The 141,685-nt window shown below is 52.0% G+C and overlaps 2 protein-coding genes across 11 annotated transcripts; both read right to left on the bottom strand.

Annotated features, from left to right (window-relative positions):
- Positions 1–37,043: 37,043 nt before the first annotated feature.
- On the bottom strand, positions 37,044–54,072 carry Npepl1 (aminopeptidase like 1). The gene is made up of 12 exons (XM_047539782.1): positions 53,852–54,072; positions 53,210–53,395; positions 52,604–52,774; positions 50,087–50,176; positions 49,578–49,659; positions 48,105–48,247; positions 42,194–42,271; positions 39,854–39,954; positions 39,276–39,399; positions 38,799–38,975; positions 38,266–38,376; positions 37,044–37,734 (listed from the first exon to the last, which is right to left on the bottom strand). The coding sequence occupies exons 1-12, from the start codon at positions 53,999–54,001 to the stop codon at positions 37,576–37,578; spliced, it is 1,572 nt and encodes a 523-aa protein (XP_047395738.1). The 5' UTR covers positions 54,002–54,072; the 3' UTR covers positions 37,044–37,575.
- Positions 54,073–63,225: 9,153 nt separating this feature from the next.
- Positions 63,226–87,669, bottom strand: Stx16 (syntaxin 16). Of its 10 annotated transcripts, none has more exons than XM_047538787.1 (10): positions 86,831–87,669; positions 79,203–79,214; positions 73,038–73,153; positions 72,808–72,915; positions 72,107–72,247; positions 71,139–71,304; positions 70,079–70,170; positions 69,428–69,571; positions 68,220–68,300; positions 63,226–66,034 (listed from the first exon to the last, which is right to left on the bottom strand). In XM_047538787.1, the coding sequence occupies exons 3-10, from the start codon at positions 73,098–73,100 to the stop codon at positions 65,930–65,932; spliced, it is 900 nt and encodes a 299-aa protein (XP_047394743.1). In that variant the 5' UTR covers positions 73,101–73,153; positions 79,203–79,214; positions 86,831–87,669; the 3' UTR covers positions 63,226–65,929. The 10 variants fall into 10 exon arrangements, with proteins under 10 accessions (XP_047394743.1, XP_047394741.1, XP_047394739.1 ...); XM_047538785.1 differs by having other exon boundaries at positions 86,780–86,909; XM_047538783.1 differs by lacking the exon at positions 73,038–73,153.
- Between the last annotated feature and the right edge of the window lie 54,016 nt (positions 87,670–141,685).

A 141,685-nucleotide genomic window follows, 5' to 3' on the forward strand; every position in this document is an offset into this window, starting at 1 on the left:
GGATTTCTCCCCTCGGAACTATGGTATAATGGAAGTGCCTTTTTGTCTGATGCGTTTAGAGTTTAGATTTGGAATCGTGCTCTGGGTTGAAATTCTGAGCCACATGGAAGTTGCAGAAAGAACCCTCCCCCATCTGCAAAATACAAACACCCCAGTCAAGAAGTGTTCTTTTTGATTGGCCCCTGGTTCCCTGGGAGCGGTTCCGGTGTTATTTATTTTAAATGGCTTTTCTGCCTTTCAGTTTTGAGATTTTTCAGAAAACATGACTTCCCCAAAGGGCCAGGTGGCTCAAGGAGAAAGGCGTTCCATTTTTTATCGGTCACGAAACAAATACAATATCTTTCTAAAGTTGTGACTTGAAATTGGACTGGATTTTCTCTTTTCTTCAGTTTCATCACTTGGCTGTCAACCGCTTAAGCGAGCGTCGCGTCCTCGGGCCATTTAGATGCAGGGTGTGATGTATAGATTGACCTTCCTAATTGGGGGGCGCACTGTCTGAATTAGTGACAAGACTGAATTATGGTGCTTTTAAGAAAAGATATTCCATTTTAGTACTTTCAAATTCATGAAACCATTAGGACTGGTCTCCCAAAGCATTGCTCAGGGAGGTCTCTCTGGGGACTTGAAGCACTTGTTAGCTATGTGCTGAGTGGACTTGGAGATTTGGGAAAACAGCATCTTATTTGAAGTCTGTGATAGATTTCCTTTTCAGATTTTATTTGAACTAATTAATTTGCCCAAAGGAATCATTTTGTGGGATGAGGGCGGGTAATAAATGCCCAGTGAGCTGGTTCTGACTCTTCAGTAGATGAGCAAGTGCATTTCAGCCCAGTTCCTTGTTGGCATGACCACATCCTGGCTCCGTGTAGAGATGGATGATAGATTTTGAGTTCCATCTCTGTCCAGGCAATCTCAACACAACAGAAAATGAGGAAGAGAGGAGATGGTGGCAGCCTCGGGTGACATATCCTTCCATCCAGAGGGAGGTGGGAGAATGACCTCAACCCCTTGGAGCACAGCCCTCCAGAGGTACAACAGGTGGGGATCAGGTGTGCCAGCTGACTCTGTGCCCAGGCGAAGTGTCCCACAACTGGCCCATTCTCTGGGAGACGTCTGCTGTTTACCTGATGATGGTTATGGCTAGGATGTAGACAGTGGCTCATGTTTGCCACTCAAGTGCAGGACTGTTAGAAACGGAAAGGGTAGGGGCTGGGGAAGCTTGGTGGTAGAGCACTTGCCTGGCATTCTTGAAGACCTGGGTTTGATCTCCAGCACTGCAAGGACAAAAACCAGAAGCAAAAAGCTCATGTCCCTTCTGACAGTAGGGTGCTGGGTTCCCCCGCCTGCCAGGGGCAGCCCTCTGAGAACCTGCAGCCCAGAGGGCCTGGGGTTGGGGGTGCGGCTAACCAGGTGGATGGACAGTGAGGGAAGCGGATGTTGCAGGTGTCCATGTGAAATATCAGTGCTGATGCACGGTCCAAGTCCAGCTGGGACAAGGGTAAATCTCTCTGGACAGCGATCAATTCCGTGGTCAAACGTGCCAGAAAGGAAGACGCCTGAGGCAGAGTCATGTGCTCAACAGGTGACGGGGACATTGAACACATTTCAGGTGAGACTTGCCCTGTGCTGTGGCTGTGGGCAAGAGGTTGTGCATCCCGATCTTCTTGTGAGTGTCTTTTCAAGTGACCCAGGATGACAATTACAGACTCTGCGAACCAGAGATAAAAGCAGTGAGGCTAGAGTGAACCACCATAGCCCAAAACTCAAAGCAGCTGTCCAGGCCATTTTTTTTTTGATTAGGACTCAAGCAGGTGACCTCCACACGGGAGACGCCGGTTGTGGCTTCAGTGGCAGCAGGTTGCCTTTCCCTCAAGAGATTTCTGTGCCAAAGGGGAAATGTGCTCACCGTCAATTTGTGTGACAAAGGCATGACTGGCTGTGCACACAGTAGGTCAGGACGGGAGGCCCAGGGCAGAGATTTAGCCTGGTTCATTTGGGTGCCTGGGGACTATCTGGTGATGAAGCGTAGCCTTTCCTTAGGAGGCCTTCCATCCCGAGCTTGTTTCTTTGGATAGGGGCAACCTTGAGGGACACCTCCCTGCTGAGGAGGTGCTGGAGCTCCCTACTCGAGGACCCGGGGCAGCGGTGGGATGCTGAGGAAGGAGGCCAGGTGCTCTTCTGTGGTCACAGACACAGGCAGGACCAAGGGGTAGTGGGGCTCACCTGGAGACGCCACTCAGTCTTGAGTATTCCAGGCAACGAGACTGGACGAAGCAGATCAGTTCTCTTCACTCTGCATCCGTGGGGTCTGTTGCCTGCTCATTATTTAGGGTTTTTTCCCTAAGTGTGCATAGTTGAAAGTGATTACTCAGAAAAAAATCTTGAGGGAAGGGAAAGAATTCCATATGTTATTACTCTTTGCTCCTGTCTTAAGGGATCCATTTAAAAAAAAAAAAATCGTACATTTTTGGCAAAGCCAGAACTACTTAAGGCGGACATGAGGAAGGCTGTCACGCTGCTTTAGCCCTTGATCCCAAACAGCACTGACTTTTCCGGGAATAAGGAGAGAGATCATCCAGCGAAATTCCGTTTAGGGTTGACTTGGATGTTCCGATGTCTAGATGCAACTTTAAACATCTTTTAAATTCACAAACCACTCCTAAGAGCTTTTCTTTTCTAGAAGGAAATTACTTGGAACAAATATGACATCGATTTTCCATCTCCCTTGATTAGTCTCCTTTGGTCTGATTTTTATTATTTAAGGCTTACCGACAACGAGAATATACAGTTAGCGATGGTTCTAATTAGATTTTGTGACCTTTAAGAAAGCAAAGGAGGCTCTGGGCCCGACGGTGTCTGAAACTGCCGAAGAACAGGGCAGGGATTTATGACTCTCTCCCTGCAGCACATGACGCTTGGACAAAATAGCTCTGCGTCTGCTCTGGGGATGGGGAGGCAGGACCCAGGAGGACGGGGAGACGTGTGAGAGGAAGAGGGCGAACAGCGGCGCCGCTGTGGAGGTGCTGGCGGCTGCGAGTGGGGTTTGTGTGGCCACTTTGATCAACAGATGGTCAAATAAGGAACATTGGCGTCAAACAGTTCTGACTTTTGGCGAGGTCCATTAACAACAAGTGGACTGTGTAGGAGCGATGAGGTCATGGGTGTGCACAGGAAGCATAGGCAGGCTTTATGTGCGCCATGAAGCGGGGGCATTGTGAAGGTGGTCTGCAGGCCGGGACAATGGGATGTTTGAAGGGGCAACTTGTTAGTGGGGCGCGTGGGGGGGCATGTGTTTTCCAAGCCTGTTTTCCATAATGGCTGGAGCTTTGGAACACACTGACCGACCCGGAGAGAGATAAATATGTGGTCTGTCGGGAGGCCAATCTCCTGAGCGAGGCATTCACTGGAGAGAAGCCGGGGCCCTGACAAATAGTCACCAGAAGCCAATACAAATTGGAAAGGCTTTCCTCTTCACGCGGACCTGCTTTCCTAGCGTCTGGAATGACGATCAGGTGATCCGGCATTAATGCCTGTAGTGTACCCCCCAACAAGTGCCCACAAAGCCATATATGTTTAAGGAGGACCATAATTTCCACGGGCCCATCAACACGCCCGCCTCGGACACACAGACACCCCATTGGGATGTAACGAACATTTACAGAAATGTAAATTGAAAACAGACGGACTTTTCCAATGGATGTCTATTTTATTTTTCTTTGGTATGATTCAGGAGGTAAGAGGCTGGCAACTCCCAAGTGCAGAGGAGGCCGAGGCAGAGAATTCAGACGAACCTGGTTGGTATAGAGGCTCCGCCATCACCAAAACCAAGAAAAACCTACGAAAGAAGTGTTAGTGACTCAGGGCAGATATTCTGCCAAGCTCACGCAGGGAAATGGGGAGACATTGTTCCGAGATCTACTAAATAAAACCCTACTCTAGATAAGAAGTTGCTGAACTCTCCGATGGCATTTACTGAATTTCTGCTGCGTGACTGATGTCACATAGGAAAGGTCCTCCCAGAGGCCACGTGGCTCCAGGCCTTCTCCACGTGATATAGAATCTTCGTTTCTTGGAAGAGGTGGGATGGAGGGGCTGAATGGACCCTGGTGTCCTCAGAACACTTCTTCCACTTGAAAAGTCACAAGGAGGGTGCTGCCCGAGGTTGGCTCCCTGGGCTCAGGAAAGACAGGCACATGGTGCTCCTGGAGGGCTAACTGCAGGCCCAGCCCCAGTTAAAGATGGTGACAGGGAGTCTAGAACTTGTCTAAGGCCCCTCGGCCAAGCAGTACCAGCTCCTGAATGAGAGTTGGACTGCCACCCTCCCGGCACACGACCCGTCCCAGACCCACACTCCTTCCCTCCAGCACGCCCTCCTCCTGGCCCTTCCAGGGATGTCTCCACCCATCGGCCCTCCCTCCCTGCCTCGCCAGCTGGTGTGGCGAGTTAGTTCACCTCTTCCCAGTTCAGTGTCTCCATCTGCAAGGGAGGGTCCTTGGAGACCCTGAGCAAGGCACTGCGGCAAGATGGCAGGGTGGAGTCCCAGATCCATGCGGGGCACCGTGTGGAGGGGGAGCTCCGTCCACGCCGGCTACTTATGCAACCTGAACACGCGTCCTCTCCCAGTGTGGCGTGTGGGGCAGGGTGCGCACACTCAGACTACAGGTCTCTCCTCCATGCCACCTGGCACCCAGCTGCTGGCCACCCAGTGCCCAGCCCTGGCAGGGCCGCTCACAACAACTCTCCTTGGTATTACTGGGGGACTGTATGGACTTTATTCACTCTCTTCTTTAGTTCTATGTGGCAAGTCAGCAAAAAGGACCAGCGAGGGGCTTGGGGTATCTGCTCGGTTCTTCTCACGGATTATCAGGCTGGTTGGGTTCTGTCCCTGAGGATGGAACATTAATAAGCCACCCAGTGTCGCCCTCGGAAGGTTCTTGCTCTCTCCCCGCAGCGAGCACAGCCCAGGGTCCCTCCGAGGACTCAGTTCTTCTGGGTGTAGGGCAGGTCATGCTGGTAATGCCATGGAGACATGGGTGAGCTGAGCTGCGAGGGCACCGGTGTGGCGGGGTCCTTGCAGGAGGCACGCTGGCAGTAAGGTAGGCAGGCCTGCGACATCAGAGGTGGCTTCCTGATGATATCAATTTCTTTTAATTATTCCATTCCGACAACTTTGAAAGTCACTCCGTAAGCTGACCGGTAATTTATGCCTGGCATTAGCTCCCGCAACGGTTGCTGACAGCCTCTGCGGCTCCCAGCCTCCCCCGCTGCACACCCGTGCCCGCAGGCTCCGACTGCAGCCTGCGGGAGTCACCGCGCTCGGCCACCTGTGTCCAGAATTCCCAGGGAAGCCTTTGGGATGAGGGCAGGAGGTCCCTTGGGGATCCTGGCTTGTGCCTGGGGACGCAGGCTGTAGCGACTGGTGTTGGAGCTGTTTCCTGTCGTGGGAAGCAGGGTGGCCGGGTTTTCCCTTCCCTCTCTCTTATCCTTACTTACCCCCCATCCCCCCACCTTGAAATTATGAAGATATGAAATTTCCCTGTGGGGGAGAAAGGCCACACCAGGAGCACTCTGGGATACTGCCATTCTTGTTCCAGAGACCCTGCAGGCCGCCTTAACCGGTGGGGAACAGCAACCAGGTAGCAAAGGGTTACCTGGAACTCGACGGCCCCTCCAGGAGGACACCTGACTGCCTGATGAAGTAGAAAAAGAAATGATTGGAAGAGCAACACAGAAACACAGCTTCAGTTGGAGCCCCTTCTGGCCCCAGTAAGAGAGGGAGGACCCCCTGCCAGTGGGGCAGTTCACCTGCAGCCCAGAGGAGACTCCCTGCCCTGGAAGGGCCCAGGTGAAAAGGGCACCCCATGAAATCTCAGTCTTTCTGAAGGTCAAGACTGTGTTTTGTGGGCCAAGGACATTTATAGAGCTGTAAAAAGGATCATTTTTGCTAATGCCATGAAATTATATTCTGAGCCGAATAACAGTGGCCCACGGCAGGTATAGAAGTCATTTTCCTTGAGTGTGAAACCTGGCTTTTAAAGAAGTTGGAGGTGGCCCTGGTTGATGTTGACAGGGTCCCTTTTTCTGTACAATTTAAGTGATCGATGGGGAGCTGTGACTTTGTAAAATGTGTCCCTCTAAAGAAGTCACCTGGTAGGGGTAAATGAAGCAGGCCTCACACGGACACCTAATGGGAACTGAGAGTAGGAGAGATGCTGGGCCAGATCACCTGCCATTTGACCCAGCGCACTGTGCACACTGCTCTTGGCCAGGCCCTGTCCTCGTCACTGAGGGCAGAAGCAAAGATGACAGGCCTGTGGCCAGGAACCCATGCCCACCCTCTGTTGGCGAGGTGTCCAGAGGGTCTGCACCATCAGCTCCTTTAACAATCTCAATAACCCCAAGAGGAAGGTGGTAGCATTGTCCCTATTTCAGGTTAGAGGAAACCGAGGCCAGATAGCTGTCCAACCTCACCCCGCCTCACCTCCATGTTCTGAAGCCTTAGTGCTGTTGAGGGCATGGGCGTCCATGTGCTGCGGACTCAGTCCCAAGCCACCACGCTGCCCCAGCAGCCCAGGGCCACCTCTGCTTTGCAGACCCAACTCACAGCTGCTCAGACTCACTTTTTCTGGGGCCCAGACTGCACTTCTGTGGCTGTTCCTGAGGCTCTTGGTCCAGAGTTGAGCCCCAGCCCAGCCCCCACTGGTCAGCCACCTGCCTTACTTCCTCCACCCCAGGAGCATGAGCCCTGGAGAAAGAAGCTCTGAACAAAAGCCGACATCCACCTCCTTTCCCAGGCCTGTCATCTGAATCCTCCTCACCTTCTGGTAGAGGAGGATTCTCGTGGGAGGTGTAGCCCTCCTCTTGGCCTCGTCTGTCCCATGCTGTCCCCTCCCTGAGTTTCCCCTGTCGAAGCAAAGTTTCTGTTGGTTAGCACCCTCTCTTTCCTTCCTTCTAGCCCCCGAGAAGGCTGGTGTCCTCCTAAGCCTCATCAAGTCACCCCATAACCCAGCTTTTCAGGGTGAAAGGGCAGGGTAAGCCTCATGCTGTGCCTCCATGGCTGCTCCTCCTTAATCGACCCTGTGCAGACTTCCAGTGGGACCAGTCTGGAGAACAGCAGTTGAACCCACAGCTTCCTTTCGACCCTCTCTCTTTGGCTTCTCCTCGACGGTCCCCACTCCTTTCTGTGTGAGGGTCACCACTTGCCTGGTTTCTTCCCCTGCATGGGTCCTGGGCTTTAGGCCTGACGGCTTAGGAGCTCCCTCCCTGGGCACACCTAGCTTGGCATCGCCTCCCCTCCGGCTGCTCCTGCACCCCTGTGCTCCCAGAGTGGCCTCCGCTGGCCCAAGTCCTTGTGCTAAGCCTCATGGAAGGCCTCACCAGCCCTCAACGCCCATTGCAGGGCCCTGGGGTTGCAGGGAGCATCCGTCTGTTTGCAGTCATGCCCAGGTACTGCCCGCCCTGCCTCTGTGGTGGCATGGCTCTGGATGCAGAGCTCTGTCCGTGGCCTTGGTAAGACCCTTATTATCCCTGTCTGATGAGTAGGTCCTCCCTACTTCCACCCCTCCCCGTCTACTGTGCCCTTCATGTGGACCCCTAGCTCATCCCACACCCGTCCTTGTCACCCTTTCGTGAGCCTCCAGTGGCTATGCAAACTCCTTTCAAATGAATTCTCAACCCTCAGCCTGGAGAGGCGGCGCTTGGTGGGCTGACAGGCTCTCAAGGCCCCTGAGCTCCCAGGCTCCTCGAACCCCCCGCCATGTATCTCGGGTCTGGAAAGCCTGTGCTCCAGGCTTCTCTGCCCGCAGGGTTTCCACTCATCTGGAGACCCCATCTAGCCTCACAGCCCGGAGCTGTCTCCGACCCGCCACACTCTTGAAGTGACTCAGCCCTAGGTGCTGGGGCTCAGACTCTGCCCTTCCTGGGGTGTCTCCATTCTCCCTGCCTATGGTTGTATGAGGATCCCTCTTTGGGTCTCTGTAGACTAGGCCAAGGTCTAGTACACAGCAGGCTTAGTCTCTGCTGGTAGACTTGCGAAACAAATCAATGCAATCTTCATTGATCATATGGGAATAAATCTTAGACCATCCCTAATGACTGCAAATTCCAGATGGGAAGACTCTGGAATCAAAATTCATGAGGTCTTTTTAAAAAATTTAGAATGCTCTTTGATGCAAATGTAATCGATTGGTCATCAAAGGTTTTAAAAAATGATGTCCTTGAGGTCCAGGGAGGTCGCAGAGATGGTAATGCACAGTTGCTGTGGGCTGGCGGGGGTGGGGGGGTAGACACAGGGAGGAGGATGAGAAAGGCCAGCCCGGGAAAGAGGCCTGGAATGGCAGCAGACAGTGGACTGGCCAGGTCAAGTGGCTCCCAACACCTACCACAGCCCATCTGCTCTACCCTGGCCACTCGGAGAACCAGGAAAACTGCATCTCCAGCAGAAAAACTCCCTTCAAGATGTTGCCAACTAGCAATCTGTTCCTTAAAAGGCGAGAATGATCTGTAACCCAGCTTCGGCACCAGCACATTTTTCTTGTTCAATTCGGCAGCCCAAATTGCTGTACTTGGGTTAGCAAGTTAAGCTAAAAGGTGTAATGCTAGACACTCTAGGAGAGAAAGCAATTGGTTCTTTGAATTTGATTACTTGTTTGAAAATACTTTACTCAATAGAGAAATTGTGAGCAATTGAGCTTTTTTGCAAATCACATATATTTTTTTAAATGCATCTAGGGAGTGCCCGTTAAATGGAAAACCTTGTGGCTGAGTGCTTTGGGAAAGTGAAAAATTGCTCCCTGTGCAGAGTTTGGAAAAATGGACTTTTTTTAACCTATTGGTTTTTCTCAAGGCAGGTCCACATCTGCCCGATCCAAGGCTGCTGGCCAGGCTTCCCCAGGCTCAGGACAGCCTCTCCTCCCCTCAGGTTGCCTCTGGATGGGGAGCTGGAGTGGTCCTCTGGCAGGGAGCCTGTTGCACTTGGTGCAGCTGCTTCACCTTTACCTGGGAGCCACAGCCAGGTCTACACACTCTGCCACTCAGCAGTCCTCTGGACCCTGTCTCTTCTTGGTGGTTTTCCCCATCTTATGTTTCTTGGGTCATGCTTTCTGTCCCAAGGCCTTGAGATGATTTTGGGCTCAGAAGGAGGTGGCACGGGGAGATCCAGATAAGACCCAGTTCCTGCCAGCAGACCGCAGCAGCAGGCCAGGCCTGTGCCCTCTGCCGTCCCTGCTGCCCACACGCCTGCAGCTCATTGTGAGAGTAACTGGCATGTGCAGCGTTAGAACAAGGGACTGACATGTCAGAGAAGCCACCGAGCAGAAGCCTTCATGTTTTTACCTCCAGCACCCAAACTCTGGGTTTTGGAAAGTGATCTTGCTCATAGTAGGTTTATCCCAGTGACCCTGGCAACGTGCGTTTCTTTTTGTAATTTCTATTTTCTTTCATTTTATTTTATTTTTGCATTGAGGTTATAATTTACCACCAGCTCTGGGGTTTTCTGACTTCAATGCAACATGTGTAAACTTGAAGACAGCCTGTCCATGAAATGAATTAGAGCGAAGTTAGGTCCCGGTCATTGGGCTCCTCTCCCTTCACACCATTTTCACGAGGCTGTCAGGATGAACTCTTCCCCCCCGGGGCTGTCACCACCCTCCCCTGCTCCTAAGGGCTCTGACTGGGAGGGAGAAAAGCCTCCTGGCTCTGGGTCCTTCTTCAGGATTCCCTGGGGACAGGCAATGGCAGCTGCATCTGATCAGTCTGACTCCTTTTGAGTTCAGATACTCAGCATCACAATAGCTAAAAAGAAAGATTTGTTGAAAAAAAAAAAAAAAAAAACCACCAACAGCAATAACTGCCATTAGAAAGAAGATTTTAATCCACTGGAAGTAATACACATTGAAGTCTATGCTGCATTTTTGGATACAGGTAGATTCTCCTAATTACAAATGAAACAGACCTATTTTGATTTACTGCTTATACCTCAGTCCAATAAAATTTGATTTCCCTGAAAGCATTTCTAAAACTTGACTTTTAATATCACCGTACAGCAGAGGGTTCCATCTAGAGAGTCCATGGGCTCTGTCTCCCTTTACATCCTTCATCCTGCAGGGCCTCTTTAGAGGCCAGGCCAGGCATTGTCCCAGACTACAAAGAAAGGAGGACTGGAGTTACATCTCCTGCCTCAGTTTCTTCAGGAAAGAACACTCTGTGGTACACACAAGGCCTCTTCTCAGTCGGTGTTCATGACAGATAGTACCATCCCACCTGCTCCTCTTCCCAAGAGACTGGGTGACACTCAGAGTCATGCCCAATTCCTACTGAATCCAAGTTTGCTCTCAGGATGAAACCCCCCTGTTCTCTTTGCTCCAAGCCTTTGAGACTCCTGTCTCCAACTACAGGGGAGCTTTTGAGGTACACTACAGACAGGTTTGACAGGAAACCACAGGCACCAGGGTCTGCGTGGGTCCTTGCCAAATGAATCATTTCAGACTGTGGAGCTGGCTTTCAACAGTCGAGAGAGCTGTGGCTTCCATGTTAGGACTATTACTTAGATGGCTGGACCTTCTCAGTTCACATTGTCTAGCAAAAATATGGTTTTCTGCTTAAAGAATAGAGAGAGTCAAGTTGGAAAGACCATTTAGTCCAACTCTCTAATTTTACAGACTGGCAAACCAAGAAGGCCTGGGTCTGAGGCAAAATGACAGACTCAAGCCCCACACCTGGCCCCTCCTGCACATTGAATTCTCCTCGGATCAGTCCACACTCACTGCCAGTGTTCCTGGATGTGCAAGGTCATGCTGCCCCTACCCAGGTTGGAGGTTCCTCCCTTTCTCAGCCCACTCCAACCTCGTAGCCTCCGAATGGCTTCCAAACAGAAGCCGCAGCAGCCAGCTCTGAGGGTCTTTTAGACATCAGGCTGCTTACCTGGCAGCAGAACTTGTGCTTCTGAAGTCTGTGAACTGGAAGCAGCTCTGCCTCCCCAACAGCAGTAAAGCAACACTGCATTGGTCTGCACAAGTTCGCTCCACTTCTTGGACCTGGAAAGTTTCCACTCTCCCTAAAGTTTGATAATCTGTCAACATTAAAAGGATGGGAACTTTGGATGACCTTTTCCTCTTGCCAAAAGAAACAAAGCCATTTTTGAGCACTTTCAGCATAAAAAGACAATCTCTTAGAATCACTACCCAGTGACTCACTTGAGAAAGGGGCCTGGCTGGAGAGCCGTCTTAATCTGCCTGCCATGCATCAAATTGATTTAGCAGGCAACAAATGGCAGGAGAAATTAGAAAGGGAGTAATCACTCAAAGAAATTTAAAAAGGTTGACCAGTCTTCAGCAGCATCGTATAGGGCCAGCTTATGAATTCATGGTGGTTTCTGAGGTTTTATTTTCTTTTAATCTCTGCCAGACAATCCCTTCTATTTGTGAAGTGCATCAGCATACACAGAAGCACTTTCCCAAGCACTGACTAGTATTAGGGTGTGCATGTGTGCGTGGTCATTGACATCTGCAGTGACTTGCCCTGTCCAATCTCTTCTTTAGGCCACTGTCATAATCGAATATTTTTTGAAGTTTGGATTCTTTCCCTGGACTGCAAAGTGATGTGCTGGCAACATAGGGAAAAAACATTTTCTCTGCTGTATATAACCAAGATTGAAAAAGAGGGTCGCTCTGTCCTCTGTATCCCCTGCTGTTGCCCATGCTGGCCTCTCTGCTCCACCAGGAGGTACAGCAACCCCAAATAGGGAACCAAGAATTTTACACTCATGCCCTATGAGCCATCCTTTACTAGTTCTTTACCATTTTTAATTATAGTGAGAGATTGGAGCAACTATCCCCATTGTCCAGATGTGGAAACTGAGATTTCCCATTGCTGCTAGAGTCTCTTCCTTCCCCAGGGACATCACATGGAAAGAAATTGGCAAATAAATATGCCCTTGCTGTTTTGCTCTCTATTTGAGGACTGTTAGCCTATTTTTCATTACCATAATGAAGTGCCTGAGGTTGGGACCTTTCTATGTGAAGACCAAATAGTTCTGAAAGTGTGCCTTTCTCCCCTCATCCTCTGCCAGCCTCAGGGACTGCTCCTTCTCCTCTTGCCCCATGCTGCAGAAATTCTCCCACATCACCTCTCCTGCCCTTCCCAGACCTGGTGTATACTCCTTTGTTACTCTGTCCTGCTTCCTTCCCATGGAAGGCTGGAGGGACCACGATCTAGGCTGAGGCTCTGGGCAACAGTTTGTCCACTGCCGTCTCACAGACAACTGTGGGTCAAATTGATTTAGCAGGCAACAAATGTCAGGAGAAACTAAAGTGGGAATAATCATTCAAAGAAATTTTAAAAGCGTGACCAGTTTTCATAAGTATCACATGGGAGTTTTCCCTCTTTTGAAAGGTAGCCTGCAGAAGGGTTGGCTCCTGGCCAGGTCCTGGGTCTCATCTGGCTTGCTCCTGTCCTCTTGACAGGAGCTAAGCACTCACTGGCCACTCCTCTGCACAAGTGCAGTTCTAGGCATCAGGACTCTCCTGTGATGCCACTAACCTGCTCTGAGGGCACGAGCATCCAGGACTGGTGTGGACAATCTCAAGATCAAGAACAGAGGGTGATCATACACATCTTCTACCCTGTTCACTTCCTGGGGACCTTCCTGTGGCCCAATGTGTCCTGTGGTTTTGGAGTGACCACACTTTGGAATATTACTAGAGCCTTCTCTTACTACCAGGCCACTTGGGAGTGGGCTCTGTTGCAAGCAGAGAAGGAGGTGGCCTGGTTCTATGGAGCCCCCAGGTCCAGTCCCACCTATCAGCCCCTCTGCTTTGCAAGGTCTGCCTCCAAAAGGGGTGTCAGAACCTCAAGCTGGCCCCTGGACTGGGCAGGCTGTGCATAACTTTCTGCTGCTGCTCTTCCTCCCATCTGCGAGCTCCAGAACCTCCCGTCCCCACCAACAAGCTGGCTTAGGGAGAGGCGTGAGTTGGTGGGAAGCTGTGCAGGGGGGTGGCAGAGTTAGACAGAAACTCCTCAGGCTGCTTCTCACTTCCCGCCTCCTTCCTCCAGGACTTGGAGCTGTGGGAGTGGCTGCTGCCTGACCAGGTTCATTGAGAGGGGATGATAAAAAGCAGGCGGCAGAGAAGAAAAGCAAGCAGAGTGGCTTCAGGTGGTGCCCACCTAGCAAGGCAGGCCTAGCTGAATCCCCACCCCCAGGAGCTGCCAGCTCATCCCAGGCACTCTGGAAGGGGCAGAGGTGCAAGGCACATAGACAGGCTGAACTCACCTGACCTGGGCCCCAACAGCCCAAGATCTGGTCCAAAGAGGAGACTATCATTCATCTCAAATGAACTGCAGAGCCTGGAAAGTGCATGCCTTTGAGATCCCCAAATCTCTGCACTGGGAGATGATCTGCTGGTCATTGCTCCTAAGTCCATCATACACTCTCTCCAGACCTATCCATGGCCACTGGTCCCCACCCCATAAGGCCTTCCTTTCTGGGGTTCTAGAACTTGCATTTTGGGATCAAGGACACTATAGAGCAAGTCGTTAGCCTGGGCCCAGACATTGATGGATAACACACGGAGCCCATTTCCTCCCTCCCAGCCTAGGGTGGAGGGAGGTAACCAGCTAGGGAGGGCAGGGGGGTCCCAACTAAAGTACCTTCCAGGAAAAAAGTCAAAGGGAGGCCTATATCATTGTGTCTTACCAGGGGTTCCCAAGACCCAGGATCCGGAGAAGATGGAGACTACTCAGGAAATTCCCATGCAACCAAAAGCAATTCAGCAAAAGGAACTGAAGAAACAGCTGGAGAAAGCCAGGAAGCTGGTCGTTAAAGGGTAATTAAGAGACCCTCATTCAGTAGAAATGGGCTGGGAGAGCCAGGGAGGAAGCTGAGGAGGTGGTAGTCCCCCATCCCCCACTTGCTCAGACAAACTCTGCTGCATGCAGAGCTGGTGTGGATGGTAAGGCCACATGGAGACTGGATCCATGTGCTCCTGCCTGGAAGACCTAGGTCCACATCGTGGGACTAGCGCTGGCCCATGTGGGAGTGAGGTCCCAGACAGGTCTGTGGCCTACTTGCTGGTCTGTACCTGGGACTGCAGGAGTTCTTGGATCTTTGCTTTTGCCCAGGAATTTTTCTCCTCATTCGTTGGTCTCTCCTGCCATCTACACAATCCTTCATTGCCTAACCACCTTGCCTCTGCAGTGCCAAGCCTTCGTCCCTCAGTTCACGCCCTGCTTCTTCCATCCTTCCTAACCCCTCAGACCATTCATCACCTCTTGGTCCAGTCACCCTTCCTTCCTTCATTCACCCACTCATCCATCTACCCATGAACCCGCCCACCCATGCATCAGCCACCCCCTAGCCACTCATCTGTCCGTCACCACTTCCCCGCCCCTCCTCCTGCCCATCCACAGGGTCCACTGTCCATGGCAGATGATCACACACATGCCTTGTGCTTCTCACACAACTGCTGCTCCCACCTAGTGTTTCCCCTCACAGTCTCCCCGTGACAGGTCAGGCTGGGCTCGGGACCACTATTTGGTCGGTGAAGAATCTGAGACTCAAGTAGAGGGCTTGCTGATCCTCACAGGTGAACCCCCGGGCCCCACACCTATCCTCTCCAGTCTGTGCCTGTCTTGCCTTGGGTGAGACCCTCAAGAGTTTGTGGTTGAGCTGGAGCCAGAGCATTCAGTCACGCAGAGGTGGAGATTCAGGTCAGGGAAGCCCGCCATTCACCTGACGACCCAGAGTAGCTTCCCCCTGTGTTCTTTGCAGATGCAGATTTGGGGGAAGTGGACATGTGTGCTGTCCCCAGTTTCCCCATCTGTCAAACCAGGGAGTCAGCCATGACAGCCTCCCAGGTCCTTCCAACTGACACTGAGGTACGTTCCAAATAGGAGGATGACCACACTCTTCCCCTGTCCGTTCGGGACCCTGCAGAACTGTCACCCCACCCACCCCACCCAACAGTTCTTCCACAGTTCACACACCCCAGGCAGCCAGGGTGCCACAATGCATGCCCTCTGGTTCCTGGGGTAGGTGCTGGGATTTTGCAAGTCCTTCCCCCGCCGAGTGCTGGCCCTCACATCTCTCCTCAAACTGCCATGCTCAGCACTTTGTTTCCTGGGAACCACTGCCCAGGACTCTGGATTCATGGAAATGCAATTTCCCTCTGCCGCTGGGGGCGGGGCGGCCATCAGTTATCCCTAATAACTGGGCAGACGACAGCATAGCACTGCCCTCGGCCGTCTTAATAGCACAGAGTGGTCACTCTCTCTCTTTTTAGAATAGCAATTCCACTGACTCCATTACCGAAATGGCTCCTGCCTTCCATGCCCTGTCCGAGCTGCCACGGCCTTGTTTTATTGCTTCTCTGAAAATCTACTAATTAAGGTGAAAGCCGGATGCAAACCGGGCGGGGGCTGTGGTGCAGAGGACGGATCCTTCGCTGGGCTGGCTGCGAGGCCTTCTCAGGGGCCTGCTGCCAACCACCTCCCTCTGTCTAGGGCTTCGTCCTCCTGCGAGGCCTGGCGAGGCCTGCGACCTCCCCGCAGGAACCTGGATGCCCTCAGCCTGGGTGGGGCTGGAAGGGAGGACCCTGGCTCTGCTCTGTGCTCAGTGGCTGGGGGTGGGCAGTGGCAGTGGATGACCAGGGCCCTCCAGCCCAGGCCTCAGGGAGCACAATCCTGCCTGTGTGGAAGTGTCAAAGGCAGCCGCAGCCCTCCAGGGACTGAGCACTCAGCCACACACAGGACAAACATGGGACCCGCACACTACTCTCTCGGGCTCTAAGCCGCCCAGAGACCTGGGGTGCCGGGTAGATGACCATCCGCTGGGCAGGGTGGAAGTCAGGAGGGTTTTCTGGAGTCAGGAGACATTAGAACAAAGCCTCGAAGGCCAAGTCAAAGGAGAGGCAGAGACAGAAGGACGAAGACAGACAGAGGTGGAGCGGTGAGTCCTGAACAGCTCGCGGGGCAAGGAGAGCCCCTGGCGCGCAGGCAGCGCTCGGTGAAGCCAGCCCAGCCCCTCGGCCTCGCCATGCTTCTCTCCAGGGAGAGAGAAGGAGCCGCCTAGCAGGGGCTCTGCCGCCTCCCAGGACAAGGTCTCCCTGGCCCTCTGGAGCAGATTTAGGGCCAATCTTCATGACAAGTCAGTACCTAGCAGCGGACAGCTGGGAGAGTGAAATTTTCCCCGCCCTGTGACTTTGGCCCTTTGTCTTTCATGGATGTGGGAAGAATAAAACTCACCTTTTTCTGTTAAGTCTAAAGGCCACCTGCAAATCAGATCTTTAGGAAATGGCGGTTTTATTTTTTTCTTCCTTTCACCACTAAATGACAATTATTCTTGATAGAAAAACCCATTTTTCTCTTGGCTTTGGGATCCCAGACGGGTGAGTCTGGAAGCCCTCCCCACCCGCGCGGTGCCTGATAGTCCCTTACGGCCGGAAGGATTGCTTTTCCTGGGCTTCACGGGATGTTTAATCTCCAGTGTGGCTCAGATCTCACACCTCTGCCCAGTCTGCCTCTCAGATCAAGTGTGGCAACCCAAACCCCACCCTTGCAATTTCCTGACCAAAGACTTTAACCTTCTCAACCTCCTCTTGCCCCTAGGTGAACAAAAAGCTGAGGTCAGGGTTCACGTGGCCTGTCCAGAGCAGGCTCTGGAGGATTCTGGGAGCTCTGGAGGTCGGCAAGAGGAGAAGGAATGTTCCTCCGTGTAAAAAGCCAGACGGAGCTGCGACCCATGAGAGCTGCAGAGTCCACCCCTGCCCATGTCTCCTCTCCTGCCTCAGCCCCGCCAGCCACCTTGCCCGTGAAAGTCTTAATGTCCCTGCCTGGGTGTGTTTCAGAAGTACTCCTAATGACTGCCTTTGAAATGGGCGTCAAGTTGATGTCAGACACAACCTTCCTCTGCCCTCTTCCCCTCTTCGCTCTTTCAGAAAACCATTTCTATTTTGAGAGTATCCATTATTTCGCTATGGTTGATTTTTCAGGGTTAATTTGGTCTTTTAAAATCGTCTTCAAGTCCAGCTGAGAAGCATCCAGTAAGACGAAGGCCATGACGTATGTGTTCGCACACACGTGCTCCTGCTCCGGGCCGCCACGTCTGACAGCCCAGACACGCACGTGTGTCCACCACCCAGACCACGAACGAGCGTGGCCCAGCCCGTCCCACCCGCATTGCTGCCCCCACTCCCCAGGGAAGCAGCTGTCCTGACTGCCAGCAGCAAGGACCAGGTGTCCCTGTTTTATAATCAGTCGCTCTGTTTTGCTTGTTTCAGGAGACAGAACACCAGAATAAAACAAATAGCATTTGTTTTATTTCCAATTACATGGCTAGAAAGAACATGTTTTAAAAATGGACTTTCTAAAGGGGCAGACAATATGTTACTTTTCTGAAAATATTTTGGCATTATGTTAATAGACTTTTTGTTTATTATCTTTTTGCTTTTTGATTTATTTTGTGTTTTGTTGCGGGTTTTTTTTTTAGGAGCAAATTTGGAACATTCAATGGAGTATATGAGACTGTAATTACGTTAACTGGAGGCTGAAAAACAATATGTGTATCGTGATTACTTCTTTAGGGAAGCAAAATTTACATGCGGTAAATTTACAGATAAGTGTACAATTTTGTGAGTTTTGAGTAATGAAAATACCCATGTAACCACCACCCTAATCAAGACAGGCAGCATTTCTCTTCCTCAGCAAGTTCCCCAGGGTCCCTGCCTGCTAGGCTGGACCATTCTAATTATGAGCTCCATCTATCCATCTTGCCTGACCTTGAACCTCATATCCATGATGTCAGAGAATATGTACTCGTTGGTGCAGCAGAAGGCTTCCGAGATTCGTTGTCTGTGGTGTGGTCTGCTGTTTTTTCCTTTGCGTGCCGAGGGGCACCTCGTTGTGTAAACATGCCGGGCCATTTCCTCTGCTCTAGGAAGAGGCGTTCAGCTTGTGCCTGTTTTTGTGCACATATGTTCCCTTTTCTCTCGGGTAAACAGCTGGGGTGGGACTGCTTCGTGACGTGGCCGTACTCTCTTGCACTGTTGCCAGCAGCGCGTGACAGGTCCGGTGCTCCCTGTCCCACGCCACCCGCATTTTGAAGTTCAACCGGGTGAGCGCCAAGTGGCATCTTCTTGTGCTTCCAGTTTGCAGGTCCCTGATGACAAATGACCCTGACCGACTCTCGATGGGTTTCCTGTCCATTTGTACCTCTTCTTTTGTCATGTGTCTATTCAAATCTTGCTATTTCGTGCATTATTGAAGTGTAGGGGTTTCTAAATATTCCCTGCGCCGGGTCTCTGTTGGATGGCTGGTTGCAGATCTCTTCTCTCAAACTACCACTTGCTGTATCAGATTTTTAACCTTGACTTTCTATGAGCAGTTTTGAAACTCACTGAAGTCAAGTTTGTCAACATTCCTTTTTGTGACTAGTGCTTTTGGGATCCTCTCTGAAAAATCTTTACCTGTCTCAAATTCGTGGAGAGAAGATATTCTTCTATGTATTCTGCTAGAAGCTTTCTGTTCTTAATTTTATGTTGAGTCTGAATCCATCTAATTCAAATTAATTTTTATGTGTGGTGTGAAGTAGGAGTCAAGGCTCATTTTTAAAAAACACATTTTCCTCATTTTTTCCAGTCCATTAGCTGAAAAGATGTTTCTTTCCTCATCAAGTTGCCTTCACACCTTTATTTTAAAAAAGAAAAAAAAAAAAAGCAATTGACTGAATACACGTGAATCTGCCTCTGGATTCTCCATTAAAATCTGTTGGTCCGTTTGTCTATGATTCTTCCAGGGCCACACCCTCTGATTGTACCTTTACTTACAATTTAAAATCAGTGAGTTCTCCTACTTTGTAGTTTATTTTCAAGATTGTTTTCACTGTTATTAATGCTTTGCATTTCCATTAAAAAAAATTTTTTTTTGGTGGTACTGGGGATTAAACCCTAGGGCACTCTACTGCTGAGCTACCTTCCCAGCTCTTTTTATTTTTTATTTTGAGACAGGGTGTCACCAAATTGCCCAGGCTGGCCTCAAATATATGATCCTCCTGCCTCAGCCTCCCAAGTCTCTGGGATTACAGGTGTGTACCACCATGTCCAGCTTCCATTTACATTGTAGAAACAACTTGTCAATTCTATAAAGCTCCTGCTGGTATTTGGATTGGGAATGTGCTGAAATTATTTTTTTTAAAATGTAGTTCTGTCTGGGGAGAACGTGCATCTTAACCACAGTGGCTCTCCGGGGCATGCATGTGTCTTGTCTACCACTTACATAGATTTCTAATTTCTCTTAGCAGTATGTTCTACTTTTCTACATGCTGATCTTGTACACCTTTAAAGTTATTTCTAAGTATTTTATGGTTTTGATGCTTTACAAATGGAATTGTCTTAAATTTTCATTTCCAATTATTTGCTGTTAAAATAGAAAGTACAATTGATTTTCTTTATTTACTTTGGATATTACGATATTACTAATGTGCTTATTAGTCCTAAAGAGGTTATTGTTACTTTTTTTAAAATATTTTCATGCAAACAGTTTTGTCATCTGTAAATATAGAGAGGTTAATTCTTTCTTTTCTATCTGCATGACTTTTGTTTTTCTTGCCTTATTACACTAGCTAGAATTTCCATATGGGGGTGAGAAGCTGGTGAGGACAGACATTCTTGCCTTGTTCCCAGTTGTAGGAAAAAAAAGATTTCAATGTTTCACCCATAAACATGATATTTATTAGGATTTTAGTAAATACCCCTTATCAGATTTAAGAAGTGTTTTAGAGGTCAAGTGTGCTGAGTTTTGGTCATGAATGGACATTTGAAGTCATGCAGGGATCATGAAGTCAGACATTTTGCTGAATCTTTTGAAATGATCATATGTCTTTGCCCATTTATTTTGTTAGCATGATAAATTATATCAGTTGGCTTTTAAATGTTATACCACCCTTGCATTCCTTGGGTGGGAAACATTTACTAATGATATATCATCATTTTAGATATCACTGAATTCAACTTACTAATGTTATGCTAGGGATTTTTGTTTTTGTTTCATGAGGCCAATCATTTTATAATTTTCTTATATGTCAGTTTTTGTTATCTGGGTTTTACTGGTTTCCCAAGATGACCTGAGAAGTATTTTCTCTGTTTTCTGGAAGAGTTTGTGGTAGAATTATATATATATATATATATATTTTTTTTTTTTCTTTGCCGTTTGGTACTACTCAACAGCAAAACACTCGGGGTCTGAAATTCCCATGTGGAAAGGATTCAACAACAAATTCAATCTCTTTAATAGACATTGGACCACTCTGAATCTCCTGTTTTTAAAGTTGTGTCAGTTTTGGTAAGTTGTGTTTTTCAAGGAATTTACCTACTTAATCTAATTAATTTATTGGCAAAGAGTCTCTTATATTCCCTTATTATTCTTTTGGTGTCTGTAAGATCTAAAATATATCCCTCTTCAATTTTTGATATTGGTAATTGGTGGACTTTCCCCTTTTTTTCTTAATCAATCCTGCCAGGGATTTTTTAAAGAGATCCGTTGAGGTACTCTTGGCTTATAATAAACTGCACATATATAAAGTTTGATGAATGCTGACATCCAGTGACTGCTGACAACAGCAAAACCATTGCACTCAAGATAATTCACCCACGAAAAGTTTACTCGCGTCTCACTGAAATTTCGTTCTCCCTCCACCCCCATTTCCATCTAGCCGTTCCTCTGTATTTTGTAACTGTAGATGTGCATTTTCTAGGTACGTGGGCTTTTCTGAAATTTATATAGATAAACCCATACACATGGAGTTTCTTATTTTAACAGGCTTCTTCCACGTGGCATTGCGATTTTGAGGTTCATCCGTGTGATTTCACGTATCACAAGTTCTTCCTTAGGGCTGCAGCGCTGCATTCTAAAGAAATACCAACCACGGTTTCCCTCACCTGGTGATGGAGGTTGGCCTTCTTCCCAGCTTTTGCCCATTACAAATAAAACCGATGTGCACACTCATGTGTGGATAAATGCTTTCATTTCTCTTGAGTAAATACTAGTAGCAGGATGATTGGATTGCATGGTAGATTTTTGTTTAACTTTCTAAAAAATCCTCTTCGACTGTTTTCCAAAGCAATTGTGAACTTTCCTATTGTCAGACAGTGGAGGAGTGTTCCAGCAGCTCTGCATCTTCCCCTGCATGTCATGGTCAGCTTAACATTTTTTAGCCCTTTCTATCAGATGTGTAATGGTGTCATGTTACAGTTTTAATTTGCAATGACCTGCTGACAAATGATATTGAGTGGTTTTTTTGTATGCTTATTTGGCATCTATATATGTTCTTCAGTGAAGTGTCCACTCGAATATTTAGGTCAACTCTAAGTTGTCTGCTTTATTATTGGGGAGTGCAAGGTCTTTGTGTCCTGTGCATAAAAGTGCTCTCTCAGTGAGGCGTGCGGCAGATATTTCCACCCAGGTTGTGGGTTGCCTTTGCCTTTTCTTTGTTTCATTCATTTATCTTAAGAAGTTTTTTAATTTTATTTTTAATTGACTAATAATAATTGTATATGTGTATGGGGTTCAACGTGACATCATGACGTGTGTGCATGTCGTTGAACAACTGAATCCGGTCATTATCTCACACATTCATCATTTCTTTGTGATGACAACACTCCACATCTGCTCTTAGTAATTTTGAAATATGTAACCTATTTCTATTAGCCATAGTCACCATGCTGTGCCATAGATCACTGGAGACTCTTTCTCCACCCAACTGAAGCTTCGTGCTGCCCGCGAGCACCTCCCTCCTCCCTGTCCACTCTCCCACCCTCCGGCCCCTGGGGTCCCCCTTTCTGCTCATCACAGCTGTGTGTTTGAGTCTTAGGTTCCACGAGGGAAGGGAGGTCCCGCAGTCTTTGCTTTCCTCTCAACAGTGGCTTCTGAAGGACGGCTCTCCTCTGGCTGAACTCTGGTGACCCGTCCAGTGGTGGCATCTCTCAGTTCCTCGCTGCTTTCCGCTGCTGTGGTATCCCACGAGGCCCTACATTTTCTTAGCCATTCACCCCTGAAAGTCTACAGCTGGTGTCCTTTGGGACCATCACAAAGCTGTTACGAGCCCCGGCGTGCAGGGTTTCTGTGAACGCGAGTTTCCACGTCTCTGGAATGAACACCCAAGACAGCATTGCAGGTCATTTTGCATGTTTTGTTTTACAAGAAACTGCCGAGCTGTTTTCCAGATTGACCATGGCGCTTTTTAGTCCCCTCACCCCCCGCCCCCATCCCCGGATGTCCAAGCATCCTCTTGAGCCCTTGGTGTTATCGCTACTGTGTGATCCTAACCACCCTGCCAGGTCTACACTACCATCTCACTGTGGTTTTGATGGCAGCCAAGGGCTACCGATGGAAAACAGCTTCTCAGGCATCTGTCTGTGCTCCCTGTACCCTCTCCACAAAGGGTCTGTCCCTGTCCTTTGCCTGTATTCTAATTGAATTATTTATTTTTACTGTTGAAAATTTTTTATGTAGACTAATCCTTTGTCAAATATGTGATTTGTATAGATATTCTCATAGCTTCTTTTTATTCCCTCAACACGGTCTTTTACAGGGCAAATATTTTAAATTTTGGCAAGTCTCAATTTCAATCAACACTTTTCTTATTCAAATACGCTTTTGGTGTCAAGTCTAAGAACTTTGCTCATCCCTAGATCCTAGAGATTTTTTCTCTGTGTTTTTCCAAAAGTCTTTGTTTGTTTGTTTTATTTGAAGTGTCTAATCTGCTTTGAGTTAATTTTCGTAAAAAGCCTAAGATTTAGGTCGATTCTCGCTTTCTCGCCTATAGATGCTGATTGCTCCAACACTGTTGTCGGAAAAGATACGCTGTGCGCGGCGGAGCAGCTCTCGTGGCTTTGTTAACCTCAGTTGTAGACCAGCTTATTTAAACACTCTGCCTTTAATGGACATCTTGACTGCTGCCAGCTTGACCACTATGACGAGCCATATTCTGCAAACACCGTAAGGCATGAAGATCAGCTGTGGGCGTGTGCGCCGGGGTCTGCTGCTGGGTTCTGTCCTGTAGCCTCAGTCTGTGCTTATCCCCCACCAACTACATAGTGCCCGTGGCTGCAGCTGTAGTGCAGACCTTCCTATCAGGTAGAGTGATTCCTCTTCCTTTATTTTTCTTTGTTATTTCAGCTTTTCTAAAGCTGATTCCTTTCCAAACACATTTTAGAATAACCTTGTCTATGAGTATAAAAACCTTGCTGCTATTTTGATAAGAATTATGTTAAATCTAGAGACGGGGCTGGGGGTGTTGCTCAGTGGCACCGCATGTGCTTAGCTTATACTAGGCCCTGGGTTTCATCCTGAGCACCAAAAAACAAAGACAAACCCCAAAACGATTGTGTCCAGGGATATAGTGTGTCTCTCCATCTAGTTAGGTCTTTGGTTTCTTTCCTCGGCAGCTAAAATTCTCAGCCTAGAGACCCTCCATGAGGTTTTAACTTCATCCTTTTCCTGGTTTAAGTGCACTGGCTGGAACTTCCAGGACTCTGTGGCAGAGGAGGGGTGAGAGCACATGTCTTGCATTCGTCTTAAACCTGAGAAGGAAGAGTTCTGCCATGAACTATGATTTTAGCTGAAGACCTTTATAGTGGCTCACTACTGGGTTAGAGAAGTTTTCTATCCCTGATTCACTTTTTTGAAAAAAAATTTGCTGGGCACTGAATTTTGTCAAAGGCTCTTCCTGTACATGTTTAGAAGATCATAGGACTTTTGTTCAGTAGCCTGTAAACAACAATTTCAATTTGATTGAGTTGATTGATTTTTTTACCATTAAACCAGCCTCGTTAAATTCCTAGGATAAATTCCTCTTGATCAGTAGGTCTTACCTTTACATATACTTATGTACACTTAGAAATATGTACTTAAACACGTTTATGCTTACTACATGTATTTTTAAATCTACATATTTAAGGTCTTTTGTAATTTGTAAGTATTTTGTTGAGGATCTTTATATCTATTGTTTGCATCTATTATTCTGTAGTTTTATGCTCTTGTAATGTGCTGATCTGGCTTTGTTCTGGGGTAATGCAAGCTTCATAGAATGCATTTGGAAGTTCACTCTCTTCTGTTTTCTGGAGGAGCTTGCCTGGAATTGGCATTGGTTCTTCCTCAGATGTTTGATAGAATTCATCACCAAAGCAACCTGGGCCTGGAGTTGTGCTTCTGACAAAGTTTTAAAGTACAAATTCAAATTTCTTCAAATTCAATTTCCTTAATATTTCTAGGGGTATTCAGGTTATAAACTGTATCTTGAGTAAGTTTTTGTAGTTTGTGTCTTTTAAGGAATTTGTCTATTCCATCTCAGCTGCCGAACTTATTGACAAAAAGTTCACAATATTCACTCATCCTTTCACATCTATGGAATCTGTGGTGGTATTCCCTAATTCTTTCCCCTCCCCGCTTGCAACAGGGATTGAACCCTGGGGCACTCTTATCAATGAGCTAGAGCCCCAGCCCCCGCCGTTTTTGGGGACAGTTCTCCTCAAGTTGCTGAGGTTGGGCTCGAACTTGTGATCCACCTGTCTTCCTGCCTCAGCCTCCTGAGTGGCCATGATTATAGGTGTGCCCCACCACACCTAGCCCCTTTTTAATTCTGATGGTGATTATTCATATCTTCTTTTTTTGTTCTCCCTGAAAAATTTGGCCAGAGATTTATCAATTCTATCGATATAACTAAAAAATTAGCTTTTGCTTTGAGAAGTATTTCTATATTGTTTTTGTTTTCTCTTGTACTTTGGGTTTTCCTATTTTTCTAATACAGACATTAATGTTTGACAATTCCTTTTAAGTTTTAACTGCCTCTGGCCAATTTCAAGTCAGGTTTTAATTCTTAGTTGAAATATTTTATCCTTCATTTTATAATTTCTTCTGTAACCCATGGATTATTTAAAAGAATTCTCTTTAGTTTTCACAAATTAGGGGAATTTCTAGGTATTCTTATTACTAATTTCAGAATGAAGGCCCATTGTATTCGGAGAACTTTTTTTTTTCTTTTTACTATTTCCGTTCATGTTTAATGAGCTAGTTTTTTGGTCTAGACTATGAGCTATCGCAAATGCTTTGTACGCCCTTGAAGGAATGTGCATTCTGCCGCTACTGTTGATGTTGCTGTCCAAGCCTTCTGTGGCTTTACTGGCTTCCTGTCCACTTGTCGTATCAATCACTGAGTTGGGTGCTGGGAACTGCAGCTTCAGGGCTTGTACACAAGCGTTCTGGGCGGCTTGGTCCTCTCAGGAATTGCCCCCCTCCTCCTTGTGGCGCCTTCTGCTCTTAAGCCCACGTGAGCTTAGATGCCATCGCGGCCTCCAGGTTTCTCCAGCGTGCTGCTCCTGTGGCCCCTCTGTCCTTCACCCTTGCTGCAGCTGTTGCAGTGGTTTCTTGGGGACAGGGTGGAGCTGGGTGCTGCTTCTCCAACCATCTCTCACTTTTAACCAGTGTGTTCGGAGGATTTGTTTTCATACGTCTCCTTTGTCTCCCGCTCCCTTTCCCCTCGGGCCTGGGAAGAGTGTCTAGGCTGCAGCACGGGGAGCGGGGATACACAGAGTCCAGGATGGCCCTGGGCTGGCAGGCTGGGCCTGGAGGCTGGGAGGCCAGCATGGGGAGGACCCGCGAGTTGGGTTCAGCGCTGGGCCTCTTCACTGAGGCTGGAGCCCATGGAGGCCCAGTTCCACTTCTGCCCTCCCACACCACCCTCTGTCCAGCTGTCGCTGGGTCTCACGCACACCTCTGCCACACACCACAACAGGCTCTAACTTCTGTTGAAGCAGCGGTTGGTTTTTAAGGAAATTAAATGAGCAAAACATCTCAAGTCACCTATGCATTTGCCGTCTTGGCTGCCTGGGGCTCCTCTCCTCAGACCTGGGTTTCACCACGGTCCTCGCCTCCAGTCCACGGTCCTCCCTTCCAGAAAACCACGTCGTCCCTCAGGTCTGCGGGAGATAGATTCTGTTTTTGTTGTCACTGTTGTTCCCAACATCCAGAAACGACACTGACTTGTGTTCTTGCTGGTCTCTCAGCTCCTGGTCTCCGCTGCTCCTGAGGACACTCTGCTGCTGGCACCGCTGTCCCCTCACCTCCGGCTGCTTCCGGCAGCTCTTGGTCTTGGCGTGCCAGCAACACCCCTATGAGTCTTCGCTTGTTTCCTTGACATAGTTTGGCTTTGGGTTTTGCTGATCATTCTGGACCTCCCACGTCTGGGGAGTTTCTGGTCTTTTCTTCCCTGTTCGCTTCTTTCTTGCCTTTAACTACCTATGTGCTGAGCCAGTCGTGATGTCTGGCTGGCAGCTAAGGCTCCTCTGGTTCTTCGGTTTTCTCTGCCGTTCGCCCTTCACCCCACTGAGCTGTTCTTTGTCGCTTGGATCATCTAAGCCCGTTCAGTGAATTTTCCACGTGAGATGTTTTTTTCACAGATTTTCAACTCTGTAGTTTCCACTTACATTTTTTTTTTTTTTAATTCTAAGTTGTGGTAAAATGCACAGATGAAACTTACCGCCCTACCACGTGCGGATGCCCGAAGACTGGCAGCAAGCACCTTCCTGTGGTGGTGCTGCCGACCCCACATCCACCCACCACCCATCCATTTTATTGGTTCATTCATCTGTTGATGGACAGTTGGATCGCGTCCACCATTTGGCTATTACAAATATGCTGCTATGATCATGAGTGTGATGTTGATTTTTAAAATTTGTATTCAAATGCTGTTGGTGACATATATCATCAACTGATTTTTGTATGTTGGCTTTGTGTCCTGTGTGACCTTACTGGAATCATTTAGTAAGCTAGGGACTGTTTCATGAACTCCAACAGCTATTAGCATTTTCTATGTGGATGTCTTGTCAGCTGCCAGTAAGCCCAGCTTTATTTCCTCCATGCTAATTCTGTTCTGTTTCCTTTTCATGCTTTAGAGCACTTCCTGGGCTTCCAGCATGGGGCTGCACAGAAGCAGGAAGGCGGTGGTGCCCTTGCTCTGCCTCTGATCTTGGGGGACACTCAGCAACTCTGGTTTGTGTTCTCTGCAGGTTAAGGAAGCACCTTCTGCTCGCCATTTGCTGAGAGTTTTCATCATAAATGGGTGTTGAATTTTGTCAAGTGCTTTCCTCTCGTCATAAGATTTTTCTTCTTTAGTGTGCTAATGTGGTAAGTTGCACTGACAGATTTTATCAAATTGAACCAGCCTTGCATTCCAAAGATGGACCCCACTTGGTGTAATGTTTTCGCGTATTGCTAGGGGTCTTTACTACTATTTACTCGAGGATTTTTTTGCATATACATTCATGGAGTGTGTTGATCTTTGGTTTTCTATTCTTCTGATATTTTTGGTTTTGGTATCAGACTAATGCTGGCCTCATGAAATGGGTTAGAGAGTGTTCTCTCCTCTTCTATTTTCTGGAAGATCTTGGGTAGAATTGATATTATCACTTCCTTAAATGTTTAGTAGAATTTGCCTGTGAAATTATCTGGGCTTGAAGCTTTGTTTGCAGCAGGTCTTAAGCTAAGAATTTTCTTTCTTTAGTAGATACAGCCATATCTAGGTTACCTCTTTTGGAGTAAAGATTGTGTCATTGTATCTTTCAGTGAATTGGTTCATTTGACATACATTGTTCATTTATGGTCATAGAGTTGTATGTACTGTCACTTTATCCTTTTAATATTTGTAGCATCTGTGGTAATATCCTCATTTTCATTTATGATATTTATAATTTTCAACATCTCTTTATTTCAGTTAGTATGCCAGAGTCAGAGAGTTCCCAGGTATAGATTTTTTCCAAAGAGCTAACTTTTGGGTGAATATAGTTTTCTGTTTTCAATTATAATAATAATTTCTGCTCTTTATTATTTCTTTCCTTCTGTTTTCTTTGGGTTTAATTAGCTCTTTAGTTTCTTAAAATGGGAACTGAGATTATTAATCTGGTATTTCCTCTTTGGTTCATCAGTTATTAGAGGTATATTGTTTAATTTCCAAATATTTGTGGATTTTCCAGATATCTCTCTGTGGTTGATTTCTACTCCAAGGTCATAAGAATATGCATTTTATAATTTTAAATTCTTTTGTAGTTAACTTTTAATGGCACAGAACGTGGTCTACTTTGGCGAGAGTTCCATCTGCACTTGGAAAGAGTGAGTGTTCTTTTACTTTGTTCTGTCAATATGCCCCACGAATGTATGTGTAAAAAATCCTTGAGAAAATAGTGGTAAAGGAACAAAGCTGGGGAGGTTGATAAGCAGCAATGAGATTAAGCTGGTAGTGCTGTTCAGGTCTTCTCTATCCTTGCTGATTTTCTGCCTACTTATTCTATTAGTTACTAAGAAAGAAGTGAAGGCTCCAAAAATAATTGTGTATTTCTTCCTTTAATTTTGTTTTTGACCTGTGTGGTTTAAAGCTCTCTCATTGGAAAAAGCACATGCACAGCTCCTATGTCTTTTTGGTGATCTGGTTCTTTTGTCCTTATGGAACAGCCCTATCTGTACCTGGTGGCTTTCTTGGCTCTGGGGTCTTCTCTGCCTGACACTAACAAAGCCACTTCAGCTGTGCTTTGATAACCGTTTGCTTGATCGGCCTTGTCTGCTCTTTTCCTGAAATCCATCAACCTAAAGGGCCAGCAAACCTTTTCTACAAAGGGCCAGCAAGTAAGTATTTGGGGCTTTGTGAACCACATTTGATTTCTGCCTCCTCCTCCTTCTCCTCCTTTACTTCACAACCTTTAAAACATGTAACATCCATTTTTTAAAATAGGTTATGGACTGGATTTGGCCTGTGAGTCATAGGTGGCCAATCCCTAAATCTACACACATAATTTTGAAGCACTTATTTTATAGACAGCATCTGTTAGGTCTTATTTTTTCAATCCCATGTGATGATCTTTGTTTTTTACATTTTTATTTTATTTTGCAAATTGTTCTTTTTAGATATACATGACAGTAGAGTGTATTTTGACATTTATGCATATATGGAGTATGACTTATTCTAATTCTTGTTTTTTAATTGCTATGTTTAGACCATTTATGTTTAATATGATTATTGATGTATGTGAATTTAGGTCTACCACTTTATTTTTCTGTCTTGTTTTTCTCTGTTACCTTTTCTGTCTCTTTTTAAATTGTTTGAATATTTTTTTAGTATTCCCTTTATTCAGTCTGTTGGCTTTGTTTTTTTGCTTTATCTCTTTGCATTACCTTTTAGTTGTTGCTTTAGGGAGTGTATATATATATATATATATATATATATATACACACACACCTAGCTCTTTGGAATCTTTTCAGAGTTAATGTTCTACCATTGCATGTAATACATAGAAGCCTTACAATTAAATCATTATCTGTATGTTGTTTATGTCCTATTTTGCCTTCTCTATGTTATAATCTTATGTTTTACATTTATACACATTGATCTTCCATGACAATATCATAATGCTTACTTTTTACAGTTTATACATGTTTTTAGGTGCTGGAGAGAAGAAAAGTAGTCCATTATTTCTTATCCAGATATTTACCCTTTCTGTGAATCCAAGTTTTATTTTGGGATAATTTTCCTTTTTTCTGGAGAGGATCCATTCACAGGTTTTTTAGAGAAGATCCCCTGGTAATTGATGATTCTCATGCTTTTCTTCCCAGTGTCTGTATTCTGTTTTCACTGGTGGAAGGGATGTTTGTGGGATGTAGAATTCCCAGTTGACAGTTCTCTTTGCGTGTTTATAGGTGTTTTTTCCTAGTCTTGACAACCATTGTTTCTGATAAGATCTCTTGGGTCATTGTTCCCCCTCGTAAAGTGTCGCTTTCCTCTGGCTGCCTTCAAGCTGTTCCTTATCTTTGTTTTTCCCTAGTTTGATCACGAAATGTCTGACTGTGGTTTCTTTGCTTTTGTCCGTTTGAGGTTGGAAGTCCTCTAAGCTTTTCAAACCTACCGATTTATGTCTTTTACCATATCTGGGAATGTTTGGCCATTGTTCTTTCACATTTTTTTCCTGGGCCAATCTCTCTTTTCTTTTAGGTATTTCAGCCCTAAGAACGTTAGAGGTCTAGGAACTGCCACAGACGTTCCTGAGGCACTGGTTTTCCAAAAACTGTTTTCCTTCCAGTGCTTTTAGATGGGATTCCTTTGGGACTCTGTCCTCCGTCCCCCAGGCTGACTCTCCTCGCTTTGCTGCGAGCCTACCCGGCGCTCTTGGTTCTAAAATTTTACTTTGATTCTTTTCTAGAAAGTTCTTTTAAAAACAATTTTCCATTTAAAGAAATCTGCACAGTTAATCTAGAGCACACACCTGTATGCTCTGCCTGGCCTCCCCCATGAGCTGCTCCTGCCACGCTGTACCAGGATGCCTATCAGAACCAAGAAGGCCACATGCCGCAGCTGCTGGGCTCCTGCAGACGGCCTGCAGACGTCACCGGGTTCTACCCACGTGGCCTCCCCACCCGCTTGTCCAGGATACCACATCACTTTCAGTGATGCCTTTTTAAACTTTCTTTTTCTTTGTCAAACACTGATTCTTGTCCATTTATTTCAAGGTTCTCCAGTCGTGCCTCACTTAGGGTGATTATAACAGCTGCTTTGAAGTCCTTATCTGATCCTGCCGGCACCTGGATCACCTCGGCGTTGCCTTTGGATTGACTCTTCCCTTGGGAATCGGTAGGGTTTTCCAGGTTTGCCAGGTGATGCCACGTTTTGTCCTGGACATCTGTTTGCCTGGTTGTTAGAACACTGGACAGTGCGCAGTGGCTCTGGAGAATGTTCATCTCCTGTCTTTCCTCCCCTCCCCTCGGCCTTTTCTTCCTCCCTCGTCCCCCTCCTCCTCCTCCTTCTATTTAGCAGGCCAAGGGTCCAGCCAGGGCCGCACTCCAAACCCTCCTCCGTCTGTGGGGAGTGGCCCAGGGTCCCCCCAGCACTTAGAGCTTTGGCGGTGTTGTTTCATGTGCCGCCTGGGGCTCACCGGGATCTGGAGTGGCAAAGTGAGTAATGTCGCCTGTCCTGGCAGCTGAATCCCAGCAGCTGAATTCCATGCACTCTCGCTGGAGCGGGTCACCGGCCCGCCTGCACCCCTGAAGGCCTGCGCTGTCCCCTCTGCTTCCCTGTCAGGCGCGAGCCCTTACAGTCCTGCCGCAGTCCCTGTCCGGCACCCTTGGGAGTGGTTTTGTGTTGGTTGAGGGTCTATACTTGCTGTCTGGGTTTTGCCATGGCCACTGGCAGTGTGTTGGCCCCCATAGCCTCCTGGGAGGCGGACATGAGTGCCGTTTTCTCTCTTTTACCAGTGAAAGGGCTGAACCAGGACTGATTGAGGCTCTGGGGCATAGCTGCATGGCTGAGTCACGTGGCCAGGACACGGCGGAGCTGTGGTGGATGGCAGAGCTGCATCTTCCCATCTCCACCATGCACAGGGGACTTCGCTTCAGTTCGCAGCCCTGGGCAGTGCTGTTCTCAGACCCTCTCTCAGATCCAGGGACACTTGCTGGGGTTTGGCTTTATCTCAGCTGCCTGCACACAGGAGTGGGCTCCCTAGGGATGTGTGAGGCAGGGGCTGGCATCTGGTGAGCCACAGCCAGGGGCCCCTTAAGGTGTGGATTCTGTTCTGCTCCTGTCTTCTCAAGAATCCTCAACAGTTCCTGTGGCTCCTCTATAGCCTGCAAGGCTCCAGTCCACTCCCCAACCCTCTCCCCACCCCTTCATCCCCTCTCTTCTCCAATGACAGTGGTCTCTTTGCTGTTCATGACCTATCCCACCCCAGGACATTTGCACATGAAATTCCCACTGCCCAAATGGATTTCTTCCATCTTCAGCACCATTTAATACTCACATCATTGAACTCTCGGCTCAGCTACCTATACCTCAAGGGAAGGCTTTCCCAACTGGCCTCCTCCCGAGCCAGGGCAGGCCTGCCCTCAAAATGACCCCGTCATACCACATGCCTGTGTTTCACGGTGGTTGTCATGGTTTATAGTGTATTCTTTTGAGAGATAAGCTAAGAGCACCTGTGCTCGTAATCTCATGAGCCCCGTGGGAGAGGGGCCATCTCTTCCTGCCATTGTCTCTTGGCATCTGACACAGTAGGAAAACAGCGGATGCTTGTTGAATGACGAGACTAATGAAGAAACGCTTTACAGACACGGGGTGGGCTCCTTGCCGCCCCTGCCTGAGGCATATCAGGAGTTCTTGGGCAGGGTGGGGTTGGGGTTGGGGTTGGGGTTAGGGTTGAGGTTAAGGTTAGGGTTAGGGTTAGGGTTAGGGTTAGGGTTAGGGTTAGGGTTAGGGTTAGGGTTAGGGTTGAGGTTGGGGTTGGGGTTAGGGTTGAGGTTAGGGTTAGGGTTGGAGTTGGGGTTAGGGTTAGGGTTAGGGTTGAGGTTGGGGTTGGGGTTAGGGTTGAGGTTAGGGTTGGGGTTGGTGTTGGGGTTAGGTTTAAGTTTGAGGTTGGGGTTAGGGTTAGAGTTGGGGTTACACGAGGCATCTCCTAGGCACGGGAGGCCATGATGCCTTTACTTGGGGGCCCTCAAATTAGCCACATGTGCGTGTCCTGTTTGGAATTCTCAGGCCCAAGAGAGGGTTGGGTGGAGGAAGTGGAGTTGAGGGACAGAGCAGGGGCACAGGCTGGGAACGGAAGGAAGAGGGCCCAGGACCTGGCCGTGGCAGCCTCTATTCTTCAGGGGCTGGCCTTGGTTTCCTACCCCCTTCAGGAATGTGCCTCTGGTCAGGAATGTGGAGGCGTCCGGCAGGCACATGGCGTCTGGCACGGAGGAGGAAATGCCAGACCTACTGGTCCCCACCTCACCCAAGCAGGAGAGAGCCCTGTGCAGGGGCCTCAGCCAGGGTTTTCGGCCAGCAGGACTCTTGCAGATGGGACTTCAGCACATGACCTAAGGGCTCGCCTTTCCCTGGTGGGCAGCTTTCACGGTCCCACTGGGCAGGGAAGGAGAGTCGCATGCTAACTGCAGGTCACAAAGCTGCAAAGGCGGTGGAGGCAGAATCTGAACCCAGACCTGCTCAGCCAGTGCCTGAGCTCCCACCATATGCTACGGACTTTCATTTGTAGACACTTGGTTTGTGTTCACAGTTCAGCCACTGTGAACAAGGCTGCCATGACTCTGGGTGTGCGGAGCTCTCCGTGAGACCTTGCTTTCAATCCCTCGGCTACAGGTGGTGGGATGCTGCTCCGGGTGGTGACTCCACCTTCCTCATTTCGAGGACCATCTCTAAACCCTGAGCTCAGGGCTCCCATTGGCATCCACAGCAGCGCTGGCTATTTGGTCTTTCTCTTCTTTTTTGTGGTGGCCGTCCTCATGGGCGTGAGGTTGTACCTTGCCAGTTTTGACTTGCACTTTTCTGGCAATTAGTGATGCTGAGCTTCTTTTTGTGTCTTGATGGCCATTTGTGTATTTTCTTCAGAGAAATGCCCGTTCATGTCCTTTGCCCATTTTTGAATCAAGTTGTTTGTTTTGCTATTGTTGTTGTTGTTGGGGTTTAAGAGTTTATGCATTCTGAATAGCGATTCCTTATTAAATAACTGATTTACAAACGTGTCATACTCCGCAGGGACATTTTCCTCTGTCAGTAGTGTCCTTTGATGCACAATTAGGTATGAAACTCAATTTCCCTGTCTTCTTGTTGTTGTTGCCTGTGCCTTTGGAACCATACCCAAGAAATCCCTGCCAAGTCTGATGTCATGAGGTTTTGCGGGACCCATGCATTTCACAGATGAGGAAACTGAGGCCCTGTGGGGCCACACACAGTTCCCAAGTCTTTGAGCGGTGACGAGTCCTCCAGAGTTGGCTCCTGCATTGAGCAACACACACTCACCTGCCCAATGCTGCAGGTGCCCTGCCCTGCCCTGGGCAGGGTGAGCAGTCTCCAAGGGCAGAGTGTGGGACAGAAGACAGAGACCACACAGGCACTGGCCATTCAGGCGGGAGGGCCCTGCTGCCCCTGAGAGTGTGCTACTGGTGGAGTGGCTTCGAGTCTGGGCCTGTTGCACAGGAGCCAGGTCACCGTGCACAGCCCAGGTTCCCTGCACTAGCAGACTGCGGGTGCAGCTTTGGCTCTCCTAGGGACGCTGGAAGACACCACGGGCACCGGAAAGCCTGCCTTCTCCACGGGGGCTGCTCTGGCTCCTCCTGGGAGCTGGGTGCCCAGCTGCAGGCTTGTCCCTAGGAGACAGATCTGCATGCAGGTGGCACCTAATAAATATGGTTGCACGAGGGAGCTGTCTTTGGGCTGTCACTGTTGGACTAGGCCTGGCATGGGTCCCACAGAAATCCACTCGACTTGCAAGGAGGGAGCACCCTGGGAGGAGGCCTGTGGTGAAACGTCCCTGGTCACTCCTGCGTCCAACGCCAGGGCCAGGAGGGAGGACCTGGACAGCTTGAGCCTCCTCCACAGCCAATGAGAGCGACCAGAAGGCTCCGGCTAGAGGCTGAAGGAAACCAGGCTTTGAACCTTTAAACTCGGGGTTTTGTTTTCCCGACTGGAGTGCTCCCGGGGTTGGCCCCGAAGCCCTCAGGACCAGACAGGACTGGAAGCAGCAGAGATGGCTCATGAGGTGGATGTGGGCAGGCCTGGTCATCCTCCTGGAAGAATGCGGTCTTCTCCTCTGCCCACCCCAGACCCGGGCAAGGACAGGGACACCCCACACCTTGAGGGTGGGCAGTCTGGGCTTTGGGGCCAGCGTGGCAGCAGAGGAGCATGGAGGCGACCCCTCCCTCCCAGACCCTCCCCAGCCCTGCGGAAGGATCTCTTCCGGGCCCAGAGTGGGGGTGGCGAGCCGCAGGCCTTGTCTTCTGAGAGCCCCGCAATGACAGTGTCCTATGTGCGCGTGGGGCTGGTATTTTTCCAAGGGCTTTTAAACGCATTATCTTGTTGGAGGCTCATCTGAGGCAAGGACTTGAAGCAGACTGGAAAACAACTAATTTACTGAGTCCTGAATGGAGAGGAAGCTGAATGCAGTCTGTTTTTGCTGACTCTCAAACCAAAACAATCTTTTGTTAAAGAACAAACAAATAAACAAAAAAGCGGAACACTGATTCACCAGGGTACACAGCCTGCGCGGAGGCTCCGGGTGGAGCCTGGCGGCAGAACATCGGGCAGCTCGCACCCGGAGTGGGGGCCATGGGGACGGCGCACCAGCCCCTGCACCAGGGCTTCGGGCGGTCGCGGGCGCGAGGCAGGTCCTCCCCAGCAGCCCCCAAGCCCTGGGCGGCAGGAGATGCTGGAGGGTGGGGAGGGGCCCAGGCACGGGACCCTGGGTGGCAGTCGGGACCCTGGGTGGCCGGGGCCCCCTGCGCCTGGCCCAGGCGCTCTTCTGGGAAGAGCCTGCAGGGCTGGAGTCACCCTCATTTACACCACAAGCTGGAGTTTTGTTCTCTAGATGGTTGAAGGGCCCAGGCCTGGTACTCCCTGGTAAAGTCGCTCTGAGTCGCTTCTTTGAAATAATTCTATTTCCTCCACTTTTGGTGGCCCAGGAAAATGAAGTGATATCAACGGGTCCTTAAGTGCCCCAGGAGGTTCTGAGTGTGGGGAGGCGAGGGGATTCAGGACAGGCGGTGGGCCTCTTGCTGGTGGTGATGGCTGTGGCCCGGTTCACCCAGGGCACGTCCCTGGCACCCGCACCCTGTGACCTGGGAGTTTTTGTGGAGTGCGGACTGCCTGCTCGCCTCTTCTGCAAACTGGGTGAGCGGCAGCTGGGAAGCCCCTACATGCCAGGCTCATTCTCTAGGCTGCTCACCGGAAACCACAGGCGAGTGGACCCAAGAGGGCCTCCATGCTCCCGCCAATGGCCCAGCTGCCCATGACCCTGTTGCCAGGGCTCCGGGGGAGCCAGGGAAAGCAGCCACTGCATCCCAAAGCCCTTTGGCCCCTGGGAAAGCAAAGCCTTTGGCTCACTCCCATGTCCCCGACACGGGCACACAGGCCAGGCCCTGGGCCTGCAGCTGGTCCCCAGCTGGTCCCCAGCCCTGAGGCTGCCTTTGTGCCCACACAAGGGAGACTCAGTTCCTCCCCTGCTCCTTGACCCTGCATCCTGTGTCCATGCAGACACAGCCCCCTGGCGGGGGAGTGCAGGGTACCAGCTGCCCCAGAGAAGGAGCCAGACCACCTCCGTGACCTCTGCCTCCTCTGGGGTGTCTCAGGAAAGCCGGGCAGGAGCTGCCGACTGCAAACCATTAAGCAAGCTAACGACCCATGAAGGCTCCCGGCCCCTCCAGCCACGGCCGCCTCCCAGTGCTCAGGAGCCTGCAGTCGGGCTCACGTGATGCTGCCCACGCTGCTGGGATTGTAGTGGCAAGTTTGCTCAGGACTGGGCCTTGGAGCCAGGGCAGTGTACACAGCAGGCAGATAATAAACATTTGCTTCAGGTCTGGAGTCACCTTGATTTCCAGAGCTGTGGAGGGCCCTGGAGTCCAGGGACGATTGGAGCAAGGTGGTCTGTGGATCAGGACAAAGTCAGACCCTGCCCTACAGCCCTGCAGCCAAGGTGGCAGCTGCCTCCCCATGTGTCAGGACCCCAGTCCTAATCTCCTCCCTAGCTCTGCTGGGATGGGGGTGGAAAGGGAGTCAGGACTTTGTCATCCAAACTGGTGGGAACCTGGCTTCCACCTCTGGAGCCCACCACACCTGCTTTACTTGGGCCCCAGGAGTGGGAGACAGACTCTGAATCCAGAATTGGCTTCCAGGAGCCCAGCCCACCTTACTTAGGATGGTGCCCAGCAGGGGTTTAGAGCCAAGGAAACACACACCCTGGGATGTGCAGGGAGCCAGAAACACCTTCCCTACAGGCTCCAGGACCCTGGAAGAGCCCGGAAGCCCTCCACTTGGAGGTGTGCTGTGCCCCCTCAGACAACCCGGACAGTTGAGCTGGGCCTAAGGGCCCCATCTTACACCCAGACTCCAGGGCTCTTATCTGAAAACAGGGTGTGATGGCTGGATCTCAAAGCCAGGCCTAGGGAAGAAGCGGGTGGTGGCCTGAGCCCTCATCATGGTGGACTGCAGGTCCACTGTTGAGACAAGATGTAGGAGAAAGAAGGAGACCAGGCGGTGCCGCGGTGCCATCAGATTTAATTCAATTTTTCAAGTGAACCCCGCGGGCCAGGGAGGACTCCTCCCGCCCCAGAGTAGGACCCTGGCAGCCAGTCACATCTTTCTGGGGGCAGGCTGGCTGGATGCCCTTGAGGTGTCACCTGGAGCGAGGGCCTGGGCCTCAGCATGAGAGGCCGAGAGCAGGACCCAGGGCCAGAGGCAGCATGGCAGAGGCGGGCAGCCTTTGGGCTCGGGCGGTGCTAAAGGCCCCGGGGTGCAGGGGAGGGCAATTTGCAGAAGCTGACAGAGGAGACCTGCAGATAGCTCAGGCAGAACCGAACCCCAGCGCTCCCTCCCCGGCCCCTCCCCGGACCCCACCAAGCCCCAAGCCGTCTTCTAGGACATAGGAAGGAGCTGCTTCCATTGCCACCGCGGTCACACACAGAAACAAACCAAGGCCCATCTGAAGGTCTGATCATCCAATTGCTTAAAATGAATCAGTGCAAAGTGAGGTGAAGAGCCCGGGACCTCCAGGCCGAGGCGGGAGGCTGGTCTCACACGAGCCTGCGTCTCTTGGGGTCCCGCCCCACGGTGCCCTCCTGTGTGTCTGCCTCGCAGCCCAGTGGGGACACCAGGTTCAGCAGGGGGTCCTCAGAGGCTCCACCGAAGAGTGCCAGCAGGAGAGCCACGCCGAAGCCGGTGGCTCGCTCGCCCTGTGAGCAGAGGGGCAGAGACCCTGGGTCCCCACAGCACTTCCTCCTGGTCCTGGCCACCACGCTGCACAGGGCAGGGGCTTCCCAGGTGCCACGGGGCCTTTTCTTGGTGAGGGACTCCTAGAGCACAAGCCAGAGTCCTGGGCCTCTGTGTGGCTATCCTGCCACCCTCAGGGTCAGTGAATGGGGTGAGCCCCCATGTGCTCTGTCTGAACCCCCAGATCTCCTCAGGGTGGGGGAGAGTCAGAAGGAGGGTCCTGGGCCTCCTGCTAGCATGGGGTGGCTGGACGGGACCATACAAGGCAGCCACTCTATTCCCAGGGATGAAGAGACCAGAGGTCAGGGGGGATCACAGCTGGCCGGAGGCTGGGCCACAGACAACATGACCCATGACACAGACTGTTTCTGATGAGCTCAGTCAGCAGGTCTGGAGCCAGAGAGGCTCCGCATGGACCAGAGGAGGGGCCAGCCCGGCCAGCTCGGCCAGCACGTCGGGGCTGGGCAGGGGATGTCCAGGCTGGAGGCACTTACTGCATGCACTGGGGCAGCGATGTCCAGGTGCACCCAGACCCCAGGCCAGTCGAAGCCGATGTGCGAGGCAATGAAGAGGCCTGCGCAGGAGCTGGGGCTGTTGTCACGGTCCTGCGGAGGCCAGACCCACAGTGACCGCCTGCTTCCCAAAGCAGGAGGGGCTGGTGCTCCCAGGTGCCCGTGGGGTCCCCGCCTGTCTGCCCCGCCCCACCATCCCCCGGCGAGCCTCCCTGTGTCTGTGAGGAGCCCAGGTGGCTGGCAGGACATGTGAAGGGAGGCCAGGGTCCAGCTGGAGGGTCTCAGCCATGGACTGAGGAGTCGGCTTCACTCTAGGACAAGGGGAGCCACTGGGGGACCCCAGTGGCAACTGACCCAGACCAGTAGTAAGGACGAGAGTCCAGTTAAGTGGCAGGGAGGCCAGTGAGAGGCCCATCCGCCTGCGTCCTAACCAGGCTCTTTCTGTCTCCAGGGTGCCTGAGCCCTGAGGCACGGCCCTGCCCGCCCAAGCGGGCACAGCCCGGCTTTCGACCTACCGCCACCGAGTTCTTCATGTCGGCGACAGCGGAGGTGAACTCGCTGAAGTGCAGCTCGGGGCAGTAGACCAGGGGGTGCACCAGGTCCCCGCACTTGCGGCCGGCCTTCACGCAGGCCGCTTCCCACTCGGCGCTGTTGGTGAGCACGGCCGCGTGGTACTTCCCCGTGGCGATGCCCTGGGAGCAACCCGAGGGCGGGCAGGAGAGGAAGACGGAGGCAAAAGGGGGGCAGAGGCAGATGGGAAGGCAGAGAAGCTGAGAGGGAGGCGTGAGAACCCAAGGAAGAAAAGGGCTGGGAGCCTGCGGCCCGCGGAGGGCAGGGCGAGGGGCCCAGCGAGGGGCCTGGCTCGCCCCTCGCCATGCGCAGCGAGCCCTCCGGCCTCCTCAGCTGGGGCACCAGTTTCACGACGGCAGCCCCATCCCCTGCCCTGCCCTCCGCAGCCTCTCAGGAGCAGCGGCTAAGCCTGGGGCACCCACCTGAGCCCCGGTCAGTGTGGCCATGTCCAGGATGATGTCAGCTCCCAGGTCTTTGCAGGCATAGGACACGCCATCGGCCAGCACCAGCCTGCCCTCTGCGTCCGTGTTGTTGATTTCCACAGTCCTGAGGGACAGCAGAGAGCCCTGCTCAGGAGCAACTCCCCGGTGCTGAGGGGGCCTCCTCGGGGCCCACAAAGACTCCACATATTTTATTTTTTAAGTAGTGTTTTAAGTTGTAGGTGGACACAACACCTTTATTTTATTTAACTACTTCCATGTGGTGCTGAAGGGGGAAGCCAGTGCCTCACACGTGTGAGGCAAGTCGTCCACCAGAGCCACGTCTCCAGCTCCAGGGAGACTCCATGTAGAATCCCTGGTCCCTCAAGACTCCCCACCCTCCCCACCCTTCCCCAGGGTGGGACACCCTGTCCCCCTACAAGGCAGCACAGACAGCAGCAGGGCGAGAGCTTCCCGTCTGGGGCTAGGTTCAGGGCTGGTTTGGCCGGCCGCGGGAAGGAGGCCACCGGTGCAGACTCCGGGGCTTGCGGCAAGAGGCCACGAGGGAGGGGCTGCCTTACTTTCCCGAGTACAGCAGGTGGATGTCGTCTGGCCTCGTGGCCTTGGGCCCCACCGCATTTTCAGCCAAGCAGAACACAGCGTGGAGGTTGTCTTTGAAGCCCTGGAGGGAAAAGTGGGCAGAGGCGAGCGTCTTAGGAGGGCGAAGGCCAGCCAGGCTCTCTCAGACCCCAAGACAGCTGGAGGTAGACAGACAGATGCTCCCAGGTGCAAGGAGCAGAGCTGGGCCCTAGAAGTGCATGCTGGGAGCTTCTTGCTGTATAGGGCGTTGTCCTGGCAGCTTCAGGCATAAGATTCCCCACGGGGTTCCCAGGCTTCCCTACTGAACCCACGCCAGGCCACACCCATGCCCAAATGGGCGGGCTGCAGGGCTGGACCCTGGTTCCACCACCACCAGGCGCAAGAGCTAGGTGAGTCCTGCAGTCTCCTCGGTCAGCGCTGCCTCTCTTCCAGAGCTGGCCGTGCCACCTCTTGTGTACCTACGTGTCCACATGCGTGTGCACGGGCCAAAGAGCTGGGCCTCACGCTGAGTGAAGTGCTACTTTACTGATGCCCAGATGGAAGACATCTGTGCTCAGGAGTTTCTGCCCCGTGCAGGTTCCCAACATGCCCATGGGCCGCCAGAGGGCTGGGGATACCACCTGAGAACATCAGCTCAGAGGTGGAGCGGCCACCTACGGAAGCCACACCGAGACCGCAGAGCCAGAAGGCGGGACATGGCCTGAGCCCACGTGGGCCCGCACTCAGGCCTCACAGCCAGGGCCACCGATACCCTTAGAGGACACATCAGAAGAGCTGGAGGTGGGCCCAGGGCTTGTCAATGCTCCCTCATGCCCTGAGTGTCCTCGGGTACACTTGGGACCTGCGGGTCTAACAGAAAGGGGCAGCCAGAGTGGGCTGGGCAGCACTTTGGGACAGTGTGAAGTCTCCAAGGTCACCCTGAGGCCCGTCATGGCCCTGGGCAGCTGAGGGTTAGGTGAGGGTCTCAGGTGAGCAGGCCGTGGTTCTGTATCATGCTTCGGGGCTGCAGACCCTCCCAGGACCCGACGCCATCCTTACACACTTTAAATAGTACCGCCTCCTTCCACGGAGCTTTAAACATTTCCTTGTAAAGTAATTTCAAATTTGCGAAAATAACCACAAAAAAACGTTCCCAGACACCCTTCACCCAGACGCATCCAAAGCTAAGGTCTGGGTGACCTTGCACAGCAGGCAGCCTCGGGCAGGACCCGACGAGATGCCACCATCCGCCAGGGCAGACTGGCTGGGCAGTCGATGGGCAGGTCTCCTTTAGCCCTTTCCTCCGGAACCTGTGTGGTCTGACACTTTTAATACTGGGCTTGTCTTGGGTTTCCTTATGACTACGTCCAGGTCATGTCTTCCAGCAGGTGTCCACAGGACACAGTACCAGGAGGCACACCGTGGCTTTGTCCCCGTTCTGGAGAAGTGCGCGGTGACAGGAGCGCCGGGTTCAGATACAGGTGGCCCCTAACCAGCCTGCTTCCCACCCGCTTCCACCCTCCATGCTTAACACCTATTCATCATTTTTACCTGAAACAATTATTACTGTGGTGTTTGCCAAATGATTTTCAATTCTCATCGTTTCCTCTACGTCAGTGATCAGAACTCCTCTGGGAAATGGTCCCCTAGTTATTTATTCATTCATTCGTTGACTCCTACCCGTGTGGACGTGTGGCTTCGGAAGCTGTTCTGTGGGCTCTGAGTCACTATGTCATTATTTTGTGGCTCTCATTGAGCCACTGTCCTTCTTGAGGCTGGCAAGCAAGCTGGGCATCTGTGTGGCCACGGCTCAGTGGGAGGGGGATCCTTATCTACAGCAGGGCCCTTGGCACCCCTGGGGCACTGGCTGTACCCCCACAGGTGGAGCCTGCTTCCTCCCTTACTTAGGCAGAAACGTTAAGACTCGACCTTGCCCGGGGGCTGCGACCACTCAGAGGACTGGGTGACGTCCGAGGAGCTTCAGTCCTGGGGAGACATTCCCGAGGGGCGTCGATGCCCAGGAAGGTGTGGGTGGAGTGCAGCCTCATGCCCACCACTGGCTTTTGGCCGGCCTTCCTCACTGTACATTCTAGGGGCCCCGAATCCAAGCCCGGGTGGACCCATCCTCAGGCTCACACAGTCTGGGGAAGACACGGTCACTCAGAGCTGCCCTGACACGAGGTGGGAAGCTCTGGGACCCACAAAGGACCCAAGTGCAGAGGAGGGACCAGCCCAGCTGTGTGGACTCAGGAAGGACCCTGGCTGGGGCTGGAGAGAGAAAGGTAGGGCAGAGCCCAAGGAAAACCCAGGATGAGCACCCGCAGAGGGTGGGCCCTGCTCACCTGCTTGATGGCAGCTCGGAAGGCCCCCAGGATGGCTGCGGCTCCCCCACAGTCCCGCTTCATCCCAGGCATGGTGGTCTGCAGGGGCACAAAGGTACCACGGGAGAGTGAGTCCCGGAAACACAGAGTCCAGCTGGCAGCAGCTCCAGCCCCCACCCCACCTGCTCAGCCTCACACAAGAGTCCCAGCCTCCAAGGACCTCAGGGCAGGCCGCCCACGCACCCACAGGGCGCAGGAGACTCTGACACTCAAGGGGGCTGTTCTCTAAGCAGTGGGAGGGAGTGACCAAGGACGGTGGGCACCCTTGTGTTCAGGAGAGTGTGGGCTGCCGAGAGGTAACTGGGTGGTAGAGAGAATGAGAAGTCGCCTCGAGCTCTGAATTCTCTGTGCCCAGCACCACACCTGATCTCGGCCACCCAGCCGCCATGACACCCTGGGTCTACTTTTCCACCCAAATTGTGAGGAAGAAACTGAGGTGCAGGAAGCTTCTGTGGCTCCCCTGGAGACACCAGCCAGCACAGACCAGGCCTCCAGATGGCCATCAGAACTGTGGTCCCTCCTGGGATGCGGGATCCTGGGTACTGTGCTCGCCAACAAGTCAACTCACTGTGTTCTCCCGCCTCACAGGCTCCTGCTTCACTGAGGGCGGGAGAGGCTGCTGCCCAGCCAGTGCCCGAGAGCAGTCGGCATTTGCATGGTCCCGGCTCCTGGAGGCAGAGCCTGCCAGTCAGCTACACAGCCGCTGACCGCCTCCCCGTGGGTCCCCTCTTCAGGCACAGCTGAGGCACAGCCCCACAGCAGCCCGTCCACTTATCCTGAGCAAGACCCCCACTCCCTGCCCCACCATGGCCTCTGACCTGCTGGCTCTGGCACACACTCTGACGGTCCTGCCCCTGCCCAGCGCCGTTCCAGAGCCACCTCCACCTGACCGTCTGCCCCTTCCTGCAGCTTCTCTGGGTGGGTCCCTCCTGCCCCTGGTTCCCACCTGGCTGCTGACGGCATAACCTGGTCACCCTCGTGTCAGTGCACCCCATCGGAAGGGGCCTGCTCCACCTTCCTGCAGGGGTCACATCTCCTGATTAAGCTGGGTCTGACAGCCCCGTGGAGAGACACGGCCACCATGGGGCCATGGGCGGGAGAGCGTCTTCCACAAACTGTAACCAGGGAGTGCTTACACACTTTTACATTTTATAGGTTCCCAGCTATAATTGACAAGTTCATATTTCAAATTAACAACAGGTCCTTGGACACAAAGATTTGGACTTCAAATGCACTGAGTGATTCTTGAGCCCTTATTGTATTACACAAGCCTTGAATTTTAGTGGAAAGTATTCTTAGATATACACTGAGCTGCTTTTATAATTAAGTTCAGTGGAAATGATCCATCTAGCACTATTGAAAACAAGCCGTCTTTCTGCCCTAATTGTTGAGCAAGCACAGGGCTGTTTAAATGGGAAAACAGGGCCTCAGGTCTGGAATCTAACCATTTCACAGTGACCTGCACAGAAACTGTCTCCAGACAGCTGTTCCCAGAACACAGCATGTCCTCGTCACAACTGCCACTGTGCCACCTCCCAATCACAGACAGAAAACTACCAGGTTTGCAAATATAGCTCAATTAATTGCACGAAGTTCTGCCAGCCCCTGTGCATCCTTTCCATTTTTACAAAAGAAACCACGTTCCTTTTATGCGTAGAAGTTGTTCACCTGTTTCACTCACTGGCACCTCAACATGGTGCAGAAGTCCAGGGTGGTGACAGTGCCAGAGCCCCAGCACGATCATGGCCACAGCCCAAGCAAGCTGGGGTCCCTGTGCTCCTCTCCAGGACCCCAGGGGAAGAAAGCCATGCCGATTTCACTGAAGAAGTCCCTTGCTGCAGTGGCAGAGTTGGTTTCTAAGACCTCGACCCCGAGTAAAGCACTGCCACTGTTCTGCTGCTATGTCTGCTGGGTGGCAGGTCCCCAGAGAAGCTCTGGGACCTCTGCTTGAGAGAAGGGCTCCACCAGCCACTCCGCCCAGGGGCAACAGACAGGTGGGGTATGCAGATGGAGGAATCACTTCTAGGAAGTGAACAAAGTGAGCTTCTCGTTTCCAGAAACAGCAGCGGTAACTCGGGCTCTCGAGCGCAGATCAGAACCTTGGAAAACTTCCACATGCCGTCCGACGGGCTCCTCCACACTTGAGAACTCTTCTGATGACATCAGTGAGTCTGAGTTTTTGAAAGTATAGAATGAAATGTGGAGCTTCTGCCTTCCTCTGTGAACCAATATTCTCTAAATGACCCAAGCACAATCTGACAAAACCACCTATCTGAGGTTCAAGAACCAGTGAATTAGAACACAGAGGTGCACTCATGGCTTCAGATTCCATGTCACAATCAGCCTTTAAGAAAATACCACTTGTCGAGTTTTGGTGTAATAGTAAAGAATGTCCATGAGTATCTGATGTAGTTCTCCCTGTTCCAATCATAAAATGTGTGAGGCCACATTTTCTTAATACATTATGACTGAAACAACATATTGCAATAGACTAAACACAGAGGCAGCTGCAAGATCCCAGCTGACTTCTATTAAGCAGACACAAAAGAGATCTGCAAAAAGTGTACAATGCTATCCTCCTTGTTACATTAAAATTGTTTGAAACTATTTTTAATTTGTTCTAATTAGTTGTACATGACAGTAGAATGCATTTATACATTTTGATAGAGCATACATAAATAGAGTGTAATCTCTCACTCTTCTGATTATACATATTGCAGGATCACATTGGTCATGCTGTCATACTGTACATGAGATGATAATGTCTGTTTCACTCTATCGTTCCTTCCCCCATGCCCCTTCCCCTCCCTTCACTCCCTTCTACTTAATAGAAAGCAACTCTATTCTTTCCTACCCGCCCCCGCCTCCTATTGTGAATTTGCATCTGCATATCAGAGAAAACATTTGGCCTTTGTTTTTTTGGGTTTGGCTTATTTCGCTTAGCATATTTTTTTCATAAAATTATGCTACTTAGGTTAACATGTAACAGATCTGTATTGTTGTTTTCAAATGAATTATAAATTTTTCACACTTTTCAGTTTTACTTTCTAGCAGTGATATTAATAGATATCAATAGATGTCATGGCAATATCATTAGATACCACTGTGCTCTATAGTAAAATCTACTGGTTCTTGAGTCAGTTGCACGATAGATAAAACCTCTTTGTGATCTACTCTTTTTAGAGTGTAAAGGGGTCCAGAATAACATCTGAGACTTACTAGTCACACTGCTCATGATTTGCCTTTGAAATCTCTGTCAATGAAACTCCATGGCTCCTGCAAACCTGGCAGCTCTGCTGGCCCCAACCAGCTTGCTTTTTGAGAAGGGCAGCTTCTGCATCATTTGCTCTTGAGATGGCCACCTGGAAGAATGCTCCCTGTGCTGAGTTCCTGCCAGTGCTTGGGTGAGGCTGTGAGTACCTTCAGTCCTGACTGGACTCTGTCAACTGCTGGGGCCTTAGTGACCAGCCCAGTGAGGCTCAGGAAAGCCCAACTCATCCTGAACTGAGGCAGGACGGTTCCAAGTGCAGGGGGCAGGTGGACCAGCAGAAAGAGGCCGGTGCCTCAGCACTGGGCCATTCCACACGGCCCGGGGCCTGAAGAGCAGTCTGGCCTCAGGAGGAGGCTGGCTGTCCCATTCTTGGAGAATGACCCAGAGCCACAGAAGGCGCCCTGGGCAGTTGCTCTTCTAGCTCTCCCCAGACCAGGTCCCTGAGGCCAAATGAGGTGTTAGGCACCTAAGGGACCTGAGTCAGAGTCACAGGCAGGACAAGTTCCCAGGAAGAAACCCCGTGTCTCCCTCTGGCCCTCCAACAAGGCAACCTCAAGAATGGCAGCTGATCCAAGAAGAGGCCACGCTCACACGCTGGGAAACACCTGCTGGGGGCAACAACAGGGGGCGTGGGTGCAGGGCAGGCAGCCAGCGCCAGGCGGGGCACTCGGCTGGGCGGGACTTAAAAGCACTGGGGAGGGCCTGGCAGTCAGCTCCCTGTCAGCGTCACCAGGCGCTGGCATCTCTAAGGTGCCAGTGATCAAAGGTCTCTTTTGAAAAAACTCCATCACTGGTTGAAATATGAACAACTGCTTCGGTGGCTGCCGCATCTTCATCACGTCCATGAAGGCCTTGTGCTCGCCTCTCCTCACTCATCCCTGGGGTACGTCACCCCACAGGGACGACCATCAGCCAGCCACCAGATGACGGCTCCCTGGCAGGGGTCCAGGCAGGTCCTCTCCCCTCCGCCACTCTGCTCAAACTCCTGAGTCCACAGACACGTGAAAGCCATTGGAATGGAAGCTTGGCCAGTACTGCCCTGTGGGACAGGGTGTCCAGGAATCTCTGCTGATCCCACCTTGAGGACCCCATTCTCTGAGCCATGGGTACTTCATGTGACCACAACGCCTCACAATCTAATTAGCAGCAATCCTGGAGCAACTGTCAACGCAGATGGCCTGGTGGCTGGGGACATTCTGTCTGTTGGACATAAAGGAGTCAAGAAGGCTGACGTGATGAGGTCAACGCTGGAGAAGTGGAGGCCCAGACAGTGGAATGCAGAGTCCATTACAACAGACCAACACGACGGAGGCTTAAGGGTTTTTTCTATTAAAAAATACATTAATGACACTTAAAGTGTTACACATTGCTGTTTTCTTTACTTGTACTGGAATATTTATTTTCTTTTTAATTTCTTTACTAGCATATTAATATGTATGGAATTCAATAAAAAAGTGTTCACTATTGGTGTGGCTATTTTTAAACCTTTATTATTAGTTTCATTTCCTGATTAGTCCTGAAAATAATTTTGTTTTTTAGATGAGGAGGGATATTAAAAAAACGATCATCCACTCCAGGTATTAAATACTCTAGGTATGCAGGAAGTACTTAACACAGCAGCACAAGTCTACCTTAAATAGCAACCGACGCTGGGTCAATAGAGAGTGGAGGGGCCTGAGGCAAACCCAGGATCACGGCTGTGCTCATCAGGCCGGGCAGCCACCACTCAGCCCTGGAGGAATGTACCGGGTGAGAAGCCAGAAACGAGTGAGAAGCCAGACCTTCTGAGTTTACAAAAGATGAGAAATCGGTCTTTTACGAGAACTGTTCCTGTTTTGAAGTGTTCCATTTCAAACCACATGGGTCACAAGCATGCACGTGTGTGTCCTCTGGCTGGGGCCGACTCCGAGGCCTTCTCTGGTGGTGAGCTTGCTCCCTCCCCTCTGCAGTGGTCTCTCCTGGGTTCTCTTCTGGTCTCCTAGCCAGTGGAGGTGCTCCTTTTCCCATCAGCTGCTTCCCAGACCTTCCCTGGGAGCCAGCCCAGGCCTGGGCACAGGGGCTGCTCCACAGCGTGCAGAGCCGGCCGACCGGATGGACACCCGTGTGCAGGTGCAGGCCGGCAGGCGAGGGTCAGCACTGGCGTTGCTCGGGCGTCCGGAGATGCCCCAGAGAAGCCCCATCAGGTTCTCCTGGGCAGCTGTCCACACATCCCCATGGGAAGTGCTTCCCTCGCTTTTATGGGGGGACGTCTGTTTCTGAGGGGCCCCGTTCAGCCCGCCACTCAGCATTCGCTTCACGGAAACCTGGGATAGGCCAGGAGATACAGCGGAGCCCAGTTCTTCAGCCGGATCTCCCTGGCCCTGCTTCCCACCCTTTAACCATTTCTGCAGCGCCCCTCTGGCCGTGTCCAGGGTTCGCAGCTCCCGAGTCCTGTCCACCCACGAGCACGACTCCAAAGGTCCACACAAAACCGCTCCTTCTCAGATAGGACTCCCTCCCTGAACCAGCCCAGCTCAGAGCTCTGGGAACCGGCTACCACCCCAGGGCCGCTCCGGGGAAGCAGGATAAGCTGGCCTGGACCCAACTGGGGACCCATCTCACCTTCCCTTTGATGCTGAGGCCTCCGGTGTCATAGACGATGCCCTTGCCTACCCAGGCAATGGTCTGTGTGGCTCCGTCCGGGGTGTGGCTGAGGACCGCCAGAGCGGGCGGGTGCAGGGCAGCTTTGCCTACCCCGTAGATCCCTGTAGGGCAGGGAGAGGTGGGTGAGGTGCAGGGCCTGGGCAGATGCCAGCTCACAGAGGCTTCTCCTGGACAGCTGCGTTGCCCTAGGCTGGCCCCAGCTCCCTCCTGCCCCAGCCTACATGGGATCTGGGAATGCAAATGAGTTCCGATGTCTGGACTGTAAATGATCCCATGCAAAGTGTTGTTGGGCAAGAAAATCCCAGGGGGGAAACACGGCACCGTTTCCAGAAGGAAAGGGTGATGCTCCGAGGTGCTGGGGCCCGCGCTCGTCCCTGCCCGACCCCTGCGCCAGTGCCCACTCCGCCGCTGCAGCCGACTCCCCACACCGCTTGCTCGGCCCTGGGGCACGGGCCCACTTCCCAAGGAAAATGGAAACACGAAGGGGTCACTAAGTCGACGACGGCCGCGACGCTGGGAGGACGCAAGGCTGCCTGCCAAGCCCCCGCAGGCCCCGTGCGAGCGAACGCCACCTCTGAGAGACTCCTGCCTCCTGGTTTATGTGTCTGTGGTGGCCCTGGGGACCCCCCGCTGGGTCTGCACGTCCTGTGCGGTCCCTCTCTCAGGATGGGCAAGCCCTAACCAAGAGCTCAGCAGGGAGGACATGCCCCCCCGGGAGGAGATCACCAGGAAGCGGGCTGCCCCCTCTGCTGCCCCCTCTGCTCCACCTCCCTGGAGCCCTGCTCTTGGGGCTGCCGGCCGCCATGCTGTGAGCTACCCACAGAGAGGCCCTGGGCCACAGAGGCGTCCCCAAGTCCCCAGCGGCCAGCTCTCTTGGGGCTAATTTGTTCAGGAGCCACAGGTAACTACCACAGTGATGGAAGCCCAGCCCAGCCCAGCCGCCCAGGAGAGCCCCCGGGGCGGCCCAGCACACTCCTTTCCCTGGGTTCCTGGGCAGTGGGAGGATGGCCTGAGCTGTCACGGGAGGCCTCTGAGGAAGAGCTTCTGCCCCGAGATGTACAGGCAGGACAGCCCCCACCGTACGGACGTCCTGGGGAAAGTGTTCCCAATGGAGCGTCACCCAGGCAAAGGTCCTGACTCAGACGTGAACTGTGTATTCGAGGAACAGAAAGGCCTTGCTGGAGTTGGCCTGGGAATGGGGTGCTCAGGGTGTGGAAGGACTTGGACCTAGCAGCTTCCAGAATGTGCATCAGAGCCTGGATGGCTGCCCCTCCCCCCGCCCCAGATGGTTTGCTTCCCAGGATTTGGCCTTGGGCTTGGATATAGGATGCAGTTTAGGACAATTCACCATGTGACCTGCTGGCCCCCTGCCACCAAGTGCCTCTGGCCACCCCCACCAGGCCTTTACCGGGGGCTGCAGTCCACACCCACCTCCAAAGCCTCTTGTCTTCAGTTCCTCATCCCGGATGATGGTTGGGGCGATCCCCAGCTCTTTTCCAACTCTGTTAATCTCCTGGATGCATTCATGGAAAAAGCCACAGCACAGAGACCTGTGAGGAGGCTGGCCTCCAGGCGAGGCTGGGGCCTGCGAGGAGCCAACGCCCGCGTGGTGGGAGAGCAGCCAGCCTCAGAGGCCAGCAGCTGGGACTCTTGTGATGAGCCCAGGAGAGAGAACGCACCCTCCGCCCTCGCCAGCTCCCTGCAGTTCATGGCTGCAGGCCTGCTGGGGTCTCAAGACAGGCCTTGTCCTCCCAGTGCCCTTTGCTGAGGCTGCAGCCTTGGAGCTAGGCTGACAGCAAAACCTCACAGGAAGCAGCCCCAGATTCCTGGGGCCGGGTCAGAGTGGACAGCCCCAGGGTTCCTCTGCCTCTGCTTGGGGGTCTACAGTGCCCATCCCAGCTGGGCCTCCCCCACCTAGCTGGATAAGGCCATGAACAAACCTCTAGGAAGTCATCTGTGTTCATCTCATTGCAGGGCGTGTCCACAATGCGGGCAGCCAGCCGCACACCTTCTGTGGCATTTGCTAAGCACTAGAAGAAATGAAAAAGACCATCACAGGGGCTGGAACCCAGTGGCTATTTCCCCAGGAACCCAAAGGCACCAGGGTCGCACGTCCCTCAGGGAGGCTGCAGGGTTCCCAGGCACAGGGGACAGGTAGGAGGCAGAGTAAGACCTGCCTGTCCCTCCTTTGGAGCTGGGACCCAGAGGGATGCCAAGTTCGACATGGTGACCACCCATCCCTCCAGCACTGCACAGCCCTGCAGCCCAGGGCCCTGACCTCCTGTTCAGGGTCCTTTCCCATCTCCTGTCCTCCTCCCCTCCTCCCCTCCTCCCACTACATCAGAAGGCACAGCTAATGGCCTCCTCGGGTTCAGTACCCTCTCCTCACCATCAAATGCCAGCCATACTCCTTTGCACCCACTCCCCAGGTCTGGAGGTGCTACCCCACAGGGACCCCATGTAAGTGTCACAGGCTCCCAGGGGCATGCAGCTCTGACTGTCCTGTTCTCCTTGTCACTGGACAGCATGCTCTGGGCACAGGGTTTGGGAGAGAGGAACTGGATTGAGCCCTGCCACAGGGACCTTATGTATCCACCCAGCACCCAGGAAAGCCCTGGGCAGGGCAAGTACAGGGACAGGAGCAGAGGCCACAGAGCCCAGAGACCTGCTGCTCTCCTGCCTGCTCTCCTGCCTGCACTCTTGTCTGCCCACTGCAGACTCTGAGGCCCCTTGGCCCCACAGTGTCCCTGCTGCCCACCCCCAAGCCTCAGAAGCTTCAGGCAGCTGGCTGCGTCAGGGCCTCCATGCTGACCGGAAGGAAAGGATATCAAGAGAAAAGCGGCACAGTGCCTGCGGGGGTGCAGGGCACGGAGTTCACCATCACCTCCCCGGGGGCCCACCGGTGGCAGAGGGCAGGCGTGGGGCTGACTCCAATAGCCAGGCCACCGCCCCCGCCTGTCTGCTTGCTGTATGAGCCACCGCCTGACCCAGGTAATTAAACCCCGAAGCCTCAGAGGTAAAGACCTGGGACTTGACAGCTCAGATATGAGATCTGCGGCCCCTGACGCCTGTCAGCGGCTCTTGTCCTGTCGGGGAAGTGCATCGGTGCGGCAGGACTGGCCTTGAGGGAGGCCGCTGTGACCTCGCAGCCCCAGAAAGCTCAGAGCTCTGGCTCAAAGCGAGGATGGCAGGGTGGAGTGTGCAGTCTGGCTCCCTGATCACAAGAGCATGGTCACTCATTCTGTCCACACTCACATACAGACCTACTATGTGCCTGCCATCATCCTAGACTCTGGGAGTCCAAAGATGCCTAAGGGACTCAAGGTCAGCAGAGGGTAACCACATGCTAAGCCATGAAAGTGTCAGAGAGTGAGCAGCCGCAGGACTCAGTGCACCAGGGGCCTGCATGGGGGCGGGGGGAGGATCCCTGGTGAGGAAAGGGGAGAAGGTTGTGAAAAGGCTGCGGGTGTCATGCCCCGAACAAACAGAGCAGGGAGGAGCAGGGCACAGGGTCAGCTGTGGGCGAGAGGGGCAGGGAAAGGGGAGGCAAGGGTGATGTTTGGGCTTCCAGCCTGGGATCTGCTGGGTGGTGGGCCTGCAGCTCAGAAGGAGGCCCTAGAGACGGGGAGGGAGGGCAGGCACGGAGGGCCCACAGGGGCTGACACCACCCAGCGTGGAGACGGTGAGCTGGTGAGCTTGGAGAGGCCAGCCGTGGCAGACTGGCAGAAGTGGGAAGCTGGCTCCCAACAGGCAGGGCCTTGAGGACAGGTGACGATGCTCTGGTCCGGCAAGCAGGACCCTTAAAAACTTTGCAAGCGGGGTGAAACCCAGGTTTGGGTGGTGGGTGAGTAAAAGGAATTAAGAAAACAATTGGACTATGTCATCTAAAAGTCTGGAGATGAAGGAAAGTAAGAGCTGATTCAATGGCAGAGACAGAAGCATGATCCCTCCTTCTACGGCAAGGAATTTGGTTGAGGCGGACATTACAAGGCTCAGAGAGGAGCTGCAGACAAAGTGGGGGACCAGGTGAGTCTCACCAGGCTGAAGACGCCAGCCTTCCCGAGACAGAAGTGAAAGGGGAGCTCTGGGGCAGGAGGAGGGTAACTAGGTCTGGCTGCTGAAGCAGGGTTGCCCTGGTGAGGTGAGGCCACAGCACTGGCGTCAGGGCAGCCGCGAGCACAGCTTGGCCTGCAAAGGATTCTCTTCAGGACCAAGTGAAATAACATCTGTACAAGTGCTGAGAAGGGCAATGCTGCACAAGCAGGACGGGGTCACTGCATAAACCCAGCCAGAACAGTCCTGAAAACAGGGACTCCACTGTTGGACTCCCCAGTGGCTGCCCTCTGGGGACTCCCAGGGATGGTGGCAGCACGCTGTCCTCCCTGGGGAGGTGGGGAGAGAGCTCTCCATCTGACTCCTGGGGGCCCAGGAAACGGTCTGCACCTCCAGACACCCACTTGCAGCGTGGACAATTCCACTGGCCCGTTGTCCTGTCCCACTAGGAAAAACTCCACCGTGACAGTCCTCTTCTCTGTGCGACGAGAAGCCCCCGAGCGGTGGCTGAACAGCGGGAAGGCGCGGGCCAGGGCGCAGGCAGAGGCGAAGACATCGGGCTGCTCACAGACCATCTGCAACACAGGGAGAGAGCAGGCGGGACTCAGGGCCACGGGGCTCCAAGGGAGCCACCCACAGCCGCCTTCCGGAGCAGCACCAGTGTCAACTCCACGGGGGACACAACCCAGCAGAATGGGTGCCCAGTGATCCCACTCCTCAAGTGCCTTCAGAGCGACCTGAAGCACCTCTCACTCCATAAGCCACCAGCCGACGCCACCTTACCAGAGAGGCATGGACACCAGGCCTAGCCTCAGGAAATCGAGGCCGGAGTCTCTGATTGGCCACCAGCACTGACCTGGGGAAAATCACTTGGTCTCTCTGGACCTGATACAGGGCAGGGGCTGTGATGTGAGGTCCTATGATCAGAGTGGCCTGCGGTCACTGAGGACCTGAGCTCCCAGAGCAGCAGACATCTCTCCCAGGACCAGCTCTTCCTCAGAGGCACTCACCAGAATGCACCGATGGGCTCCAGGTGGCAGGCAGGTCCGCACAAGCCGGGTGATGAAGTGGGAGGCAGAGGGGCTGTTGTGTCTGCTCACCCTGGAGGGCAGGGCTGCCACCGTGGCACAATTCAGGTAGAGGGGACAGCTGTCCGTGGGGTTGGGGTTGAGTGTGGCCAGAGCAGCCTGCCAGAGCTAGACCATGAGGGAGACAAGAGAGACCAGACTTCAAACAGCCGCCCAGAGCGGGCCCTGCCTGCCACACGGGCATTTCCCGGGCACCCCACCTGGCAAGTGGGAGCTGTGTGTCCCTGGCTGGCACCTCCCGCCCTCGTGGGTTCGAGCCTGGGCCTGAGAGCCGGTCAGGGGCCCCTCTGATTCGACACTTGGAAACCAACTCGGCGGGGCTTGGCCAGTTTTCCCCGAACGGGGTCAGGGGCCAGATGCCACGAGCAAGGCCGGCGGGAGGCCGCTGCTGCAAGCCAGGCCCGCGCGGCCGTCTGGGGAGCCAGGCCGGGAGGCGCGGGCGCAGCAGGCCAGGCCGGCGCGGGCGTCCGGGGCCAAGGGGCCCGGGGCGGGCCGTGTCCGCGGGCGGGGCCTGCGCGCCGCCGGGCCTGGCTCCCGGGCGCATGGCGGCCGCGGCCCGCTCACCTCCTCGGTGACCCGGGGCTGCAGCTTCCCGCGGACGTGGCTCCAGGGCACGCGGTGCAGGTGGTGCAGCTGCCCGAGCAGCAGCAGGGGCCGACTCTGCGGGTCCGCGTCCCCCGCGCTCGCCTGGAACTGCAGCCCCACGCTCGCCATCTTCCCCGCGCCGGCCGCCGGCCGCCGCGCCCGCTCCGGCCCGCTCGGCGCCGCCCCGGCCCGCGCCGCCCCGCCTCCCCCGCCGCGGGCCGCGCGAGACGTGCAGGGCCCGCCCGGGGCGCGAGGGGGCGCGAGGGGCGCGGGCCGGGGCGCCGAGGCTCCGGGGAGGGCCTGGCCGCCGCCCCGCAGGCCCCGCCGGCCTGGCCAGGCCCGGGCAGCGCGGACGCGCGGGCCTCGGCGGGGCAGCCGGCCGGGATCTTGGCCTCGGGCCAGCCCTCAGTTCTCCGAGGCCCTGCCCTTGAGCAGTGGGTTCCTCGACGGTGCTCAGGCCCCGCTTTGCCAGCCACAGCCCTGCGCGTGAGAGGGGCGGCGGCGAGGACCTGGACTCCCATCCAGGTCGCTGCTTCTGGATGAGAAAAGCAGGCTCGCTCTGTTCCCTGGGGTCCCTTCCTCAGCCCACCACTTGCCACAGTGGGAGCAAGCTGCCCCTCCAGCCTGTGCCCCACTTGGGGAGAGGGGACCGCTCCTGAGTCACCTCTCTTGGGGAGGGAAGGCCCTCTGCACGGGGTGGGGGGCACTTGCTGCCTGGCGCAAAGGCCGGGAGTGCCGGGAAGGGGCGATCAGGTGGAGGTGGGCGTCCTGACTTCTACAGGGGTCAGGGTTATTTGAACATGACCCTCTGTTACCGCACACTGCCCTCCACCTGGCTTCTCAGGGCTGCTGGCACCCGTTTTAGTTAGTTCCACGTGTCACTCCTCATATTTCAAACTTCTTCCTTATCCATCTTTAAAACAAACAAGAAAGCAAAGGCAACTCCATACATGGCATTGGCCAATGACCCCCCAGCCTGACCAACCCACTCCTGTCATCGCCCTCAAGCCACCTTCCATCTCCCCCTATACACCCTTCTTGGCCTCCCTTCCAGGTGGCTGGGCCACCCCCAGCAGCCATGGGTTAGAGTGGCAGCACCCTGCAGCCCGGCCTCTGTGTCCGCTTTTGTCCTCCGGTGCCCAGAACAGAGCAGGCATCTCAGAATAGCTGTGGAAGGAGTGAAAGGAATTCCTTTGAAACCGTGGCTTTCCTGACATGAAAGTCAACGCTAATTGGGTCTTATTTTCTTCAAAAGAGTCTAGAGCAGCCGAATGTTTTCACACATTTGTAAAGGGTACTAAGAACGGCATGAAGATCTATCACTCTTTTTTCTGTTTGCAAATACTCTGCAGAGGGGGCTGAAAAAGTGGGGGGATCTGCCTGGAGGGCCACAGACTAGGCCACGTCCCCAAGAGCAAGACAGGACTTCCCCCAGACCAGGCTTCTGGAAACCCCGTGAGAAAACAGAGGCAGAGTATGTCCAGGGGTCTGTGAAACCAGAGGGCAGACAGGGTCCCAAGAAGAGCTGGAGGGGGCGTGGGAGTGGGTGGGGGAGTCTGGTTCACTCCCAGGACTTCTGCAAACTGAGGAGGGATCCAAGAAGCAATTTGGAAAGCCAGATCTGGCAGAGTGTTTCTGCATGGGGAGCTGGGAGAAGAGAGAAGCCGTCAGTGAAGATCAGGTTGGAGAATTTTCCTTCTAGAATTCTCCCATATTTAAGAATAGACTGGATAACCTCGACGCCCCCAGGCAAGGATGAACAAGATGATTCAATTCAACCAACATTTGTTGAACACTTATCACACACAATGCGAGAGAAAAACCTTGTCGGATGGTTAGAAGCAACTATTTCTGATTCTGGTTTTAAGCCACTCCTGAATTGAAGAAATCCAAACCAAACAGAACACTAAGGAATTATTCCACTTGAAATGCCTGCCAATTCCTCAAGATGCAGCTTGTGACAGATACAAATAGATTCCAGGAAAGTACTTGCCCCTTCTCACTGCAGACTTCACAGACTCTAACATAAACAAGACAGGCAGCACGTTGTTTAGATAAATTTTTTATGAAGGTATAATCCACGACTTAGTATATATTTCACTGTCAATGAAAAATTTACCTCTATTAATTTTCTTTGAAAAATGAAAGTTTAAAATAAATGAGCAGATCTTTAACACAACCCAAGAAGCAACTTAGGTTTCTGATGACTTAGGACCCATTCCATACTCAACTGGATGTTCAGCCCTAACTTAGAAGCTGAGGAAAAGATTAGAAACTTCTGGAAGAAATCAGAACACAGTTCCCAGGACTTACTAGGAAGTGTTTTGGGTATAGTTTACATTCTAGGATAGGTTTCTGTCTGCAACCACATCATCTAAGATGGTTCTAGGTGTCTGAAATTGCATTTCTATGCTAATTTCAGTCCACCCACGTAGAATCTAATGCCTGCTTAGACTCTGCTGATCTCCATGAGATTCCCTAATTCCATTATATTCAATATGAGAGAAGGTTTCACGATTTCTGGCATTTTCATTCATCTTTTCTTTCATTCAACAAGTATTTATTGAACATGCGTTCTGAGTAGCTCCAGGTCCTATCAAGCTGTGTGTGTGTTTACATGCACACATAAAGGCCGTTAGGGAATGCCCATGAACTAGGATGAGACCTTTGACTTGGGTCTTGAGGGATGAGTTCAAGGGTACAAATTATCTGACCCTCGCCCATGGAAAGAAACATTCACATGAAGTCCTGATGTGGGAACGGATGTGATCCATCAGGCACTGTCCAAAGCTCACATGGCAGGCCAGAAAGTGCACCTAAGATGCACACTGAGCTGTAAAGTTTGCACTTGACCTTGCAGGTACCTGAAAGCCAGCAGCACCTCAGTCAGAACTAATGTGAAATGAGGGCAGGGCTCACCCGCGACCTCGTGAGCACGGAGGAAGCGGAGGCTGGTTCTCTCTGATGACCTCCCTCCACAACACTGTGCTGGAGCCTCAGGCCTGGAACTGAGTCCCGACCAGTCTGGGACGCCGCGCCTGTGAACTTCCTGAGCACTGCCCTGGGCAGTGGATACTTGCACCTTCCCACGCCATGTCCAGTGTTCCTGGACATCAGGAAGTGCCTTGGTTACGTTTTGTGACTGGTGGTGCCAGACGTGCCACCTAGATGTGCACTAAATGTTCCCTGAGGGAAGGAAAAAGAACTCACTGCCGTGGAAAGCACGTTTCCCCAGAAAGGTTTCTGAAGAATCCATTAACTTATGGAAAAGTTGAAACACTAGTATAATGAGCACCCGCATGCCCTTGGGCTAGATTCACTCTTATATATTCGTAGGCACACGTGTATGTGTGTGTATATATATTTTTTTCTGCATCATTTAAAATAAGTTGCATACGGTCACCCCTAAGCAGCTTAGTGTGTATATCTTAGGAACAAGGACACTGGCCCACACATTCACAGCAATATCCAAACCATACCCATGGGAATTTGACATTGACACAACGCTATCGTCGTATACACCCACACTGAAGATCCCTTAATTGTCTCCAAATGTCCTTCCTGGCTTTTTCTCTTTAAATCCAGAATCTAAATGGAGACCAGGTGTTCGCTTGAGTTGTCAGGCCTCTCTGGCCTCAGCCCAGCACAGCCCCTGCCTTTGTCTGCATGGCATTGACATGCCTTGTAGGAAGTCTTGCAGTCAGAGATTCCTCTGCTCTCTCTCCTGATTAGGTTCGGGTTAAATGCTTTTGGCAAAATGCTTGCTGTGTTTCCCACCGAGCCTCGATAGGAGGCACACCCTCTACACGTCCCCTGTCGTGGGCCCAGGTTGGTTTCTTGGTACACGTGGGGCCTGCCAGACCTCTGTATGGCAAAAGTGAGTTCCCCTTCATAATGGGTAGGACTAACATCAATGTTCTGTTCATAGCCCATGGGGTGACAGTGCAGACCGTGAGAATGTTCTGGTTTCCAGTGATCTTTCTTCAGTTTGGAAGATGACCTTGGCCTGGATCAAGCGGTGCTGCAGCCTGGTGGTTTTCTCGCTGTCGTCCCTTCCCCATTATTACCTGGCTTTCCTTAGCAAAGACCATTTTTGCTTCCCCAGGGCTGGCAACCTGTTTGTGGAGTCCGGTGCAAAATGAAAGCCAAAGAGAATTTCAAGGGGGCCACAGCAGAGCGTGAAACCAAGCCTGGGCCCGCGACTGCAGTGGCTGCACACCCACAAAGCAGGCCCACCCCGGGATGCACTCTGAACCCATGTGGGAGCGCGGGCGTGCCCCCGCGTGCCTCTGCTCTGGCGTCCCCACGCCAGCAAGCCAGGCTGGCTCCTGTGTCGCCTTGACACGTCCTTATGGATTTTGAGGACTCTGTTCCTTTCTGCAATAATAAGATTTGTTCCTGCCTTGTCCCAAATCTAGTCACCCATTTCTCCAGGAGTGGGGAGTGCTTGGTCAGAAAGCGAGGGTGTGGGAACGCCGGGGTCAGATGACCACATGAGCTGATGCTGGCTCCTCTCATCCAAGCTCCACACCTGGGCTCTTTCTCACCTGCCCACCTCCCCTGCTTGTGCCTGGAAGACCACCCTCCCGGACGGCTTTTGGCCCGTGCTCCTCACCCCCAACGTCAGAGCGTACCCGCTTTCACGAAGCTCATCACATACATTCAGGTTCCTCTGTTTGTATTCAATATTAATGGTTTGCCGTTTTGATCCTTTTTACGTTTTCTTTTTTGGATACAGAAAAACATTTACATAGCTCAAGTGCAGACCTACAGAGGAGCCCAGCATTCACCTGGCTCCTGTTCCTTCCCTCCCCAGGCTCCTCCACAGGGGGCCTCTGTGCCCCCAGTGACAGCCATTTGATGAGGTTTTGGTTTATCTTTTCTGTCTCCTTTTGGGAAAAATAAGATCACACATATTCAGGGAGTTTCACAAAAGGCACCCTGCTGCTCACGCCCTTTGGCACTTCACTTGACAGGCACACTTTGTAGCCTCATCTGCGGGCTCTGGGTCTCCCCTGCTCGCTCTCTGGGATGAGGGCGCGCGGGTTAATAAAAAAGCACTAGCAGAGCCATCTATTAACAACAGGAGCACTGCTTTGGATTTCAGCTTGTAGGACTTCTCGAGAAACGAGGGGCTGAAGCAGTGCTCTCCGAGTCCCCTGCCCCGCCAGCAGCCTAAATTATTCTCTCAGGAAGGGCACAGTGTAAGACAGCAATAACCCTCCTGTCTCGGGAACTAGATTCCTATTTACTTCTGAACACCAGCAAAATTATTTTTGCAGTTGCAAAAGTTTTCAAGGGCATATTGAAGACCCGGAGCCTTGGGATGCAGAGGCTGCAGGAAGGAAAAGAGAAATAATTAGCAGACCAAACATGGCTCCACATTCCTTCCAGTAAACTCCACCTGGAGACAGACGCAAAAGCCAGAGCAGGGGGAAACATTTATTTTGATCATGGAATCTTTGTTGAAGGAAAACCTTCACTTATAGATCCTGCCGAACATTATGTTTCCGCAGTGCATTGAAAATGATTCAGTCTTCAGTTCGCGTCACATTTTTCCCAGCGACACCCCTGTGTTTGTTACATGTCTATCTGTGGTATCTGAAGTAGATCTTTTAAAAAGAATCGTAAATCTGTTGTTGAGGATTTTGGCAGCTGAACAGTATAAGGAAAGGGTGGGGAGGCAAAAATGAACCAGAAATTGGTTTTTCTTTTTCTCTTCTTTTCTTTTTTTTCTTTTTAGGGAGATGCAAGGGAAATTCTATATTTTTCCTTACTGACTCTGAAGGTGCCTTATTTTGGTTATGGATGCAAAGTGCTATACTACACAAACCTTCCGTTACCATGCAGGTTAAAATGCTAGATCTGAGGTAAGATCACTCGTCCCTTACGGATGATTTACAAAATGTGAGTGACATTACAGCTCACGCAGAGCAAAAAGCATTCCAATCGGGCTCATGGTTTTCCCAACGTCTTCATAAATTCAGTAATACTTAAGCTTTACCTATGAGAACCATAAAAAGACATTTTGAAGTCTTTTTCTTAACATGTTAGAAGCACATAGTAAATATGTGCTATAAAGCACTATTTTAAATGCTGGATTTATTTGTTCTAGTCCAAACTCAGTAGCACACACGACCTGGTGGTGTCTGCGTCTTTCTTTTCCCTTTAACCAAGAGACGACTTTCCATGCTCTTGGGATCACAGAAAGGAGAGGAGGTCGCCTTCTGCCAAGGACCACACTCTCCAGGGTGGACGCTGGAAATCTGATGAGCAGCTAGCTGGGGACTCACCGAGTTGGGGTCCCTGCTCTGCTGGTATAGCTCGCATGTGGCTGGGGACCTGGGTGGCTCACAGTTGTGCAAAGGTACAAAATGTGAGAGGCTCTGCAAGGCACCACGCCAATGCTGAGCTCTGAGCAAATCTAATTATTAGCGTGAACGGAAGGTACTGTCATTGTTTAACTCATCCGACCTTTTAAATGGATAACCAACCTTGAGGCTTAATTGGATTTAAAAAAAATCAATTTCTAGCCATTGCGTAGTGTTGAAATGAAGTGCTACATTCTCAGGCAAATATAAAATCAGTTTTGCTCAAGACGGTTTCTTATTATTTACAACTTGGAGATGACATTCTCTATCTTGGTAAGCGTTTTGTGTACATATATACCTTTTATAAACAACTCCAAGCTCACATGTACGTACACCGAGTCACGTCACAAAAGAATCATTATTTTCTGTCCAGCAGCGGGCTGACTCATCGGCAGCAATCTCTTCACACCAATTACACAAAAAACTGAACTGGGATAATGACACACACTGTTTGCAAATCTCTTAGCTGCAGCCTGGCCTCATCTTTGTAATAAGAAAAAAAATCCTTGAGGAAGCTTTTTACCAAATCACATCTTGACCATTAAATCTTTCTTGAAGAAGGTCATTTAATTTTATGGAAAGAAATGAACAATTAAAATGGCATAAGCAGAAATAGTGCTGGTCTGCAAATTAGAGAGCTGACGACTCTAGTTCCAGCCCTGAGTTACACTTTCTGCCTGGCCTTGGTGAGACCTGCTGCAAGCCTCAGTGTCCCCATCTGGAAAAGGGAGCAGCCCGGTGATGGGGTTCGATGAAAACGGAGGTCTGTTCTGATGCCGAGTCTGAAGATCAGGTTAAAACAAAACAACTTAGAAAAAAATGCTTGATTTCCTCTCACCTACTCTGAGAAAAAGACCAGAGGATGCACGGAGCCCGTTCCTCTGTAGGACATCTATAAAATGAGAGGAATAGTGATGACTAATGGTGGAATCTGGATGATTAGCGAAAAGCAATTATAGAATTACAGTTGACAAACAGAAAATGCTAAAGCCAGTCGTCTATTTTAACTGATCCTGATTTAAATGTGCATTGTGTTGAATGGAGCCTCGTCTAAATGGTCCATTTTAGCCAGATTATGGAGTGAAAGTGGAGGACTACACAATTATCCTGAGCATTCAGGACAGTCCAGAGAGCTAATTTGGACAATTGGACAAATGATTATTTTCTTTTGCCTCAATTGACCAGATAATTGTGTGCAAGTCTCTGCCATTTGGCTCTGTGGAATGTCTCTTTGTGTGGTAGGAAAACCCAGACTGGTACAATGACATCCATCTGAGGTGGTGTGGAGTTGGGGACAAGATGCACACAGCTGGCGTCCACCGTCTAACTCTGAGTCCTAAACAGAAACCTCTGCACGCCCACCCAGGGCCTTCATTAGCTCATTTTGATACCCATCAATTTGAAGGGGGCTGCTTTCCCTCAGTTTCAAACAGAACTAAACAAAAACACCAGGCACAAGGTTAAAGGTGCCATCTGGGTGGTCGAGAGGACTTGCAGATAGAAAAGCTGGAGGTTTGAAAGGCGGGTGCTCAGGAGAGACGCAAGGCAAGGCCAACCCTGGCCCGTGCACAGTGCTGTCCCCGGTGCAGCTAAAGTCTGCCGCCTGTCCTAGAAGAAATCGAAATTCCCGTCTCATTAGTGATGCACACCCCCGAGAAGCAGGCAGTCTTCCCTGCACCCAACTAACGACCGTCCCCTTCCGAGCAAAGGTCTCTCTGTATGGTTCCCATATGGTTTGACCAGAAAGAGGGACCCCAATGACCCCTGAGGCAGCACGTGGAGAAACACACTGGCCCACTGTGTGTGGATGCTAGCTGTGCTGGACACGGGCACTGGTACCCCCGCAACTACACGATGGTCACCAGCCAGGGAAGACGATGGCTCTGGCTGGCTGTGATTGGACATCGAAAGATGCAGACCGATCTACATCCAGCCTTGCTCCCCGGTCAGGGTGGGCATGCAGAGGGGATGTCTCAATGCTCTACCACCTTCAGGCCAGCCTGCATCTGGCACTCTCTGCTCAGCAGCAACCTTCTGGGTTTTAGCTGCATACTCTCATGGTATCACCGGAGGTGGGGTTGCCAAGAACGCCACTGGGAGCATAACCCAAGAGGTCGCCACTTAAGAAGCACACAGGTAGCAGAGTCTGCGCACTCGGGAGCTGGTGGCCACCTTCCTGCCACCCGCCAGAATGGAGGACTTCTTTATGTGATCACCATGAGTGTGAACGGCCTCAAGCCTACAGCAGAAGTCTGTCCTTCAAGAGTGGGTCTTACTCTCGGGCAGAGCCATGGCTGACAAGCAAATTGGGTGAACTGTAATTTCTAGTCAAAGAACAAGGCCAGAGTGCAGGGGGCAGCAGCTGCTGCTTCTCTGGTCTCAGGACAAAGTGCCCAGTGCCAAGGACACTACCTGGACTATGGTGTTACAGCAGCGCACACCCCATTCCGATTCGATGGCAAACCTCCTGCCAGCAGAGTCCACGAGTGAGCTAGTGCTTCTTGACAAAGGGCTACCCCAGCCTTTTGGGGAGGAAATGGTCTTGGCTTTGAGTCCAACTGACAAACACTGTCCCTCGTTTTCAGTGTAGCAGGTCAGGAAAGGCTCAAAATCATTTAGAAAATCCCGTGTCCTGAACCCCGTGTTTAAGAGTTACTTTGGGCACACTACAGTTTCATGTAAAAATTACCAAACGGTTCTCGGTATGTGTGTAAAGTATGTTTTCAGAAGAAAAATAATTACCTCCTTTTAAGGCAGTTTCCCTTTTTCTATATTGGATAGCAGATAGATCGGTCCCTCTGAAAGCCTTCATTAGACAGACAGACTGACTTCCAGACACTGAGGCAAAGGCCTCGGGCACAAGATAAACAGTCACTAGTCCCAAAGATCACAGGCCAGACCAGGCCCTCCCCCGACACAAATACATCTGAGGGAAATGTTAAACCCACCGTTAAAATTAATGCCAGGACCACAGGATGTTCTTTAATCTACACGACTGCTTTATTGTACAAAAAGTTTCCAGTGACAGTAAATTAGTTCTTAAAAAAGGACAAAAAAACTCATTTTGGAGAGAAGCATTTCACTAATTGCTTTATTTAAGCATACAAGAAAAAAAGTCTTATCTGACCAATTAGGTTGAAGGGTTTTATTACCTTTAAGAAGCCATTAGCTGGGATAAAACACTGCAAGCACTTGTGTCAAAACAAATAAATAATGCTCTCTCGATGAGCAGAGAGCGGTAAATCCGTCAGACACTGCTCCACACGGCATGGCCCAGCCAGCACCCCCCACCACCAATGGACAGACAAGAACAACACACAGCAGTTTGCAGTCACAATCTCAGGGAAGACCATAAACCTGGGAGAATGGGTGGTGGCCACTTCCATTTGGGCCGGCCCTGGACACTTGGAAGAGGGTGCGTGTCCAGGCTGGGCCAGAGGGTCCCAGAGGGCCCTTTCCAGGCCAGGAGAAACACACCAGCTGGAAGGCCCGCCTTTTGGAAAAGGAAAGCGCTGCCCTGAGGCCCCAGGTCACGACTGCTGGCTTTCCCCGTGCCTCCTAGTGCGGCTCACCTCCCCGAGCACAGGCCCGAGAGAAAACGCCGTGCTCTGAGAACCTCACGAGTCAGTGCACAGCCTGGGCCAGCTCTGGGCTGGGCCTATCCACTTCCACCTTTGGGACCCTAGTCCAGTCCCAGCAGCAGACAGCTTGGGCTTGGCCAGCACTGCACTGGTTGCAGGCACAAGGGGCCAGTCCCCTCTCCCCACATGAGGTCCAGAAAATACGTTCTAATCAGATCCATTATGGGCTGGGGGGGGGGGAACCAACCCAAATCACCCTATTCAGGGAAGTATAAATAAGTGGAGATCCTTTCTTAAAGGGTCCCTTTGTTCCAAGGGTTGCTAAGACTGCACTTTAAAAAACTTACGATCATCCAGCATAGCCTAGTGGATCTCTTCTGAGGCAAGACCCCTAACTGGAAGAGCCCCTTGTCTGACTGTGAGGTGGAAATCAATGGGGTCCCCAGGGGTGGGTCTACAGAGTCCCACGCTTTGGAGATGCAGGGGGGCACCCACTCCTCTTCCTTTATAAACATCTGCCAGGGAATGCCAGACACACCTGTGGAAGCTCATCACTCCACACCCACCTCAGTGAGGAAACCGGAGGCCGCCCGGCCTGGAGGCAGACACAATGAGAGAAGGGGAGGCTGGGCGGGGGCTGGGTGGTAAGCCCACGATTTGTTTGGATGACTGGAGTCTCTATAGCTTTGAGTGTATATTTCTGGAAACCACTTCAAAGTCAATTCCAGAGAGGCATTTTATGTGACCGGTTCAAGTAAAATGTAATACATTTAATGGGGTCATGCTCTTCTTAAAAATTTTAAGAGAAGTAGAAACAATGAAAAAGCAATAAAAAAATTACACAAAGGCCAGTAAAATTACACTGGGATCAATTAAAACAGGGCAAGCAAAACTCGAGCGGCCTCAGAGTTCTCGCTGCCCATGGCGCCCCGTGGTTCCTGGAACCCAGGCACCACAGCGACAGCACAAGGGAAACAAAGTCCTACTCTGGCGACGTGCTCTCCACTCTCACGGAGGAGGGTTTCCCAGCCGCCGCCCACTGGAGCAGGCCTACTTTCCCAGCACTGCTGAGTGGCAACGGAAAAGCCCATAAATCAAACCACTGGTGGAAGGTTTTACTTTGAAATGGAGTGATGTTTGGTTAATAATTTGAGATCCACTAATCCTAAATGGGGTGACCCGTTTAAAACGGCCTCTGTGTAAATTCACAGTTCATTAGATGGAGTCTGGTTTGAACAGGTCATTATGTGGTTAGTATGCACATGACGGAGTGAGGATGGCTAGGGATGGCAAGGACACACCGGCTCAGCCTGGTGACACGCATGACACTGTCAAGCTTCCTCTTAATGGGAGGTTGGCTCAAATCACCAACTTTTCAACTGAGGTGGTTCTGCTTAGTAACCCCTTTTGGTTTACAGTAGAAATGTGCAAAAATTTTAAATGAGGAATATTCTATTTACAATTAATTTAAACTTATGAAGCTGTTTTAACTGGCCCATCTAAATGTGTTAATTAACATCAATGATGGCTTCTTATTTTTCACACTTTGTTACTCTGATCATTAGCAGTGATGGAAAAGCTGAATTAAGTTAATGGAGAGGATCATAAATTCTTAAAGGACTTCTCTGCTTGTTTCAACTGGAAAACAGAGAGAAAGATGAAGAGGCATTTTTGCCTCTACTCATAAATTTTTGGTACCAAATTTCTTAAAAACCAGATGGTTTAAAAAAAATTTTTCCAAAAATTATTTTAACACACTGCTCAGACGTGACTGCTAAAAAAATAGCACATAGACGTACACACCGAGCAGCCGCAGCAGCGCCAGAAACATCCAACTCACCTCACTTTCTAAAAATATGAATCGTAACTGAGCACAGAACCAGCCTCCACCCTGTCACGAGAGCAAAGGTCCTCGCATCCTGACAGAGATGGAAACGAAGGCCCACTGCCACACGCGGGGCGCCAGTGCAGCGAGGGGCAGCGGCAGAGGCGGGCCCAGGGCCGGTGCCCGTGCAGTCCGTGGATGCAGCTCTGTGTAGCCGGGGGGCGCAGGCTGAGCCCCCACACCCAGGAAATTGACGCAGTGGCATGAGATCCCAATGCTGCTAGCGAGACTTCACACCCACGAGGACTACAATGAGGACGATGGTGATGACGAAGAGTATCAGGATCACCAACATCTTCCGGTTCTTCTTTTGGTACTGCTCTGCCTACAGGAGAGGAGGAAAGAGGCCATCATCCCCAGAACCCAAACGCAGTAGCCCTGCCTTCTGAAGAGAGCCTTCTGGTACTTTCTGCGTGGCGAGTAGTGACGTCTCTGCTAAAGGCCAGGCCACATTGGTTAACCCTCCCTCAGCTTAACCCTGGACTCAGGGACACACTTGATGGGATCTGCTGTTAAGACACAGGCTGCAGAGATGCCAATGAATGTGCCTCTGGAGTCAGGTGCACCCTACTCTGGCTTCCTCAGTCTCGCGGACAGCCCCACGTCTGGAAACGAATGCACGCCACCTTCCCTGTGAAAGGGAACAGAGGGCTACAGTTCCCATACCAGGAGGTATGGGACAGATAGTGGAGGCCCACTTTCAACCTCCCCCAAACTTGGAAATAAAAAAATTCATCCTCTGAAACAGAAACAGGTTTACAAGTGCTCCACAGCTGCTGTGTGCAGAGCCCACCTGAGTGAGCCCCCCAGTGCCAGGTGCTCATGAGGAAGAGTGGAGCTCTTAGGAACCCAGCCGGGGAGGCCGCACCCTCCACAACTCTTCCCTTGTGCTCCACTTGGAGAGCTCAGTGGAAACCTACCACGCCAGAGGTGCAGAAATGCCCGCAGGCCACATGCTGCTGCCATGGACGGCCCCTGAGAAAGGAGTGCTGGAGGGCAGGAGGGTGAGGGGCCAAAGTGCACGCCAGAGAGCACAGGCCCCTCCAGACTGCAATCAAGGGTGGAGGAGCAGACCTGGCAAGGACATCGATCTCCTCTGTCACCTCCATGCCACCCCCAGCCTTCTGCATGGTAGTTGAACTTCTCAGTGAGCCCAGCCACCCCCTGTAGGAGCCCCTTCTCAGCTGGGAGGAAATGGCAGGAGAGTGCAAGTGATTCCTAAGGCTCAGCCATCCTCAGAGGAGCCAGCCAGTAAACAGTCACCTGGTCCTGCTGCCCACGTGAGGCCTGAGGGACAAGGGTGCACACCTTCCGTCCTAATGAGCAAGCCCAAGCCTGGGGAAGCCAATGTCAAAAACAGACTTGAAGGCCCCCACAATGATGGAGACAACACAACTTAAGGGAAATTTCCAGTTCCCCCTGGTTTGCTCATTCCTGCGGGAAGGTTCCCCCTCTGTCCTCGTTATAATGCAAAACATGTCCCACTAGTTTTTATTTAAGAAACTTCAAAACCAATGCATAATGCAGCAGCATATCAAAACCTGGGTATTACACTGAAAAACTAAAGTTAATTTTCACTTTAATATACAGGGCTTGGCAACCGAGTTAATCTAAATGCTTAAACACCCTCTGCAAGGGCAAGGTACACCTCCCTCCTCACTGGGTGCTGCTTTCAGTCCCTCCCGCACCAGCCACCGTTAAGCACCTTGGGGCAGACTGTAGGCTGGGCCCTCTGCAAACCTAACCTGCTCCTGTCAGGTGGCCATATGGGCTGTCCCTTCAGAATGGTAACAGCGTATTGTGTTAGTGAATTGGGAAAAGGCTCATTGTGTGGCTCCTGGGTCTCACAATACAAGGAAGTGGACACAATTTGTTTTATCTGTGAAGCGCTATTACAGTCCTTTTAAAGAAAACATGTGCATGCAGTATTCGTGCATGGGACTTCTAAGATGTTTCCCACTGATTTTTTTCAAAGAAAGAAATGAACAAATATCATGAAAACATCCTGAAACAGGCACCGAATTAGCAAAGAATGAGAGCGTCAGAACTCTCACTTCCACAAACTTCTCTCTTCTCGAGGTGATGCACAGCCCTGCTGTGGTAATTAAAGAGAAAATGAGACCTCTTTTCTCTCCAGAGGGACTCTCCACCAGCAAGGGGCCCGAGTCAGCAGCGGCTCGCAGGCAGACTTCCCCATAAGAGAATAAGAGATGACTTGGGGAGGGTGGAAATGGGAAAGCAAACCAAGTCCCTTCAGGATTTACTGTCACAGAAGGGAGTTTGCATCAACATGTGACCCCTGACTGCAGCACATCTAGATCAGTGAACTGCAGAAAACGGCAGAAGCACTAGCATGGTGGCTTGAATGAAATGGTGGTGGGCACTGACAGGACCGCAGAGAGCTGGCCATGACCGGACGGTGAGCACAGCCATCATGGAAGGGAACCTCTCAAACACTCCAGATCTACTGACATCTCCTGCAACTCTCAACCAGTGGAAGATGTTATTACCTTATGAAGCTGTTTCAAGCCGTCTTCAGTTTTGATACAGGACTGTTCAACATTATAGTCAATCCTATCAAGGACTGTACCCTGAGTAATAAAGGACAGATATACACAATCAGCAGTCGCAGCTGAGGAAAATGAACTTCCAAAAAGACATGCACATTTATGGACACATCCTCCCTGCATGTTGTTTACCTGAGCATGTGGTGAAGGGCTCCCGCTGCAGTGCAGGAGTCCACCTCAAGCAACATCAGGCCCCTGCCCCCAGAGTACAGGGCTGCGTCAGTGAAATCTACTCAGACAAAGAAAGGCTGGCAACCTGAGGTGCTGGTTTGGGAAATGGACTCTGGGCAGCAAGGGGTCAACTTTGGTGCCCTTAGACACATGGATACAAGAAGGCAGTGACGCCAGGGACACTAACCAAGTCCTGAGTAGATCTATTCACTAACCACTACGTCTACAAACATGAACGCGTGTCTCCATGGCTCAGAGCACAGAGAGCTCCAATCCACCAACTACAGTTTAAAATCTGGCCTCCAGAAAAGTGTTTTTAACTGTTTGATCTCCTGGTTCCTGTAGGAAGAGGGGACCCCAGGCTGCAGGGAGAGCAGGACTCTCAGTGGAAACACGCTAGGTCAGGAGAGGTGGCCGTCCATCGGGAAGCCTGCAGTAATTAATGTAACTGGACCTCCTGTGGCCTCAACACTCCATCCTGCACTTGGCTTCAGGGGGATCAGGACCCAAATCCCTGCTGGCAAGATAATAAAATGCCCTAATCAGATTTTAACGGTGAACAACAATTTAATTCTACTTGAAAGCTGGTGATTCTAATCGCCATTACACAATAACCTGCCAAAATTAGAAAGGAAATCTTATCTATTGCCAGAATCAGTGCTGGGCTTGGTCAGGTCCCCACAGTAGTGGGCTCACATGAGTGCCCTGGGGTAGAGGCAGAGAATATTAGAACTTCTATTTATTTCTTTTTATCTGAAAAGGAGTTTATTAATGTTTTTAGAGGGAAAGATAGCAGCCAATGTAAATCATTTGTAAATATATACCTACTATGCATTTATCTGTACACACACCTACACACGTGCACACACACAAGCACGGTTCAAATCTTTTCCTGACTGAAATATAGGATCAAAGGACTTCAAAGAAGGATGCGTATTACAGCAGGAAACTTCACAGATGGAAGAGGAAAACCTGCATACCTGTTCTACAATCATGGCTCCTAAGTCCCTAAAGATCTCATTGAGGTCAGAGATGGACTGCACGATTTGACGTATGTCTCGCTCCCGCTCCTCCACCATCAGCGTGTTCTGCTCCACTAGCACCAGCTGGTCGTCTGTGAAGCCCTAGCAAAACAACAGTACGGAATTTCCCCACTGGGAAAGCTATGGCATGCCAGCTTAGACATCATTTAAAGAAAATGAATTCTGAAAATATATTTATAAAGCACATGACAATAAGCACTTATTTTTCCGTAACAGGAAAGATCCAAATTCCCCCAAGCAGCGGGATCTATGGCACTGTCACCAAAGCAGGGGACACAGAAAGAAGCCCAGTCTGTAGCCATGCAAGGGCTCAGGGATGACCCTGTGCTTCCTTGGGTTCTTCCCAAGAAAGCGGGGTGACACTGCTTTCCTGACACTTCTGGAAAGCAGACCACAAGGTTTCTCTGCGGATTCTGGAAAGGAAGAAACAGCATGGCTGTTCTTCCGCCTGCTGCAAAGGCCACTTGGTGGCCTGGGAGCCAAGAGCATGCTGCACTGCACTGTGCTGCACAGGAGCTGAGGTCGAGGACAGGAGGAAGCCGAGGAGTGCCAAGGCACAGCAGTCACTTTTGCAGCCCCTTCACGTACCCGGTCATACAGAGTATTATCGTCTCCATCATCCATTAGTGGTACTGATGTATCAAAAAAATGCTGGGCTCTTTCCTCTCGATTCTTCATGCCTATCATAGATAGGAATCCACTTTACTCGAATATGTAAACCATTCTGGTTACTGTTCCACCACTAAAAAGGGGAAATCTACAGTAAAACTCAACAAAGTGGAGATCTCCTAGCAGCTTCAGGGAAGACGGCTCTGGGGGTGGGAGGAGGGCACTAATACATGCCATGGTGTGCCAGCCTTGAGAGGCCCTCAGGACAAGTCGCACTCTAGCTGTGCACAGTTCACCTGATGCCAAGACAAAAATGACACAAGCTTTATCTGAGAATCCGAGGGCAAGAGAAACGTTTACCCTAACTGCTGTTACAAAACATTAACAACAACGAGACCAATATTTTCTCTAGGAGCATTTCTAGTGAGAGTTTCAAATAACACTGATCAAATTTCAGAGACAATAGAATTAAAATATAAATATTGTCAGATGTCCAAGGGAAGGGAAGGTGTTTTGTTGTTGTTGTTTTGAGCACGTTGGGGACTTTATTGACTGGCTGCAATGACAATAAAGGAAAACCCCCATTTACAAGGTACGTAGAATGAGGACTCTGTTTAGCTTTGAACCGCTTAGGAAGAAAAGGTACGATGAACAAGTCGATGGTGAAGCAGGAAGGATTTACAAACTACTCTCAAGAAGGTTTCTCAGGCATTCTCAGATACTCTAGTTGTTATGTGGCTTCACGTGATAACTATTTTTCACCTATTTATTAGCAGCTCCTCAACGTCATCATCTAGAAAACTCCAAGTTTTTTCAATGTGCTAGGCTGATTTTTGAATTCTTTGAGCTTGAGACAGAATAAACATTTGCTTCGATGCCAACTACTCTAGGACCCTCTGATTAATTGGGGAGGGGAACTCCTTTTGTTACAGAAGGTGTGAATGTGATGAAAAGGTACAGGACTAAATAGAGAAAGAGTTCCAAAAAGGAAGCAAAAGAGAACAAACGGTAACCCTTTGGCAGGGCAGGCAGCACTCACGTTTGAGGTAGCCCGACTGAGCGTGCCGGAAGCTGGTGGACAGCTCCTGCAGGGCCTGGGCCAGGGAGGCCACCACGTTGCGTAGCAGCCGCTCCTCCTGCTCTGAGCAGGCCCGGCGGGCCCGGCTAGGCAGGGCCTGCACAGCACGCTGGCACCTGTGGAAGAGCTGAGAGAAGGGCCAGGCTCAGGGCTGGATGGCCTCCGCCACTCCCGAGAGGAGGGTGGTGCCGTGCACGCCAGCCCGCGTGCCCGGAGTACCCACACTGCCTGAGCCCCACGCCCTTACCAGCGACCCTGCTATCCCTGCACTATTCTCACTGAGCCCCACACGCACACCTGGAGGCAGGTGCTCGCACTGCCCTCCCTCCCGCTTTACAGGAGGACGCTGGAGCTGGAGGGACGCCTGGAGCGACCCGGTTCCCATGTGAGGACACTCCTCTGATGACAGGCAACAGGAGATTCGAACAGATAAAAATACAAACACTAACACTTATCCACAGCCATGGTACTTAAAAATCAGTCAAATTTAACATTTTACAATGAATTCCACTAATGTGTATAATTATAATGTACCAATAAAAATTTTTAACATTTTATAAAAAGAATTTCTAGAAAGCCAATTCTTTTCAATTATGAGAACTGTATTTTACCATAAAATTTTAAGCACTAGTATATGACAGAAATTGTTTATTTAAAAATAAAGATTGAATTCCATCCTATTCTGAATCTAATTTTTATTTAACCAGTATACAACAGTATCCACTAACAATTAAACAATAGTTCCCACATCCCTAGGACATTGCACACATATGCTGCTATCTGGTAGCCCTCAGCACCACTGTAGTTCCTCTGAGAACTGCAGCCTGGGAAGTGAAACTCTAGGAACGGTCTACCAGCTGGTGTAGAGTGGCAACACTCAGTGGCTTTGGAGATGGCCACCGACTTCCCAGGACCCTCTGTGGCCTCACCTGTGTGATCTCTTGGGTGGTTATTTCAATGGCGTGTTCCTCCTCACTGCTGTCATCCAGGGTGGGTCTGTTTAAATGCTTATCATGGAGACTGGCTAATTCCTTCATCTTCTGTTTAATCCGGCCAACGTCGTATTGTATCTGAATAAATGAAGTCACCACAGCTCCATGATGCCTGGCAGGTGTCTGTGCCACTGAGACAATCAGCTATACTCAGAACGGAGCTGGGTCCTCAGTGAACCTGCTGGCCCACCAACATGTGAGCAACTTCAAATCATGTTACCAAAAAATTAAATGCTTGTCCTTGTACAGCTTTTCAATTTCTTTCTATAATTTGGGGTAGTTACCACTAACATTAGAACTAAAGTCATATCATCAACACATACTTTTATTATGTGGTATGTAAAATGAATAAACCCAAAGCTTATGTACTTCTAGGGACAGACCCTCAACCAAATAGTTTACACGGCAGATTATCTTTTTAAATTTTTTTTTGTAAATATTTTTTTAGTTGTCAATGGACATTTATTTATTTATTTATATGCAGTGCTGAGAATCGAACCCAGTGCCTCATGCATGCTAGGTAAGCACTCTACCACTGAGCCACAACTCCAGTCCCCATGGCAAATATCTTAAAACGTGTTGTTATTGTTACTTAAAAAAAAAAAAACGAGACACTGAGAAACTCTCATTCAACTTACTTCATCTACTCCATCCACCCATTTCGGAGGTGACCGCTTTGTCACGCCAATTGCTGCTTCTGGGTCTAAGCTAATGCCTGACACCAGTGCCATACGGTCATCAGCAAGCTACAGGAAAAAAATGGACATTAAAAAATTTTTTTGAATTCGGTTTAGGTAAGGAAACTCTTCCTCCCTTTTAAATGTGGCTCCCTAAAGAGAGAAAGAAATGTAGGAGTAAATGCACTTGCCTGTATCATAAACTTGCTTTTGACACTTAGGATTTGGAACTGTTTTCCTATCTTTTCATGCATCAGTTCTTAATTTCCTTGGGCATACTTGTGAGCATGAATCTGACTTGATCTGGCTATAGAAATGTAATGAAAAAGTCAACAGAAGATCCTTAAAAGAAAGACCTCTTAGTACCCAAGAACTACAATAGAACAGCATGAACCTCTGCAATTAATGCGATCAGATACAAGTAAAAAGAAATCCTATGCTGTAAATGAAACTAATACAAAATGTTAATAGTACCAAGGTTTACTTACAAACACTCAGTTTATTTTGGAAACAGTACTGATTCAGTTATCTCTGTCAGGAGATCATCAACCACGTGCAAAAACACTGCCTGAACCTGTCAGCACGAACGTGCAGTCCCACCCTGTCACCTCTCTCCTCACCTAGGTGCCCAGGGGCAACATTTCCCCTTATTTTGAAATGGTATTAATATTTCTTTTCTTTTCTCTCTCTCTTTTTAAGAATGGGAGGAAATTACAAGTTTGCAAGGTTAAGCTGTTTGATTTTTATTTTTGTTTTTTAGAGGCAGTTGAATGGGTTGAAAGGATTTGGAGGTATGGAGGTGACCTCCAGAGTTCAGAATTTTTAAATGGCAATTTCAGAAGATTCCAAGGAAAATCAAAATATTGAAAAATGGCCCATAAAAGTTCTTTATAGATGATACTCTTGTAAATTTCTAAATCACACTGTAGAACTAGGTGAGGAATTTGTATTCCTTTTCTTCTCTCTTCCCTTCAATTATCTAAATTCATGTTTTTATTCATCTGGCAAATACTTATTTGCTTATCTAACAAAAAAGAAGTAAGACAAAATTAAAAATCACGAGGGAAAAGTCTAGATTAAAAGAACTTTTCAAGTAATAAATCCTAAATACTGAACAGCATTCCTGGCAAAATGCCTAAAAGCAAACTAGAGTCTTCGCCATCCAGCTCCCTTCGCCTCTCCAACCTGGCAGCAGGGCTCTGCCTTGCTGTGCACTGGGCATCCTGGGCACCACGGGCACCACACCCACTCAGGGAACATGTCTTGTGCGAGGACCACACGTGGACAGGACCAGACTCCAGTGACTCAGGGCACTGCGCTGATCCAAGGCCTGGAGCTGCAGGCCCAGTGTTGCCTGCACTCCTAAACAAATGGCTCATCATCCAAACTTGCACTGACTCTTCATCACCTCCATCACCACCTTTTGTTTGTTTTTAAGAGTTCACTAATAGGAATTTCACATTCTTTTTATTATTCCAATCCTCACAAAAACTAGGTGAGCTAGGAACTATTATTCCAATCTATAAATACAGAAATTGAAACTCAGAAAAGTAGCTTGCCCAAGGCCACTGAGCTATTATGTGACAGATTAAAACCTGGGTCAGCTGATTCCAGAAGCCCCTTCCACCCTACAAGCTGCCAATCACTCTGTCAGGTTCATGAAATATAACTGCAATTTGCTAAGAAAATGAATCAGGACAAGCCATCAGATTAAAGCAATGACAAAACCCAGAACTTTGATTCATTCCCCAGCAACTGCACAGGCTCCGCAAGAGCACATGGGCATCAGGAAAACAAGGCTTCCCCTACCGACGGGTAAGGAAGCAGGCAGAGGCGGCCTGCCTGCAGACAATCAGAGGCAGTGCTGTTTACTGCTCTATGCTCCTGATCCAAGGCCACAGAGGGGCATCCAGCTTTGTGGAGGACACACTAAGGCAGAGGGACAAACCGCATGTCCACCTTCCAGCACACTGTCCAGCTACACAGTAGGTGTACTTACAGGGAGTAACTGCTGCACTCAAGCAGAACCTGAACTTCTACTCCAGCTGTTTATACAGCAAAATCTAAAATTGCCAAGGTACCTTGTGATGAGCCATAGATTTTCCACTATACCAGTTTATTATCTAATCCACCAGATGCTATTACTATGCCATATTTCAACAGAGCAATAATCATGATTTGTTTTATTTATAATGATTTTGTTTCCAAGCTCATGTTTTCACTTTTACAAATACACATTAAACTAAAATTTACCTGTACTGTGACTAACATCATTTTATCTAAAACAAATAAGAAACTGTAAACCACATGTAACAGCTAAAGTGAATTCAATTCTTTTAAGCATTACTTATACAAGAGATGTGTTCCCCCAAATTAGATGTAAATCAAAACCGGGCGAATGTACTTTTCTAAGGGTCCTACAGAAGCAGGCTAACAGGGCAGTCCCTCCAGGAAAGCTGGGTCACCAACCCACCCAGCCATGTATATGTTCCCGCACACTACATCAGGAGTTAGCCAATGAGAGAACAGCTCATTCTTTGGGAAGGCAAGCTTCAAATGGCCAACAATTTGTCCCCTTTATGATAGCATCTATAGCTATAGCTCACCATGATAGAAATGCTGTCCTACTGAGAAGAATGTATCATTTCCTTTATCAGTACCAATTTGTACTGTGTATCACAGTATGTACTATTAAAAAAGAAGGCAGGGTGTTTTGGGAAGGGAAAACAATTGAGGATAAATGTCAATTACTTGAAATGGAACAAATATGAACATAAAAATACATTTTAAGTCCCAAATAGTCACCCTTGCAACTTCTGAAATCTCACATGCCACTTAAAAACATGTTCTCTTGTTTGCTGAAATTCCAGCATACACACTTATTTTCAGTTGCCATCCCAGTCCATGCAGACCTTAAAAAACTGCCAAATTTTCATTTTATTCATCTTTCCCTAATTTCAACATGATCCCCCCTCTAAAAATATGACTTTGGTTATTAAAGTTTTTCTTAATTAACTTGTACTTTTTGAGTGGGAAAAAAATAACTTTCCTTATTTTTTAAACAAGAAAAAAATGTTATAAAAGCTGTACAACAGGGTGTGGTGGCACATGCCTGTGATCCCAGCCGATCTGGAGGTTGAGGAAGGAGCACTGGGAGTTCAAGAGCAGTTTGGGCAATTCAGCAAGATTCTGCCTCAAAACAAAATAGAAAGGGCCAGGGAAATGGCCTGGTGATAGAGCATTTGCCTAGCACGCTCGAAGTCCTGGGTTTAAACACCAGTACTGGGGCGAGGCGAGGGGACTGTACTTAAGACAATTAAGAATTCAAGAATGCTTCTCTCTTTAACTTGTGACTGTCCTTCTAGAACCACAGGGTGTACTACCTAACCCGTGGAAATGCAGGAAAACAGCAGAGGTCCAGACAGCACCCTGAAATGGCTTTCTTGCTAGTCTCATCTTTTGCCCTTGATCCACTTCAGATGTGGACATTAGTCCTGTTAAAGAGCACAGTGTGGACAAATTCCTGATCTATGGAAGGAACATGCTCGTTCCCTCTCTAAATCCCGTCTGGGAGTGCAGGCTGATTTAGTGCACTATAAGATTAAGGACACAGCACAGCCTCCTAGAGACAGGCAAAGTCAGGGAGCTAAAAACTAAACCAAGCCTGGCCACACGCACTGACTACCGAACTGCCTGAAGAGGAGCATTTACCACGCCCAGAAGGCCACTCTGGCTTGCAAGAGGCCTGCCTAGCGCACAGCACACAGCACACAACACAGGGCCTGCCACCCAGCGACTCCATGCTAACAGTCTTGGGTGAAAAGGCAGGGGATGAGAAAATCCACGTCAGCACTAGGTATTTTCAACGTGTGCTAATTTTTAAAAATACTTAACTGTTCCTGATTATGAAATGACAAAACTTTTTAAACTACAAAAATACAGAAATAAAAAAGTTGAGAATCACCCACCTTGATGTTAACATCGTTAGTTTCACTGACTCCTTTTTCTTAACTAATATAAACACCTTTAAGAAAAAAAAAAAAAAAGGACAAGTCTGGGCTCAGGGACTTTCTCAAGGCCACACGGACATGATCAGAGGCCTGGACCCAGACACCCAATACTCCACCCTGCCTTCCCCAAGCTATGTGGTTTGGGGACCTGACATTTACATCTTGTGATTTTTTTTCCCAGAGATTCTATTTTGAATTTAGAAACCCAGTCATTTAGATTACTTGTCATAGGAGGGAAGCAGATGAGAGAGGAGGACAAAGCAGAGGCCAGGCACTTGCCTGGAGGAGAGACTGGCAGCTGCTGGGTCCCATACTCAGAGGACATCTTATTTAGCTTTCTGAGAATGAAGGTGGTTTCTCCGGGGCTCTTGGTTTGAGTAGGAGAGTGACCAACTTCCAGGGTGACCTGCAGGAAGCCCTGGAGGGATCATGCTCTGGTAGAAAGAGGCCTTTTCTCTGGGGGCCCACATGGAGTCTCTGCATACCATCTCAGTGACATCCCAGCTTCTGGTTTGGCACCTGGCACTTCACAGTGACGAACACACAATTAGCTGGAGGAGTCAGCAGTAAATGAATGGAAAGAATGGATGAGGAAAATGAAACAGGTCATACGATTCTGGAAGTGACACTTCATGAAAAATCTAATGGTGCTAGAGAAGGAGAAAAAGTGGCAAGTGAGATGCGCAAGGGGGTGAGGTGGCCATGTGCACCCCGAGGTACAGACTACTAGACAGGCGCCAGGAGTTTGTCACACTGCACTTCCTTCTACAAGCAGAGAAAGGGGCTGCACTTGGGACCTCTGGTCACCAGAGGCCGAGTCTGGGAAAGGCAAAGGTCTCACTAGCTAGACGGCAGAGTCTCTGCACTTGCTGCCTGAAGAGGAAGCAAGGAAGTGGGAAAGCAGGGGACGGATTCAGAGGGCTCACCCTCTGCCAAGCGGGGCCACCATGTGCCCCAGGCAAGTCCCCTCACCCAGAGTCCTTCCTGTATTTGCTCTCTTCCCTCATCAGACACTACCCTGTGAGGGTCACAGGTTTTAGCCCTGCCAACTCTTCAGTAAGGAGTAACATTCATTTTATATTAAACTGCCTGCACTCTGTGCCCCAGAGCCTTAACAGTGCTTGATGTTGGTCAGCAAAACCTTCCATGTCCACTGTACCCCAGATATCCTTACCTTCTTCCCTCTGCAGGCCCAGGCTGGGTGCTAGCAAGGAAGCTACTGAACAGGGCAGGAAGCTCCCACCAAGGACTAGCAGCACCTGTTCACTGAGCTTCCAGCTGAGAGTGTGCTTTAACAACTGTTTCTAGTGACAAAAGTCACCTGTGCAAGTGCATCCCTCCACCCTAAGAAAGGGTGTGCAGTGCAAAGGGAACATCCCGTCCAGTCCAGCTTCTCTCAGGAGCTATTCACTGCTATTGGTTTCCTGTGTATCTTTTCAGAATTTAAAAAAAAAAAAAAAAAAAAAAAAAAGGGAGGGGGTGAAAGGCCAGATTCACATTAACCCCACTGCTCTGCCTCTAGCTTCCTTCCCACTGAGCTGTGGGGCTGGGTGCCCATCCTACACAGCCTTGAAGACAGCCTGGGACTAAGGACACTGCAGGATTTATTTAATGGGCTCCCAATGAATATTTCAGTTGTGGATTATCAGCTAGTTAAGGTTTTCTGAATCTTTAGGTCAATCTTAGTCCGCCAGTTAGGAACCCACATGCTCTGAAGGCAGGAGTCCTGTTCCCAGCTCACCGTAAAGTCCATGAACTCAGACCCACCAGCCCTTCCTCCAGTCACTTATTGCAGGAGTCAGCCCTGGTAAGAAGTGCGGAGATGGACGGGAGCCCAGCACGAGCGCAGCAGGGTCATCTCGTTTCCCTCGACCTCTCCAAGAGAGCTACAGGGAAGGTGCCTGTGTGCACACGCTCTCCAACACCAGCTCCAGAAACAAGCTCCACGAGCCTGTGCGTCCCAGCCACGACAAACTGGGAAGAGGTCGAGAGTCACTGGGGCTTCTGTGACACAGCATGTTCTCAGGTAGACCTGAGCCACCGTATCACTCCTCTCTTACTTCATGTTTCAGAAAACACTCAACTTTCACTGCTTCCAAAGGTGAGACACCTCCCAAGAGGAGCAAATTCTGCCCCCTACCACCTCCTCCTCACTGGCTCACTCGGGGTGAAGACACTCAACAGATCTAAGCATTACCTTGTTAGACACATTAGAAAGTGATCAAAACAAATGCTAAAACACATACAATGTCTGTTAGCATTTTACATATGAGCCAAGACCTTAGGAAGAAGAGGTATTTATAAACTAAGATCACCTAACATGCAAAAATATCCAAAACACAGTACCTCATCCAGCTCCTGCAGAGGTGTTGTTGCCGTCAGGTGGGTCCAGGTAGGGAGAGCAGGAAGAAAGGCATGGGGCAGATAGACAAGGCACCGGCAGGTGAGAAAACAGGTGTTAAGACACTCTAAATTGACTAAAAACAAAGATCCACTAGTCAAGGCATTTAAAACTGTTCCATTCTGATTCTTCCTTTCTAAAAAATAAAAGCTACATCAATATGTATTTGTATTTTTATTTACTGTGGTTGCTTTGTTAAAGGAAATAGGACACAAGAAATCATAGTCATAAAAATTAAAACACAATGGAAATTAAAAAAAAACACTCTGTTTTCACTAAAGTATACTGGTTAAACTGTTCATTAATATCAAATATCACATTCCATACCACATTCTAAATTTTCTGAGGAAGATTAAATAAGAAAACAAGCTAAGATGTAATGTTATTCTGTCAAATAAATGCATATGTTAACATGTAAATCAGCCCTGCAAATGCAACAAAATTAAAAAATGAACAACCCTCAAAACTGTCTGTAGCTGTATTCAGATATCTGAGCGACCCTACCACACGGGCTCTACAAAGGAAATCCTGCAGACACAGCTTGAGAGAGCCGAGAAACCACTCTTTCCCAGGAAAACACAGGTGGGAATATAAAAGAAAAACTCAACACTTGCTTGGCATGTATTATTATCAGTCCAGAAAGCACACAATTATCTATAAGGCCATTATAAAAGCAAGCAAATAAGACGAAACAAAAGGTAAAGAGAGCTGTCTGAGGGGGGTGGGGAGGGCTCGAGTTGAGCTTCCATTTCTAACTAGATTCTTTTTACATCAACGTGGAACTCTATCTTCTGAGCAGACAGTTACTAATGACAGATAATCTAAACTACTAGGTCTTTTTTTTACAGTATTGATCATGGAAATAATTAGTGGTGAATTTCAATAATCAACTGTTTTGATTTTTTTGTTTAGCAGTAAATTTAGAAAATTAAAAAAACACACACAAAACATTCTTATTTAAAAATTAATAGTGTAAATGAAGTTGGTCTATCAGGACCAAAACATGACTACACAATGATAGCAATAAGATGTACTCAAACCACACTCCTCCAGGTAGAACTCCAAAAGAGGACACTATAGAAACCTGGAAACCTTCCTCACTCCTACAATCTGCTGAGAGCAAAGGAGAACTGTATTTATAAACACACACCCTAACGGTAGTGCCAGAAGATACGAGAGAAGAAAGTGTCAAAGGAAATCTTCTCTCATTACCTTTTACTTTAAAAAGGAAAAAATGATTGTTTGATAGTTTAACATTTCCAGCAAGAAAGCAGGACATCTTTTATCAATAAAACCAGATGCGAGGCAAGGCAAAAAACGCTAAGTGTGGCTGCTGCAGCCTCTTCCAGCTTGGCAGCAGCCCCTTGGCATTTAATCTTTGAACAAAGTATCATTGCAAACCCCGGTCAAAATCTCTGCTATGCATGAGCCCGAGCACATACACCCTGATCTTTCGATTTCTACAATCACTAGATGATAAGAGGTAAAACTGCAGCCGTGAGATTCTAGGACTACAAACAACTCTTTCCTTACAAATAAGAAAACTAAGTTTCAAAATGTACAAATGCACTGCCTGAGGTCACAAATGCACTGCTGATGGTCAGGATGGGGACAGCCCCAGGTGTCCAGACCTCTTTTCGTGCCATCCTCGGCTTCTCCAATTTTATTAACAATTCAGGACTTATTGTAACAGGCAGCTGCCACAGCACATCAGGAATTAAATTCAGAAGGTCCTCTTTTCAAAGAATCACCCCCCCCATTTTGCTACTTAAAAACAGAAGGCTTTCAAAACCCCGGCCACAAAATTACCAGGACATTTAGTGAAGATCTGAATGAAAACACTTAGGATCAACATCAGGAGCAAACAAAATATAGCTGAATGAACACACGTTTCTACACATCCACAGCTTCTTAATCTTTATAATGTCTAAATCTAAGTTTCTGACCTACCAATGGCATGAAATCAAGCAAATATTGAAAACTCCAAGTAGCATGTGGAATTTATAGTCTAAAGAACTTTCTATATAAAACTGAAAAATAAGTGGAAACCCATCTGTGTTTATTCAGGAAGTCTGGAAAAGTTGAGCAAAATTAGTTGGAAATACAGGTCTATGCTATAGTGATATTTACTTTATTTCCATTACTGCCAAAATAAAAGTTAGCTTCACTTTTATCCAACAAAGTACCCTTATTCTCAAGTAAGCCTCACTGCTCAAATGGAATCTTTAAAAGCAGAAAAGCAAATAGATCTAAAGAGAAATATACAATGATTTCATACTTGGATTCTAAAGACAGAGAACTGATTTTCCAACAGACAGCCTGGACTAAGACTCAGAACATTCACTCTGCAAGTTAGAACATTCACTCTGCAAGGAAGGCTGCAGAGATGAAGAAAGATGCTAGCCTACTGCAAAGAAAGAAATGTACCCATTAACACATCCTTTCATTTCCAGGGTCTACAGCCCATATCCCAGGAAACAGCCAGCAAGAGTGTGTCCAGGAGGTGAGCATTGGCTCCAGCCAGGTGGGCCCAGTTCCGCCCAGAGCCCCCCACTCGTGAGGTGGGTGATGCTTGGCCAACTTCCAACCCCTCTACCTCAGTCTCCACACTGTATCACGAGCACCTGGGAGGTGGGGCACTGTGAGGATGGCATGAGGTCACTCGAGGAGAGGGCTCAGACCAGTGCCAGGCACACAGTAAGAACTCAGTGATGTCCTAGCTAATATTGTAGTCGAGACTGAATAAGGAGCTCAGATTTCTTTCACCTATAGTTAATCCTTATTTTATTCTTTTCTTCTTAAAGCACATATTTTATTAAAAATAATGTACTGGTTTCAAACTAATCTAAGACCAATTAACTCAAGCTTCCATTTATAGATTTATGCATTATTTTAAAGCAGAGCATAGATTAAGTGGTAAACACTACCAAGGTAGCTCCAGTCCCTGCATTAGATTCATTACAGGAGATCAAAGAAAACACAAATCCATACAGCATCTCATCAAATGAACAGCAGCTCAACTTCCACTTTTCACTCATTCATTCAAGACTTTACTACACTTTTTAATGATTCTTGAACTCATACATCTATTTCAGGTTCCTGAAGCCAAACTGCCTGTAACTGCTTGAATGAGTGGCTGTCTTAAAATCCACACTCAGCGATAGAATTTCAACAAGTTCTTTATGCACAATATCCAGGCTACTTCTCAGGATTCTTGTCAGTAAATATGAATGGACAGCTACACCACTGTTGTTGACTATGGGTTTTTCCTTTTCAAAATAAAGCTAAGACTGTGTGCTTTGGTCAAGAGAAACAACACACTCAAATAGAACTCGAGAAAACAACTGTTGAATACCCACGACCAATACACATCACCTAATTCAAACTTCTCAATTTATAAATGAGGCAAAAGAGTCTGCAAGAGAGTGGGACTCACCCTGAATTCCCAGACCTACAGTCCAAAGCTCCTTCCTTTGTTTCATGCTGCCCTGAGGCATAAACATGATGGGGTGCCCAACACTGAGGCCAAAGCAGAGTGCAAGAGAACCAACTGCCAAAAAGTGGGATTCCTTGAGACTAAAATCAAACCCCAGTCTGTTTTTTACAATTAGTCTTACTAATATTAATGCTACAAAAAGCACTAATTCGTAGAATTCTGTTCCGTTTTGGGTGCTGAAATTTAAAAAAAGATACAGAACAACTAGACCTTATTTCTAGGAAAGAAATTAAACCATTCGTCTGAGCCGGGACTTCTAAACCTAAGAGGGAAAAAAAACCACTGGGGAACAAGGCTTCAGTGTCATCATGCAGAAGGAAAAAGAGCCTTCCTGTGTCACAGACCCTGGGGACAGAAGTAGAACTAGGACCACAGGCTGGGAGACACAGACATAACTGAAGTCAATAAAGGAAAAGACGTTTCAGTAGTAAAAGGTGTGGAATGACGAGCTCCTGGAATTTCTTCCCGCTGTCACTGAAAGCGATGGGCAACGGCAGGCAGTTTTCACAGGTGGGAGATACTGGGCCAAATGACTTTTAGGTCCCTCCTGGCCCTTGAAGCTTTTTGCTTTGACATGTAACAAAAAGCTTAAATTCCTGCTTATTTGTGACATATTTAAATTCCTGCTTATTTGTGACACATTTGCCCGAGTGCTGCAAAAACCTAAATGCATGTATCGGTACCTACGATAACCTCCACCACCAAAGAACTTCTAGCTTTTTCTTCAAACTAGTATTCAAAAAATGTGAGTTTAAATTTTGGAGATAAAGCATTAGGTATGCTTTGTTTCGAGGTGTGTGTGAGACACACATACACACGGATGCCACTTTGCAATCAATTTCTGCAGCTTTTCCTTCAAACAGGGTTGTAAAAATCCAGCATTACATTTTTTAAAAAATCAATTATTTTTGGTGATTCATTTTTAATTGTGCATAAGATAAATCCACCAAAATTAACTTCTACAGTTTTTATTCTAATTATGAACTTAAAATTTCAGGTTATAATTTTTTAAATTAAGTTAAAGTCTTGTGTTTGGTTATTTCCCTTTTAAATCATCTAAGGTTAGATATACATATTTAGAAATTGTCTCTTTAATTGTTCTATTTTTCTAAGACAAACATTTATTTTAAGTTTTTATTTATTACTTTTCAAATACAAAGTATGTAAAATGGTAAAATATCCCCTCACATATTCACCTCTAGACTTCACAACTAATTGCATTTTGCTTTATTGGCTTCCTCTATTTTTGAGGGATATTAAGTATTTAAATAAGTAACAGCCGTTTTGACATTTCACTACGAAACACTTCAGTAGGCATCTCTGCTAAAATTAACAATTTTAATTAGTTTTAATTAATTAGTAATTTCTTAGTATCTCCTAATACCTAGTCCATATCAAATCTGACAGATAAGAGTTTTGATTTGCTATATGGCTTTAAAATTACCAAGTCAGAGGTGAGGTTTTAAAATATTTGAGCTAGATGTGCAGTGAGGAACACTGTATGAATTTGTTTTTTAAAAATCACAGTTTTTAAAAATCACATTAGCCATGTCTTTTTCTCCAAAATGTTTATGTTTTTCTAATGTCCAGAAAAGGTGAAAAACTGCAATTCCTATGTATATTCACACCTGGTTGTATTTGATTCTGTGTGCGCAGAAATGGTTTCTGTGAAATCACTCGTAAGCAAACAGAAGGTATGATGCTTTGCCCTAAACACTGCAGAAATTGATGGCATGCTGCGTCTAATGTACACAATCAAAACTCACAAATGTGCTTTGTTTTAAAATTCTAACTTAGACAAACTAATTTTGTTAGATTGCAGAATCTACTTTTTAGAGTCTGAATTGACTACACGGATATTTGAAATGGTCCGATTGCTTTTAAGGATCAGAAAAATATTTTAAAATGCTCCCATTAATATAGGCATGTAATATTTTCAATGGTGTAACATAAAAAATATTTTTAAGGTTCTGACTTAAAACATGTATTTAGTAAGATTCAGAAATCTACTTTTGAGAAACTGAATTAGCTAAATGTATCTGTTCATTTCCTGAAATAGCTATTTTTTCCAAATTGTACAATTTAGGTATTCATTTTTAATTATTTTACTTAGTTTACATATTAAAAAAAAATTTTGTCTAACTTAGAAAATCATTTTCAAATGTGGTTTGACCCGGAGATGCACTTTTAAAAAGCAGCCCGTCTCAGACATCAGGTTTTTAAACCATCTGACTTACAGGTTAAAAAAATAGGAAGAAAAAATTCTCAAGTTACACAAAGGTTCAGGGTATGTGGAACATTTTATGATTGAAAAATTTTAAATGGTGTTTTTTTCAATTAAAACTAAGACCCCAGAAACATTAACACGGGTTTTAGTTCCGTATTTTCCCCTACGAAGAAGCACAAAATCAAGTCATTTAAAGAGCATGCAATTCTTCCTATTTAACATAACTAAAGATCCATTGAGGAATTTCATTTGTTCCGCTTCTTCTATTTCTTGGCTTATTTCAGGACACTCTTTTCAAAAATTAGCGCTAGAAATAGCCTGGGTCTGTGCTTGACATCTTTACATTTATTTCTGTATAATACCATTTCTTTCCTTTTATAAATAAAAAATGCCTTCAAATTCTCACGCAAGTAAACAGAAACCCAATATACTCAGTCCTTGCTTTCTATGCTTTTTGACCAAAGTTTACATCCTTTTTTTCCTGAAAGTGCACACACGGCTTAAAATCGCTTTTCAATGAGTAACATGGTTAAAGATATTTTCCACCACGACTTACAAAAAGGAAAAACTGTCTTGATAGACATGTCCATAATTACAACACTTGCCATAATTTTTCTATTTAGCATTGTGGATAAATAATAAAGAAAAAATTAAAAGGCAGTAAATATCATAAGAGGTGAAATAAACGCTGGATTTCAAAAACTCTCTTTCAAGCATAATCCCCAAGAATCAGGTCTTGAGGAGACTGTTTCCCCATATTCCAGTGATGTTTCCATTGAAACCTAGTCTGGCTAGAGCAGGTAAGCCCCCTAGTACAACTAGCTTTGTATCTTCACTTTTCAATTAAAGATATTACAGAGCTAATAATCAACATTATTGTTTGGATCCCCCAGACCCAGCCCCCTATTTAAAAGAGCAGTAAACTGAAGCTCAGAAAAGGAAAGTTAGCCCCCATCAGAAACGAACCTAAAACAGAAATCTTCCTAGGACCTTCCTTTAAAAAAAAAAAAAAAAAAAAAACACCTCTCCTGTAAGGCTAAGTGAAGGTTCTAGTTAATAAAAATCAAAAGAACATGTGCTATTTTGAGGGGTTAATTTTCACATACACATCATGTTTTTTAAAAAAGTTCGAATGGAGGGGAAAGCTTAATTTCCTGTCTGGGAAATGGAAAATGAAGAGCCTAGCACCTTGCAGTCCACAAACATGAGCCCCCAGGAAAAACAGTGAAGCAATTATTCATAGGGAACACAGCCACACAGAGGGCTTCGAGGCCATTAAAAGAAAAGGGGTGGAAAACACACACACACAACAACAACACAACTCCTTCCTCTTTGGGGGAAGGGAACAGTTCACTTGCAAGAATTTGGGTCTGCGATGCCGCAACTCAATCATCAGGGCCCCAGTGAGGCCCACTATGAGGGTGTAGGGGGGGCTTAAAACAAAACAAAACAAAACAAAACAAAAAGAAGGCTTCAGAAAAGCCTACGGCTTCCAAATCCTCGTGTTAAAACATATGTAAATTGGAAGCCGCCGGTCGTGCCGTGACGAAGGCGGGAGGGGGAGGGTTGGGAGGGCTGCGGAAGTGAGAGGGCAAGACAGAGGTGGGGCAGGGGCCTAGGGCCGTTCCCCAGCCGGGGTTATAGCGGCCCTCTGACCCTGGCCACGAGACCGTATTATCCTGAGTCTTATTTTTCTTCTTCTTCTTCTTTTTTAAACAGAGAGACAGACAGAGACAGACAGACAGGCAGAGCCGCAGTGCACACGGTGCGTGTGTCGGAGAGGCCGCCGGGAGACTCACCGCAGCAATGCTACGTGAATGCAGAGGGCTGGAGGTGGTGTGACTACTCACTTGCTCGGCTAACAGCTGCCGGTTTTGGATGGAATTATTCCGCAACAACAAGAAAGCGTCGGTTAAACGCCTGGTGGCCATGTCTCACCCTTTGTGACCCCCCTCTCAGGGTCCCCCCGCCCACTTATATTCTTGATTGATTGACTTTCTTTCTCTTGGTCTGGCCTAGCCGGCCCACCCTTTCACAGAAGCCTCTCTTGACAAGGCCCAAAGACGAAAAGGCGCAGCTTTGCGCTCCGCCAAAGCGCAAAGACCCCTCCCCAAATAACCACCTAGGCTTTCCAATTGTCTGACTCCCCCTACCCAAGACCTGACTTCGATCTCTAAGCACTTGAATCCCCCCAATCCTTGCGTAGCGAGCCAACGTCCCAGAGACCCCACCCCAATCCAACCTTAGATCTACAAGCGTCTAACTCGCCAATCCGGCTGGGGACTGGGAGGACCTGAAGCCCCCTACCACTCTCAGTTGCTGAGACCCCCAAAGGTCCTCGCCCCGTACCCCTAACGTGGGTCCTGGGCGTTAGGCAGCGCCCCGAGGCCGGGCCCCGCCTCGCGCCCCTCCCCCGCGACGCCTGCTCTGGGTTTCAGCGTGGACAACCCGAGGCAGGCCCGAGCCCTGAACTACAGAGCGCCTGCAGCTCCCTTCCTTCCTCAGCGACCGAGCTTGCTAACGCTCAGCCGACCTCCTGACCCCTTCCTTTCCTGAGTGGCCTGGTCCTCCACTGCCAGCAGGTTGCCGGCCTCCAGGAGGTCAGCAGGGCCTGCCTCCCCGGCCTTTTCACGCCTCTTCTCCGGCTCCCTCCATCCCCGGATCTGACTGCAGCCCAGCCCCGGGCCGTTTCCGTGTTGTGGTCCCGGGTTCTGGCGTCCCCCCTGGCCCTCTTCCTGTCCGTCCCTCGCGAGTGCCCCCCTGCGACGCTCGCAAGCCTTGCTCGCAACGTTCCGGGTGCGGGAGCTCCTTGCCCCCCTGTGCCCTGCCCCCCTGGCCCTGGCGCGGGAGCGCTCCGCCCTCTCCCGGGGTGCTCTGGGGGTGCCGGGTTTCCCTTTCCCTAAGTGGGTCTGGCGCTGAGACCGAAGAGCCGGCCGGTCTGAGCCTCGGCAGTGTGGCCCCCACGCTGCAAGCCGCCGCCAGGGGCCTTGGCGCCCGCATTAGAGTGGAAGTTGTGCGGCAGGCAAATTTGGGCTCCTGCAGGGCCGCGCTGGCCGCGCGGAGCGGGGGCGGGAGAGGAAAAGTGGGAGACGACTGCCTCTGCAGGCCGAGCACGCTCCACTGCAGGCGGCGGCGCGACTCGCTCTCTCACTTTTTTTTTTTTTTTTTTAAACTCTGAAAAAAAAGATGTATCAGAAAAACAACCAGAGGGAAAAAGGCAAGCAGGCGCGTGCTCCCGGCCACCAGGCCGCCCGGGCCGGCGGGGGTCGTCGGGGCGCCCACCCTCCAGCTGCGCTTTCTGTAGGGGGCACTGCAGGGTCGTGGTTCTCAAGTGGAAAACTTCCCTGAAAACTTTGACTGCCCCCCGCGAAAGAAAGCCCACTTTGCCCGCCCGCCGTTGCCCGCCCAGCCGAACTCCGGGGCTCCGCGGGGCCGGTAGAGCACCAGGGGTCGAGCGCGGTGACACGCAGGCGAGCCGGGGTCGCGAGCCGGGCCAGGCAGGTCTGCGTGTGCCGGCAACCTTGGCCCGCACGTGCAGTTGTCCCCAGCCTTCCCGCGCGTGAGGACACCGGCCGGCGTCCGCCGCTCCCCTGGCTCCCGCAGGCCCGCAGGGGAACGCGCGGGGACCACAGCTTTTCCTCTAAAGGAGGCCGTTTCTGTGCGTTCTTGGTGTAACTAAAAATCTATGTGACGAGTGTCTTTGAGGCAAATAACGACGCATAAAAGAGTCGAGGGTGCCAGCGAGCAGGGTCGGGCGCATCGGTGGCAAGGACAGGCTCGGGCCGAGCCGGGCGTGCTAGCGCGGACCAGGGCGCTCGCTCCGGGACCTTCCCGCCGAGGCCGCGCCGGACGAATCCGCCTCGGCCCGCCGCAGTTCCTGCAGCGCCCGCCCGGCTGGAGGTCGCAGGGCGTGTAGACGCGTCCCTGCAAGAACAGAGCCCCGGCTTCGTAGAAGGCAAGCGGGGAGCCCTGGGTGGACCCCTGGGATTAGTGAGCACGCGCAAAAATACATGCCCAGCGAGGGAGAGTTTGGTTAAGACCCCCTCCAAGATCTGACCCTAGTCACATGGCCAAGCCTCCTCCCCGCTCCAGGGGACAGGTGTTAAATAACAGCTGGCCTTGAGCATGAACATCAGATTAGAGCCATGGTCCCCATTCTACTTCATCCTCTCCAGCGTTGGCCCCTTGCACAGAAGGGGCTTGTTTACTTGTGGCTAGAGCGAGGCCTTCCTCCCACGCAGGAGTGTTTTAGTCATCTTTATACCCACTGCCATCTCATCTGGTTTGCGACAGGCTTGGGATAAATGCCTTTTAAATATGTACATGAATGAATGACAGAACGGAGATGTAGTCCCCAGACTCTTATTACCTCCAGCGGTGGCTCTAAGCCTGTAGAGACCTGTTTTGTTAGGAAGGGTGGGGTGCGGGGAGAAATGTTGAGTTTTCATAATCCCTGCAATCCCTGCCCTGCCTGCCTCTCTGGGGTTATTGTGAAGATCAAATAAGATAAATGAAAACACTGTGTAAACTATCAGGTGCTGAACAAATATTACATAGGATGGTTATTCATTCATTCCCTCCATTCAGGAAGCTTAACCAAGTAATTCCTGGTATTGTGTTACAGCAGATGGCGGTCACCCTTCCTGGTCAGTCTTAAATATTTATTGTGGGACAGTCTCGTTCTCACATTTGGGAAATCAATCAAGCTTCATTTCTTTGAGAGAAACGAACAGCATTTGCACACATAAAGAATGGAAGAAAAATCCTTGTATTTTCCCCAACATCCACCCCAAGCAACCCAAGAGCCCAGCAGCAGAGAGATGGTGAATGGTTCACAAGATAGACACAGCAACCCAAAGGCCACATCCAGGCAAGGGTTTCTGTGGGTGAGATAGTGCTAAGGGGAAAGGGGGGCCCCGAGGGGACGTGCACATTGCGGTCACGTCCATGTACGCCTGGACCCACGTTGGACAGGAGCCGGGAAGGATGTAAATCATTATATTTGAATGTTCCTTGGCTGTTTTATTTTCCTGTCAAGAGGCTTAAGCTTGATTTTTTTTAAAAAGCATTCCCTCATGGCCAAGTATGTGTTTCCTTGGAATTGAAATCTAGGTTGATGATTTTATATTTTAAAAGCTTTTATTGTGACTCATTCCTGGCCTGGGCTAGGATTCGGTAATACTCCCCAAGCTCACAGAGCCTCGGTATCCTGTTTCTTGGGCTTTGTACACACTTTCTAACATTTTGCCAATGGATCCAAGAAGTCACTTTTGGGGACAAGTGTTTTATTGTGTGCTTGTCATCCTAATCAGTGCAGAGAGGGACCATAACCATGGGTTTTTCCCAAAGAAGCCAGATGACAGGGAAGAGGAAGGTTTTCCAGTGCTAAAAGGCCAGTGGTTAGACAATGGCTTGGCAGGGGGAGACTACTACCCAAGGCAAGGAAGTGTCAGCGAGCCCCAATATGGGATCAGCAATACTTAGTGCTCCAGTAATAGGCCATGTGATTTATGACACAGCGGGCATGCTGTGGGAAAGCTCAGGAGGGCTCTCCTCTTCCTCAAGGACATCACACACTTCGAAGAGGAGGGCATGGTGGTGGGAACAATATCAGAGCACATTGTTGAGATTCTTGTTCACAGCTTGGGAATCCAAATGTGTCTGCAATGTGCTCTCTTGTGGAAGAGGGCTTCGGATGGTCCCAAATGGACATCTTTTAACGTTGGCCTTTTTGGTGCCTGTAGAGAGACAGATGGTTATTCTTTTATCAAAATGAGCAGCAAAGCCCCCAAGCCTCAGAAATGTCCCATTTGTACAGCTCCAACATAACTAGCAGATTCAGAAGCAGGAGGTTTGTAGTCTGTCTACCTAAATAATTCCTCAAAACTTGAATAATTCTTCAACCCAGAATGTGATCAGTGTTGTCTGTCTTCAGCTTTAACCACCCCTCTCCAAAGCAAAACTGGAAACAGACATCAGTTTTGTCTAGGTCTCAGTAGCCTTTTATCCCAGACAATTCGATTCTGTAAGCACTTCTAAAATCTGTTGGTGACTGCACCTCAGTCTTGCTCGGACACAAACCTGAACTCTTTACCCTCAAGGAACTGCACCTCCCTACCTCTGCCTGAATTAGGGTTCTCATCATGTGCACTTTTGCAGCAGCCTCCAAACCCCCACCCGGCTCTTCCCCACCATCTATCCTTTACCCTGCAGCTGCAGTGACCTTTCCAAAGCACAAATCTGATCATGTCACTGCCTGATGGAGGCCCCGAAACAGCTCCCTCTGGCCATAGCAGCTGATCTCAAACAGTGCTCAGTAGAAAGCAGGGTGCTCCCTGAGCCACACCACACTGGGCAGTGGCTAATGTGAACTGATGATGGGCTTCTCCGGGTTGGCAGACAAGATTAGGCTAATTGATGGAATAGTCTCCATCTTAAGTGTTTCTCCCTCTCCTCTCCTTTCTCTTGAACCATCAGTCCCTGCTGCCTCGTGGGTGTGTTAGATTACAGTATAGGACCAGATCTGATTTATCCCAGGCGCAAGCATTTCATCACCATCTTTTCCTGAATCCATCCTTGCTGGTGTTCTGCATGCAGGTGTTCTATTCTCTCCCATGGCATCCAGAACTCTTCCCAGTAGGTCTCGCCCCTGTGGGCTGCTTCCTCTCCAGGATGTGGCGCATAGACCCTTCTCTGCAAGCGTAGGCCTTTCCCCTTCTGGGGAACTCTCCTTCTAGACGTAGTGCTGCCGCCTCCCCAGCTGCTGCAATAAATGTTTGTGGAATGGATGATGCGTGGACTGCTGTGTGGAAAGATGAGCTTGGATGTATTAGACACCAGCAAGCACATGGGACAGACAAGACTCAGTTGGGTGGCATGGGCAGAGAGTAGTCCTCTGTCTCCCTCTCAGTGTGGTTCTTCAGCCACACTGGGCTTCTTGTTCAGCAATCCACCTTGGCACCCGTTGCCTCCTCCTTCCTGGGATCTTCATATGGTTCCTTATCACCTCTCAAGTCCAATCCAGTAAGGCAGTTCCCTACCTTGTTCACTGTGTGCAGAGGGGACTCTCCTGTCCCAGGGCCCATGCTTGGTCAACCTTGAGATTCAAGCAACATCTAACACTCTGACTTTCTGTCTCTGAGGCCAAGAAAGAGGCCTCTTTGGTAATAACACATGCCAGCAAAGCATATATGCATTCTCCCTTTTTGCTTTTTTTTCCAGGATGATGTTGACACATATGTACTCGAATAAATCAGCCTCCCATCTTAAGCATCTCCCTTGGCAGGAACACTAAGTTGCTGTGCCAAGCTAGGGTTGGCCAGTATGACCCAACCCTTGAAATATAAAAGAAATCGTTGTGTTTTCATGCTAGCAGGTATTGACATGAAGCCAGCTCCTCAGTTTCTAGGGTTTTCTCCCATGGCCATAACCACTGACCTGCACGTGGTAATTTGTGTGATCCTCCAGTACAGGGCTGGACTCTAGCCTTCTCCAGATGCTACTTTGTCACCAGAAGCCACTCATTAGTCACATGGAATGCGTGGGTCAGGACATCTTTGGTTGCAAATGACAGAACTCAAATTAAATTGGCTTAGGTTTAAAAGCTAATGCATTGGCACAAGTAAATAAAGAAATCTAAGCATGACAGGATCCAGAGGGCAAACAGTACCAACAAGTCTGCCTCATCACTTCCTTTCTGGGTTGGATTCCTCTTCAGACCAGCTGTCAGGTTGGTATGTGGAAGTGCCACGCTGGCATCACACAGAGTAGCACCCCGGCAGGAAGAGAGCTTCTCCTGCCTAATGGTTTCAGCAGAAGTCCTAGAATTGATTCTCATTGCCCTGTCATGGGTCACATCCCTGTCCCCAAACCCTAAAGTATGACCAGAAAGGATTGACTACCAGACTGATCAAGTCTTGGTCACATGACCATTCTGCACTTTGGGTCAGTGAGGTGCCAGCATCAGATCCACCCTAACGAAATGGGTCACCAGCTTGCCTTTTCTGAAATCAGGGTGTTGGAGCCCAGAAAGGGTTGTGGGTTGTTCAGATGCAACATATTTCTGCCTCTGGCCAGTGTCCAGCCCACCCTAGGCACTCCATGCATTGCCATGGACCCCTCCTTAAAATGTACCTTCCTGGATTCTAGAACTTATGGCAACTGGTACTCCTTCTGAATCTCTGTGGCTCACCCCCCAAATGCTGCCTCTACACATGGTTTATCCCAGCTATTCTGCTGCCTTTCACCTACCACGATTTCAGGGACCACCTGCCTCTGGCCTTCCCCTCCAAACTCCTCCCTCAGCCCTCACCTGCTTTCTGGTACAACGTGTGGACTTGCAGTTTCCAACTAGCTGCGCAGAGCAGTCTGGTGTTCTGCGTGTCCAATCTGAGCCGCTGGATTCCGACCCAAGTGTGCTCCCCACTCTCAGTTCCTGATCGGGAGCAGTGCCCCTATGTGGAGCCTGCAGAACCATCTGCCTCCCTTGGTCCTCTTGGATCCTGCCACCTACTGACACCCAGGACCAGAGTGAAAGGATTCCACACTCTCACTGTGGCCAGAGACCCCTCCTGCTCTTCCTTGCTGCTGCTGCTTGGCTCTTGTCATCTCTGTGGCCCAGCTGGCTGGTCTCCATGTCTCCAGAGCTGGCTCCTGGCACAGGAGGAGCTCCAAACCATCACCTTTCTGAGAAGGTCACTGTTGGCACAGCTCTGCTGAGGAAAGGTCTGTTTGGCCTCCCGGCTGCCCACTGGGAGAAGTTGACCCCCGAGCTGGCACGGGCAGCCTCCCAGCCACCTCCACCTCCTGAGACCCCTGCCCAGCTCATCTCCTCCACCACAGCCCTTCCCTAAGAGGCCGCTGGTCTTCAGGGACTGGCCATGCTGCCCTGTGGAGCCCTCCCCACTGCGGCCATGTGGCGTCACTTCCCTTGGAGGACCTGTGCCAGGGCCCAACCTGGGCCTGCATGTTACTCTGCCTCCTCATTTGTCTCTTCCCCAGCTGGGAAACTACTGGGGGGCAGGCGTGTTTGTGAGGGTGGCCCTCATTGACCAGGAGCTGTGTCTCCGCTCAGAGGCCTCGAGGGGCCTTAGGTTAATGAAGGCTCCATACACCTGGGACAGCGATTCCAGCGTCATGTCCCCTGTTGGCTAGCCCTGCTCCTTTTGAAAGACCAACTCCTCCTTAGCTGGTGTCTAAGTCAGTTTGCACCTCCAGGCGGGGCTGTCAGTGAAAAGCACGTCTCTGCTGCCCTCTTTCTCTTTCTTCCTTCGAAGTTCATTTCTAACCCTAGTTCTGCGTTTCCTTCGGCGCTATCAGACGTGACTGACCACCTGATGGGTCCTGCAGCGTGCTTCCTGTCTTGTCAATGGAAATAAAAGTTGATTGAGCTGGACTTGTGTCCAGTCTTGTCAGGATGTAAGTCACATGCCAGGTGTCTTCTGAAGGAGGGACTTCCCAGGGGAGATGACCCTCAGTCCAGAACTTAGGATGATAGGACTTGATGTAGCTGAGAGTCACTCACAGAAGTCCTAGGCTAAGTGGGGGGTGGGGGTGGAAGGGCAAGAGATAAGCCTCTCTGAGTTCTCTGTGTGACGCATCTCCCACCATGGCGGTCAGCAGGATGGTGACTTTTAGCCCTTGCTTGGTGCCCCGGGGACAATATCTCGCAACCAATGAAAGAACCAGTCGGCCCCTCCAGACAGAAGTATCAAACCAGACCCACACGGTGGGCGACACTGGTGCATAGGAGATGCTCTGCTCTCAGAGAATGCGCGCTAGCTGGGACACAAAACCAACAGATGGGAAACAATTAGCGAGCAATGGAGCTTGAAGAAACATGCCCAAGTGACTACAGAGGCGGCAGCGGTCCGGAGAGGGAGAGACGGCGCTTCAGGGATGCTTCCTCCATGGAGCTACGAGGGAAGACCTAGGCCTTGAAGGGCAGGAGAGGGCTTCTGAAAGTGAGGGCATTGCAGTCAGGGACAGTGTGAGCAAAGCTGGAGAAGCAAGACTCCAAAGGAAGCGGGAGGTGAGCCAGCAGGGAGTCCTCTGGAAGGGGAGGGTAGATGCGTAGAGTAAGGTGTGAGACTGGGAGCCCTGAGAGAAGATCGGCAGCTTAAGTCCATTGCTCATTTGCTACACAGACATCTGTTGAGTTCCTACTGTGCGTTAGGTACTGAGAATTGTCCTGGAGATGCAGATGAACTCCAGGACACATCAATATCTTAGGGTAAGTCTTACGGGGGTGGCAGTTAACCTGTGTGAATCAGCTTTCTGTCACTGTGACAAAACACCTGAAACCGTCAACTCATAAGGAGGAAAAGGTTAATTTTGGCTCAAAGTTTCAGAGGCTCCAGCCCATGGTTATTTGGCTCTGGCTTTGCATCTGTGGCAAGGCAGACCATCATGAAGCAGAGCTACTACCCTTATGGCAGCTGGGACCAAAGACAGAAAGCAAGGACCAGGGTTCCAGGACATGCCCCAGTGACCTTCCTTCCTTTCCTTAGCCCCACCTCCTTGAGGAACCACCACCTCCTAAGAGTGTCACAGACTGGTGACCAAGACTTTAGCATGTGGGCCTTCGTGGGACATATAAAATCCAAATCATTACACAAACTAACTTCCAAAGATTCAGGTGAACTTCTTGGAGGTGATGGTATTTCTACTGAAACCTGTAGAGCACTACAAATCAGCCAGGCATAGATCTCAGCATGTAAAAGGATCTTCACTGCAGTGTTATTTATCTCCATGAAAATGGAAGCCAGCTAAACATCTACCTAAAAGCAACCAGTCAAACAAACCGTGGCCCATGCACATGGAATCCCATGCAACCATTAAAAAGAATAAATCAGTTCTATATATTTTAATTTGGAAATATATCCAAGGTACAGTGTTAAAAGAAAAAAAAATCCAGAATTTCACGAGAAAGTAAAAAGATATATATTTTGTTGGTAAATGATTAGGCCATCTCTGGAAAGCGACCCAAGAAATAACAGCATAAGAGCTGTTTCCGGTGAAGGGAGTTGGGAAGGAAGAATGGACGAAATGACTTCCAGAGGTGTTGTGCAAGGCTGGAGTCTTTAAAGGTCCAAGGGTTCCTGGGGGAGTGGTGGTGAGGCTCAGGGTTCTGGACCAAGCGGCCAGCCCCAGTGGACTTGGGCTGTCTGCGAGGGAGGTGGCCTTGGAATAAGGAGGAGAGGCAGCAGAGACCGGGCTGCACAGAGGTGGTGCTGGATCCCAGAGCCACTCCGTCAGTCAGGGCTGCTGTGGACCTGCACCGAGGGCTGCGGACGGGGCTCGCTGGGCCAGCCCACTGCCTTGCCTGAGCTCTCCTGCTGTGCGTGTACAGGGCGTTGCGGATGGGCCTCGGGAGCTTCTTGCAAGGTGCAGAAGGCGAGGGAGACAGCCGCCATCTTTTGTGACTGACAGTTGCTGCTGACATGCCGACCTGGCTTCGTTGGTGTGAGGCAGCTTGCAGCCTTGCCCGCACCTGGGCAGCGGCACCTCACCTGCCGTCTGACCCCCGGCTGGGTACACGCGCTCAGCTCTGTGACAAAAGGCTCAGCTTCTGCTGGGGGCCCTTGCTCCCGTGACGAGGGTAGTCAGTAAGAGCCACAGGGTCCACTCTGGAGCTGCAGCTCATCCTCTCCTCCTGACAGGTGGCCCTGGGGACCTCAGGTGCCAGCAGCAGTAGCCTCGAGGTGACTCCTCAAGGAGGTCCCAAACAGCCCGACAGGCGGCTCAGTCAGCGCTCCATGAACACGTTGACACCCTGGGAGCTCCAGCTTCTGCTTTCCTGGTGGCTACACCGTCATTTGCAGATGCTGTTCCTGATTCTGAGAAGACAATGGCAAAACCAATGTCTTCCGGCCCTTCATTTTCTAAGAGAAGGAGCCAGAAGGCAAGCCACAGTGTGGTCCCTTAAAGGGCAAGTCCTGGAGGACACGAGAGAATGGACTGCTTTGAGAGGGGTCGCCAGGGAGGCCTCTCAGTCCAGCGACATCGCACCCGAAGGGCTGTGGGCACAGCCAAGGAAGGAGCTCGGACAGACAGCGCTTGAGAGCAAGGCCCCATGGCAGCCTGAGCCCAGAGTCTTCTAGAAGCAGAAGGCAGCCAGGCAGGCCGGATGGGCCCAGAGGAGGGAGAGCTGAGGACCAAGGGCTGCTCTGGTCGTGTGGAGCTTGAATACCGCAGTGGGCGGCTGGATCGACTCAAGAGCACCCTGGAGCTCAGGCACCTTTCACGCTTGGCCAGTTGGAGGCCACACCCGGTTCTCCCTTGAACGCTGTGGATAAAACATGGTCTCGAGCACACTCTCCGGGGACAGCGAAATGACTCCACGAGGAGGTGCCGCGTGAAGCTTGTCTTAAAAGGTTAGACTCCCAGGGCGGTGGTGAGGCTCAGGTGCTCGAGACAGAACGAGAGACCCTGCGCTCTGCTGCCGCCTTGGCTTGACTCACAGGTCTTTCCAGCCTTCCGCACACCAGGAGGGCCCAGCTTCTGCCGGCCTTGCCAGATTCCATCTTTCCAAGGAAATCAGACACGTTCCCACTAGGAAGTTCCTTCTAGGACCTCTGATAAAGGCGCCACGTGAAGCTCTGCGGCTGCTCCTGGGATGCCGTTAGCAACGACAGACACTTCTGTCTTTGTTCAGCACAGGTCCCTACCCTGCTCTGCATGGAACAGAAGAAGAAGAAAGGGGAGGAGAAGAAGGAAAAGAAAGGTATTAGGAGTGGTGTTGGGAGCAGGGGAGCAGCAGGCCAGGTGGGGTTTCTGGAGTCCAGCTGAGAGGAAACAGGACAGAAGACGACCATCCCTGGGGCGCACTGGTCAGCCCCACATGCTCTGGCCTCTCTTCCAAGCCTCCTGGCTTCAGAATCTCTTAGACATATCAAGTGTATTGGACAGATGCCTAGAGATCATGTAGCCTAGAGAAGGAAAGCTCTTTGTCCCAGGTCACACAGCTAAAGAGGGGCAGTTTGATCTCAAGTTCTTTCCACCTCGAGCACACCTCGAAGAAACCTTAGCATGTTCCCCAAGTCCCTGAGAAGACCAGGGCCTCATCCCATGTTTGGTTCGTGGGACAATGTTGGTGTTGTGTCCCTCTTTAGGGTAAGAACACTTAGACCTAGATTTAGTTCGGAAATGGGGTGGATGGGTGTGGTAGGCCAACAGGAGGGGACCACGTACACTTGGAGAAAGGACTTAGGTCTCCCTGGAACCATACGTCTCCCACTTAGCAGAGATGGTCAGCAGGTGGACAGTGGCCTGGTATGCACACAGCTGTACTCCCTTCTCTCCGTTCATTTTAATGGATGAAGCTCTGCCTGCGGGAAATCTTCAGGGTTGATGGAAGGATGCATAGATGCCTTGGCAAGTGTCCTTGACAACTCGCACTGCTTCCGAACTCCTGCGCATCCCAGAAAAGGTCTCAGAACTGAGTCTCAGTGACCAGTCATCGATGGCTATCTCCAGGGGACCAAGCCTCTGCCTGGCCTGACCCATTCACCTGCTAATGAGAGAGAAGTGGCTGGGCCAGGCCCTCAGCACATGGGGTACTTTCCTAGGGAAAATTGGGGTGTCGTCACCAGCACACCCTGGTAGGCAAGGAAGAGTGAGCCCGTGGATCTCAGCTGTGGATTTTCTTACCTCCCTTTCAGAACCAGGAAGAGCTGTGGGATCGTGTGCACCTGATTCATTTCCGTACTCTCCTCACCCAGAGAGAGGGCTTTGTAAATATTTGTTGGGGGAATGAAAGAATAAATGAATAGTAAATGGATGAATGAACCTCTTGGGAGATAAAGGCAATCCTGGCCGGGGTGGGTGAGGCAGCAGCCCCCGTGCAGTGCGGTCAGGGGTGGCCGTAAGCTCCGTGCTCCGGTGTGATTGGCCTGTGGCGCAATCTCTGGTGGCCAGGCTGTTTGGACAGCATGCAGGGCGGCAGCAGGCAGTGCCCCTGCCAAAGGCGCTTAGGCCTGAAGTTTAAGAGGGTGGCCGTGTGAGCCAGCACGCAAAGGACGGGCTGTGGGCTCAGGGTGCAGCTTGGTGTGAAATGAGGGACTGTTCCTCTCAAACGTGTCAGCCTTGGCCGGGGGCCCTGGTCCTGGAGAAACTTTGGGGCAGCAGATGGCTATGAGCGGACAGGAGACAGCCCGCAGCATGCAATTTCCTCCTTGGGAGCTGAGGCTTGGCCTGTCCATTGCGGAGCACTGACAGTGTTTTCTCTGATTCAGGGGTCCAGGGGGGCTTCTGAGGGTGGTGGGATCTACAGGACAGATGACAGGGCAGCAACCCTTCCCCACAGGCCTGCTGGCTGGTGTCCCACCCCTGCCTGCCCCTGGTCTAGCACTCTGGGTCCCGGCAAGCAGTGCTGGGCATGTGTTGATGGCCGGGGACCAACCAGGCTTCTTCTGTGTCCACAAAGGAGGCCCCAGCTGGACCTCTTCAGGGGGGCTGATGTGGCCGAAGGGGCCACCACGTTGAACTCCAAACAGGGCCACTCTGAGAAGCTTTTGATGCAAATCCCACAGCCGAGGGCCCCACATGCAGGAACGGATTCTTCACAGCTCTGTGGTCCTGCAAGATGAGAGGCATGTGGAGGGTAAACGGCACGGCGTCCCGAAGGACCTACTGGGAAAGGAACTTCCGTGTCTCAGCTCCTGCTGAAACGCACCCTGTTCAGGAAACAGCTCAGCCGGGCTTCTTGTTACAACTGCTCAGCGCCAGAACCATCCTGGGATTCTCCCCGGCACTCGGGTCCCAGAGACAAAGAGGAAGTTTGAGAGCTCCTGAGACTGACCTGAGGTCACAGAGAGGCACATGGAACTCAGGCCCAGCTGGTTCCAGGGCCTACCTCCTCACCCCTTGGTCATGTTTTAGATTGTGGGGGTGGGGGGGGCTGTCGGCATCACCCATGATGATCTCAGGTCAGAGCCCCCAGGAGCAGCTCGGCACAGGCACTGAGATGGTGGCAGAGCAGATACTGTGAGTCAGGCACCGAGCTGGTTGCTGGGGACATCACGGCCAGCAAGACAGAAGGGTCCTGCCTCACGACAGACAGTAGACACACAGGAAGGGGATCAGGGAATACCTCTGGAAGGAGGCAATGTTGGAGCAGAAACCAGGAGAACCTTGTGCAGCTGTCCAGGAAGAAGGTCACAGGGAGGGGTGCCGCAGGGAGGGAAGGACTTGGCAGAGGCTAGGCTGGAGCCTAGGAGGCTGCCTCCACAGGACTTAGATTGTGGCAGGGTCTCACGGGCTTCGCAGCTTCCTGGGGTGGATGCACATGGGCATCTCCAGGCTCCAGCTCTGGCTTTGAAAGACTCAGAGCCTGAAGAGTCAGGCTCCTGGGGGAGAGGTTCCTCTGGGAACACTAACTCGGCCTTCGAGCTGCAGCCCTGAGGACATGGGTGCTGGGCCATCCCGTCATTCTCTGCAGGCTGCTGAGCTGCATCCAGGCCTCTTCCCCCAAGCAGGGCAACCAACTCTGGCTCCAGATATGGCCAGATGTCCCCTGAGGAAGTGCCCTGGCCGAGAACCCCTGGTCTTCTCATGCAGAGGCCTAGGTGCCTTCCTGCTCTGGTGGCCCCCAGCAGGGCTTTGGTGTCTCAGGCTGGAGCACACTCGCACTGGGGGGAGCAGGACCCTTCGCACCCCCGGCCCAGGACCACGGCCACAGAGAGTGAGGGTGAGGCCATGAGCCTCCTCCGGTTCCTTGGACAGGCAAGTGGAGAGAGAGGAGCGCTCGGAGGCCCGGCGGCGGCTGCCCTGTCCCTGTGGTACGGAGCGTGTTTGTGAGAGTCTCGGGGACGGGGGTCTGAACACTCCCAGCACACCAGGCCCATCAGGGGAGCATGCAGTCCTGGGGAGGGCCGGTGGGACCAGCATCCTTCAAGAAGACACTCTCTTAAGGTCACCTGAACGTGGTGGACACCGCCTGACCTTTACTTTCTTTACTTTTCCACTTTCCAGTTTTCCCCTGGTTCTCGGCTCTGGAAAAAGTAGAAAAACATACACAGAGAACATGCCTTGGACGTCTGGTCTGCGAGGAGGAAGATCACACAGAAGCAGGAACCCGGGCCCAGCGGCACGCCCCGTTGTCCTCAGTGGGGGCTCTGAACAGTGTTTCCCCGTCTTAAGAGAACTTGAGGGTCTTCTCCCGCCTGCTGAGGGCACTGTCATAGGAGTGTTTGTCAAATGGCACCAGAGTCCCCTTTCCTTCTGGGCTGGGAGACGGGAGCTGCTGCCAGGGCATCTTGGTTCTGGAGTCCCGCCTCTTGGGGAGGCCAGCGGAGTTTCTTGCACAAAGCTCATGAGCTTAGACACAAGAAAGGTGTCTCCCTGGGCAGGGGTCTTGGCACCCCCAGCATCCAAGACAGTGCCAGGCCCTGTGCAGGTGCAGCAGGCCTGGAGAGAACAGTGTCCCCGCTCCACTGGCAAGATGGTCACCTGTCTGGCAGCCAGATTCTCCACCCCTTCCCCTTCTTATCTCTGCTCTTCATCTAGCTTGTGGTCACCAGGCTGTAAAATTGCTGTGGAATAGGGGCTGGGGTTGTAGCCCTGTGGCAGAGCACTTGTCTAGCACGTGTGAGGCACTAGGTTCAATTCTTAGCACCACTTAAAAATAAAAACAAATAAAATGGATCCATGCTGTCCGTCTACAACTACAAAAAATTTTTAAAAAGTAGCTGTGGAATAAACTGTATTGATCAAACAGCAAATATTTTTAAACATCTATCATGTATATGCCACTGAACTTAGAAAGTGTTTGGGGCTTTGAGAGGGGACAAGACTCTCAGTCATGAAGGATGGCAAATACGTGGCACTCCTGACCCTCTCCTCGCCCATGTTCCTAGCAGACATTGATAATCGATCACTGCACATGTAGCTTCAGAACTCTGATTGACATAGGGCTCTGGGGTGCTCCTCCTTGGGAAGGTGTTTTAGAAGTGGTTCTGGGAGATAGAGGGCCACCCACTCGGCCAACCAGACACGTCACATTGATTGTAGTGACCAGTGGTGATTGTAGTGACCAGTGGTGATTGTAGTGACCAGTGGTATAACAGACATCATGGGCTGATCACTCATTCTCCTGGTCTTTCAATCCCCGCCTGAATGGCTCCACCTGGCAGTCTCCAGCCACATTCTCTGGAAGTCCTGCCGTAAGCCTAGCCTGGCCCTTTCATTTCCTTTAGTTTTGTCTCTTCCCATAGGATGTGAGGCCTGCCTGCTCACCAGGGTGGCTCCAATACCTCAGCCAGGCATATTTAGCTACTTGACAAATATCTATCCACTGAATACAGAGTAAATGAGCCACCGGCAGTGAATGGCGGGCTGGGAGGGAGGCGAAGACGGCAAGAAGCCACACGCAGTCCTCCACGGAGCGGCCCCAGGCCTCAGGTGCTTTATGGAATCCTGCTCATGACTCTCAGTTGCCCTTCACTCTGCCCCACGGGTGACTGCACGGGGCCCTTCGTCCCTGCAAGTGCTGGTGACCTTTGCTGAGGCTGCTCCTGCATCCTCCACCTCTGCTGCTCTCTGCTCCCAGGGCCCAGGCCCAGTGTGGAGGGCAGCGGTCAAGCCTGGGTATGGACAGCTCCCCGAGCAGAATTCCTGCCTCTTCCAGTCTCTGGTGGCTCCTGGTGAACTTGACCTATGGCTGCGCCCCTCCTGTCTGCTCTGGTGCCACATGAGCCTCTTCCTCGGAGTCTCACGTTCTTCCCTCTTCTCATGAGGACGTGGGGCCCCTTACATTCAGGACCACCTGAAGATCTGTAGTCGATTAGTCCCAAAGTGCTGATTTTCATACAAGGCTGCTCTCTTAGGCCCCAACTGGACGTGGGCTCACCCTGGTTAGCACCAAGGGCCCCTCCAGACAACTTCAGAGAAGCCAGTCTTGCTCTTTTCCTTGAGGGTCGTTTGGAGTCAATGGCACTTTGGATTCCCTCCTCTTCCTTGTCTTCAGTTTCTATTTGTATTTTTTTTGTGTATGTGCATGTGTTTTTAAATTTTGTCCTGTTTTCTAAAAGACTCACCAGATCCAGGAGAGTGACTTTAGGACCTGGTGACGTTCACTACAGGCTGACAGAGGGGCCACTGCTTCTGAACCACTGGGCCCTAGCGGGAGACGCAGATCTCTCTCCTTCTGGGGCCTGGGCTGTTCTCAGCTGCCCCCAAATCAGGCTTTTGCTGGGAAGTGGGCTGCAGAATGGACCCTGTGAGAGTCACAAGTCTCAGGCAGGGATGAGACATGACTTCAAATGCTCAGATTTGAATGAAATCATGCGCAGCTAGGAGATAAGCCCTCTCCCCTCCTCCCGGGAAATGGCTGGCTGTCATGGGGCCACAGGTGGGATTTCTGTGCAGGTTGAAACTGAAAGGGACACAGTGATCCGACTACTGTCCCTCCTGGTGTTCAGTGAGCAGAGACCCCTAAGTCAGGGCTCGCCTGCATGGAGCCCCATTCACGGGCCAGCAAACACACAAGCAGGAAGCCCCAACACAGGGTGAGGAGGAGCTGGGGGAGGGGAGGGCGTGGGCCAGGGCAGGGGAGTCGGGTTGGAAAGGACCAGAAGACAGCCTCCTCTCCCCGACCCCACCTCCTCGGTGGGGCCAAGCCACCATCCTCTGCATGACTGTGACCTCCCTGGTGGGCTTCCCCTGCAGATGTAGACATTTCCAGAAGCTTCTGGAAATAAGGGGCAGGAGATGGCACAGTAGCCTGACACCGGCGGTCCAGTGGTAAGTGCTATTGAGACAACCACGTAGACCACACGAACACCCCTTGAATTTACCTGCACTCCTGACCCACTGGCCTTCTGTGCTTCTTCACCTCATCCTTTGGCCAGGGAGAGGCATTGTGGGACACGGTGACACTTGCCAGCTCTTATCCCACACGGACAGCTCTGACTGCGCTGCCTGGCAGATGTGTCTCCCTCTCCCTCCCTCTGCCCCTTCCTCCTTCTCTGAGGAGGAGTAGTGAGGTTTCTGCCTGAAAACCCTCTGTTCTCTGAAAGTCACCCTGCTCTTGAGAGCAAAACAACCACCTCCACCCAGACACGGAAGGCCTTGGACACCGGACATGACTTCACAGAGGAGTCGCATCCCTCAGTGGGGAGTAGAGCCTGCAGTCGCCAAGCCAGTTCCAGAAGGATTTGAGGAAGCGGATGGACGCCACTCGTAGGTGGCTGGTGAAGCCCCTGCCACACCTGGCACGCTGAACGTGCTCAATAACCACACAGTAAGCCAAACGACGGTAGCAAAGGCAAAGCCAGCACTGGGGGCCCTTCCTCAGGCACTTAGAAGGCACCAGCCTCTGTACTAAGCTCCCCAGGAGCCCACGTTTCACCCCGGGGAGACACAGCCTACTCTGAGGGTGGCAAGACCGAGCGTACTCAGGCAATGGGTATGGGGACGGAGTGGGTGGACGTTTGTCCAGCCCTCTGGAAGCTCATGATGAGTTAAAAAGACAAGATATGGGAAGACTCCGGGCTGATAAGGGCTAAGCAGCGTTCGATACAACAACAGAAGAGAGACTCCAGGCAGCGCGTGATTAATTGCGCGCATCGTGGGGATGATAAATGTTTTAGCCACACTGAGGAGGAAGTCATTTCCCCAAGTCAGGCACCTGGGGGCTGACTGTGCCCTCTCAAGGGGGCCTCTGGAGGAGGTCCTTGTCCCTCATTGGGGTTGGGAAGAGAGCCTCTTTCTGTTTAAGGAACGGGCCTGACCTTGGTTGTGCACTAGTAATGGGGAGGCTGCTCTTTCAAGGAGACAAGGAGCCAGTGCCAGGCAAACACTTGGCCCTTCATCTCCAGGATGAGCCATTTATCTGACGTCTTCCCTCAGAAAGCGGAACCGGATCACAGTGACGGCATTGGGTGAATGAAGGCTGAAGACTCTGACTTTGAGCCCCCAGAGCAGATGGGGCCCCTCTCCCTTGGCACACGGGTCCCACAGACTATTAAGAAAACATATCACATTCGTGGGAGCGATAAGACTGACAAGTGCCTGGATTGTGCCCCAAATTTCAAGAGGCGAAGGCTGAGATGGCTCACTGACGCTCTCGGGCTCTGGATTGCGTTCAGCTGGGGTGTCTGTTAGGAAAACAAGCCGTTTCATCTCGGCTCATACCATAGAGTGGTTCATGAATGCCCAAGGCTTTATCCCATTAAACCCTGTTGCTCTCTAAGTGGTGTTCAGGCTGTCTCTGAGCGAGGTTCTCAACTGTCCAGAAACTCCCGCCGGATGGCGAGTGCTGTATCCGCAGACCTGGGTGAGATAAGAGGCATGTTCCCAACACGCAGACAAGCGAGAAGGCACACAGCTTCCTGGACCACGGTGGAGCGGGCGCAGATGCTGTCCGGACCACTGGGGCCTGCTCTGGGCACTGGCCGTCCCCAGTAGTGAGAAACAAGATGACAGATGATGGACAACAGAGCTGTCATCTGCAGGGGAAGGCTGGTGACATCACAACTGGGGAGGGAGCTTGTGGAGCCAGGAGTGGCCCACAGATAAGTGTGTTGGGCTGCGGGCTGAGTTAGGCACATACCTCCTCCCTCTCCCTCTTCCTCCCTCTTCCTCCCTCTTCCTCCCTCTCCTTCCCTCTCTCCCTCTCCCTCTCCCTCTCCCTCTCCCTCTCCCTCTCCCTCTCCCTCTCCCTCTCCCTCTCCCTCTCCCTCTCCCTCTCCTCTCTCTCTGTCTCTCTCCCTCCCTCTCCCTCTCCCTCCCTCTCCCTCCCTCTCTCCCTCCCTCTCCCTCTCCCTCTCCCTCTCCCTCTCCTCTCTCTCTGTCTCTCTCCCTCCCTCTCCCTCTTCCTCCCTCTCCCTCCCTCTCTCCCTCCCTCTCCCTCTCCCTCTCCCTCTCCCTCTCCTCTCTCTCCCTCTCTTTGTTACCCCTTCTCCGCAGGAGTTTGAGACCAGCTCAACAACACACAAGACCATCTCAAAGCAAAACAAGGAAACCCTAACTGACTTGAGCCCCTTGTGAACAAATGAACATCTGCAAACATCTTAAGTCAAGAGAACCAGCGGTGCTGCCTGCCCGTCCCTGAGCTGGGACACAGAGCAGTTCCACAGAGTTGAACCCCCAGGCTTTGGGGTCAGAATGGGGCCCGTCTCTACCTGCACCCCACAACTTTGGCAAGTGACTCAGCCTCTCTCAATCTTAGCTTCCTCACCTGTAAAATGGACTTGTGGTGAGGATGAAATCAAATAGTGCATTCCAGAAGGTTCAGGCCCAGGGCAGGCACATGGCTGGCCACACCAGCCATACCTGGGTGGCTCCAGCCTTGCCCTGGATGGCTAGTTCATTGGAGTGATTCCCCTGCCTTTGTCCAATCCTGGCCATGAGGTCACAGGTCTCTTCCTGTCACCCTCCCGGGGTGGGGAGAAGGGAGGTGCTTCAGCGAGGGCAGCATGGATCAGTCTGCCTAGAAATCAAAGGTGCCAGAGGTGGAGATGGCCGTGCCAGGGTGGTTTGGGGCAGGCTTCGTCTGGCAGCCCAGAAGGCCACAGGTCGGAAGCAGAAGAGCGAATTGCCCAAGTTCTCGGTCAAGTGAGCAGGAAGGCCCAAGCCAGCGGGAGGCTTCCGCGCCGAGAGCGCAGGGAGGACACGGGCCTTTATTCCCAGCAGGGCTTCCCCATCAGAATGCCCACCAGCCGAACCTTTTAGAGCTTCTGCCGCTAATAGCTTGATTTCTTTCTCTGTCATCAGTGGTAACAAACTGATCTATAAAAGGCTTTAAAAGTGCTACAAATATCTCCGCCAGTCCCCTGAAGTCAAGCTCATTGGGGAAATGGCTGGTTTCACTCTCCCTGAACATTCGGGTGTTTGGATGTGGTTGCGGGAGTGAGCTCACCTTGAGGCTGAGGGCACCAACCACCAACTCCCGGAAGCGGGGCATGGGGAGGGCCAGGGCAGGAGGCTGCTTTCCCGCTGCCTGCAGCCTCCTCCCCATCTGAGCTGGGACCCAGGTGAAGCAAGTGAGGCCCCAAACTTACATGGCGCTCGCTCCAAGGCTGGTTGGCTTCTGAGGGTCGGCACCTCCTCACACTGCACCCTGAGCATCTCACTCTGTCCTGAGCCTGGGTGGGAGGTGAGAAGATAGGCGGTACCAGGCACCTGCCTCACTCTTCTCCTCTATAAAATGGGATCATCTGCCCTCCTGGGCAGCTGTCTACAGATGGCACACATTGCACCCAGCACCATGCCGGGAGCTAAGCTAGAACAGACATCTGTCTGCCCTCAGGGAGCTTATGACCCAGAGGACAGAGGAGTCACACAAGACCCACTGTGTTGCCCAGGAACTCAAGTTTCATAGGTGACCTCTGCCAGCTACCCAAGGACACAGCTGGTGAAACATCTGCTGAGCTGGTGGAGGGATGAGGAGCCCACGCCTGCAGAGGAGGGTGGGACAGAGGGGAGCCAGAGCCAGGGCCAGGGTACCAATGAGAAGGGGCAGTCAGAGGCGACACGGCCCAGGAAGGTGAATCAGGACCCTCCCCACCCCCTGCGGCTCATGGAGTCTGTGATTGGACATTTTCTGAACCACATTTTGTCCTAACCTACTTCTCTGAAGTCCCTTGGGCACCCTGTTCCCTGCTAAGTGATGACAACAAATTGTACCCAAGCTGAAGAGTCATGATGCTATTTCTTCTAGAAAATATGGAGCCATTTTCTACAGGGCAGGTATTCTGCTGTACCTGGAAGGAGGACCTTGATGCTGGGGATGTGAGTGGCATCCCCCTCACCTGCTGAGGTCCCTCTGCTCCTTCCATTGCCTTGATGAGATCCCGCCTCTTTTTCTCACCTCCCTCCCCTTCTCCCTAGCCCCACTGGCCTTGCCTGGTGCACCCAGCACATTCCTGCCCCAGGGCCTTTGCACTAGCTATTCTCTCTGCTTGCGAGACCCTCCCATCAGCACTTCTCCCAGGTGCTTCTTGCATCATTCCATTCTCTCCCATGCATTGTTGAGCATCCAGCCTCCTTTTGGGGCACATTTCTGGGCTCCCACATTATGCCAAGCCCTGTGCCAGACATGGAGATGCTTGGTAGCACAGATCTTGTGTTCCAGTGCACAAACACCTGTGGATGGCCACTACAGGCTGCCTGACAGAGACCCTCTGAGCCCTTCCTCCCTGGTCGGCCTGGCTTTTGTTATTCACCTCCAGTTCCCCTGGACACTCAGCCTCCTGGGGCCTCAGACTCCTGAGAGCGACCTGCTGTGTGGCCACGGGGGACTCCCCTGAGGAGCACACAGGCCCAGGTGCCTTAGCCGTGGCAGGTGTGCAGGAGCCACCACACAGGCACGGATTTGTCTCTGGAATCAGGGCTGCTCCCCGCAGGGCTTGGGGGCTGCCCTCAGACCTTGCTTCTGCTGGGAGAGCAACTGCGGCCGAGTCAGGCACTCTCCCCTCCCCCTCCCCTCCCCCTTGCGCAGTGGCAGTCCGACAGCACCCAGCTGCAGAGGCAGGCGTGGGCGCTAGTGCGGGGGCTGAGCAGAGGCCAGCGGGGAGTCTGTGCCCGGCAAGCCAGCACGGCCCCCACAGTCTGCCGCTCAGCCAGTGACTCACTCAGCTCGGCTCGGCTCGGACGCCCTCTGCACACTGATGAGACTCCAGAGTGATGGATGCTCACAGAGAAGGGGGAGCAGGCAGGGAGACGCAGGATGCACTGCACACTCACACACAGGCACACCGTGCACTCGGCAGGCACACACACGCAGCCTCTCACACGCAGGCACACACACACCTGCGCTCCCTCCCCCTCCTCCCTTCCCCTCGCAGGAGTGGGGCCCAATGCCACAGGCCTGAGCCCACCGACCGGGGCAGATGGGCAGGGAAGTGATGCTCCCTGACAACCCGGGGCAGGAGCAGGTTTGGGGGATGGGATGGAGTTCTCTGATGGCGCCAGGTCGGGGTGGCAAGGGGGCTTCCAGAGGCATGGAGAACAGCCATGGTGGAGGGCGACTGGGCCCAGAGGAGGCTGTGACTGTGTGCTTGGTTCCAGCAGCGGGGAGGCCCGGAGCTCCCCAAGAAGCAGTGTTTACCATGGCACAGCCGAGCCACAGACGAAACCCTACCCTGAGCCCGACCCCACGGGCCCCAGCCTTCATTTCCTCACGCTCCACTTGGTGGTCTGGTCAGCAGTCCAAGACCACCTTGTGAAGCCAGAGGGTGTGACAAAGGCCGCCCACAGTGCTCCAGGAAACCCGGGGCCTTGGCCCAGCACCACCCATCCAAACTCCCCAGGACCAGGAAAGGAAGGGGGAAGGGGCCCCAACGAGAACAAGCCTCACCCGAGGTCTCAGATGCCCAAATCCTGGTCCCCTCCCCATGGATGGCTTGTCAGATAGACCCTTGGTTTACCAGGACTGCTCTTGCTCGTGGATACTAAGGGTTTGGGAAGGAACTATCTCAAGGGCCACCCACACGTACACCAGGTTTAGATGTTGGATTTACTAACCCACACACACACATATGCACCAAGCTTAGTTCCTATTTGTGGAAGAGACAGTGAGAGGAAAGAAATGAAGGGGAAGGAGAAACAGGGAAGACAGTGAAAAGGAGGAGAGAGGAGAGAGGGAAGCTCCTGAGGCTTCCGGGCCACAGAAAGCCACCCCTCTAGATGAGGCTCCTGAGCTCCACCGGCCCCTCTCTGCCCCGCCCACCTTCCCTGCCTCTGATGGGGAGACAGGACTGTTGCCAAGAATGCTAGAAAGAGCGATTGTGGTGAATTTCTACCAGGCCCAACAATATGGAGCACCTGCATGGCCCACTGGCTTCTGCCTGGGCTGAAAGTCTCACAGACCGTCACCACACACACACACACACACACACACACACACACACTACCAAATTGCAAGACCAAAGGTGCAGCCCTCCCTCTGGGCTTGCAATGGGCAAGAACCAGGGACCTACAGAACCAGTCAGAGCCTTTCATATGTAGTGGTATTTGTACTTAGTAAATGTTCAATAAATATGAATTAAATGATCTCATCTGTTTACAAATGAGGAAATGGCCAAAGCCAGCATCATTCCTAATGGGAAAAAAATTGAAAGCATTTCCTTGAAAATTAAGAACAAGACAAGGATGTCCATTCTCACCACTTCTACTTAACATAATCCTTGAAATTTTAGCCCGAACAATTAAGCAAGAGAAGAAAACAATCAGGGTACAAATAGGAAAGGAAGAAGTCAAATTATCACTGTTTGCAGATGACATGATCCTATACTTAGAAGACCCCAAAAGTTCCACCAGAAGATTTCTACAGCTAATAAATAAACACAGTAAAGTAGCTGGATACAAGACCAATAAACAAAAAACAATAGCTTTCCTAGACACCAATAATGAATCTGCTGGAAAATAAATAAGGAAAACAATTCCATTTACAATAGTCTCCAAAAGAAAAAAGAAGAAAAGAGTGCTTAGGAATAAATCTAACCAAGGAGGTGAAAGACCTACATTGAAAATCATAGGGCATTAAAGAAAAGTTGAAGAAGACACTAGAAGATAGAAAGACTTCCCATGTTCATGGATAGGCAGAATTAACATTGTTTAAATAGCCATATTAACAAAAACAATCTACAGATTCAATACAACCCTCATTATAATACCAATGACATTCTTCACAGAACTAGAAGAATAAAAGACTCAGACTAGCCACAGCAATTCTAAGCAAAAAAAGCAACACCAGAGGCATTACAATACCAGACTTCGAGTTATACTACAGAGCTAAAGTAACAAAAGATGTACAGTCCTGGAAGGAAAACAGAGACCTGGAGTAATGGGCTAGAACACACAGAGACAAACCCATGTCAATGCAATCATTTGGTTTTTGACAAGGGGCCAAAAATATATGTTGAAGAAAAGACAACCTTTTTAACAAATGGTGCTAGAAAAACTGGACATTCATATGTAGAAGAATGAAACTAGATCCTTATCACTCATCTGCACCAAAAGCCAAATCAAAATGGATCAAAGAGAGACTGGGCATGTAACTCAGTTGGTAGAGTGCTTGCCTTGCATGCTCAAGGCCCTGGGTTCAATCCACAAAACTGCCAAAAAAAAAAAAAAGGATCAAAGACCTTGGAATTAAACTAGAAACTATGCAACTCTTAGAAGAAAATGTAAGGTCAGCATTCCAGCTTTTACGCACAGGAAACAACTTTTTCAATAGGACCCCTAAGGCTCAGGAAATAATGCCAAGAGGTAATAAATGGACAGCATCAAACTGAAAAATTTCTGCACAACAAAGGAAATAATTAGAAATGTGAAGAGAGAACCTAGAGAATAGGAGAAAATCTTTGTTAGATACTCTTCTGATCGAAGATTAATATCTAGAATACACAAAGAACTCAAAAAACTTTACACCAAAAAATCAAATAACCCAATTAATAAGTGGGCAAGTGAATTGAACAGACACTTCTCTAAAGTAGAAATACAGATGGCCAACAAATATATGAAAACTGTTCGACGTCATTAGCAAGTAGGGGACTGCAAATCAAACCACACTGAGATTTCATCTCACATCCATGGGAATGGGAGTTGTTGAGAATACAAACAATAATAAATGCTGGAGAGGATGTGGAGAAGAAGGAGCACTTTTATGTTGTTGGTAAATTAGTGTAACCACTACGGAAATCTGTTTGAAGTTTCCTCACAAGACTAGGCATGGAAACACCCAATGAGCTAAATATACTCCTCAGTGTTTATCCTAAAGAATTAAAGTCATCTTACTACAGTGTACATGAGTGCCCATGTTTACGGCAGCACAATTTACAATAGCCCAACTATGGAACCAGCCTGGGTGTCCATCGATGGATGAATGGATAAAGAAAATGGGGTACAGATACACAATGGAGTTTCATTCAGCCATAAAGAAAAATGAAATCATGTCACTTGCAAAAAAAATGGATGGAACTGGAAAGCATTATGTGAGGTGAAATAAGCCAAACCCAGAAAGTCAAGGGTGGTATGTTTTCTCTCAAGGATGGAAAGTAGAGAAGAAAAAGGAAATGAATGCAGTGGATCTCACAGAAGGAAGCCCAGGGGAGCCGAGGAAGGGAGCGGGGAGGAGCGGGAGGGAAAGAGTAGGTCCTGGGGAGCGAAATTAACCGAATTATGCTACGTGCATTTACAAATATGTAACAATGAATCCCACTATTATGTATAATTATAATGCCCCAATTAAAAAAAAAAAAAAAACGAGGAAATTGAAGTGAGGGTGCTGCTGGCTCAGATCCAGACAGCTACCACGTGCTGAAGCCAAGACACAGGCCAGTTCTGTTGGCTCCAGGCCAGCCGCGTTGGTTTCTCTGGCTGTAACAAATTACCACCAACCTGTGGCTTACAGCTGCACACAGGCTCCTGGGAGAGTCTGCTTCCTCACCTCCTCGAGGCCCCAAGAACTGCCCCCAGGAACCCACTCCCTTGCTAGGTGGAAAAGCCCTACAGTCTTGGTTCCAGATGTCACTGGGTGACCAGTGGTGCCCAGAATGGAAATCCCCATTCCACCCCGAGGAAGGAGAGAGAGGAAGGGGAAGGGCAGAGACATCACGTTCCAAGCCTGCCCCTCGCGAGAAGCAAGCTAGCACTGACCTCGGAAGCCTCTAACTCCGTCCACCACTCAGCCCAATCCCATCCACTCTACACAGTCCCAAACCCAGCCAGTCTGACTGCGGTGGCTTGGACATGAAGTGTCCCCCAAGTTTTGTGTTTGAAGGCTTGGTCCCAATGTAGCAGGGTTCAGAGGTGGGGATGTGGGGAAGGGATCGGGTCATGAGGGCACTGAGCTCATCAATGAATCAGTCCGCCAAGGAATTATAGGGAGGTGGTGGACACGGTAGGGGGGTGGGACCTTCCCCTTTTACTTCTCTGCTCCGTGTGGGTCCTGAGCTGACCAGCTTCCTCCACCGTGCCCTTCTGTCTGATCCTCTACCTTCTCTCAGCCCAAGCAATGGAGCAATGGAGCAGCCAGCCATGGACTGAATCCTTCGAAACCCTGAGCCAAAGCAAAACTTCCCTCCTCTAAGTTGTTTTTCTCAGATATTTGTCACAGCAACGAAAAGTTGACTCACACACCAACTTTAACCCTGACCCAACACAAATTCAACCCAGCTCTAACTCCAAGAGGCTGTCTATGGGTGACTTCTCAGGAAGGTACTCCAAGCAAGGCCCCAAGGTCAATCAGGTAAGTACCACTTGGCACAATGTCCAGATGGGTGACAGGAAACAGAGGCACTGAGCCCCAGGAATCCCAGGAGGACAGGGACTTAAGTCATGGCCTCCTGAGACCAGTCAGAGATACAACCAGTTACTGGGGCAGGGCTGGGAGCCTGTAGGCCTTCTGGGCTGCTGTGTCCCTGTGTCCCTGTGTCCTTTCTTGGAAAGCCTTTCCTGGTTGGGGCACTCTGAAGAGCCTACCTCTTGTGCTCAGACAAGGGGAGGGAACAGGAAAGGGCGGCACGGGGACTCAGGGCAGACCCTGGGAAGGAGGGAGCTGGGAATTCGAGCAGATGTGAGATGAGGGTCCTTCCAAAAGAAGAGGAGTTGAGTCGGCACAGTCTGGGGTCCGTGCCCGTGTCCAGGTCCGTGCACACTGAGCCAGGAGCCAGGAGCCCCAGGGTGGGTCAGGCCCCGAGTCTCCAACTCTGAGATTCCAGGTGTTCCCATCTGCTCACCAACCCATTTCACTGTCCCCAAACAAAGGGAAGCATGGGCAGAGGCCACAAAGCTTCCATGTGATCCACAGGGTTAGGAGCACAGCCATTTTTAGGTCTCCTGCAAGGATCTTAGATTCTGTGCGGAGCCTGGAGATGCTGCTGGCGCCAGCCCTGCCTCTTGCCACTGAGCAGGCCCTGGGTTGAGTCACGGAGTCAGGGGTCCAGGGCCTCACTGGGGCCTGGCCTGGGAGGCTGCACCCTCATTCCACAGCAGTGAGGCCCCACTTGGCAGCTCCCACGGATGGGGACAGAAGGGCCTCGGGGCCTGTGCGCTGACCTTGGAGGACACTGGGCATTCGGTCACTCATTCACCAGTGCGTAGCACAGTTCCTCCAGGGAGAAATTTTAATCCCACTGCTACCTCTCTCCGGGCTTTTCCCACCAGCCAGGGAACCAAGGCACGTCACTGGGCCTCTGCCTCAGCGTCCTCCCCTGCAGACAGAGATGGCCACAGCACTGATCACGCCGCTGCGGCTAGTGTGGAGTGTCGATCTCCAAAGCTCCGACCACAACGCGCTCCCCACAAGGGTCACTGGTGTGGTCCCTCCTCTTTAGGTCTCCTTTAAAATCTGGACGGCTCCGAGCGCCTGGTCTGAACGGAGAGGGCTTTGCTCGCTCCCCGTTGCTTCCTTTTCTTCGCAGCTCGCCATGCCGCTGGAGTTATATATTTATGTGTACCTCTCCCAGATGGTCAGCCTCCAGGGGCAGGGCTGGGACTTGCTCCCCGGGCACAGCGCAGCCCTAGTGAGTGGCAGGTGTCAATAAATGTCAAGTGAGCTTCGTTTCAATGCTGTTGAGTCAGGGAGGGGCTCTGGCTCCAGGAATGGCCACTTAGCCTTTCCCCAGCCTCCCTGTCTGTGCTCCAAGTGGGCAAAGGGGCAGTCTGAGCCCATCTGGAAGCTGGGGACTGGGTGGGGCACCACAGCTGCCTCCGTCCTTGGGGCGTGCTGACCGCTGGGACATGGTTCTCTCCGGTTTCCTCTCCCGAATCACTCGTGTGGCATGCTCAATGCCTGGCACATCATCGCCTGCTTCTGTGCTCTCTCAGTGACACCCCTGAGCCCAGGCAGTGCCCTGCGGCCCTCCTTGTCGGCAGCTCCGACCCTCCAGGGGCTGGAAGGTGGGGGAGCTTACCTGGTGCCTGGAGTGGTGCCCTGTGCTATCCACAGAGAATGCCACCCAGCCCAAGGCCCCCGTGGCTCAGGGCAGAGAGCTTGCCTGAGCTTGGGACGCCTGGCAGGCATCCACCCTGGAACACAATCAGAGGCCCCCGGGGGCCGTCGTTCTCCTACATCCTCGACAGGTTCGAGGTGCCATTTTCTAAAACAGCCATTGTAGTCTAATGAAAAAGGAAAAAGAAAGGCCTCCTCACATCCCCAAATAAAATAAGAAACTGGCTTTGTACCAAGGAGTCTTGAGTGAAGCAGGTCCACCAAGGAACTAGAAAGCACAGAAGTCACCAGCAGAGAGTCTGGAAGACAGACTGGGGACCAGGGAGGCGAGGAACAGCCCCGAATTGCCGTGACTCTGTAAAGGTGGTGCTTGGCCAAAACCCAAATGGGGACCACGGGCAGGGCAACACGCTTTGCCCAGCTGAGTCCCCTAGGGGTGGGAGTGTCCCCCAAGGGCTGGTTCCAGCACTCAACTGGAGCAAGAAACTGAGTCCTTGAACAAAAATGTTGCCACACACAAGAGTGTTGAGGAACCTGGAAACCCCATCAATGAAACCCCACCCTGGGGAGGGGCTCGTCAACCCAGGCAGCCTCTTCAACAGATGGCAGCTCGCGCTATCCGGGCGGAAAACATCAGGACCCTGACGTTTGCAGAGCCCTGGCCTGGCCCAAAGGGACGTTCTCCAATGAGTGAGACGCAGGTGCAGTTAGAAACTCCTGCAGGGCCACAGTATGAGAGTCACAGGGCTGCACGCTGCTTCCCTGCACACAATGGTCACAATGCCCACAGTTCCACCCCAGGATTTGTAGAGCATCGTTGCAGACACAAGCTGTCCAGTGATTTAGGGGCTGCTCACACAGCCAGCAGGACCCCTCACTCTCACAATCAAGTTGCACCAGGTACCCCTCCCTGGGGGGGTATGAGGACCCCACCTTTGGGCCCCACTCAATGTGATATGCTTAATGCCTGATCAGTGACCAACAAAATCTAACTAAGTGAAGCAAGAAAAAATGCTAAGCCTCTGGTCCCTCCCTGCCTTTTACAAAACCCTTCTTGCCAAAGCAGAGCACCCTGCCGCACACCTGCAATCCCGCCACTCTGGAGGCTGGAGCAGGAGGATCAAGAGTGCAAGGCCAGCCTCAGAAACTGAACAAGAAAAAAAGCCTATTCTTGTTCTTCAGAGCACTCCTCCAGGGACACTGATCCCAGGGGGTACTTCTGCCTCTCTCTGCACACGCCCCACACAATCAGAGAGAGCCCGCCAGCGCCCTGTGTTCTGTGAGGGGAGGACCCTCACCTTGCGGAAAGAGCAGAGGCTGCGCAGGCACTCACAGGAGATGTGACGAATGACTGGACAAGGAAAGAGAAGCTCTGGTCTAAGCCACAGGCACATCAGAATCCCACTCGGCAGTTCCCGCCACCTCGAGTGCAACCCTGTGGAGGGGAGGAAATCTGCTCTCCTGGTTTGGTACAGAAGGAAGCAAGACAAGCAGAGCCACAGATAAATGCAATTGTGAGCCACAGCGAGATACCGTGTCACACCACGGCTGGCTTCAGTCAAAAAGACAATAATAAGTGTTGGCGAGAGGTGGAGAATACAGCATGAAGTGAGAGTCTGGCCGCGCTTAGAAAGCCCAACACAGGTCACCACGTGGCCGAGCAATTCCATGGCGAGGGTCCTACCCCAGAGAGACGAAAACAGGTCCACATGAAAACCTCATGTGGGCGCTCACAGCTGCATTAAGCCTGGTGACCAAACCACGGAAGCCACCCAACTGACGAATGCATGAAAACTGTGATCTGTCCACACAGGAGAATCTCACTGGTGACGCTCGGGAATGAAGTCCTGACGCGCGGCCACCAGGAGAGGCTTGAAGACTCACGCCGGTGGACGCAGCCAGACACAAAGGCCCCCGTACCACACGAGCCCTCGTACACGCAGGCTCCATTTACACACAGGAAGTGGATCGCCGTTGGCTGCGAGCTGGGGAAGGAGAGGTGGCGAGACTAGACGCAGGCGGACTTCCTGGGGGATGAACGTTCTCGGGTGCAGCAGAGCTGTTACCGATGGCCTGATCGCCTCGGGCACTGCGCCGGGTGGGCGTTTGTGACGCGTATCTTGATAGAATGGTTAAGAAGCAATGGCTGCCAGCTCAGGTCTTGATGCTCTTCTGGGAGCCTCGGGTTCTTTGTGGCACAACCGTGAGGCCTACCTGCTGGGTGGTCGGATGAGATGAGCTAGTACACAGAGGGCTTCGTTCCCCGCCGTCCTCACAGGGAAACCTCAGCTACGTGGGCTCAGGTCTCAGGTCCACTGCTGGCCTGACTGTTGGCTTCCAGGTGGCCCTTGTCCTCCTATACCCCAGCTCAGACAGGAGCCACATGCCCCTATTTCTGACTGAGCCCCCAAGGTAGAGGACAATGACCCCTGGAAGCTTGGGGAGCCTCCTAGCTGCCACTTTCCCTCCAAGCATGGAGCTGCAGAAAAGCCTGGCTTCCCATCTGTCCCCTCTGGAGTGTGAACTTCAAGAGGACAGTGGTCTCCCCTGGTCTCACCTGTACCCCAGCATCCAGCACTCCAGGCACACGTGTGCAGGGGAGGAGGCGGGGGGAGAGGGCGTCCAGCCTGGAGGGCCTGGCCACTGTCCGTGAAGGAGTCCTCCCTGGAGGAGGTGGCCAGCGAGGCCTCAGTGGTGTGGCCTCACCTAATTCTGTCGTTCTCAATTCAAAGTACCCCTCTCTGCAGGGACAGGCAGGCCCAGGCAAATACCAAGCAGGTTTCATTCCAAGATGGTTTTTTCCATTTTGTGTTCTGACTGTGAGTTTCCAAACTTCCTCCAGAGGACACTGGGGTGTGTGCTCGGGAAGCGCCGGATCCCCTGCCCCTGTCCCTCTCTTCCTCTTCCTTTTCGTCCTCTTCTACAGAATGACTATGACGATGATCCTCAGGGGTGGAAGGGGAAGAAAGCCCTGAACTAGACCAATGGAATGTCTTAGGTCTGAAATTTCAGGAAGCCCACGCCATCCACATGCGCCATGTGCCACCCGTTAGAGGAAGTGGGAGGCAGGCCACGCTGCCTCCTGCGCAGGTTGGGGGATGCCCTGGAGCTCCCACCCGGACATCGCGGGCACTCACCTTGGCAGTGGCCCCGTGGAGAGAAGAGGCATCATCCACACAACAGGAGCCAGAGCATGGAGCCTGCGCGGAACTCTGTCCACGATGCCAGACTCGAGTCCGGTGGTCCGGCTCCCCTGCCTGCCCACTGTCTGCCTGTGGCCACGTCAGGAGGCAGCCACACACTCCTGTCCAGTTTGCAGACTGAGCGCTGTGCCCCCAGACGGCCTGCGCAGGGCTGCAAGCCCGTCCTCCCCCGCAGCCTGACAACAGTTTCTGCTGGGACTTTGATCCAGGGTTGGGACCGAGACAGACTTGGCTTGCTGCCAGTCAACTAGTCCATCAACCAGGTCCCTTTTCACTAGAAGAGAGAGGCAAGGGAGAAGGAAGGAGTCAGGGAAGAGCTTCTCCAAGCCACCTGGATAAACAAAGCAAGGGACCAGTGAGAAGTGCTGGCGAGAACAGTGGGAACTCCCGAGTCCAGGGCCATGTCTGAGCACGAGGCCTCAGCTGGCCTCAGTTCACACTGGCTTGCAAGTCATGGGAAGGCTGCAGGAGCTCCTGCCTTCACACACATGCTTCTCAGCTCCAGCACAGTGGTTGCTGCCATGTGGAAGGAAGCCAGGAGGACATGGCAGGCAGGTGATCCTGGCAGGCATCCAAGGTTTTGGCTTGGAGATGTCACCAGTTTTGGGGGCAGGAACGTGTGTCCCTACCCCACCCCAGAAGTGCCCAACCCAAGCTCAGGGTGAGACCAGGCTGGGCAGAGCAAGGTCCCAGGCCTGCCTATGTATAGCACAGAACACTCCTCGGACCTCGGTGCTGAGGCCAGGCCCAGAGCAGGCTCCACTGGAGATGGGCAACTGAAGCCCGGAGAAGGCAAGTCACCCCGCCAGGGCACCCCCGCCATCCCCACGTGGCCCAGAGACGCATCTCCAGGTGAATGGCACCTCCCCCTGGAGGTCCAGGGGCAGGAACTCACAACAGCTGTGTCCCGTCCAGGGTGCAGGCGGTGGCCCATCTGCCAGGGCGCCTGCCTATAGGAGGCCCAGGGAGAGGAGAGTGTCCACGGATGCACTCTGCCCTCGAGGAACCCAGGTCCTCCCAGGCCCTGCCTGCACATGGCCATGACTGCAGCCACCTGCTCTGCTCACCCGGATCTTTCTGGGTCTCTCCACAACCCTACTTACATGTCCAGAGGTGACAGGGACATGTTAGGAAAATGGTCCTCTAAGAGAAATGTGAGAGCCAGGGCCTTCCATTCTGTGGCCTCGGAGGCCTCCTTGCAAAGTTCTTCCCCTGGGCCCCCTGGCTGGACAGGTGTCAGGGCAGTGAGGGGCTATGGGGCTTTGTTTCCACAAGCAGATCCTGAGGGCCTCCGGGCCCAGACCTGGCGGGCAAGCTGGCGGGCGGTGTGGGGCGTGAGCTAAGCCCTCACCACGTGGAGCTTATGATCCTACCCGGGGAGAGGGTGCGACACAAATGCAAATATGCACAAGGATTATTGTTTGCGCTGAGCAGTGCGAAACTGGAACAGGGCACAGAGGCAAGGAGAACGGGGGGGGGGGGCGGCGAGGGGGGAGGCCAGCCTCCACGTCAGAGCCAGTGGGCTGGGGGACGGTGGGCTGTGGCTTGGAGGCTGAGATTGGGTCTGCCGGGGAGTCAGTGCATGGAGGCCCGAGGCAGCTGCCGGGGTGCTTGGGGCAGCGGGTGCTTGGGGTGAGCTGGGAGAGGTGAGGGAGGAAGCTGGGCCCGTGGGCTTCCAAGACCTTGTTCTCCTCAGTCAGCCGCCACGTGGCTTGGGGGTCCAGGGACAAAAGTCAGGGCTGGCCGCCTGACTGGGAAGCCGTGAAGGCTGCAAACTCCTGTCTGGGTCAGGTCCAAGAGTGGAGGCCAGGTGTGGAGGGGCGGCCCGGCTCCTCTAGGAAGGCTGGTTTTTCGTCATGGATACCTTGTTGGGAAGCCGGGATTCATTCAGGGCTGTTTCTGGGAACATGTGGCACTGTGCAAATGTATCACCTGCTGGCTCAGTGCTCCAGCCCCACCTGGAACCAACCCCTCCCCCAGTGCCAAGGACAGTCCCTAGAGGTTGAATCATTGGCCCCAAGTCCCTGTGCATGTAATGATTAACAATTTCAGCAATAATAGTAGCTCACATTTATTGAGGGCATGGAATTACATATACTACACAAATCAGTTCATCTAATCTACACGGCAATTGCACAAAATAGGTGCTCTAATTAGCTCTATTGGTGAGGAAACAGAGGCATGGAGGAGTTAAGCAATTTGCTCAAGGTCGCACAGCTGGAGAGTGGCAGAGTCAGGAGCGTAGCTCCTCATCCCAACCCTGACCGTTGCTCTAAGACACCTGCTATCCAAGCGGAAGGTCTCCCGAGCCCGTGCTGCTGAGCGTGTTGTCTCTCCCAGGTGCACACAGGAGGGGCTCCAGGGCCTTTGCAGACAGACAGATGCACACGTGTGCGCCTTCTGTGTGGCCGCCACTTCATCCATTCTAAAGATGGGCAAGCTGCAGCGAGGAGGTGAGCAGGCTCTGGAGCCCCGCCCGGCTCAGGTCAGCGGAAAGCCCCAGGGAGACTTTCTAGCAGGGGAGGGTCTTGGCTACAGGGTGGAGAGGTGCCTGGAGGACCAGGACCAGCTGGGACCTGTTGAGGTGCAGCAGGCAAGAGACAGATGCCGGGCGGGGCAGCGGGCAGCAGGGCAGAGCGGAGGGACTACCCAGGGCCTTTCTGCAGACCGCAGTTGCCGAAGGATCTCTGAGACTCAGCAGGAGATAGACAACCGGAGATGCTGCGGGGCTCCTGCCTCTGTGGCCAGAGCCTGGGAAGGTCAGCGAGTGCTGTGGAACCACCAGGTTTCATGTCCATCCAACAAGTCCAACGCTGGCAATCGCAGCCCAGCCCGATCACATTTACTACTCTCGGCATCGCTACAATGTAAAGCAAGATACACTTCAATACAAAAGTGACATCAGGGTCCCCAGAAGGACACGCTCTGTTTGAAGGGACAAATGCAGCTTTAGGATAGATCGGGTGCTCGGGTTTGCTTGCTGGGGCCTGGACTTGTAGTTGTGAAGGACTCCGGGGAGTCTGCAGGAGAAGGGGTGTTGGAGATGGAGAAGGACCTGCCCAGAGGCCTCTGGGGCCGCGGGACCGCTCGCTCACAACAGCACCTACCGGACCTCACGGCCTGATGACAGCCTCGTCTCTGGACCTCGCCTGGCCCCGGCCGGCGCTCCCACCTCTGCACTCCCACCCGCTGGGAGCGCGGGCTGTCTCTGGTGTGCTGCCGACCTCGCTGTTGAGGTGCTTGGAGTGAAGTGGGCAGAGGCGGGCTCAGGCCCTCGGCCTCACACCGACTCGGCTGATGGGTGTGCTCAGCTGTGGCACCAGTCCCTGCCAGTCCTCCTTTCCTTTATCCTTGGAAGGGACAAGTGCAAGGTGGGGGTGGGGAAGCAGGGCGCTTCCTTCTCCCTTTGGCCTTCCCCCTGTCACCTTGCGATGCCCCTGTGTCCTCTGGGCCTGGGACATGAATCCAGAAGCAGGAAGTTGTCAGGAGGCTGGTGGTGGGATGGGGACTCTCCCCTCTTCTTCCTGCCACCCAGGCGGGTTCCCCTCCAGATCTGTATGGGTCCCGCATGTGGGCACCTTCCTGATAAAGTGGCAGCTCTTGTCAACAGGAAAAAGCCATTGTGTGGCCTGAGCACCACATGCCAGGGGCTGAGGACCACCAGAGTGGCCCCATCATGTCCATGGGGCAGAGGGTTCTGCCATGGCCAGAGGAGGGAGGAGGAGGAGGATCCTCTGAGCTAATGACAGCGGATCGTTGACAGGCCCCGCAAGGGGAGTGCTCGGCATTAGCAAGAACGGCTACCACCACCCCTGACCAGTATTAATCACTGTGGCGCCCGGCGCTGAGCTCAGCACTTTCCAGCGTGGTCTCCATTCATCCTGGTGGCAATCTGCGAAGCACGGGCCTCTCCTTTCGTCTCTATAAGAAGCTGAAGACCAGAGGGGCTTGGGGACTTGCTCCGAATCACACAGGCAGTGAGCAGAATGGATCTGAGCCCAGCATCACCTTTCCCTACATGCAGGGCTTCAAACCAGGACAGCGAGCTGCCCCACGGTGCTGCCCTCACCACGCGCCTCACCTCGGGCCTCCCGTGCAGGGAGCGGGGGTGGGGGGGTCCGCTTTGCAAACCGGGGGTGAGGGAGGGCCTGATCTTCCATCCCTTCTCAACTCCTGTCTGAGGTGAGACATTGCCTGTTTCTCCACGTGTGCAGGGGAGACCCTGTGCACCCAGCTGTCCCGAAACAACTCAAGAGGCAGATTCCTCAGCTTACGCTCACCAACCTGAATTCTGAGCAGCTGGTGCCTTCCCAGGCAGGGAGTTAGCAAAGGAACATGCAGAACACCCCATTAAGTCAATTTCAGATGAAAAACCATTCTATAGCGTAGGTATAGCCCCAATATCTCATGGAATATCCTTACAACTAAGAGACTATTTCTTGCTTATCTGAAATTCTGATGCGGCTGGGTGTCGGGCTTTTGTCCTGGCCCCCCTCCCCCCAGGTGCTGTGGATGCCCAAAGAACCAGCGCTCATCAGAGACTTGGATGACCCTATGGAGCCAGAGCCATGTGCAGACCCACGGCAGGCTCGTGGCTGCAGCATGAGAACACAGTAGGTCCTCCTGCCATCCACTCAGTCCAGCAGCACCACCCGGGTCACCACTGGCTTTGCACAGGTGCAGAGACCAGGTGCAGAGGGGGCAGGCCTGCAGGGGCCCCTCAGAGAGGTTGGTAGAGGGCGATTGGAAACCCAGGCGGAGCCCACGCACCAGGCAGGCCTTCCCGGTAGGCCGGGGCCATCTGGGCTCAGATGCAGACACCTGGCATCTCCCGAGCGGGAAACTGCGCACCCTGCCCCGGTGGGGCCGCTTCCCGCCTACACTGGCAGATGGCCGGTGGAGCAGGGCGTGGGAGGCAGAGCTCAGCTCGCCCCAGCCCCGAGCCGGGCAGTTTCTGGGAAGGGGACACAACACAGACCCAAGCTCAGCACTGAACACCCTTTGGCTGTTTCATCTCAAAGAAACCTCAGGTTTCAGGAATCTAATTAAGGTCCCTCCCGGGCCCCTCTTGCAGGAAACAATCTGTGCAGCCAGCTCATCCCTCCAGGCGCCAGGCCGGGGGAGACTTCCTCCAGGCCACCAGACACCCTCCTTGAGGCTGAGGGGTTCATGGGCCACTGGTGTCCCCAGGTTCTGAGTCTGCATGTCCTCGACAGCTGCCAGGCCTGGCCATAGGAGCATCTCCTGCACCTTTTGAACTGTGGGTTCTGTGAGCTGGAGGGTGGCGCAGCATGTCCGTGCTGGGCGCGCTCAGTCACGCGCTGTCCTGAAGAACCCGGGCCCCTCGCGTGGCTCTGGATCTGCTTCCTCCCCAAGAAGCCCCACGAAAGTAGGAATTTTATTTGTCCCAGCTGTGCAAGTATTCAACTCTGGAACAACTGGAGGAAGCTTTTTGGCAAATGAATTGAAGGAAGGCTGGAGGGACTGGAGGAACCTGAAGCACTGGAGAAGACCATCCCAGGTGCCTTCAGAGAGGCCACCTTCTCCACGAAGAGGCCATCCCCTTCAGACAGGGAGACCGAGGCTCAGAGGGAGAACCAAAGGACCAGGCAGCTGCTCCTTGAAAGTCGTGGTTAAGAAAATGAAAACAGGAACATGGTCACCACCTACCAGGTGGCCCTGCCCTTCTCTCACAGCCTCCCCTGAGGCCATAGGGCTGCTCCATGTAGGTTTCTGTAGAAATGACCATGTGGGACTTCTGAGTGAGATGGGGGACTCCAGCCTCGCCTGACTTTCTCAGAGGGCTCACCGGGAAAGCTGGCAGCCATGTTGGAAGGGCACACAGGTGGCATCCTGGAGGGGCCTCTGCAGAGCTGCAGCCTGCATGAACCCCCCCACCAACCAGGCCTCTGGGAGACAGATCCTCAGAGACTGAGCCCTGCACGAGACCCTAACCATGAATGCCTGAGACCCCAAGGCAGGACTACCCCACTGAGCTGCTTCCAAATGCATGGGCCACAGAGATGGGGTGAGATAATAAATGTTTATCATTTTAATTGCCAAGTTTGGAAGCCATTTGTCATGTGGCAATGGATAATTAATACAATTGGGAGGAAATGATTGCCAGATACATACCTGACAGCACAAATGTCCAGAATATACGAGGCGCTCTCACAACACAGTAATCAAAACACAAAAAGCTCAAGAAAATGGGCAAAAGATTTGAACCAGCATTTCACAAAAGATAAATGAGCAAACAATGAACGCATGCTTAACATCATTAGTCATTCGAGAAATCCAAATTAAAACCATATTGAGATATATCTGCATGCTTATTAGAATAGAAAAAATAATTCAAATCTGACAATGCCAAATGCTGACAGAGAGCCACCATTACTCCCTTTATTGCAGGTGGGAATGCAAAATGCTGCCACCTCTTAGAGAAGCCATTTGGCGGCTTTTCATAAACTCATTCACCCCATGATCCCCCATTTCCTACACTAACCCCAAAGAAACCGAGTCGACCTTTCCACGCGGAACATATGAGTGAGCATTCAGAGTGGCCCATTTGTGATCATGAAGCCCGGAAGCAGCCCGTGTTCTTCACCCAGTGGCAGCAGAGCCTTAGGTGAGCACACTACCCACACATGGATGGGGACGTCGGATGGACTCTGCTGGGTGAAAGAAGCAGCCTTAAAGGGCCACTCACTAAGTGGTTCTGTTTACCTCATGCTGGAAAAGGCAAAATTATAAGCACAGAAGATAGACGGGGGCACGTAGGGGCCAAGGCTGGTAGACAGGGAGGGCTCGAGGACAGAGGTGGGAGGGGACCTTCTGCACTGTGATGGCAGCAGTCGACACAAGAGGGTTCGCTGGTCAAAATCCATCCAAGTATGTGCCTGCCAAGGACAAAATCCATCATAGACAAAGGACATCGGATAAAACGGACTGGAAGGAAGGTTCCCCCCAGTTAACCAAAAGGGCCAAGACCATCCAATGAGTAGAGGACAGCGCTCCCCACCAAAAATGGTGCTGGAACAACGCGTGTCCATAGGCAAAAGCACGAAGCTGGACCTCCTGTCCCACAGCGCACAAAAAAGATTCAGAATGAATCAAGGATCCCAGTGCAAAAGCTAACACAGCTAGTACCGTGAGACTCCGCAAAGGAAAGACGGGATGGGGCCTCATAACCTTGGTTTGGCAAGGGTTCTTAGATACATTGCTCAAAGCGTAAGTAACAAAACACAGGTGGATCAGATTTCTTCAAAATTGAACACTTAAAGGACAGCATCAAAAACTGGAAAGACAACACAGAATGGGAGAAAATATGTGCAGATTGTCTACCGCCATGACATGGACTCGTACGGCCAATAGCGAAAAGACGACCCACTCCAGAAATGGGCAAAGGGACATTTCTCCACGGAAGATACACAAATGGCTGCTAAGCACACAAAGAGGTGGTCACCACCACAGGACACTGCACAGCAGGCCTACAGGGAGGCCAGCCTCACATGTTAAATAATGACAGATGATGGCTTTCAGAGGAGGTGGGTAAATCAGAACCCTCCCAGGACGCTGGTGGGAGTTTAAAACGCTGCTGTTTTAGAAAACAGTCTAGCAGGTCTAGCAGGCCCACAAACGATTAAACCCAGAGTCACCACATGACCAGCCGTTCCAGCCCTCGCTGAACACTCAAGAGAAATAAAAACGCACGTCCAAACAGAGGCTTGCACACGAATGTTTACAGCAGCATTACTCACAATAGCTGAAAGGAGCCTGAGTTTCCAAGAACTGACAATAGGATAAACAAAATGTGGTCTTTCCAAACAATGGAATCTGCCTCATTCACGTAAACAGACACCAAGCACTGATACCGTCAACGACGAGACCTCAAAACACCGCTCGGTCAAAGAAGCCAGACAGTGTGTGGCCCCAGCCCTCGAGCACCAAAGGCCGGAAGAGCCAGGTCCACGGGGCAGAAGCCCATCGGTGGGCATCTTGGGTTGGGCTGGGAGAGAGGTGTCGGAGCTCAGTGGGACGGGGTTTCTTTTTGAGGTGACGAATATGTTTTAAAATCGACTGTGATGATGGTTTCACCTGCCTGTAAACATATTAAAAACCAGTGAACGGGGCAACTTATCATGAGTATGTGCATTCCATCTCCAAGCAACTAGTTTTTTAAAAAAGAAAAGAAGGGAAGGAAGAGAGAGAGGGAGGATGGAAGGGAAGATGGGAGGGTGGGAGGAAGGCCCAGGTCCTGCTGGCTGCGGGGGCAGCCTGAGCGAGGGCCCAGCTGAGGCTTGCCTGGGGGAGACCCCCAAGGACCACGTGTCCTCCTGGCTCCCCGTCCATCTTAATGCTGATGCTGTCAAGGTATCCTCATCCTGTGCTTCTTTCTCTGGGGAACAAGGACCCCCAGAACCAGAAATTTTATTTTGGGGGTGCATCTTGGCCTCCCCTGAGCCCCAGTAGCCTCTGGTTGACTTCTGCAGGCCCACTGGAGAGAACTTGTGAGACCCTCCACCAGGCCCCATGGCCTCCTGCAGAGCACCCCGTGGGCCTGCTGGGTCGGCAGCTCTGGGGCGGGTCCACCCTGCAACCTGTGTTCTAAGAGGCCCTCCGGGAGATTCAGGTGCAAGGGGATGCATGGAGTCAACCGCTTTCGGTCAGCACGCATTTACTGCTCGCAACCTGAAGTGCTCGGAGGGGCGGCAGGCCCCAGGGTGACCTGCGGAGAACAAGGTTGAAGGGTGGCCCCAGAAGCCTGGATCATGACTCTATTTGGAAATGGGGTGCTTTCAGACATAATTAAGTTAAGGGTCTTGAGATGAGACCATCCTGGATTACAAACCGAGGATCGTCCAGAGCCCCCAAACTGAGGGCGTAGGACATCTTCCGAGGGCAGCAGCCCCGCCCATGCCTTCTTCCCAGCCCCTGGCTTGCCGTGGGAGAATGAGTCTCTGTCGTCACAAACCACCAGTGACAACCTGTTACGGCAGCAATGGGGACCGGTCCACCAGACGAGTAACGGTCCGACCTCACCGAGCTCACGTTTTAGTGAGGTCCATGGGGCTCCCTGGCTGTCGGCCAGAGACAGTGGATCCTGGCCGGAGGGACTGTCCAGCCTCGCCAGTGAGCATGTGCGGGAAGCCAGGAAACAGGCAGGGCAGAGGTCACCACTGGAACCCGGTCCAAGCTGCCCCCGTCACTTCTGCCACCTGAGACGGTTCTGAAGCGCAGCAGGCGCAGCCACGCTCAAGGGAGGGAGCTGCACCCACGTGGGAAGGCTGGAGCCACCCCGGCAGCCGCCGACCACCCTGGGGAAACCAGGGTTGTATTCCGGTTAAGTTTTAGGTGCTTCCGAGCAATCCAGTCAGATGGCAGGGGGACGGAGTAGGTGGTCCAGTGCCTGAACCGTGGGCGGTGGCTGACGTGGCTGGGCCCCACTGAGGCTGGTCCTGCCAGCCTCTCCTGGAGGACCCTTGCCCCTCCCCAGGGCTGAGAAAGCTCTTTCTGAAGCAGTGGCCTTCACATCACTTGCCCTGTGACAGACCCTCTCACCTCCCAGCCTCCCTCCCTGCCGCCTGCTGGATCCAGCACCTGGAACTTGGCTCAGAGGGGTTTTCTACCCAGCCGAGGGGAAACGCGGGCTCCCACCCCACTGGGGGAACACGACCGTGCGCTGGCGGTGGGGGAGCCGCCGAGAGACCGTGGAATTCCAGCGGCCGCGGCCGCATCTCCTAGCCAACAACTTGAATTATGACAGAGGGATTAGCCGCCGGTGGGAACTTGGCGGTCACTGGTGAAGACACTGGAACGTTTGTTCCCGCTCGGGCCTCCCTCTCCAGCCGCGTGGTACACTTAATCCGACATGAAGTATTGCATATTCAAGTCTCTCCCTGATTACAGCTCTTCTTGTTCTCAGATGATCGCTGACACCCAGTGGGCCCGTCCTGATTGCTCTTGGGCGTGTGGCGGTGCCGGGGGCGGTCAGGGCTCTGCATCCGGGGAATCTGTGCCGGGACACGGGCGAGGTGGGGAGCTGGGAGCCGGGCCTGCCCCGTGCCTGTCAGCTAAGTGGCGAGGCGGGCTGCAGGGACGGGCGCCTGAGCGGGAGATGAGATAATGGGCACGGGGAGGGCCAGCGGAGCCTTTTCAGAGGAGCTCAGCTCCGGGGGCGAAGACGCCGAGCTTCAGAAGCAGCCTCCCAAACTTAAGGCTATTAAGTTATTATGGCTGATCACATTCGAGGGGCCTCGGCTGGCGGGCCTCTAATTGGCAGCGCTCCTATGATTTTATGGGCACAGGGCTGGGAGGCCCAGGGAAGGCTGAGATCACGGAGCAGAGCTCCCCGCCCGCCTGCAGGGGCCAAACGAGCCAGGCCGCTAATGATGATGCTGACATGGCGGTAGACCCACCTGCAACCCATACAGTCTTCTGTTCCCAGCAGCCCCTCCGTGCAGCTGGCCTCCACTCGCAGGGAGGCAGGAGGCCAAGACGAAGGTCAGGGGCTGCCGGGGACTAAGAGGCTCCACTGGCCTTGCTGGCAGAGCCCCCGCCTTGCCCACCAGTCCTTCCTCCAGCTCTGCGGGCGGTAGTGTGAGGAGAAGCCCTCCCAGGCAGGGGGGAGGCTGCCTCCGTGCTGGCCCAGGGTGGGAGCAGCAGTGCTGGGCCCAGAGTTCCGAAGCGGGAGAAGCCGTGGGCTTCACCTGGGAGCACCACACTGTCTCACCTGGGTGGAGTGTTTCTGTGGAGCGCCTTGCTGCATCTCATAGGCTGAACTGTTGGAACAGAGAGCCAAACTGATAGTGGCTTAAACAACACAGAAATACTTTTTTCTCCCCTATAAAGCTTTCAGTTCACAGGCCAGAGCAGGAGGGGAAGCACCCAGGTCCCTTCTACCTCATTTCTCTGTATCCCACCACACAGCTTCCAATTGAAGATACAAAATGGCTGCTCTGGTCCCGACCATTACATCTGCATTCCGGCAAGTGAGAGGGAACGAATAAAGGGGCAAGGAGGTGAGGGCACAATCTGGAAATGGCTCATGTCATTCCCATTTCCATTACATGAGCTAAATCTACACATCACCGCATCTGGCTGCAAGGGAGGTTGGGAAATGTGGTCTTTTATTCTGGGTGATGGTATGTCCAGGAATATTTCGTTGATGTGAAAGCAGGGAATGAGGCGTTGGTTCCACAGAGGAGGTGGGGTGAGGAACAAAGTCTCCAGCCCCAGTCTTTGGGTCAGGCCCTCGGGCTGCAGGCTTGACGCCCCTCCCTTCTCGGTGCTCAAGGTAGTGTGCGAAGTCCACTTCCTCCGGGCCCACTTCCAGGAGGAACCGCCCGGGTCGTGGAGACGGCTCAAGCTCATCTCTGACCCCTTCTCCTACCGGAGGTTGGCGGTTGGGGAGTGTCCTCAGCGGGCTGCACTTCCTGTGCCTGGGATCCCGCTTGTTCTTTAGACCACCAAAGCCACGCCCAGGGAGAGCACTCGGTCAGTTTTAGATGCCACTGGCCTGCGCAGGGAGCTCTGCAAGGGCAGGACCTCATCACGCTGGCGGCCCTGGCCCCCGGGAATGCCCGTGCCTGGGCACAGAGGCCCTGGGCGAGCACTCGCTAAACCATCCAAGACGTTCCTGGGGGCAACAGTAGTGGTAACGGTCACTAGGCTTGGAACCCCAGGGACTCCTGAGGGCTAAGCAAGCACCCCTCGCAGGCCCTGAGGACAGCAGCTGGTGGACTCGTCCTGCAAAGGACTAGACGACAGTATTTTTGACATGTGGGCCAGAAGAGCCCTGTCCCCTCTAGTCCACTGTAGCTGCAGCCCCAAAGCAACCTTAGGTGGTAGCAGATGAGCAGGGAAGGCCCGGGGAGAGGCGTTCACAAAGGGGTGCAGCCCTAAGCTGGCGGCGCCTTCCACCTGGAAGCCATAGGCCAACTGGGGTGGAGGAGACGCCAGGCGCCTGGCAGCCTGAGGCGTGGGCACCTGGGGAGAGCGCAGGGGAGGAGGCGCCCGAGAGCCCCTCCGGCTGTGGTCTCTCAGCCCTCTTCCACGGAAGAGAGACCGGGCAGAGCTGACGGCCACCTTGGCTAATGAGACCCTGACCTGAGGGGGCACTGCGAATGGGGACTTGGCTCTCGTTTCATCTTAACTGGGTGCACAGGGACGCGGGGGTGGGCCAGCCCCGAACAGTTGGTGAGCGGGGAGGGGCCCCTGCTCCCTGAGACCTGCTGGGACCCTTCCGTAGGCAGGGACACTTCCTGAGGACCAGTCACCCTACTGGAGCCCCCAGGCCCACATTCCAAGGGCACATTTTTCTGAAGGTGCTCAGGACTTCACCGGCTCAATGAAGAATGTGGAATGCTTGAAATTTCCACTCACACACTCAGGGGAAAACACATTAACCTTTAAGAAGGGAATAATGGCTTCATTTTCAAGTGACCTTATGGATTAACCCTCGACAATCACCTTCTGGAGGAGGATGGTGGCCTGGGGCATGGACCCAGTGGGTACGGAAGATGACCGAATGATAGGAGCTGGCAGTGCCCTCTGGCTCCTCCTGAACTAAGGCAGGTCACTGTGGACGGGCAGCGGCGGCCGCGCCCCCCACTGCAGGGCCTGAGGCTGGCCGGCAAGGAGCTCTGCTGCAGGCAGAGTGGAGGCCAGCTCCCCGGGGTCACCTTGGCCCCGCAGAGGCTGAGAGGGCCACTGGTCTCTGTGCCAGCCAGAGCCACTGTCCCCCTCGCAAAAGCCTCCCAGGAAGAGACTTCCCCCAGCCCCTGGACAACAGAGCCCCTGGTCAATAAGTTGGAGGAAAGGGCATGGCTGACGCCTTCTGGAACTCTGCAAGGCGCATCGGTGCAGAAAAGGCCCTGGGCAGTCCCACGGGAGAGCGGGTGAACTTGGCAGCGATTCTGGCCACAGGATGCGCCCTCCCCACTCCCTCTTCGAGTCTTGGACGACCCCTGCCAACCCAGGGAGCATGGTTAGTGCAGAGCACAGCGCACCCCTCCGCCAGGCCACCCGAGCCGCAGAAGACCAGGCTCGCTGGCTGCCCAGCCCCCGCTCAGGGACCACGCGGGCTCCCCGCCAGCACTCGCCCCCACGTGGGTTCCGGGGCCAGGCGCTGCGGAGGAGCGGGGCTACCTGAGCACCCGGGCTTCTGCCCAGCTTGCCGGGGGCAGGGAAGATAGCAATGCCATGGGTTACGGAATACAAAAGGCACCCAGGCCGAGTTCCTGGACATCAAAGGCTCAATTTCCAAAGATGCTTTTTGAAAATAATTACAGAGCAATTTTAAAAGCCTACCAAAAAGTGTCAACATGAAGGTGTTGAGAAGCAGCTTGAAGAGGCCTGAGAGGAGGGGCTCGGGAGGCTGGCTGCAGCCTCCCCTTCAGCTTGGGCCAGGAGCTGCTTCCGCCCAGGCTGGGCCTCCCCTGGGCCTCCCCTGTGCCTCCTTCACTCAACAGATATCTAGAAGGTGCTTCTCTGCACCAGGTGCTGAGGACACCAGGGGACATGGTCTAACTGACATCCAAAGAGCTGGGGAGCCGGGATGCCCCCCAGTATTCCACAAGAGGGTTTATGCTCTGAGAGCCAGGCTCAGAGGCTTCTCAAAGCCACCAAGCTAGCAGAAGGCAGCACCCAGGGTCCAACGCAGGTCCCCAACCCCTAAGCCTGTGCCCTCTCCACTGAGCCACCGGGCAGAGGAACAATAAATTTCCAACAAAAAAATTTCAAATCAAAGACCTACCCATGAAAGAACGGTGCTGGCTGAGGGCAAGCTAGACACTCCCAGGGTGCAGGGGGGCGGGGAGGGCAAGGAGGCCACTGTGGTGGCACTGGCTGGCAGCAGCTCTGCCCAGCCCACTTTGCAAAGTGAGGCTGGGCAGCTCTGGGCAAGACCCCCACTTCTGGGTTGAGTTCTCCTTTTCTAGTATATTACAAATTGCAATTTATTTTTTAATTTTGTTTGTTCTAATTAGTTATACATGACAGCAGAAAGCATTCTGACACATCATGCATAAATGGACAGTAACTTCTCGTTCTGGTTGTACATGATGCAGAGTCACGCGGGTCATGTAATCATATATGCACGTGGGGTACTAATGTACAACTCAGTCTACTATCATTCCTACCCCCAAGCCCCCTCACCTCCCTTCACTCCCCTTGGTCTAATCCAAAGTAACTCTATTCTCCTCCTTCCTTATTGTGAAGTACATCCACATATCAGAGAAAACATTTGGCCTTTGGTTCTTTGGGATTGGTTTATTTCTCTTAGCATAATATTCTCCAGTTCCATCCATTTACTGGCAAATGCCATGATTTCATTCTTCTTTAAGGCTGAGTAATATTCCATTGTTCATATATACCCCAGCTTCTCTATCCATTCATCTGTTGAAGGGCACCTACATTGGTTCCAAGTTTAGCTCTTGTGAATTGAGCTGCTACCAACATGGATATGGCTGCGTCTCTGTAGTATGCTGATTTTAAGTCCTTTGGGTATAGGCCGAGGAGTGGGATAGCTGGGTCAAATGGTGGTTCCCTTCCAAGCTTTCTGAGGAATCTCCACACTGCTTTCCAGAGTGGCTGCACCAATCTGCATTCCCACCAGCAACATATGAGTATACCTTCCCCCCACATCCTCGCCAACATTTGTTGTTGCTTGTATTCTTGATAATTGCCCTTCTGACTGGAGTGAGATGAAATCTCAGTGTAGTTTTGACTTGCATTTCTCTAATTGCTAGAGACATTGAACGTTTTTTCATGTATATGTTGATTGATTTTATTTCTTCTTCTATGAAGTGTCTGTTCAGTTCCTTAGCCCATTTATTGATTGGGCTATTGTTTTTTTGTTTGTTTGTTTGTTTGGTGTTAAGCGTTTTGAGTTCTTTCTGTATCCTGGAGATTAGTGCTCTATCTGAGTTGCATGTGGTAAAGATTTCCTCCCATTCTATAGGCTCTCTCTTCACATTATAGATTGTTTTCTTTGCTGTGAAGAAGGTTTTAGTTTGATTCCATCCCATTTACTGAACCTTGATTTTACTTCTTCTGCTTTAGGAATCTTGCTGAGGAAATAAGTTCCTAAGCTGACATGGTGGAGATTTGGTCCTACTTTTCTTCCAGTAGAAACAGGGTCTCTGGCCTAATGCCTAGGTCTTCAATCCACTTAGAGTTGAGTTTTGTGCAGGGTGAGTGATAGGGGTTAAATTTCATTCTGCTACCTATGGATTTCCAGTTTTCCCAGCACCATTTGTTGAAGAGGTTGTCTTTTCTCCAACGTATGTTTTTGGTATCTTTGTCTAGTATGAGATAACTGTATTAGTGGGGTTTGTCTCTGTGTCTTCTATTCTGCTCCATTGGTCTACATGTCTGTTATGGTGCCAATACCATGCCATTTTTGTTGCTATGGCTCTGTAGTATGATTTAAGGTCTGCTATTGTGTTGGTTCCTGCTTCACTCTTCTTGCTAAGGATTGCTTTGGCTATTCTGGGCCTCTTATTTTTCCAAGTGAATTTCATGATTGTAAAGCAATACAAATTCTTTATCTTACATTCTAGAAGTCAGAAGTCCTAAACTCAAGGTATTGGCAGGGCTGCTTCCTTGTGCAGGCTCCTGGGGAGATTCTGCCTTGGCCTTTTCCAGCTTCTAGAAACTACCTCCACCCCTCAACTCCTGGCCCCATCCTCCGTTTTCAAAGTCAGCCACATTGCATCTTTCCAGTACCTCTCTGCTTCTGTCCTCCTGTCTCCCTCTTGCAAGGCCCTGGGCCCCAGAGGTAATCCAGGCTGACTCCCCATGGAGGATCCTTCGTCGCATCTGAAAGTCTCTTTTGCTGGGCCAGGTATCCAGACACCACCAGGGGCCATTCGTCAGATGCCAGTCTCCACCTCGGGCTCTGTCCCATCACGGTGGACCTCAGCCAGGGCCCAGGGGTCTGCAGAGATCCAGGCTGAGAGCTGGTGCTGTAGAAGCGAAAGAGGAACGTACCCTTTGCCAACTGCGCAGAGCACAGAGGCCCCTGGCCACGCAGATGCTGCAGGCTGCCGGGCTCCTCTTGCCTTGGACTCGGTTTCTCATTTGCAGATGGGGCTCATAAGAGCAGCTACCTGAGCAGCAGGGGAACTTCCCGGCTGACAGGATCTTCTTCACCACAGCTCTCTTGTCTCAAACAGAACTGCAGGTAAAGATCACCCAATGGGTGCCGTTTTATTGATGAAAGTTACCAACCATCATTAAGATCCATGGAAAGGGTTTTTTTAAACATTAACAATCGTTTTTGAAGGCACTTGCTCTTCCACTCAGCCCTTCCACCTTTAAGAATCGGTTCTAAAGAAATCATTATGGCTGTTCCCAAAGGTCCCGCCCAGAGAGAGCCAGTGTAGCATCGTTTACGATAATGAAAAATTGGAAGCAGCCTGACTGTCCCGAGGAAAATCAGTGAAACAAATGGCCACCTGATCTCACGAGGCAATTCCATCCTGCCCTCAAGAAGGGGGCAGGAGACGCGTGCTCACTGACAAGGAGCTGTGGTGGGATGGATTGTTAGGGGCAGCGGGAGTCGCGGGGATTCAGAAGATCTCGTTCTGAGAATGTGGGTGGATGGACAGATAGACGGAGGACAAATTGCCGGTCCGTTATTGATAGCTGGAGAGATGATAAGACAGATGACTGATGGACAAGGGAGAGATGATGGATAGACATGCTAAGTAGAGGACAGTAGACAGAGGATGGGAAGATGGGTGGGAGACAGATAACTGGCAACCCAGAAAGATCACAGGTGATTGATCGATGACAGGTAAATAGAGATGATCGATGAAAGGAAGATAATCGACAAATGGCAGAGGCTGTAGATGATTTATAGGTAAATCATAGGCTAATCGGTGACGGGTAGACACACTTGCAGGTATTCATTGTCCTATGTACTGGAAACAGCAACAGACAAACAGAGCCTGCTCTCGGGCCTGTTCTGCGGGGAGGTCCTGCAGAGGACGTTCTACTTCCCCAGAGCAGGACTGCGGGTCCCCAGGAGCAAAAGGCCCAATGCTGGGTGAACTGCTCCTAGAATCGTGGTGTGAGCTCTGGGGCGGGCTTCCCAGCCTGTGGCTGTCACAGGGGGCGCGGGGCGCGGGGGGTCACCATGCTCTGAGGGGAGCGTGGCAGGCGGAGGAGCAGCCTCTGCCCTCAGGCTGTCTAGGTCAAAGCTTGGGCCCCCACCGCAGGCCAGGCGACCAGGCCCCTCCTTGGTCTCCACCCTCCCCACTGCAGGGTGGCAGGACCCCAGTGAACCCTTGTGAAGGGCAGGCGGGGCTGGGTGTCCATCTGTGTCTCAGAGGCAGGAGCAGAAGCACGCTGTAGCCAGGCAGCTCTGATCTGGGCACAGGATCATCAGCGTTGGGGTCAACAACTGGAAAACCTGGACCAGTGCTCGTCCCAGATCCTCCTCCCCGCCCAGCCACACCGCACTCACGCGGAGCAGGCCAGGGGTCCAGGGCTGGGGTTTTGGCACAAGGACCCCACCCACACCCAGGACCAGGGCCTTTGGGGTTCCACTTGGTCCTGACTTCCGGCCTCACAGGAAACACAGGAAGCTGGGTGCTGGGGGAAGACAGGTCGCTGGAGGATGGCTGTGAAGGGCATTCAGACTCCTGAGGGCTCCATGCAGACCCGGGGGCATGGCCGTCCTGGAGAAGGCTCACGGAGGGCGAGGGTTTGGGAGTCCAAAGGCCCTCATCTGAATTCCCCATGCCAACTTCCTATTTCCTCTCTCTGTGACCTCAGGCCAGTGTCCACCGCCCTCCCCTGAACCAGGTATCCAAAGTATGCTGGGACTGGGGTCCTCCTCCCTCCAAGTGCCCAGGATGGCAGTCCTTGCTGGGCAGACAGGCAAGGGCACCCGCTGCTTCCTAGAGCACCCTTGGCGCCACCAGGCCCACATGGAGTCAAGCCTCTGACAAGTCCTGCAGAATAGGTGGCCTCCTGACCTGCCTGACCCCGGGTGCAGAGCTCCTTCCGCCCAGCCTCCAACGACAGCTTCTGACGGGACATTCGGCCATATCGTCCTCGCTGGGCTTATGCTGGTCTGGTCTGCCCTGCCCTGAGTTCCAGCAGAAAAGGGGCCGCTTCCTTCCTTTGTGTCCTCCAGGCCTGTCGTCCCCACGGAGGGGAAGCACATGAGCCAACCCACCACCTCTGGAAGCCATGGAGCTGCCCCGCTGGCGTGGGGCTGGCTCTCCTTGGAAGATGCCAGGCACGTGAGTGTCAAGGGACACAAACTCTCCGGACCACCGGGACTTGGGCCAGTGACGCCCACGGGGCCTCCACCGCTCAGGGGGCTTCGCCAGGCCCCCGCAGCTCCACAGCCCAGATCGGCCGGCAGGTCGCGAGCCTGGGTCCCCAAGGGCCTTGGGCCCCCATCTCACCGCCACCGGCCTATTATTATGGCCAACTGGCCTGGGGGTCCCTAAGGGGCAGGGTGCCCAGGAAGGAGCTCCCTGGATGGAGCTTGCTCTAAGGCGCAGCCCAGCCCCGCGGGGTTTGCTCTGCCGGCGCCTCTGCCCGCACCAGCTCCCCTGGAAGCCCCTTACCCACCCTCAGGCTCCGCACCAACACCTGGCCTCCAGTCGTGGGCTTGCTCATGGATTTTCCTAGGAACAGCCTGACGGGCATCGAGAAGGGACACCTGTCTGTCCACCTGTCACCAGGGGCTGGGAGCAAAGGAAATGCTGGGCAGACACCAGAGAGGGTGGAGCCAGCAAGCAGGACGGAGCAGACATCTCTGATACCTCCCCCACTCCTTGGGTGACAAGGGTAGGACAGGAGTAAATGAGTCAAAATTATAAAAGTAATCTGCATTGGGGGGCATGTTCCCCAAACAAAAGCTCAGATCCAGAGGGAAGACCAGGGTAAGTTCTCATGAAGTGGTGGGCCCCATTCTGAGCTCCTCGGATGTGTTTTAATAATTCACATAATCACCCCAGCAGCCTGGAGTAGGTATAATATCATACCAAGTACAGATGAGGAAAGGGAAGCACAGAGAGGTTGGTGTCTCACCTGAGGTCACACAGCCAAGGCAGCCGGCCACGACTCAAGCAGGCAGACTTTGCTGGGCACCTGCACTGTATGGCCCTCCCGCTGCTTGTCACCAGCATGGCCCACCCACGGCTGGGCCCCCTGGAGGGGAACCTCTGCCACTTTCATACCCAGTACTCTCAGCAGCTGGGCACAAAGCCCACACTGATAGCCCAGTGACCAGGAGTGAAGTACGTTGCTGACCCTGGGGACCCGCTGCGTGCCAGCCACAGCTCTGGCATCATTTCTCCAGGATTTGACGACCTGGCCTGGGGACGGCCTTGCTGCTCCGTGGAGGCGGGAGGCCTGCCGTTTGCAGAAGGGCAGGAGGAGGAAAGGCCGGCTCCAGTGGGGCATCTGCAGGAGGCGTAGGTTCCTGGGGTGCAGACGCTCAGCTCACGCCCCGCGACCCGGGCCCTGCCGCTCTGTGCCACGCAGCCACACTGGCGTCCCATTTGCAGCCTCCTGGGACCCAAGCGCCCGCCCTCCCCTGGCACCGGGCGATGGGAGAAGTGTCAGCAGGAGGGGCCGCAGGGACCCCGCAGAGAAACTGCCCTGTTGAGCATTTTAAATTAAATCTATTTATGATTTATCCCCGGCCTGCTTCCAGAAAGGATTTGAGGTGGTTTACGGTAAATGACATGTACAACGGAAAGGCCGCGAACGCTCGAGCAGAGGGACACGGTCACGGTTCCGGGCGGGAGCCTGGCTCCTGGCGTCCTGGCCATCGGGACGGCCAGCAGCCTCCTGCAGAGGAGCGGGCACCGGGCGGCAGGGCAGGGCGGCTCCCGACCGGCCTGTCTGTGCTGCTTCCCAGCAGGATGGCCCTGACCTGCCGCGCCAGCTGCTCCCTGCTGCTGGTGCCAGCCCCTGGGTGACCCCTGACAGGAGACACCAAGTCCAGCACCCAGGCCCCTCCCTCTGGAAAGCACCCCCATTTTACCCCTTCACCCACTCTCACGCACACGGTTAGGGTCCGACCCACCCACATCCTCTGACTCTAGAAATGAGCATGCGACCCAAGATGGTCCCATTCAAGTCAACTCTGTAACTTTCACTGGAACCTGAGGGAAGACATTCTGGCCCAGGGTTTGCCAAGCTGGGGGACAAGAGCAGGGAGTTGCTCTGGTCATCTTTGTCACTGTTCAAGGAGTGTGAGTTCAACTTTGAAGAGAGCAGAATGGGAGACACAAGGGGTTCCAAATCCCCATGACAGCACTTTTGAGCACTTGGATCCAGCCGTACCTGAAGCTATCACTTCTGTTCTCCTCTGGTTGTGTCCCTTTTCTCATGCAGACCTATTTGAATTGCATTCTATCACCTTGTAAATAAAAGCAACACAACTCACTCATACCTCCCACTGCCACAGCGTTGAGGCCTTGATATCTTCCACCTACCCACCTAACTCCCACTCCTTAGGTGTATGGCAGTACAAAGCAAAATGACAAGGAGAGGAAGAGAGACATCTCACTCCGTGTGTCAGGGAGCGCATGTCCCAGAAGCAAGGTCCCTGACACTAAGTGTGCATCCTGGCACCCAGCACTATGCATCTACAGAGCTCTCTGTCCAAAATGGTCCAAAATGGCAAAAAAAAAAAAACTTCCAAAGTCACAGCCCCCATCAGCAACAGAGCTCAGTAAGTTCCAGTGGACCTACCCTGTGACCTGCAGTCCCACCCCTGGGTGCTGCCCAGATGAAAGCACGTGTCCAGACAAAAGAGTGCATGTCGATGTTCATAACGGTTCTATTCCAACAGCCTAAAGGGGGAAAGCCGAATGCCATCAGCAAACGAGTAGGCAAACAAAACAGAGTCTGTCCACATGATGGAATATTATTCAGTCCTGAAAAGGAGTGAAGGATGGACACCTGTGCCACCGTGGCCAGTGTCAAAGGCATTATGCTGAGAGGAGAAAGCCACCTGCCCAAGGTCACATAGTGTCAGATCCAATTGACATGAAAGACCCAGGATGGCAAATCCGTGGAGGCAGAAGACAGGTGTGTAGTTACCTGGCGGGTGGGGGTGGGAAGGGGGATGGGCAGGGACACAGCGTGGTTTCCCTTCCCAGGGTGAAACGTTCTGCAATGATCAGTGCTCGTTGTGTAGTAGGGGACAGCGCCCGGCGCCACTGAACTGCTCACCAACCTGGTTGACGTGGCCCATCTGTGATGCGTCTGCGCCACAACCATGAAAGGCCACGGGACAGGACCTCAAACACCCAGCACTCCGCTCAGAAGAGGCACGGGGCCTCTGGGCCAGGTTCAGGGACTCCTGGTTGAGGGAAAGAGGCCCTGTTTATGGGAGAAAACCATCTTGCTGGAGGGCAGGGGGCCTCCCTGACCCCTGCCTGGGTGTGGGCACAGCCCGCCCCGGGCCGCCTTGGTTGCCTTCCGCCCTGGTCCCGCATCCCCACACCGGCTTCCTCCTGCCCTTCTCTGGCATCCTGCGGGGTCCCTTCCAGGGAACCTGCTCCCCCTCCCGCCCTCTCTTCCTTCCTCTGGGTCCTCTCATTGGCTTATTTTGGGCTCAGCCCTCCAGGACCCGCAGCCCAGCAGGGAGGCCAGCCCCTTAAGAGGCCAGGTCCTGCAGAGGCCAGCAAGTGTCAGGGCAGACACCCCATCACCTCTCAAGCATCAACCCCAAGGAAACTCTTTGGGTAGAAGATTCCGGAGACCCGGGAGCCCCAGGAGCTCTGGAGGTCGCAGATTGAACCCGAGAATCCTAGGGCCGAGCCCAGATCTGCTGAGTCAGCCTCTGCAGCCAGGGGTGCCTCCCCAGGCCAGGGCGGGAGCCCCGGCGCCGGTCACCTCCTCTGGCAGGACTCCTCTCCAACACAGGGTGGCGTGGACCTCTGCCCAGAGCGCAAAGCCGCGCTCATCCCAGCAGCGAGTGAGCCTCCGAGCGCGCCTCCCGCCCCGCCTCGGCTGCCTGAATCAAGACGTTGCCGTCCGCAGCGACCATCAGGCGTTAGATTGCCTCCTTGTAATCTAAATCTGATTTATTGGCCCAGGGATGCAGGTGCCACGGCCGCGTGGGCGAGCGGAGCCTGCGGCAGCCCCGGTAACAAGACTCTTTATGGACGGCATTAAGGCGAGCCCGGCTCGGGGCGCCCGCGAAGCCTGATTAGTTCCCGCCAGGAAACACTGAGGTGACACCCGCCAAGGTCTCTGTGGGGACAAGGCGGGCTCGGCGCCTGAACTCCTGTTGCTCCCCGAGGGCAGGAGCTCTGTTTTACAGGCACCTGTCCCGGCCACCATGGTGAAAGGTGTTCAGCAAAGGCCTGTTCTCAGCTGTTCGGAGTCACAGCCTAAGGTCGCTCTCCCGCTCAGGCTGTGGCTGGGGTCCTCCTTCCTGCTGCTGGCGGCCCCTGCCAGAACCACCTGGGCTGGTGGGCCAGGCGCAAACTCATCTCTGGGGACTCCGTTTCCACCTGTGTCCTGCGGGGCCGTTAGTCCCCTGGGTGTGAGCAAAGGCCCCCAGGAGGACACTTAGGGGCTCCCTGCAGGTGTTGGTCTTCCGGCCAGTGCCCAGGCGCACACAGAGACCTCCTTAGGCACTTCACGAGCATCCGGGCTCCTTTGTCCCAAGGTGACATGGACAGCGAGGATCTCTCCTGACACACTGCACCACGGCCATCGGCGGACACCCACGGCCCAAATCCACCTGCCCGGCACCTGTCACGGTGTCCTCAGGACTCACAGTGCTCACTCCGCCCCGGCCACAGCGGCAGAGCCATGGCACTGTGACTCTGGTAGGGCCGCAGCGTCTACCACCCAGACCGCAGCGGGGGGTCTTCCAGGGGACAGGAAACCAGGCAAAGAGGCGCAGCCTGGGAGAGCACTCCCGCCCCCAGCCAGCGAGAGTCAGGGAGGGCTTCAGGGAGGCAGCCGGTCTGTACCCACGTCGAGGGACAGGGAGAAGCCAGTCCCAGCGCGGAGGCCTGGCTCCCTGGCGGCTCCTCCAGCCGCTCTGCGCTGTGTCTCTGGACCATGGTGACGATGTGGTGCTGAGACTGTTTCTGTGACATAAGTGGCCGAGACACCCCACCCTGCTGGGGGCAGGGCAGCACCTACCGGGCAGCTGCCACCGTGTCGTGCTTGCCCACTGGGGACGCGGAGGACGCAGACGCCCGCTGGCCAGCAGGAAGACAGAGCAAGTCGGCCGGAAGGGAGAAGAGACGCCTCGCAGCGGGTGGGGACGCTCGGGAGGGTGGCCGCCCCAGGCAGCGCCCTGAGCAGCCCAGGAAGGCGCCTCCCGCCGGCCCTTCTGCTCCCTCACTTCCTGTCTGCTCCCTCACTTCCTGTCTGCTCCCTCACTTCCTGGCTCCCGCTGAGCAGGCCAAGCCCACGACCCCTCTTCCTCCCACCTGTCTGCATCACCCCCTGGCCCTTGGGCTTTGGGTCTGCGGACCCCGACCTAGCGCCGGGGCCCTTCGGGTGCAGCTGGAGCTGGACACACCCTGCGGCCTGCAGGCCCATGTGCGCGCCTCTTCCTTGCTGTGGCCCAATGAGACCGCCCCACGTGACCCGCTGAA

Source organism: Sciurus carolinensis, chromosome 2 (assembly GCF_902686445.1).
Source record: "Sciurus carolinensis chromosome 2, mSciCar1.2, whole genome shotgun sequence".
Lineage (NCBI taxonomy): Eukaryota > Metazoa > Chordata > Mammalia > Rodentia > Sciuridae > Sciurus > Sciurus carolinensis.

Bases quoted from the DNA above. Each gene is read 5' to 3' on its own strand.
- Npepl1 (XM_047539782.1), bottom strand. From the start codon at position 54,001: ATGGCGAGCGTGGGGCTGCAGTTCCAGGCGAGCGCGGGGGACGCGGAC. The intron at 50,177-52,603 runs GTGGGTGTCTGG...CATTTCTTCTAG, and splicing joins TGGAATTGTCCACGCTGCAA to TGCTTAGCAAATGCCACAGA. The intron at 49,660-50,086 runs GTTTGTTCATGG...GAATGCATCCAG, and splicing joins ACACAGATGACTTCCTAGAG to GAGATTAACAGAGTTGGAAA.
- Stx16 (XM_047538780.1), bottom strand. From the start codon at position 86,911: ATGGCCACCAGGCGTTTAACCGACGCTTTCTTGTTGTTGCGGAATAAT. The intron at 69,572-70,078 runs GTACGTGAAGGG...TTGTTTTGCTAG, and splicing joins ATAATACTCTGTATGACCGG to GGCTTCACAGACGACCAGCT. The intron at 68,301-69,427 runs GTATGCAGGTTT...TTTATTACTCAG, and splicing joins GAGCCATGATTGTAGAACAG to GGTACAGTCCTTGATAGGAT.